General features: G+C 28.8%; 7 protein-coding genes and 1 long non-coding RNA gene across 40 annotated transcripts; 3 read left to right on the top strand and 5 right to left on the bottom strand.

Moving 5' to 3' along the window:
- Positions 1-740: 740 nt before the first annotated feature.
- LOC130673630 (putative ankyrin repeat protein RF_0381) lies at positions 741-3,669 on the bottom strand. Of its 3 annotated transcripts, XR_008990920.1 has the most exons (3): positions 3,463-3,668; positions 1,306-2,533; positions 741-1,039 (listed from the first exon to the last, which is right to left on the bottom strand). XR_008990920.1 is itself a non-coding variant. In XM_057478742.1 (2 exons), the coding sequence occupies exon 2, from the start codon at positions 2,516-2,518 to the stop codon at positions 1,364-1,366; it is 1,155 nt and encodes a 384-aa protein (XP_057334725.1). In that variant the 5' UTR covers positions 2,519-2,725; positions 3,463-3,669; the 3' UTR covers positions 1,179-1,363. The 3 variants fall into 3 exon arrangements, 2 of the variants coding, with proteins under 2 accessions (XP_057334725.1, XP_057334711.1); XM_057478742.1 differs by lacking the exon at positions 741-1,039 and having other exon boundaries at positions 1,179-2,725; positions 3,463-3,669; XM_057478728.1 differs by lacking the exon at positions 741-1,039 and having other exon boundaries at positions 1,179-2,533.
- Positions 3,670-4,846: 1,177 nt separating this feature from the next.
- Positions 4,847-9,421, bottom strand: LOC130668431 (serine/threonine-protein kinase mos). Of its 6 annotated transcripts, none has more exons than XM_057471144.1 (8): positions 9,290-9,421; positions 9,018-9,214; positions 8,694-8,957; positions 8,572-8,624; positions 6,874-8,493; positions 5,845-6,553; positions 5,622-5,781; positions 4,847-5,273 (listed from the first exon to the last, which is right to left on the bottom strand). In XM_057471144.1, the coding sequence occupies exons 1-5, from the start codon at positions 9,370-9,372 to the stop codon at positions 8,152-8,154; spliced, it is 939 nt and encodes a 312-aa protein (XP_057327127.1). In that variant the 5' UTR covers positions 9,373-9,421; the 3' UTR covers positions 4,847-5,273; positions 5,622-5,781; positions 5,845-6,553; positions 6,874-8,151. The 6 variants fall into 6 exon arrangements, with proteins under 6 accessions (XP_057327127.1, XP_057326821.1, XP_057326969.1 ...); XM_057470838.1 differs by having other exon boundaries at positions 5,845-6,108; positions 6,364-6,553; positions 8,572-8,957; XM_057470986.1 differs by having other exon boundaries at positions 5,845-6,119; positions 6,364-6,553; positions 8,572-8,957.
- LOC130668779 (U6 snRNA-associated Sm-like protein LSm5) lies at positions 7,525-10,267 on the top strand. 3 transcript variants are annotated; one of them, XM_057471432.1, is made up of 4 exons: positions 7,525-7,665; positions 7,770-7,966; positions 8,056-8,119; positions 8,204-10,267. In XM_057471432.1, exons 1-3 carry the CDS (start codon positions 7,620-7,622, stop codon positions 8,086-8,088), a joined length of 276 nt encoding a protein of 91 aa, XP_057327415.1. In that variant the 5' UTR covers positions 7,525-7,619; the 3' UTR covers positions 8,089-8,119; positions 8,204-10,267. The 3 variants fall into 3 exon arrangements, with proteins under 3 accessions (XP_057327415.1, XP_057327256.1, XP_057327334.1); XM_057471273.1 differs by having other exon boundaries at positions 8,233-10,267; XM_057471351.1 differs by lacking the exon at positions 8,204-10,267 and having other exon boundaries at positions 8,056-8,170.
- LOC130668109 (anion exchange protein 2) lies at positions 9,808-53,754 on the bottom strand. 6 transcript variants are annotated; one of them, XM_057470566.1, is made up of 7 exons: positions 53,029-53,754; positions 29,233-29,413; positions 28,616-28,697; positions 28,200-28,547; positions 26,535-27,222; positions 26,183-26,230; positions 9,808-16,061 (listed from the first exon to the last, which is right to left on the bottom strand). In XM_057470566.1, exons 2-7 carry the CDS (start codon positions 29,366-29,368, stop codon positions 13,695-13,697), a joined length of 3,669 nt encoding a protein of 1,222 aa, XP_057326549.1. In that variant the 5' UTR covers positions 29,369-29,413; positions 53,029-53,754; the 3' UTR covers positions 9,808-13,694. The 6 variants fall into 6 exon arrangements, with proteins under 6 accessions (XP_057326549.1, XP_057326306.1, XP_057326222.1 ...); XM_057470323.1 differs by lacking the exon at positions 53,029-53,754 and adding an exon at positions 37,304-37,446; XM_057470239.1 differs by lacking the exon at positions 53,029-53,754 and adding an exon at positions 31,223-31,349.
- Positions 53,755-55,948: 2,194 nt separating this feature from the next.
- On the bottom strand, positions 55,949-88,156 carry LOC130667573 (disco-interacting protein 2). Of its 11 annotated transcripts, none has more exons than XM_057469453.1 (15): positions 75,703-77,951; positions 69,593-69,664; positions 67,772-67,924; positions 67,129-67,272; positions 63,200-63,863; positions 62,705-63,116; positions 61,880-62,621; positions 61,355-61,785; positions 60,550-60,781; positions 59,657-59,769; positions 59,192-59,578; positions 58,781-59,116; positions 58,398-58,694; positions 57,765-58,318; positions 55,949-56,942 (listed from the first exon to the last, which is right to left on the bottom strand). In XM_057469453.1, the coding sequence occupies exons 1-15, from the start codon at positions 77,513-77,515 to the stop codon at positions 56,690-56,692; spliced, it is 6,603 nt and encodes a 2,200-aa protein (XP_057325436.1). In that variant the 5' UTR covers positions 77,516-77,951; the 3' UTR covers positions 55,949-56,689. The 11 variants fall into 11 exon arrangements, with proteins under 11 accessions (XP_057325436.1, XP_057325351.1, XP_057325259.1 ...); XM_057469368.1 differs by having other exon boundaries at positions 59,657-59,787; positions 67,772-67,921; positions 75,703-77,949; XM_057469276.1 differs by having other exon boundaries at positions 59,657-59,787; positions 75,703-77,949.
- LOC130668950 (uncharacterized) lies at positions 66,760-67,777 on the top strand. Its single transcript, XR_008990090.1, has 3 exons — positions 66,760-66,908; positions 67,103-67,321; positions 67,506-67,777. It is a non-coding gene; the product is annotated as an uncharacterized LOC130668950 (long non-coding RNA).
- Positions 88,157-91,912: 3,756 nt separating the features above from the next.
- LOC130668988 (serine/threonine-protein kinase PRP4 homolog) lies at positions 91,913-101,376 on the top strand. Of its 9 annotated transcripts, none has more exons than XR_008990126.1 (12): positions 91,913-92,070; positions 92,371-92,544; positions 92,618-92,885; positions 92,969-94,387; positions 94,453-94,538; positions 94,644-94,790; positions 94,901-95,054; positions 95,141-95,393; positions 96,588-96,826; positions 98,408-98,617; positions 100,377-100,979; positions 101,244-101,376. XR_008990126.1 is itself a non-coding variant. In XM_057471646.1 (11 exons), exons 1-10 carry the CDS (start codon positions 92,066-92,068, stop codon positions 98,615-98,617), a joined length of 2,955 nt encoding a protein of 984 aa, XP_057327629.1. In that variant the 5' UTR covers positions 91,913-92,065; the 3' UTR covers positions 100,377-101,215. The 9 variants fall into 9 exon arrangements, 3 of the variants coding, with proteins under 3 accessions (XP_057327629.1, XP_057328015.1, XP_057327955.1); XR_008990122.1 differs by having other exon boundaries at positions 100,377-101,025; positions 101,244-101,354; XR_008990124.1 differs by having other exon boundaries at positions 100,377-101,005; positions 101,244-101,340.
- Positions 101,357-103,370, bottom strand: LOC130669310 (inositol monophosphatase 1-like). The gene is made up of 6 exons (XM_057472153.1): positions 103,130-103,370; positions 102,686-102,819; positions 102,229-102,488; positions 102,039-102,144; positions 101,813-101,964; positions 101,357-101,735 (listed from the first exon to the last, which is right to left on the bottom strand). Exons 1-6 carry the CDS (start codon positions 103,184-103,186, stop codon positions 101,629-101,631), a joined length of 816 nt encoding a protein of 271 aa, XP_057328136.1. The 5' UTR covers positions 103,187-103,370; the 3' UTR covers positions 101,357-101,628.
- Between the last annotated feature and the right edge of the window lie 4,059 nt (positions 103,371-107,429).

Raw genomic sequence — 107,429 nt, forward strand, 5'->3', positions numbered from 1 at the left:
TCTCTATGATATTTAAATGTTGTCTTTCAGAGTCTTAGAAAAAAATGATCTTGATTTTTTTCGGAGATCAGTTTATAAGATATCTTTGAAATATCTATATGATAAACATTATAGAGGTCTTTATGAGATCAAAAAGATATCTTTATGTTGAGTACCTGACATAAACAAAACTTACAGCATTGCAGTGTTAGTTTAGTATACCAGGCAATAATGACTACATCTGTACAAGGAAAAATTAAAAGCTTTTTAAAAAAATTTATTTGAAGAGTAATGAGATGTAAGTATCAAAAATCTAAATAAAACAGAGAATTAAATATAAAAAGTAATCTATTCTTCCTTCGAGAATTAGTATGATTATCTGAATGCATTATAATACTTATATGGATATCTGTATGGTTCAAACCATGTTTATAGCGACATCACCGGCAAGAGTACAAAGTAGACACGATGACCACTTTTACCGCGTTTTCTTTAGCTAAAGTCCGGTCTTCTAAAATAGTCTCCATAGAAATGTCGATATTTAAAAAATTTGAAAGACTACGAAATAATAATGTCCATGAACAAAAAAAAAAATAAAAATAAGTTGATAAGAATAAAAAATAAAATTTCAGTAGAAGAAAAAAACCATTACAAAAAATAAAAATAGCTATAAAAAACTTTATTACATTTTTTAATTTGTAAAAAAACTTTTCAATAATATAATAGATTTATACACAAAAGATCTGTAAATATAGAAACGTCAATAAAAAAATTTTTGTATAACTTCGAACTTTTTTTTATTGAACTTCGAAATTATTTGGTTGCATACAAATGTATTCATCATTACCAACATTATCATTAACTTTTAATCGAATTTGATCAGAGTTTTTAATCAGTGATAATTAAATAATATGTACATCACAGAACTCTCTTATTGTATTTAAAGATACATATATTACATTTATTTTAAAATGAAGGTATTTCATTGACTTCGGAAGTCAAAATAATCATTAGATATCCACAAATGGCAAAGTGTCCAAAAATGGTTCTTTACCCTCATCTGAAAATTATAACATCATTTTTTTTTATTATAAAAAAATTATTTAAAATAAACACTTTATTCTTCAAGTAAAAATTTTTTATGTAATCTAACAAAATATTAAATACAAGGACATAAGTATAGAAGGGATATGATGTGCTTTAAATCATGTGAACATTCATTTTAATATTTTCTTATAAACTCATTGCAAAAAAAAAAAAAAACTTTTCGGATTTTGAATTTTTTCAAACAAGACATTATAAATAAAAAACATGACATATAATTACTTTTTTTGAACATAGATATTATAGTAAAAAATTTCCTTTAAATTAAAATTTATTTTAGTTAGACTGTGCCAAGTATTGCTAAATCGTCATTACTCAAATAAACAAATATTTGTCTGATGAACGTAATTGGAAGTTTATCTATGAAAATATCTAAAATAAAATTTTCAACTCTTTCTAATAATTTTTTTCTATGTAATCCTTTTTTGAAACGATTAACTAATATAAAAGCATATTGTGGAAAAAGAAAGCTGAGTTTCATTGGATCGGAAAGTTCGGACCTAATTTTTTTATTTTTCGCATACAGTGCTAATTGATGAATATTTTTAATGAAAATGTAATAAAAAGGTACATTAGTTCCACTAATTTTTTCTCTTTTCATTTTTTCTATTTCGTTTTTACAAATATTTCTGAAGTTATTTAAAGAATTATCGTTTACTATCTCTTGTAAATTATTTGCATTTACATGAATATTAGCGATTACTAATTTAACTACATGTTGTTTCATGATTACACAGATTTCATCATTAGTATTTTCGTTTAATAGTTTCAAAGGAGATTTGCCATTTGCATCTTGAATATCAATATCTGCATCATTATTTAATAGTAGCTTTACTGCTTCTACTTGATTCCAAGAAATAGCATCATATAAAGCCGTTTGACCTTTTGTTAATTTATTATCAGAAACAGCATTTACATTAGCTCCATATTTCAACAAATAACGTACAATGTTTGAATTTTCATACATACAAGCTATGTGGAGTGCTGTATTATCATTTTTCGTCTTAAAATTGACGTTTGCCCCCTTACTCAAAAGCAATTTTACTATTTCTTCATTTTCCGTATGTACGGCATACTGCAAAGGTGAAGAATATTCTTCATGTCCTTTTTCTCCATCAATAGCTGATAAATTTATGTTTGCACCATAATCAAGAAGATGATGGATGATTTTTATTTTTATGTTTTCCGTAAAAATAGCAGCATGAAGAGCAGTCATAGCAAATTTAGAATGACATTGAATTAATTTATTCGGATTAGCTCCTTTACTTAAAATAAATTCAACTAATTTATCATTATTTTCCTCAACTGCAGCCATTAATAATGAATAACATAAGTTATTATATACTCCACAATAATTAATATCTACTCCTTTTTTCAAAAGATCTTCAACCATCAGATGGTCAATTTTATTCAGATCTAGAGTGAGTTTGTCCATCTTTTTATCAAATTACTGAAATAAATATATGTATATCCATGTATTTAGATTGTAGTATTATAGTTAATTATAAAAAAACAATTGAGACATTTTTTCAGTGGAAATTTGTGTGGTTTGAAAATCAACAAAAACAATATTCATAATGAATGCGACAAAATAGTGTATAATAACTGCAATGCTTATAATAGACAAATTGACTCCATATAACTGTAAAATAAAAAAGATTTAGAAAGGTCCAGAACTATACTGGTTGTGAAGTCTCAAGTCCCCGATTGAAATAAATCATTCAAAACAATTCAACTTTAATACTATATAGATATACATTCGTCATTGAGTAAAATCATTTTCTTTAATCGAGGTACTTGTTTTAAACACTAATAATTTTGATAAAGTGATTTATACACTATTCGCAAGAATTTGACAGATTTTTCTATTGTATTTAAAGATACTTAAATTACACTTATAATTATAACAATATTTTTTAAACCGTTTTTTATATATACCGAAATACAGCATAGTTTCTAAAAATGACACTGAAAATAGCAGACGACTGAAGATTTTTTAAACTTTATAAAAAAATAACATATAATTATAAATAAAATTATTTAAAATTATGCACGTAAAGTCCTGAGTATGGATTTTTTAAATTTATTTAAAATCATAAAATTACTGTAGTTTTTTGTGTAGCTTACGAAAAATTTAACAAATTTATATTTTGAATAAATTTAAAAAATCCATACTCAGACAAATTATTTTCTATGAGCATTGTGTAAAATTAATTATTAATTTGATATTTCTTAGTTTTTGTTTGCATTTTTTATTTGGCAATCAAAAATTTCTGTCAAAAAATTTTATGGACCATGATTCCTATATTCTTTTTGTTAATCGTGTTTAATAATATCAATTGTTATATTTTTTTAAAATTAAAACAGATAACGTCTTACTTATTATTATTGTGAACAATTGGTACAGCGAGAGAAGAGAACCAGCTTCAAGCTTTTTTGTTTTCCTTTTTTCAGACTATAGTGAAACGAGTAAAAATTTCATTGTGTTTATTTGTGTGTTTTTATAATAGTACTTATATGCGCCGAAACTATTTACACAGATTTTATAATGGCGTATTTTTATGTACTCACAAAGAAAAACAAAAAAATAATCCTGAAGTTAGTAGACAATTAATGATACTGAAGTTAGCAGACGTCTGATAGTTTTTGAATTTTTTTAAAAACGAGTAACTATAAAAAAATAATATTTTGGAAACTTGCACCTATAGTTTATTAAATTTCTAGATGTGTATATTTTTAGTTTTTTTTTTTTTTTGTAATTTATGTGTTGAAAAAAAAAATCCGAAAATTCATAACTGTCTGCTAACTTCAGGATCGTAGACAATTAACAGTTTTAGCATCTTTTTTTTTCAGTAAAATCAATTACTTAAAAAAAAAAAAAAATATGCACATGTAGGAAATTTAAAAAGCTATAAGTACAATTTTTCGAAATATTTTTATTTTATAATTTATCGTTTCTAAAAAAATCCATAAATATTAATGAGTGTGAATGTAGCAGACCTCAGACAAATTTAAAATTATTGATAAAATAAAATTTTTTAAAAATGCGCATTTAAAAAATTTTGACATTAATAAGGGCATTTTTTTACAAATATTTTTTTTCTTAATTATTTACTTTATTTATTTCTAATTTTAAATTTGTCTGATGTCTGCTACATCCCAAGTGGCCAAATGTTAACTTTTTCGTATCGAAAAAGTTAACAAAAAAAATGTTAACATTTATATTGAGATGTAAAAAGGCAAATTTTTATCAACAAATATCACTACTAATGTCCAGCAAAATGTTAACTTTTTTCTGTCTCAAAAAGATAACTTTTTGGTAACAAATTGTTAACTATTTATTGACATTTTCATAACTTAATGTTGACATTTTTCAACTTTTTGTTAACAAATCACAATGTGTTTTTGGTTACCAAAAACATAACAAATTGTTAACTTTTTATTGGTAACAAGTTGATGGAAAAAAGTTGACTTTAATTTAACAAATCAGTCTTATTTTAGTTGATTTAATGTTAACAATTTTAAGGATCATTAGAGGTTAGGGGTAGTATAAACCGCGGGAAATTTGAAAATTTACAAATAAACAAACATAAATTCTAAAAATATTCTATCATGAAATGAAATATTTATTTTTTCTTGTTTATATACATATATTAAACAAGAAAAAATAAATATTTCATTTCATGATAGAATATTTTTAGAATTGTGTTTATATTTATTTGTAAATTGTAATCACTCGCAGTTTATTGTGACAAATATACAATTTTTTATAATTGGAATGCTTAAATTTATTAACAATTTCTTTACAACATTCATAGGTTTTATATTAATAACAATAATAGTAATAATAATTGTGAGCTTAATATCAAGACTAGTTGTTGTGACTAGCGCACTGGTGACACTAACTTATAGTTTTATTTTTATCTGATAAGCTTACTTTTATGTTTTGAGATCATTAATTTAGGCTTAGAGAACAGAAAACTCTTTATACTATTAAAAAAAAGTTTTTTGAAAACAACTTGTAAATATAAAGATCGTAACTACAAATTATTTGGCAACTTTTTGCTTTTTGACAGAACCATTTGTAGGATCGGTATTCTTATTGGCTCGGTCACTACCGCGTTGAAACCAGGCTTTCATTTGATGTTCAACATCAGGTTTTGTAACGTTCAAAGTGCTTAATAAAATTTCTAAAAAAGAAAAAAAACGAAGAAAAATTAATGAACATAATAATTTAAATACAGCATTTATTTATAGCTTGTTTGGTTGTAAATTATTTTACTTTGACAGTAGAAAGATCAATCAAAGGCTTCAAAAAGCAAGTTATTGCTAGAACTTGAAGAGTAGATACCTTGCTTAAAAAATCTCATAGAATCCAATAGATTCTCATGAATTCCTAGAGAGATTTTATAAGAATAAATTTGTTCTATGAGAAGTGCTATAGTTAAGTATAGGGCCTTATACTTACAGCTATGAGAATCTATCGGATTTTTTAAGCAGGATAGTTAATCTTACAATATTATTTATCGCTCTATTACCACTAATAATTTCTACGAAGAAACATGCTGAGATTTTAATCTCACTGTGTAATCCGGACCATGTCACTTGTTTTGCCAACTCATCAGAAATGAATGATTCCAATGCAAAACGAGTGGCTTTTTGTACATTGCGACCACCAGCTTTCCGTATCATGTCTTTCTGTAATATTTTTATGATAGTTATTCAAAAATTATGAAATATCAACAGCTAATTAGTACTTACAAATTCATTTTGCATAGAAACATTGTTCTTGAGACTATGATTGAAGTTTGCGTAAAAGTTCGTCAGTCGCTTCACGTGTGATTTTATGTTTAACATGCCACTCTTTTATGAACTCAGTAAGAATCGAATCATTATCACCACTAGCAACTTGATTGTTCACATGGAAATTAAGTAACTAATACTCTGATCGGGTTACTGGTTGATCAAAAAAGTTAAGCCCATCAATCAATGGCAAAGGCTCATCATTAGCTTGATCGACAGCTCCTGAAAAACGGCTAGGATCATCTGAAACGTCTGAATCGCGGCTACTGTTATCGTCGTCATGGTCGTTGTCGTTATTGTTATTGTTGTAAATATTAATGTTAGTGTTATTATTATTATTATTATTTAAGTTAGATAACAAATATTCCAGTGCAAGTATTTGTTGCGTACGTCGTTTTAGTTGTCGTGGTCCAAGCAAATCAAGCGGTTTTCGTATCCGCTGTCGAAAATTTTCCATACTTATATATAAAATTTTACCTTTTATGAACCGTTGAGTATTGTTAATCAATAGCTATAAATTATATTATAAATTATTTCACAGTAATTAAAAGACAAAATAATATTAGGTTATGTTGTTCACATCACACTCGAGCGTTTATATATATATATATATATCCGAAATGGCGGCTTGTACAGCGTTTACCGCCTTTTTTGTGGTTGAAAACATCTAAATGTCAACAAATTGATAACAAAATGAAATACTATAATATTAGCAAAATGTTAACCCAAAATTGTTAGTAAAATGTTAACAATAAAATGCTATCTTTTGAATAATACTAAAAAGTCAACATATATGTAACATTTTAGCGATGATAAATTATCAACATTAAATTGGTAACTTTTATTTATCTCTAAAAAGTCACCATTTATAACTACATTTTATGGTAACATTTTGCTAACATTTTCATATTATATTTTGTTAACATTTTTATGTTAACTTTAAGACAACTTTTAAAAGTTATCTTTTTCAAAAGTACTTTTTGTTACCATTTTGATAACATTTAGAAATAGCAAAAAGTTGACTTGGAATAGATAACTAAAAGCCAACAAAAAGCTGAGCTGGCCACTTGGGATTCACTCTCATAAATATTAGACGTTGGCTAACTTCAGTATCGTAGAATGAGTGTGAATGTAGCAGACAATTGGAAATTTTTAAATAAATAAAAAAAAATGTAAGTAAAATAAAAATTAGAAAATACGTATTCAGATAATTGAAGAATCAGTACACGCATTTTTTTTAATTTTATTATTTTAATTTATTTATTAAAAATTTATAAATTATCACATATCTGCTACATTCACATTCATACCGTAGAGAAATTTGTTTTAAAAAAGGCGATCTACGATAATATTGTCATCCCCCAACATGAGATTGGACTTCGGATGTCCTCGGTTTTTACTCCCACTCTGGATTTTTATGTGCTAAATGTTCTCTCATTTTTCTGTGCGCATGCGCAGTTAATAAACGTTCGGTAGTGGAGGCAATTTCCGAGGTCTATTTTCTTACTGGGACTACAATACTTGACTTTCTATTTGAAATAGCCAATGGGCATTTCAGTAGTTTTTTTAACTCTAATTTCACGGAATCGCCTTAAGTATTTACATGAAATATTTTGTATCCACTTAATGTTATTAAAATATTTACCTTTAGAAAAAATTGTGATCCCGCTATAAGTTAATTACAACATTTTATTGTAAAATTATTTACAAAATTTTTAATTAATTTGATAAATATGACGAGCTCAGTGACTACAAATCCATCAACTTTATTGCCATTAGGTTAGAATTTGTTATATTTATTTTTTAACCTCTACTATACTATAAATCGATTGCTTGTAAATTAGTAAATTATATATTATAAAAAAAAAATACTTTTTTTTCAGAATTGGTTGATAAATGTATCGGTTCAAGAATTCATATAATCATGAAAAATGATAAAGAAATTGTCGGCACTTTACAAGGCTTTGATGATTTTGTCAACATGCTTCTAGAAGATGTTACAGAAAGTGAAGCAACCCCAGAAGGTCGTAGAGTAACAAAACTTGATCAAATTCTCCTCAATGGAAGCAATATTACAATGGTACTATATTTCATTTTTTTTTCCATAACTCTATAGGTATTAAGTAATTATTTTTACATAACTAATTTATTATTTTTTTTTTTTTACAGTTAGTCCCTGGAGGAGAAATGCCAGAAACATAAACAAAAACATTTCTGTTTACTATAAATTTATGTAAGACTTAAATAATTATTTTAAACAATAAACTAAGTTTTTTTCAATAAATTATTTGTAAATCTTAATTTTTTTTTTAACAAGTAACTCAATTGAAAAATAATATTTTCAAGATTCGGCCTCGCAATAGCATTATCGGACCACATTTGCTGATATAGATTTTTATAATGACCATGACATTCATCATCAATATCATTATCGGCAGGCCTTACTCCTTTCCCAGTAAGATATAGTATAGTATGAGAATGATCATTCAGAAAAGGAAGTTTTCTTGATAACATTTGCCATGCTATTATTCCCAAAGAATAAATATCTGATTCAACCATCGGAGTACAACCTTTTATAACTTCTGGCGCTACATATCCTGGTGTTCCCTAATTAAAAATAAATAAATAAATTGATTTATTTTAAGATTTTTAGTCGTCAATTATATAATTATTGTAATGACTTACGCGAAAACTAATAGGTTTTATTGATTTACCTATAATAATAGAACTTCCAAAGTCTGAAAGTTTAGGATGACCATCAGATGTTATTAAAATATTTTTTGGTTTAACATCAGCATGAACAATACCTGCATTGTGGCAAAATTCCAAAGCAGAAGCTATTGCTTTCCACATTTCAATTCTTTCAATTCTAGTTAATATAACATTATCTAATTTATCTTGTAATGACATGTCACAAAGTTCCATAGTAATTAATGACCAAATAGAACCTTGTTCTATGCTAATAATTTTAATAATATTAGGATGTTGTAAAAAAGATGCGAGTTTTTCTGCTTCTACTTGAGCATCGTGGATATTTTTTCGCTTTACTATTTTAACAGCTACTTGATTACCTTACAAAAATATATCAAATTATTTATTAATTATTATAAATAATAATTAATATTTTATACCTTTATATAACGCTTTATAAACTATTCCAAAACCACCGCAACCAAGTAAAACTTTTTTTTCATTCGGTAAATTATCATTTATTATTTTTTTGCGATTTGGTGTGTCTATACTAAAAGGTAAAATTCTATTTTTTTTATATATTTTTTCATGATTATTTTTACTCAGACTTGGAGAAGTTTTTTCTAATTTTCTTGGACTTGAAAAATTTATATGATTAATTATAATATTTTTATGTTATGAATATATATGTTCAATTTAATTATATATTTACCTGGGACTGAATAAATTTCTTACAAGATGTGGTGATAAATTACGATGACTTAAAGTTGAAATCGCAAGACGTGGTGATGCCATTTTGGTTTTAAAACAATACGCTCTATTTATTATAATATATAATACTAAATATTTTAAATGAAACAGTCCTTATCTGCTTACATTTGACAATTGAGGAACTCACGCCATTATTTAAGATATAAATGTATAAATAGTATTAGGTAGTAGGTATATAATCACAATCAACAAATGACAGCATACATTTTATAGGACATTAAAATATTTATTTTTTCTTCTATTTTAAGGCATAGTTCTTCTAGGTATTACTGTAATACTGATTATTTATTTATTTACAATAATATTTTAAAACGTTAATTTAACAATTCAAAGTAACATTTATCTTATAGAATATTTTAAATCTATCATTAATATTAACGAGTTACAATGTTATAGGTATTTAAAATTTTTTTTTTTTTTCAAACAATACAATTCTGTATCATTTCAATTGTATAGATGTAATTTGATAAATTTATTTTCAACATTCTTTATAGGCTAATATTTTTTTTTTCATATTTTAAGTACGTTAAGAAATTCAATACGTGTAAAACTTTAGTCTTGCGGCTGTGGTTAAGCATCAACATTTAATTAGTACCCTCTCTTGTCCATGTTTATTTACTTAAAGATTTTAAAATACACAGAGCTGTAGAGTCATAAAATATGAATTACAATTACTGAATAATTGTAAGAATTTTTGAAAATAATAGTAATAATTCATAATTAAAAAAAAAAATTAATAGATGTTATGAATAATTATAATAAGCCATAAGGCTCTACAGTCTTACTCGCATTGAATTAATAAAAGACAAACATTAAAATAACACGTGTAAACCGATACCGATAAATCCATTGCATTATAAAAATATCTTATTAATCAACAATTTATAAAATTTATTGTTGATTAATAAACCACTCGAACGAAGAATAAAAATATATATTCTCTATTTGTTCATTAATTTAATTTATATTTATATTACATAATTTAAAATAGAATATTTTATATTTTTTAAAATTTTTTTTCTTGCTTGGACCCGCAACATCATGATATTGATCTCATTCAGGTACTTTTAATCTATCATATTTCTTTTATGTATACTATAATCACTCATTGACCCATCTCAAAATCTCTGTTTATTTATATTTCTCATTTAGAAATATTATTGACGCTTAAAATTTCTTTAGAATTAAAAAAACAAAAGCAAAAAAAAAAAAATTTCATAAATAGGCTTTTTTCAAGCAAGTTTACATGCACTGAATTATTTCTTGAGCTCATAAGTATGTAAACTTTATTATGAAAGCTATTTAAAATTATTAATTTTATTCTAAATACAAAAGCACCTAAGTACGGGTTTTCTTTAAATTTATTGAATCAATTGATTCGTTTTAACATTGACGATGTACTTTTTTCAATCACACTAAAATTTGGTGATAATGCTGAGGTAGCACACTCCTAAATAGCTATTATAATTAGTACAGAAAATAAACATTTAAAGAAAATATAAAATAATTTTACTATTTAGTAATAAAATGAACCAATTTTTTTTCCTTTCCACGATGAAAAAAAGTTCAAGGATAAAATAAGCACCATGAGTATTATTAATTTTGATTTTTTTCAATCAATACAGTATAAATATTAGTGGTCCATAAAAAACATTTTTTTTTTTTTCCAATTGCTATCATCTCAAAAGTTTTTCTAAGGTATAAATAAAATTCTCGCGAAAGGCCAGCGTGATATTTCAATTCTACGAGACGCGCTGTCTTTTCTTGTTTTTTCATATAAATAGCATTTAAAAAAATTTTTTTTTTCGTTTTCTTCAGTTAAATCTACGAAAAAATTTTTTTTAATTTTGATGCACATCTTCGTATAGAAAATTTAATTCTCTACAAAAAAAGCTCTGAAACAGTTTTATCGAAATCCTCGCAGGTAAAAATTATCGGGTTTTGAATACCCGCAACAAAAGAAAATTTGATCAGATATGACTTTAGAACTTACTTTGTATTACGATGGTTTTATCATGTAATTTATATTTTTTTTCAATGTGCAAAAAAAAATTAGATATGCATATGTAAATACTAGCTTGCTCTTAAAAATTATTCACCGTTGTTATATTAAAAAAAAAATGTGTCTATTATAGTATAAATAGCAGGATGATCCAAAAAATAACAAATTTTTTTTTTTTCTCGGAAACAGGTTCAAAAGTTTCATTTACATAAAAAAAGATGCCTGTGAAAATTAGAGCTCTTAATATTAACATTAAGAGGTTCCTTATCGCACTTTTCTATTTCCCATAAGAATAACATGGAAATAGTATTTTACACACCTAGGGAAGTAAAGTAAGAAATGTCTCAGATCACATGTAATTGTTGGCCGAGGCGAAGCCGAGGTCAACAAACATGTGATCTGAGGCTTTCTTATTTACTTCCCGAGGAGTGTATACTATTTTTCTCCTCGACGGAGGCGGAAAGCGGCAACTTCGTTTTGCACAGCGGGACGAAAGTTGACGCTTTCCGCCCGGAGGTGAGAAAAATATTTTTTACGTGTTCTGATTTTTATAAGTCGCTAACGACGCGTCATAGGAATAATTGGCAGGCATATTTTTGCAGGTAAACGAATGCTCTACAAAAAAAGTTTCTTAGTATTTTTTGATAAATCTATTTGTTCAGAAGTTATTTGAGGTTGAAGTCGAATTCATATTCAATTTTGAGATCTTTTTACTTTACCGGCGAAACTATCAGACCTATTACAAAATATCAAAGGACCTTTTTTGTAGACAATTTTCTTCCCTAAAAGTTATTTTCAATAAAGTTTTTTCGAATTCCGCACTGTTTTCAAGTTATTTTTATTTTAATGCCAAGCTCTTAAAATCGATCAGAAGACTGTTTTTTTATGAGCATGACATTAAAATAAAAATAACCAGAAAACAGTGCGAAATTCGAAAAAACTTTATTGGAAATAACTTCTAGGAAATAAAATTGTCTACAAAAAAAGTTCTTTGATATTTTGTAATAGGTCTGATAGTTTTGCCGGTAAAGTAAAAATATCTCAAAATTTAATATGAGTTCGACTTCAACCTTAAATAACTTTTGAACAAATAGATTTATCAAAAAACGATAAGAAACTTTTTTTGTAGAGCATTCAATTACCTACAAAAATATGCCTGCCAATTATTTCTATGACGTATCGTTAGCTACTTATAAAAATCAGAACACGTAAAAAATATTTTTTCCATGTTATTCTTATGGAAAATAGAAAAGTGCGATGAGAAACCTCTTAATGTTAATATTAAGAGCTCTAATTTTTGCAGGCGTCCTTTTTTATCTAAATGAAACTTTTGAACCTGTTTCCGAGAAAAAAAAAAAATTTGTTATTTTTTGGATCACCCTAATAAATAGTTTAATAAATAATTCAATAACTTTATAAATAAATCTTGCAGTCACTAAAAAATTACTCCAGAAAGCTAAAAATTATTTCAGATTCATAGAAATTTAATAAATTATCCATAAGTAACGTCAATTACTGCAAACCGTTGCTTTATAACTATCCTCCTCAGAATTTACTTAGTTGCGGGTATTCAAAGCCCGATAACTTTTTACCCGTTAAGATTACGATAAAATTATTTCAGAGCTTTCTTGGAGAGAATTAAATTTCTTATAAGAAGTTGTCCATCAAAATAGAAAAAAAAATTTTTCGTAGTTTTAACTGAAGAGAACGAAAAAAACAATTTTTTAAATGCTATTTATATGGAAAAACAAGAAATGATAGCGCGCCTCATAGAATTGAAATATCACGCTGGCCTTTCGCGAGAATTTTTTTGATACCTTAGGGAAACTTTTGAGATGATAGCAAAAAAACCTTTTTTTTTTGGACCACTCTAATAAATATATACCTAGAGTAAGAAGTCACTGGAAATTATTATTAAATTTCAAGTATAATTATAATTAATATTTACATTTATTTCTTAAAATTTCATGATATCATGGAATTATTCAATTATCGATTATTTTAAAATAATTATCATGTGATTAAAATGTTAATTTTTTTTTTAATAATTGACGGTAATTTATTCATTATGATAGAAAATGAAATCAAAAAAATAAATTTTAATTTATATAAAATATATATAAATAATAACCAAACAGATTGAAAATGCAATTGAGAAAAATAAATCTAACTTTTTTACAGTGAATCTAACCTGAGCAATAAGATATTTATCTACTGATTCATAAGATGAAAAAAAATTATGTAATTACTTGAGATAAACTAAGAATAAATAATAGGCAATATATAGAGGGATACTTTATCCCTTTAGAGAAAAAAAAAAGGATATAAGTAGATAAGGCACGATCTAACCAGGAAGTGGCGCTTCTTCGTAAAAATCAAGTTCATCTTCAACAGTCTCATTATCAGGGCCTTTACTGTCAAGTGCCCGTAGTTCAGCAGCCGTAAAAAATCGGGTCATTTGTGAGCGTAGAGGTATCATAAGAATAAGAAAAAAAGGAAGTGCAAGGGCTGCGGGAGTACTTTTTACAATCCATAATACAGTTAAACATAATATTTGAACCAACGTAAATAGATGCATTTTGTATGTTTGAACTCGTCTTACATAATTAGCACTGCCGTGATGTTTAACAGGCATAAAGAATAATTTAAAACGATCAAATAATTGAACTCCATTAGTTGATGATATACCCATGTAAAGAAAAACTCCAAGGAGGACGGCCATGGGTACTCGGCGCAACAGGGGAGCCATAAAAACACTAGTTCCCACCAGAAGAGCGACAAGAAGCGCACTAACTCTTTGCTCCTTGACCTCAACGATATAAGGTTTGTCTCCTGGTGCGTGAGTGCGCGACATGACCGTCACTGCCGAGACATGAGTCAAAGAACGTACTGATGCAGCTGAACACCAAGGTGCACCCATTAATCCACATCCTACATTCATTAAACACACTACAACAATATCCATATGATATCCATTTCCTTTTCGTAATTTACGTTCTTTTTTATCAATTATTAATTCTGATATTTGTGTTTCCATGAAAATAAGAATATAGGCAAGGAAAGCTGGAACAGCGCAAGCAAATGCCATCCATACAGGAATTGTTTTATTTATACCAGCTGGAGATACAATCCAATTTCTTCCTGGTACTGTAGGACTTAGACCTTCTGGCACAAGAAGTTTTTCAGTTTTTACTTCAGCGAGATAATCAATTAAGACAAATATAATTATACTGATAGGAACTCCAAAGTCTCCGAAAGCTCTTCTTGCACTACGGCCTAAATAGTGACTATTACGGAATATTCGAAGATAATACGCACCTAAAAATGTACCTAAACATAGTATAGTACACATAAGAGCCGTATTTGGTTGATTTATCAATAAACCGGCTTCATTATAACTTGGTAAAAATGAAAAAGTTGTTTCAGGAATACTTATTTCTGTTAAATTAGTTAGTCCTATATACTCTTTTATGTCTGTTAAATTAGATGTATAATATGTACCATTGTCATTTGGATCAAAGCAGTACTTTGGTAGTAAGGGATTTTTTTTGAAATAATTATAAAGCTTGATAAATGTTTCGACGATATAAAGTAATGAAATAAGCCCAGTAAAAATTTCTTCAGTAAAACGAGTAAAGAGTCTAACCAAAACAGACCCTTCGATACAGGCAATAGCCAAAGCCAGTATACCTAACCATACGCCAATGTATAGTCGCATCGTAAGAAATTCAAGTTCATATGCAAGACAAAAATTATAAAGACTCTCGTCAAATAGTAATAAAGGTCCAGTCGTACCTATTATTACTAAAGGCTGGGTTGCAAAAAGTGCCATTATAACACCTGTCCATGAGCAAGAAACAAGAGTCTCAGAAATTCCAATAACATTATGAGTTTTATCGCTCATAAGACCTCCAAATGTAATTGCTGCACAGAGTGCAGCAAAATACATAAAAATTGCTGCTGCTATACATGAGCTATTTAATCCATCCGTAAAATCTGATAAATAATATGGATAACGTCGTTTTATATCATTTATAATACCTCCGAAAGGACGGCGTGTTCGACGAAGAGGATCATCATCAGGTGGACGTTTACCATCTTCTCCACTAAGAATTGCTTTTTTTATGGCAGCGTCACTTTGAATTATTGGTGTGGCTTTTGCAAGCGCTGAAGCCTTTCGTTTTCTAATTGCTTCACTTTTAGCTTTAAGCTCATCAAATGGTAGTAATGCTTGACGTTCCCAATCACCTGGTGGTAATACAATCGAATCATCCAAAAATTCATTTATAGCAGAAAGAAGTTCACGTCGTTCTTTTGCTTTATATGCAACTTTATGAAATGATTTATTGGCCATAAGTGTTGATATTGATCTTCCAATTTCATGATAGTCTAAATCTGTATTACGAGGTCCAAGTAGTGTAAACATAAAACGTACAGGAATTGTTACTTCTGTAATTGATGGCATAAATACACCTTCTGCTAGTCGTACAAAAGCAATAGTAGGTTGATCCAAAAAATCAACAGCACCAACTAAGACAACAGTTCCCTCTGCTCCTGCTGGTATGCGCTTGAAAATATAATCGTTGTGATTTTTTTTTAAATCCTCATTGCTACTTGTATACGTCATTTCTTCCTTCATATCAATTGTAGTATGATTATTGTCCAGAGCTTGAGTTGATGATATGATTTTTGGCTTTGTGTCATTCAAATTCTGTGAAAATTATTGTATATATTAATAATTAAAAATTTATTAATACATATTGAAATTTGATTATTGAGTTCACAGACTTTTCAATACATTAAATAAATACTCAATATATATTTTTAATATATGTCTGTATACTTTATTAAGTAAAGAAAAATCTCTTTTTAAAAATTTATTTTTTTATGTTTGCATTATTGAATGATGACACACAAGTGCAGATGCGGTTGATACGACTTTACAATTGTCAACGTCATCATGATGAGATATAACAACGTATTAAAAAATAATGATACAAGAAATAATAAAAAAAAAAAAAAAAAAAAAGTTTATTACTTATAACACATGGGCAAAACGAATACAAAGTTATAAATATATTACAAGTTATTTTTTGACATCATGAACTCATAGGAAATTATTCAATAATTTATTATAAAAATTGAATTAATCTATTATTCATTGAATGGGTATTTTTCCATTTAATATTGATTATAATAATTATATATTTATTAATTTTTGTAAAATTGTCGAGTCTTGAACTGTGATTAAGCCTTGAGCACTTCGCTGGTATCCTTATCCTACCCTCAAATGCTGGGGTGAATATTTCTAAATATAGGATATTACAAGAATATAGCTTATGAACATCAATGTGAATCACTATTAATAAATCACCGGGTATGAAAGAGTTTAAAAAATTTTGTAATTACTATTTTCTTTATTGTTGATTGTAACTTAAATTTAATTTAACAAATAATTTAAATCATATAATAAAGGAATAATAAAATATAGAATAAAAATAGAATGAGAACCAATAAAAAAAAAAATCTAGAAACCGGTTGACCCTGCGGGCCAGCCCCGAAACTTCCCGCTGTTTTCGAGCTTCTTAAGATTTTGATATTTAAAATATTTACGAAGACTTGAAAAGTAGGAAAAAATGCCCTCGGTTACACTTTCATCATTTCTGATGTCTTTATTTAAACTTTTAGCAATAAGTCAAAGAATTTGTTGGATTTAAAAAAATATTAGTAGAGACAAGTACAGTTAATTTAATCTATACTACTATATAAATCTGTAGACTATGTTTGCACATTTGATTAATTTACCAAATTTTGTGTTAAATATTCATTTAATGACCCCCTTATCCCAATTTTATCATTTGCACAATTTTTGTCTGTGTGTCTTTCTGTATGTCTTTTAATAACTCAAGAACGGCTGGACCGATTTTAATGAAACTAGCAGAAATCAAAATATCATGCGACTATGCGTAAAATAGGCTATATACATGTCGATAAATCGTATCGTAACCATAGAAAAAAATTAATATTAAAAGGCGTGAATAATTTTTGTTATCGACCGCCACGTTGAATAGAATTCAGATTGTTAACTGTTTATATATCAAAGACCTCCAGTTTTGAATATTGGCACGAATGTTCCTCACATTCTTACGAATCCGCAATCATCAGTTCTTTTTTCGGAAACCAACTCTAAATGATTAAATTTATCCCTTTAAGAATTTTTCTTAGTAAATATAAATGTAGTCTAAGAAACCCTTCGATCAAACTCGGATTTATTGGTCTACAATATGAGTGTTCCTGATGCTATTTTTCACATGTGGATTTCATTTTGAGATTTTGGTCTATATTTTGAACGATAATATGAAAAATACATTTGACAGTCTGCAACTTTTTTACGACGGTCATTTGTTTTATTCGTATACATTTTGTGGAATGATCGTTTTTTGTTTTATAGCATTTCAATTTTTTACGCGATTATCGTTTGTTTTATTTGGTTCTCATATTTTCATAAAATTCATAAACAATTAAATTTATTTAAATGTCAGGTGATTAAGTTGTAACGTCAGTCATACTCTAATCGTATATTAATAATAAATAGTGAATGACATTCTAATTTTTAATAATCTATGTTTTGTGCATCTTAATTTATTTTAATCTGTTTTATTATGTATGTATAGAATTTATTAAAGAGTGAGTTTTATAGTTGTTTATCATTTACATTGAAATTTTAGTTATTCTAGACTACAATTAAGGATAAGTATATTTTTTTATAATTTAAATAATTGTAAATGGATTGTTTGTAATTATATTAATTGAGGATTAATTAATCCTCAACAAAGGGGCTTAAGCCCCTTAATATTTAATCTTACTAAAATTACGAAATAATCCGAAATAAAAAGTTTAGGACGTTTGTCAGAAAGTACACTCGATAAAGAGAAGAGATAAAAAAATGTTAGAAAATATTCTGCTGCTTCGCGAGTGAATGAAACTGGTGAGCAACCCCTATCAAAAAATTCCCATAGAATCCACTCAAATGCGACAAAAACAGCATAGAAACCAATACAGTCTATGGGATTCTATGCTGTTTTTGTCGTATTTGAGTGGATTCTATGGGAATTTTTGGATAGGGACGTGCTCAACGATTAGCTGGTGATCGTAAGCGCCATGTTCAAGCACGTTTAACTGAAACTAATAGAAAAATTAATTATAGTTAAATCGCAGGCAGGAAAGACAAACATTAGAATTTATATTAATAAATGCTGGACGTTTCGTCACTTTTATTGTAACTTCATTAGCAACTAAAAACATATAATGAACGATACTATACCATTAAAACAGCTATATAATTTTAAACATTTTAATAAATTATCCTTGCGATTTAACTATAATTACAATTATTGTTCGGACATGATAAGATTTCCAGATATAAATCTAATGAAAAACGTTTACAACGGTTATCAGATGATCGTGAACAACATATATTCTTGCATGTTCTATCGAATCTGATAATCGCCAGCATAAACGAATAGCTTTTGATCGTAAACTCCATAGTACTATTCGAGAATTTGAATCTGAAATAGTGAGAGAAAATCGTAGAAAGTCAACCCGGGAAAGATACTATGTATTATGTAATTGAAATGAAATAAATGTACGTCACGAACAAGAAAGGATCGAGAAAATTCATCGCAACGAATCCGATATACACAACATCAGGAAAGATAGCTTGCTGATTAACAACGGCATACTTTAAATAGGTAGTTAGAGACTGAGCAAGAACATGAACACCGTTCTATTGATCGGAGCAGACATGCTCAGAGACTTATGATTCGCTGGCAAGATAAATTTAATAGGTAATATGTCTGTTGTTTATTTTGATTATAATGCTTTAAAGTTAACGGGTAAGTCAAAAGGATTATGTTGTTCACCAGAAAAGGTTAATTTAGATTCTATACCTGATCCCCCTAAACCTCTTAAATCATTACTCAGTAGCACACATCCTCAATCAAAAAATTTCTTGAAATTAATTAGAAATTATAACAATTCTTTCTAAATGACATCTTTGGGTGTAAGTATTATCTCCGAAGGAAATTTTATGCCAACATTTAAGGTTCAAAGTCAAGTATACCATTTGACTGCTTCCAGAATCAAACAAGCTTTCTAATTTTTACAGGTTTGTTTTATCTCTGACTAGCTGTTACTCACCCGCTTGGCTGGGCATTTTGTAATGTTAAATGACTATATATTTTGTTTTCGTTATTGATATCAAAATCCTAGCATTAACAGTTCGAACATCCGTAAATATTCTTATTCTTCCGCACTTTTCTATGTAAAAAAAAGTTGTAAGAGGTAATGACGTAGGATAGAGTCAAATTTTAATCCTCCGACTAGCCCCATAACAGTCGGCTTTATAAAAAAAAAAATACGCCATTTATTTTTTCGTAGTGTAGATAATAAATATTTAGAGTTTTAAGTCTGTAGATCTTTAACATCAAAGACGTGGGAGCTTTTATTTTTTACGCGCCTACAAACCTCTATAAAAGGCAACTTTCTCAAAAAAGTGTAGGCTATTTGTTTTCTCTTCTCAAAGCAAAAATTTGTTTAAAATTTTCAATTTATGGGTCTTTTGGTTCAGCAACGGAGAAATTTCAATTCTAAACGCCCTTGCAAACCCTCCTACAAGTTAAAAAATATTAAACATTAATTTTCTTGTATCGTGGCTAATATTCATGTTAAATTCCAACATTGTAGGTCGTTTGGTTGAAATACTATAATTTCCAATTTTAACGCTCCCAAAAAATCCCATAAAATTAAATTCATTTACAAAAAATTTAGACTATAGATTTTCTCATGTTGTAACTAATATGCATTTATAATTTCAAATTTATAGGTTCTTTGTCCGAAAATCGGACTACACGGAGAGAAAAATATCGCCAAAATGACTATCCAATGTATCCTCAAATGACGTATCGTCAGAATAACGATTCGTATACCTAATATAGAAATACTCTCATATTAATTTAATAATCTATAGTATCGTTAAAATAAAGATACGTATTTGGGTTAGGTTAAGTATTCGTTTATTTAATTTAACAATACGACGAATAGCCTTTGTAACGATATGTAGTTTCGTTGATATAGGTATCTGTATCGCCAGCGTGAGGATCCGTATAGCTAAATTGGCTATACGTATCATCGTTCTCGGTTGCCGGATGCCTAAATACAGAGTTTGCGCAATAGTCATGTCAGCGATTCATAAAATGCCTAAAATAAGGATACGGATCGTCATTTTGACGATCCACTGTGAGGATACTCTGTATAGCTGAATTGGCTATACGGCGTATCGTTAAGTAAAATGACTATACAGCGTATAGCCAGAATAGCGATACGTATACTTAATCTGGCGATATTTTTCTCTCCGTGTAAGTTAAATTTTTGAAGCCCTCACAAACCGCTGTAAGAGTGGATCGAAAAAAAATTTACGCTATTGATTTCCTCGTATCGTATATGTAATATTTATTTTAAATTTTCAGTCAGTGGGTCGTTTGATTGGAAAACGTAAAAATTTTCATTTCTAACGCCTTCGTAAACTCCTAGCTGAGTCGTTTAAAAAAAAAAAAATTACACCATCGATTTTCTTATATCGAAAGTAACGTTTATTTTAAATTTCTAGTCTATAGGCCTTTTTGCTTAAAAACGTGAATATTTTTATTTTTCACGCCCCCGCGAAGACAAATAAGAGTCGATTTCTGAATCAATTTTACTCTCACGATGTTCTTATATCGTAGGTATCGTTCGTTTAAAATTTCAAGTCAGTAGGTCTCCTGATCAAGAAACGTAGTTTTCATTTTTTCCACCCCCGCAAATCCCCATGGGAGTCGATTTGCTAAGAAAAAATTCACGCTATCGCTTGTCGCGTATCGTAAGTAATATTCATTCGAAATTTAGATTTTGTAGGTCTTTTGGTTTAAAAGCGTGAAAATTTTTATTTTTTACGCGCCCGCAAACCTATACAAGAGTCGAAAGAGTACTGAAAACGAACCGTCGCCATATCAAATTTTACAAGGGACTTCCCGTTGTCGCAGCAAGCATTATTACGGATCAACCGAAGGGAAGTGTGGTGATTCGGTGAGAAATTCATTTTGAATAGAAGTTCACAAAATCCGCTCTTAGTGAGCGCATGTATCATAAAAGAATACTATATCCCAAATTTGAAGTAAAAAGGACCTATATTTTGGAGATCTCGTGACTCCCATAAACCCCTATAAGAATAAATTTTATTCAAAAAGAAAATTATTTATTGACATTTTTGTGTTGTAATTAATTTTGATTTTATATTTCAAGTATGGAGGCCTTTTTACATAAGCCCCCATGAATATCGAGTTTATAAAGAAATAAAACTTTTTTATATTAATTTTCAACTTTCCGCTAAAAAGTTGAAAATTTTCAAAAAAAGGGAAGTTATTGGCTTCGATCTGATTTTCAAAAACCGAGTTTACTGTTTGTAATAAATGTTAATCGCGTTTATTTACCTATTTTTACGCATTTTTTTTCATTCTGTTTTTGAATTGCAGTATACAGCCCGTGTAGAGACTTTTTATATTTTTTAATTTTTATAAAGTGTCTACTTTAGTTATTATTGCCTCATTTATTATTATTTTCACGGCGAAGGGAAGTAGGAACTTGCTTTTCAACTAAAACTGCCTCTTTGCTCATTGTGTTTTTTTTCCTTTCAATTCTAACGTACCCTGCCAGCACCTTGTTCGAATCCAGTTTTTCTGAGTGAAAGTCTTTTCGTTTTACCATCAGCCCACCACATGTCGATTTTTTCATGATAATGATGATGATAAGATTATTATTATTATTATTATTATTATTATTATTATTATTATTATTATTATTATTATTATTATTATTATTATTATTATTATTATTATTATTATTATTATTATTATTATTATTATTATTATTATTATTATTATTATTATTATTATTATTATTATTATTATTATTATTATTATTATTATTATTATTATTATTATTATTATTATTATTATTATTATTATTATTATTATTATTATTATTATTATTATTATTATTATTATTATTATTATTATTATTATTATTATTATTATTATTATTATTATTATTATTATTATTATTATTATTATTATTATTATTATTATTATTATTATTATTATTATTATTATTATTATTATTATTATTATTATTATTATTATTATTATTATTATTATTATTATTATTATTATTATTATTATTATTATTATTATTATTATTATTATTATTATTATTATTATTATTATTATTATTATTATTATTATTATTATTATTATTATTATTATTATTATTATTATTATTATTATTATTATTATTATTATTATTATTATTATTATTATTATTATTATTATTATTATTATTATTATTATTATTATTATTATTATTATTATTATTATTATTATTATTATTATTATTATTATTATTATTATTATTATTATTATTATTATTATTATTATTATTATTATTATTATTATTATTATTATTATTATTATTATTATTATTATTATTATTATTATTATTATTATTATTATTATTATTATTATTATTATTATTATTATTATTATTATTATTATTATTATTATTATTATTATTATTATTATTATTATTATTATTATTATTATTATTATTATTATTATTATTATTATTATTATTATTATTATTATTATTATTATTATTATTATTATTATTATTATTATTATTATTATTATTATTATTATTATTATTATTATTATTATTATTATTATTATTATTATTATTATTATTATTATTATTATTATTATTATTATTATTATTATTATTATTATTATTATTATTATTATTATTATTATTATTATTATTATTATTATTATTATTATTATTATTATTATTATTATTATTATTATTATTATTATTATTATTATTATTATTATTATTATTATTATTATTATTATTATTATTATTATTATTATTATTATTATCATATAATATACTACGATGAAAAAATTATAACAACCATATAAATGTTACGTGGGCGAATTCACGGGTAACGGCTATAGTAAATTATAAAATTAAAACGAATTTACTTTGTTATTATTGAATAAATTATAATCATCATTAAATGATACACTCAGTAAAATTCCGAATTGCTGTAACTAAAGAATGCATTTAGTTAAGATGCTAAGATGGGCATTTAACATTGTATATTAACTTTAGTTGCTGTAACCTCATACATATTTTATTGAGCATACTTAACACATATATGTCAAGTTTAATAGTTTAAAAACATAATCAAATAATTTTTGTTAAAAATTTAATTAATGGATCAATATTTTCATTATTTAAATTAATCTTTAAATGTAAATAACTTTTGATATTAGTTAGTTTTGTGACATGTTAGTTTTTTTTTTTTACCGTCTTTATTTTAGTCAATATTTTTAATTTTACTATAAATTTTCAACAATTAAAAATTAAAATTTAATTTCAATCGGCCTGAAAATATGTAACAGCGACGAAGAAGTAATAATATGCATATAGATTGGATGAGAACTTTAATCGTATCCCCTTTCACTATTACGCTCCTCGTGACCATCTAATCGCTAACGCGTAGAGAAAAATTGTTGACACTGTTGATTCATTGTACATTCTTTCCCGATAAAAAAAAAAAATTAATTCAAAACACGTTTGAAAATGATTAATTTCCTGAGTAGTTTGAAATTTTTATGATTCTTTTGTGAGATCACAAAGTTCTAGAAAAAAAAAAAGAGGACATTATTTGATTAAAATGATTGAATTTTTTAAATAAATTTAATTCGAAACCCGGGTCGAAATATCTAGCCTCATCGAACCCAAGTAAGCCTCAATTCAGCCTCACTGAGTAAAAAAAGCATTTTGAGCCTCAAATAATGTTCAAAAAACCTCAAATGATTCTCAAAGATCGTCAAGAAGCCTCGATGAGCCTCAAATGAACCTAGTCTCGACTATGTAATTCGAATTCGATTAGTATTATTTGAAACTCTTTGATCACCATTTGAGGCTCTTTGAGCATTTTTTGAGGCTTTTTGAACATCATTTGAGGCGCAAAATGCTTTTTTTACTCAGTGAGGCTGGATTGAGGCTTACTTGGGTTCGATGAGGCTAGATTAAGGCTAGATATTTCGACCCGGGAATAAACTACATTTCGTATTAGAAAACACGCAAATCCGTTTTATGTTTTGCTATTGTTTATTGCTTTGAAACTTTGAAACTTTTTTTTTCTTAAACTTATTATAATTCGATTTTATTTTGGTTCTTTGGAAATTAATTTTTCAAAAAATTGTTTTGATGTAATACTGTTGGATTTGCCTAATTTGAATAGTCTAATGTTAAACTTTTAAATATTTTCGTTAATTTATGGTACACAAATGTATTTATATTTGACATATATTGCTATTTAGCGGTAATAGTAAACCTTTAAAACAATTACAAATATAGAAACAGTTTTGCATGATATGATAACTTTAATCAGTATGACTCACGCTGTTACAAGTCGTTGTCACGAAAAGTTGTATTTAATACGTCTAGTAACCGTATTGGATTTTGATTATTTTTTACTATTTATTTATGATTATTGCCGTTTATTATTACATGCTGTATAAATTATGAAACATAAATTGAATAAATAACAATAGTAATTGTTATTTTAATTTATAATAAAGTATTTCTTAGTATAAGAAATTGAATATTTTTCTTGTAATGTGCTTTGTAAATTTGTAAAAGTCCGTTTTTTAAATTGTATACTTAAGGGGATACGGTATCGGAGCTCTTTCTCACACTCAGAAAAATAAACGGGACTGTCTTTGTTGCACTCGTAGAGTAAATGAGAATTTTAAACCAATTTTTCTCGGAGACGAATTAGAATTTTTGAAAATACGAAATTTCTAGCTCTTTGTTAAGGCTTCAAAAAACGCTAAAGACACTCTATTTTAGGTTTCTAATGTTTGTCCGTAAATTAAATTGAATTGAAAATCGGTTACCGTTACCCCTTAAGTATATATATTAGATGAAATAATTATAAACTGATGTATAACAAAAAAAAATTATATAATAAAATAATTCCGCGTTTGACGATTTTGCTAATATATATTATAGTCATATATTGAAAAAAATATAACCAACGGTACACCCAAAAACCCCCGGTTGTCTTCGAGTTAAAAAAGAAATCGAAAACGTTATTACTAAGTACTATATATATATAATCGTTTTCAATACATCTTTCATCTAATCGTCTACTGGAAAATGAATAAACTGACAAACTAAATTGGTTTGTAATTAGAAATTTAATCAAATTGGTGACAATATTCAAAACTATAACTCAAGGCCGTAACAATTTGACACGATTTGTTGGAAAGTTATTGTCTAAAAGGGTAAAATGAGCACTGTAATAGATCTTTTATGTTCAAAGCAGAAATCACAGCTGTTAGACATACTAAGACGGTAATGGGTCATTTAAAACTTCAATTTAATGGTGGAAAATTATTATTAATTTTATATCCATTACTAGATATTTAAATTAAAGGATAAATTTAATATTGTTAATATTACTTTGTGATAGTTTTTTAATTTTTTTAAATTATACCGTATTCCTGTAAGTTCATGGTTAATAATAGGCGTTATTTAACATAAAGGTTCATTAGATAATATGGAGTCAAAATACAACTATGATGGAATAAAAAAAGATGAAAAAAAGTACGTCAATGTTTTTGGGACACGAAAAAAAGAGACAGGTTAACAATTTAAAGTTACATGTTTTTCAGTGTCTTCCCGCGCAGCATCTTCTTCCAGCCAGATAGACTGCGGAAATAACATTTTTGCCGAAATTAATTTTCAATTAATTTTAAAAATTTCAGTTTTTATTCTATATAAAATAACGATTTAGTTTATTATATAAACATTTGTCTATAGTTATAATAACTAAAAATAGTAAGAATATGGGATTTTTTAACGACGATTCGACGTTGAAAAAGTACATAATTAAATAAAATAGTAGAATAAAATTTATACATAAAAAATAAAAAAAAAATTTTCATAAAAATTGTAAACTGAATTAATTAATAAATTTAATACTCAACTAAACAATTATTAGACAATTACCTACCTGGAGACTGGTATAACTAGCGTAGTTACGTTTTCCACCAAAACGAAAACCTCTGTCGTGTTCATTAACGTGTCGATGACGAAGTAGTAAAGCTCTCATAACAACAGGACGATCCTCAGGAAGAATAAGTTCATCAACAACCATTTGTTCAACAACTCGATAAGCCATACCAGGTACATCTTTTTCTTCTAGATCTAACAAGACAACGCCAGTCTCCAAACATCGACGAAGATTGAGCAATGAATGAAAGCTTAAAGATGCTACATGAGGTCTTCCCCATCTATCTGCACCTTCTTCTACATCTTCTTCATATTTAATCCAACGAGCTGTTTCTCTCCATTCACGTTCTTCACCCACCCCATGAAGTTCATCCAATTGAACAAAAACTTCGTGAGGTGAATGGTCATACATTTTTTTTAAAGTTTCATGAGGGATTCCGCCTTCTTTTTTACGCCCTATTTGTATTGTTGGATGTGAAGCTTTATGTCTTCTCATTCCACGAGGATCATCACTTCGATGAGACTCTAGATCATCTATATCGAGTTCTTGAAGTGTGCTTGCTTCTTCTGGTTGAACACTTACTCTTCTGCCTAACAGTCCTACACCATCTGGAAGACCTGCACCTGATCTTTTGCGCCATTGTGGATCTTCTTGCAAGGAATATTTTCTGGATTTATGATGGTGTCTTCTGAAAATATCAATAATACAAATTTCTTAAATACATTTTCAATAAAATAATTTTTTTATTATTTAAAATATAAAAAATATAAACGATATTAGAAAAATTATTTAATGAGTAACATTTTCATAATCAATTATACTAATTAATTACATTATTGCTAAATTCAAGTTATTGCATTAGTTTAAACTTTCTTGGGACACGTCTAATGATGGTTTGAGAGCAGAAATTTCGCGTGGTGACTTAAATATTTGAATAAGTGCCAAATATACGAGTATTTGACCCTGACAGTGATTTTATTATTTAACGTGTCAAGTTACTTTTAATTAACACTTTTTAAAAGAAAATTATAAATTGACTTATATTATTTAACAATGATAAACCAAAATTAACATTTATGTATACAATCAATTTATGCTTTAATGATAAAATATATAATTACGTGCATTATATGGAAAATGAAGTATAATTAACAAAAAAATTAATATATTTGTACAATGCCTACGGATTCCGTCTGATGTTGCCGATGCGATCCTGAGATCGGTTGTAAGTTACCGACATTTTTCAAGAACAACATCCACTAAGCACCTCGAACAAAACTCGTTTGACCTAATTAAATGACAAGACTATTGTCTAATAGTGGTAAGCGTACTTTGATGGTTCGAGAATTACTTGGCGCAATTGACTAAGCGGAAGTGGCTAGTCCTGGCCAAAGGCCATGGCACCAGGTAGTACCAAGCCTGTACTAGAGTTGGTTCTTGTCCCAGGTCTAGGCCGTTTATGAAAATAATCTTAATATTTGTCGAGCTCTCTAAACGGTTATGACAAACAGCACGAAAGCTCGATAGCTTAGTTGGTACAATTTGTGTAATATAAACTGACTGATTATATCGTGTAGAAGTATATTTTCATTTGAATTATTTTTCTTTTTACTTTTATTTAAATAAGTTTGTTAGTTTTTATTGTTATTACAATTAGTATCTTACTTGTGATCATGATGCTTATTGTGATGTCTCCGTGTTTTTCGTTCTTCTTCACTGAGTGGCTCTTCTAATGATGATAATACATCTTCTTCTTCTTGAATTTTTTCAAATTGGACTCGAGGACTGCCGATAGCAGGACTTTCAATAATACCTGAAGCTGCTCTTTCAGATATTGGTGCCTCAGATTCACTGCTGAGTGTATTTTCTTGTTCGTCTGATGGTGAATTTACATCATTTGTTGGTGTTGTGACAACGCCATTATCCATAGTGTCCAATTCTTGATCACCATTACCTACTTGACCGTTTCCGTTGATACTTTCTTCTTCGTGATCGCATTCTATTGATCCTTCTCTGTATAAATATTTTTTTTTAATTTTTCCATAAAGCGTTAATATTAATAAAAAATATTTTTTACTTACGGTGATAAATGCCTCCGCATTGACTTGGAATGTAGACTTTTTAAAGGCATATGAGGATGAGGATAGCTTCTCTTGCGATGTTCTTATTAAAAGATAAAATTTAAGATATAATAGTGTATACTCTAATAAATTTAAAGAAAAAAAAAAAAAATAATTTTTATAAATAAAATCATTAAAAATTCTCAGATGGATTTAATAAGTTTTAATTGATTTATGTATTTCATTATGTTGATTTTAATTTTTTTATCGCTCAATCACCTTTGTGTATAATTGACTTCTTGCAACATATAAGTTTTAGTATTTTTTGTCTCTAAGAACAGTATAATCGTAATGTCATCTGTGTTGCAATAATATACATACAGATATTTGTTTGAGCATGCATAAAATGTCTGGCTACTGCTTCTTAACTTTGAATATATAGAAAAATAACAAAGTTGTAGTTATTAGCCAATTATTTAAATCTACTTTTATAATTTATTGTCTAATTAAATGAATAGTTGAATAAAAAGTAAAATCAAATAATTATCAATGTAATATAATGTATTGATAATAATAATTATTACTTTGGTATAAAATAAATATGATCGTCATTGATAGTAATTCAAAAATAAACTTACGATCAAAGATGTCACCGCCATATCGAGGTGGAGGACCACGATCGCGGTCACGATCGGAACCAGTTGATTCGAGCGGTGATCCTAAACGAGATACGTCAAATTTCTTTCCAGTATCCATGGCAAACACCTTTTCCATTTCCTCGTCCAATTCCGGTCCCGCTTCCGTACCATTTCCGTCGGTCTAAAATTTTTTATTACAAAAATTATTTTCGGGTGGGTAAAAAGGCTGATGACATACTAAAAAGTCTACTTATTATTATCATTCTCAAGTTTTATTACTGTATTATATAATTTAAAATATTTTAACAATGAGTACAAAACAGCAAAAGTTTTTTTTTTTTTTTTTTAGAATTTTAATCTATATTAAATCATACTAAATACTTTTAAAAAAAAAATTATATTAAAATTACAATTTTTTTATGATAAATAACAATAATAATTAAAATTTAAAAATATAATTATAGTTGAAAGAAATTGAAAACTTGCAGACACATTTTTGTTTATTAATAAAGATTGATTTTACTATGCAGAATACATTCATAACTATTTTTATATTTTTATTGTTATGAATACATAAAAATACATAATATAATTTTAACCCTGAAAATTTTGAGGTATACTAATATTTCACGATTATTTCAGTCCAGTGACTTTGAAAACATTTTAGAATAATTTCAATAAGTGATAACCCATTTGTTTATACTTTTTTTTTCTAATGTGATATATATTTTTATTGAATAAAAATATATAGTACAACCATTATAAAAGAACTATTCTTTCACGTAAAAATTAAAAAACTTTAACAATTTAAGTTCCAATTTGTTTAAAAAAATTTTTTTTCGATTTACGATATAGTTTATTTAATGAAGTTTAGTTTGGCAAACTAAATAAAATGTATGAGTTCTTATATATAACAACATATTATACGTAGAAATAAGCCAATCTAAATTGCTATTATCAATTAACAAGATGCTCAGAACACTTGTCTTAAATGAAAAAAATAATTAAAGAAATTATAAAATAAGTTGTTAGATTGAAAAATTAATGTTAATTGATTGTCCATTACTACTATTAACTTATACGAAAAATATTGTTTTCAAAAGCTTTTAGATGATTAGAAGGGATGACAAGAATGATTTAAACACGTGAAATAATTTGTCGGTTTGTATTTTTTTTCGTGACAAACTGTTTCAATAAAAATTAAATTATTCATTCCTTAATATTTAATTATGTCATTTAGAAAAATGATTGATGAAAGTTACATGACATTACAAAAAAAAATACGTATAAGAAAAATATATTCTTAGTCATTACACAATCCAAAGAATAATAAAAGAAATGCAATGAAAAAATTACTTATTAAATACAAATAAATGTAGGTAAATATGTGATAAATCGGCCAGACTTATTTTCACACTACATTTGATGACGATTAATTATAAATTTTTTTTTAAATCTTATGAATATTTATAAAAAATGATAATTAATATATTTTACAATGATATCTAACTAATCTTAATATCATTCCACGAACAATTCTAAAGGAAATGATTTTAATTTAAATATTTAAAAATTAAAATCTTTAAAGATAAACCTCAGGATTGTTTTTAAATACAAACCTTAAGTGCATATCGATGTCACAAAAATGTAGTAATTGAAGAGTTTAATATTATCTCAGAGAATGTCAATATTTAATGTTTATAAATAAATCAATTAAATAATTATATTAATTTAAAATAAAATTTATGTAATTATTTCATTTTATTTAAAATAAAAATTAAACGATATTTTGATTTTGTTACATCACGTAGTAAAAATGATTTAATTTTAATCACAAAATTTAATTGACCTAGAGAAAATTTGGCAGGTCCACAATTTGAATAAGATAATCAATTGATAAAATGTAAATTTTTTGATAAAACAAAGTCCTCTTTATTTTTCACATAAAAATAAATGAACAAACAGAGATGTATTACATGTAATGACACACCTGATGAGACGTTCGTAAAGAACGTCGTAACCAATGAAGTATTTTTCCCCGCGCTTTTTGTAGAAAGGCCTTCCCAGTGGAACTTCCACTGGCTTCGGGCATGACATCCCGGGCTCAAATGATTTGAGAGCTTACAGCTAAGTTGAGGACTAGGGCGCAGTCTGCGCGTGCTTGTCAGCTTTCACAATTTCTATCCCCGGTGTTGATTCCAAACGGGTCGATAGATACTTCATTTTATATATATATATATATATATATATATATATATATATATATATATATATATCAGGAATGTGCGTGTGTGTGTGTGTTGCATCAGTAGTGTTAATATCTATTTTTCTTCCTCAAGTAAAAAGGAAGAAACGTAAAGTTACTTCCACTTCAAGTTTTTAAATATATTCTATTTCATGCAACCAGATACATATGTATTATGTACCTTCGAAATCATTTGAGCTGAAGAAATATTACTATGACCTATTTTAGATCTAATGCAACAAACACAAAGCTCTTGAAAGAATGAACAATCATATAATTTATTGAAGATTAAACCATGTAACTGATCTGATCTCATACGAATTCCGATGTACAACCGATCACTTATAACATTTTTTATGATGACATTCGCATAGTAAAAGAATCTATATATACAAACATAGATTGTAAATATTGAATAAAAAAAAAAAAACGCTTCTTTAAGAGTGATGAGATTTTAATTTATTGTAGAAATTATTTTAAAAATAAAATTTCTAAAGAGGTTGATAAAAAATTATACAAATTTATAAATAAACAGTTTATTGATTAAACTAGTTACCCTTGATACTGTTTCTTTTGAAACTGCTATCGCGCGGTAAGCAACAAGTGTTATTTGCCCGTGAAAATTCGAGGTCTCGGTCATATGAGAAAAAAAACTACTATAATATATACTAAATATATATAAGACTCAAATACGGTAAAAATGGTATTGCTGATGAAATTATTATGATTGAAATTTGTGAATTGAATATATAGTATTTTTATCATTAAGATCTACAATTGTAGGTCATTGTAAAGAGTTTTATGTATTGACTTGCTCACAGTCACTCAGAGCGACGGCGCACCTGACTTTCTATATTGTACCTCTATTTTATCTCCAAAGTTTCACTGCATAGCAGCATTTTGAAAATTGTTTTTATAAATACGTCCTCGAAATTTTAGAATTGCTTAGTCAATGTTTAAAATTGATTTTTTTACTATTTTTACAAATTTTATTTGTTTATTTTAATAATAATTATACTATGATGTGTATGATTAACAATTTAATGTGAAATGATATCCTAAAATTATACATTTTTTTCAATGATAAGTAATAAAAAAAACTTGCTTGTGTAAAAACGATAAAAAAAAATTGGATTTATTTGTACTGTTGATTTTTCACGTGATCAAAAAAACGGGTTTTTACCCTTTGGAATAAATATTAATGATAACCATGTATAGCTACAAAGAAATGAGTTGTAGTGAAAGGATATATTGATAAATATTGGGAGAATGTTATGTTTAAATTGTAAAAAATGTATGTAAATTATTTTTTTTCAACAATAGTAAGGTAAGAGACCTAGTACCCGATCAGGGAACTAGTACTCGATCACTCATGTATTTGCATATCTGTATTTAGTCAATTTTACTCATAACTCATAACTCATAAAATTATTATGATTAACATAATAAAATGTTATTTTATATTATATTTGTGTCACATCGTGTATAGTGACTTGAGTGTCCCTTGAAACTAATAAATATAAGTATACTCTCTAAACTCATTTCTGTATATTTAATTCGATTGGCACTTCATAATTCTGTGAAGCCTTACGTACGGTCATGGTTAAACCTTGAACATGAAAGCTCCATTAGTACTATTACCCTTATTCATCTTTAATATGTTATTTGTTTTTGTATTTATACACAAGACACAAAGACGATAGAGTTCGGACTTTACGATTAATAAATCACAGAAATTTTGAAATAATTTCCCAAGTACAATTAATTCCATGTGCACCATAAAAAATAAAATTAAATGTTTAGTGTTAACTTAACATTTTCCCTGATGATAATTTTTCAGTTGATTAATTGTTTTTTAATTCACTATATATTTTTATTTTTCTTTTAAATACTACTTCAATGGCTAAAACCAGTAAAATAATATATACATAATTTACTTATTATTAAATTATTTTACTATTCAATTTTTTCGCTGTAATACAGTTTGTTAGTGTAAATTGAACTAAATTATGCTTACAGCCAGTTTACTCTCTGAAACTGAATTAGTGAATATTCGCTATTTCAGAGTGATAGTCGTACCACGAATTCCAAAAAGTGATACAACTATAACTCTAAATTAGTGATTATTCACTATTTGTTAGTGAATTTTGCTAATTCAGTTTTACAGAGTAAGATTAACTAACACAATTTTTTTACAGCGGGATGCAAGAATAGAATATGTACATATTATATGTACACATGTGCTTCAGCGATGAGCTTTCTGTAATTTGTAATGTTGAAGTTTTTGCTGCGTATCGATAAAAATTAAAAGTGACTTGAATGTTTTGTTTTATATAATTAAAAAACAAATGATACTATGAACTATAACAATAAACTTATTATTTAAAAAGGTCAAGGTGTTAATTTTTAGTCGACTATTATATTTTTTGCCTCTAACACGAAAAAAAAATATTAATAAATAATACTCAGATTCTCATCAACAGCGCGCCTAGACCGAATATTAGTAAATATTATGGAGTAGAACGTAAGAAATTAATAACAGATGCATTTTTTTGACAAGTGTCTTGTAGTTTTTTAAGGTTTAAGTAGTAATTTTAAATAGTCAAGCAGTATATTTCAACGATTAACTGTTAATTATAGCAGTTTAAACATTAAAATCATAATTTTACTGATTGGAAAGACATAAGTTATTGAACTACAATTATTGTCAATTATTTTTTTCCGTGATACTGACGAATACATTGATAATTATTAAGATTATTTAAGCGATTTTTAAAAATAAAGTCATACTTTTTCAAATTGATTTTGTTGAAATTTTTAATGTTTCATTGACGGTCGTTCATCGACAAAAATCAAACTGTTAAGATTGGCATTATAGTGAATTTAAATAAAACATAAGGTAGAATTACCGATTGCGGCCACATCACTTTTTCTCAACACTTAATACTTTAAGTTACGAAAAAGTATAAAAAAATTTTCATTGTAATAAAATGTAATTAAAAAATTTTTGAACACATTTAAAAAACTAATTATGCCATTGGGTATTTTATAAATTATTTTATTTGAATTATTGGTGACCAAAACTGACCTTAAAGTGGTAACAAACGGTATATCTCTACCCTATAAGCCCTTGAAAACACATCATTTGAACATTAGATATTAACTGAAAATAGTTAACGGTTAGTGAGATTGTAAACGAAAATTGAATACGACGACTTTTTAAATAGTAATAAGTTTATTATTATCATCTTTATTTTATAGGTACATCAAAATATCGAGCTACGTATTAGCTTGGCCAAAATCTCAACTTCAAAAGTTTCAAAAATTATCTTTAAAAGGATTTATATCACTCATCTGAAAATGTTATTTTAGTAAATTCAAAACTCATTGTAAATTTTAAATCAATATTACTTCATTTGTTGGAGCCAATTAAATTATATTATAAAAAAAAATATAATCTGAATAATCCATTTACTAAAAGAGTACATGTTACCAGTGTTAATTTTTTAGGCATTCATTAAGTAGTCATATATTTTATCCAAATTGTAAAAGAAAAAATTGGATCAACGATTAAAAAAGAAAATATATGACTTTAACTGCAATACAATGCAAATAAAAAAGTTGAAACTATATATCTTAGGAACCTAGTATGTAAATTATATTTTTTTTTTACTTACTTCATTAAATTTTAGTCTTAGAATTTTTACGTATAGTATTGACAATTTTAATGATAAAGCTTTAAAACTGTATAATTCTGTTTATTTTAGACTTTCATGGTCTGCAAGTATATAGAATTTTGAGTTTAAAAATACAACTCACATGACTTTTTTTTTGGGAAATTGAATGTCCTACAAGAATATACTTAAGCAAATTTTTTATCTCGAACGGTTCAAAAGTTATGATATTTTTAATGAAAAAAATTTTTCTCGTGTGTTATTTAAATGGGAAATTTTAAATAGCTACCGAAACCATTTAAAATTGAGCTGAAAATTTTTCCCAACGGGAGAATTTTTTCCTCGGTATATAGATCCTTTTTAAGCTATAAATCCGATAGGTTGGTTTTTTTGGATCACCCTTATTACCATATTCAAATGTAATGTAGTTTTAGTGTCGTATAACTGTAGTTATGTAAAGTAAATTTCAATGTTGACTGTTAAAAAAAAAAAAAAAAAAACTGTGAAAAATAACTGAACTATTAATAAGCTGATAAAAATATAGACAAACTGTTTTATTTAAATGGCCTTGTAGCATTTAAAAAACAAAATATTTCCACGTCAATTAGACTTAGGTCGTTGACGGAGGTTTCTCTCGTATCGTAAACTGAAAGTTTTTTTTATGAATTACGTATATAATTCGTGTATAGCTGTGTTACTACTTTTATTAATATTTTTTTTATTTACAATAATTATGATTTATTAAAATAATTAGTGTAGAAAAAAAAGTTTAATATACTTAAAAAAGGTAGAGACTAAAAAATTAATGAAGATTGATTAGGGTAATTATTTTAAATTATTGTAAGTGCATTAATAAGTGAAAAAATAGGAAATTTAATGCAATTATCCATTTTTACATGTTGCGTGTTTGGAATCATTGATTATAATCAATATTAAAGAAATTTGACTTTATTAAAAAAATAAATTTTTTTCTTCAATATTTTATTTTAAATCATTATGAGAGTGACATGAAAAAAAGAAAATTTTTGATAAGTGTTAAGTATTTGAAATGTAGTTTTTATTGTTGTTACAATCAACTACCCGCGTAACGCCATGTGTGTGACTTGTATAAAAATGAAGTAAGACGGCCTCGCAGACCGATTGGCCTGATTGTTGATGGTCATCAGTCAATAAACATTTGACATCATCAATATAGTAACAATAATGCTTAGAATTTTACACTGGATTATAAAATAATTTTATTGTCAAAATAATGAAAACAATAAAAAAGTTAATGTTTTAGTATTACTGAATATGTATGTATATTAAAATCGAACTCCAAGATTCTTCAATGAGGCTGACTGATTATATTTCTTTAAGGTATAAATAAAATTTTTATTTCTTTTAAAAATAAAATTTCTTAAAAAAAACCTTAATTAAGGTAAACTCTCATAATAAATTAACTAACCTAGTACTGCAAATATATCTTGTAATTTCATATTGAAATATATTTTGTTCATTTTGATCAAGTAACGTTAACGATAAATTTTATCACTTTATTTATAAACTGTGAAGATAATAAACAAAAATGATTATTCGCAATTGAATACTTATTAAAGATTATCACTATAATTCGAAACAGACATAATTTGTTATAAAAGTAATCACTATAATTAGTTATTTTTTTTTTCTCTAATTCATTTTTGTCCATTATCGTCGTAATTATCAATATAATACAAACAGCTGATGATAATCAGTTTATATAATATATATATATATATATATATATATATATATATATATATATATATATATATAAACGTAGATGTTTGTTGATAAATGTTTTTTATTCATTTACCTAAACATATTGAATCAATTATACGAAAATAATTAGTGATCACGAGGTTATGGTGATAAAATGACGAGAGTAATTATTCGTGTTTTACAAACACACTGATGTTCCTAACAATACAATAATTACAACCAGTCGTGTAGAATACTTTAATATTGTACTGTACGTGTCTATGCGTTTATTTTAAAACGGACACTGACAACAGATCTAAATAGTATATGATAGATTATGTAAAATTATTTAAACTCAATTTTATTGTTTCAAATTTACTTATAGTAAGTAATTTTTTAACTTAATAAAATATTGCGAAAAGATACTTACACTATTTCTTCTGCCGAAACCCAAAAATGAAAGTTTCCGCTTGTACGCTGCTTTCTTGGAATTATCCATTATTTAAATTTTCAGTGTCAAAATTCTATATGATTTAACTTTTTTTTTTCAGGATTATATATATCACAGTAAAGAATTTACGGCTTTTTTCTTGGTGCTCGACCGATTCTCAAACGAGACGGCGATGTCCACATGTGGAGAAGGCGTTTTGGTGTCAGCTCCGTTCTGTTAGCTGCTGCAACAAACGTCCAACTGATTTTAGAATTAACTGATGACCACAACGAATCAAATACGACAGTAAAACCGTTATAAGCCAATAGTATTTGTTTTTTTTTTGTAGACTAATATTATTGAGACTAACTTATAACAATTAATTAATTATGACTGCTATTTATTTAATTTCAGTAGTAACTGTTAACTATAATTTTAAATTTTTATACTTTTAAATAAATCATTGGTCTGACTGTAAATGTAAGTTATTATAAATATATTATAAATAAACATTAATTTGATACATTGGTATCATAAATTTTTTCAAATGACATAATTTATTATTTTACACCAGACACAAATAACTTTAATGTTAAATTTTCACTCTGTCAGTAATCACGAAAAATTGTGGATAAATTTAAATTGTTACAAATTTGAGTTATTTAATAATATTAAACGAGAGTGGATTTAGTTTTTAAATAAGAATAAATGATCTCAAAACAGAAAAAGATAAATAAAATAAATACGGCACTTACAGACGATTGAAAGGAAATAAGTGTTATTAAGATGCACACTCGATATTTTATAGTCAGAGTGGTGATGTATGTAGATAATAAAAGTTTAAAACATTGTCCTTGTATCAAAATTCTCCTTTTGTATTGTCATGAACTTGTATAGATCGTCTGCAACTGTCAGCTGGTTTTTTAAAAATATTTATTTGAATATTAAGGTATTCATAACGGTTTGAAATAAATCAACATTTTTTTAATTTGATTACAATCAAGCGCCTCCAAGCCAAAAGGATTAAAAAATTTTTAAGTAAACGTTTTACAAAAAATTATTTATATGATTGAGTGATTATTACATATTTTTATAGCACTTTAATATGCACTTGACAATAATGATAATACATAACGAATAAAAAAATACCATGCAGCTGTTTTCAACGTCAATTATCATATTTTTTATATAAAAACAAAAACAAACCGGCAACAAGTGAACAGTTTTATAAAAACCAGGTCAAAAATATCTCGATATGGGTCATTTTTAACCTTGCAGGAATATATTATATCCTTTCTCTTATTAAAATAATGATATATATTGAACATTTTATTTTGTACAAAAAATTATGTTCTATTAAAAGTTGTTTTCAAATTTTCATATCTAATGGTCATTTTTAAGAACAATTGTTTACATTTGATCACTTCTAAGGAAATATATATTTATATTTTTATCTTTGATGACTTTAAATAACCAATTTGGTGTGAACGTACTTCAATAATATTTTGATTGTATTTATATTTGAATTATTCAATAATAAAAAATGATAAAGAATTTTTGGTATTTATTCTTTAATGCGATGAATAATAAATAAAAAAATGAGTCAACAAAGTCACAAGAGTATAAAAAAAACATTCTGTTAATATAAACGAAAATGAAAGTGTGACATTGAAACATTTCAATTGGACCAATTAAAGCTTATTAACAGCCTTTGAATAATTATTTACACTTAATGGATTAAATAAATAAACAAATTAATTTATGAAACTCGTTTAATAATGAATATTTAAAATATATTTATCAAATATTTTTTAATAAAATAATTATTTTTGTAGTGAATCTTTTTATGATGTTTTAATACTCATATAATGACAAATTTTTAGATATTTACAGAAAAGACTCATAAATTTTTTTTTTTTTTTTTAACTTGATTGTACAATGACTAAATGATATCAGTTAATATATGTACAGAAAACGAGATGATTCTCTAAATTTGAGCCCGATACGACCAAATCCGGCCGCTGGAAAATTTTTTGAAAATTAAAAAAAGTTGATTTTTTAATTATTTTTGAAAATTTATATCTCAACTTCTTGGTAACTTAGAGATTTTGATCGAGAAAAAGAAAATAAGATATGCTCATTATTTCCATATTTTATTATGCAGCCCGTTCTACCCCCATTCATGCAATAGAATCTCGAATAAGAATTATTAAATTACGCGGAAATTGTAAAACTAATGATAAAATTATAAAAAAAGTCATATTAAAACGAAAATTTGATATTCTTACAAATTCATAGCTTGGAAACCAGTTCTATTCCAAGCTTGAGGAAAATATCAGGGTTGTTTCCCGATAGAATGAAGTATATAATCTCTAAAAATTTTATAAGATTTCGAGTTCATAAAAAAAAGTTATGGGTACCTAAAACAATCGATTTTTAAAAAATTGATCGGCTTTGGATGGCCCTATGTTAAAGAAATAGAAGCAACTATGAAAAATTAGTGCAGATTCCAACAGAATATACCTTACATAAAAAAGAATATGAGCTGTCAATCATCCCTTTATTTTGAAAACTGTCGATTTGAGACCTATTCAAAAATGAGTAAATGCTTAAACTAACAGACTATTTTTTTCTTACAAATAAAGGGTCAGCGAAAAAGAATGCCGCTTGGGCAGAATCTCTAATTTACCAGGAAGCTGAAATACAAATTTTCAAAAATAATTAAAAAATCAATTTTTTTTCACTTATAAAAAATTCTCCAGCGGCCAGATTTGGTCGTATCGGGCTCAAAAAATCGGCAGCCACATCGGTAACCAACCCTTGCACATTTTCGTCGAATAATAATATATATCTGTTAAACTTTCGATTAAAAAAACGAAATAATCAGAATTCTAATTCTCATGAATGGATTAAATTAATGAAAAGAAAATTATTTACTGATTTAACTTTTCATTACTCGTGCTATGAGCGTGACGCCGCCTTTTTGACTAAAATTGCAATAAAAATTACTGTATAGGTATTTGTGACTTTATACTTAACCAATTCTCTTTTTGAAATCTATATTTTTGTTAAATATGATTATAATTGATAAATATATATTTTAAATATAAAAAAAGTATATTTATGTATTACAAGAATGTGAAAAAGCGGCACAATGCTCATTATGCGAGTTAAATCGTCGATTCAATTTTTGTGACCACGTTGCCAAACTTACTGTTGTTACTGTAAGAAAAAATTCATTATAGCATTATAATTTGGCAACGTCGCATTTCCTTTAGCATGGGCGGTACAGTGCTCGCCGCGCAATGAAAATCGTCGGGCGAGTGGACGCGAGTAACGAAAGGTTAAAATTGACATTAAAAGGCATTAGGTCGAATTTTTTATAAAATATTTTATTTACAAAATTAATAAAATCTCTATACCACGTTAACGAAGAACTTAAGCCACTTAACTAACAGTACCATTTTTGTAGAGAATCAAATTTCCTAAAAAATCGTTATTTGCATTTTTACTGTAAATTTCGTTATTTAGTCAATATCAACTAAAAACCCAAATTAATATTAAAAGAATCTAGGCGACGGTTGGCCCTACGGGTCAGCCCCGAAACTTCCCGCTTTTTCGAGCTCCTAGAGTTCGAAAACTTTGATGTCAATACATTTTCGAGCTCGAAAATACTCTTGGATGCCATTGTTTTCTTATGAGCTTTTCAAACTCAAACATATTATAGTACATTCTATATCATGATTTATCCGGGGAAAATGACATAAAATGTTATTTTTTCAACTCTTCGTCGTCGATATCTTTCAAACTAATGTTACTAGAATATAATTGCCATTTTATTTTTTAAATTATTAAAATGATTTTAACTCGGAAACTATGGACTTTAGCGACTTGACTTATGGGACTTTTTTTTAAGGCAATAAAATTTCCTATAAAATTTCTATTGACATTTTTGATGTACATTGGTTTATGTTCTGCAAGCCAATAAAGGTCAATTTCATAGGAAAAATGAGTTCCGCAACGGACACAAATGAAACAGCTGGAATTACAGCTAAGTAACTATGGGCACTTTTGAAGAACACCAAATGCCCTACAATTTGCGACCAAACCCGCCTTGATATCATGAAACGCAGCTGAGTATTAGAAAGTTAAAAAAAAAGTAATTTAATTTACGTGTATTTCAAATGGGAAATCTTTGAAATCAAATGGCAAGTACTTAGCATTGGAACTAAGAGCTCATATTTGGTGAGAATTTTTTTTTTTCGATGTAGATTGAGATTTTGCTTGAGGACTTGAAAAAAAAAAAAAAACTTTTGCGGAAATGAATCACCCTAACATACATATACTCGGATATCCTCTTGAAAATCAGGATGGCTTCCTAGGACCCTAATACGTCGAGATCTGGTTAAAAGTTGGTTTTCCAAAATCGGACTGAGACCAATAACTTCCCTTTTTTTCGAAAATTTTCAACTTTCTTAGCAGGAAGTTGAAAATCTTGGCAACGGTTGGCCCTGCGGGCCAGCCCCAAAGCTTTCCGCTGTTTTCGAGCTCAAAGAGCATTATTGTGAATGCATTTTCGAGCTCTTCGAGCTTCTAAGTATTCTTGACTGCAATTGTTTTTAATGAGCTTTTTATGCTCAAACAACTTTGGTAGGAAGGGACCATTGGACAAGGCTCGGACCAGGCTTTGGCCAGTCGTCATGCCAGAGTTCCGAGCCTTGGCTGAACTATTGGGTGAGCATTGGTCCAAGCCTTGGATGATCTCCATGTTCCAAGCCTTGGGAAACAAAATATCAAGCCTTGGTCGAACCTTGGGAAACGAAAAATTGAACCTTCGCCAAAACTTGGGAAACAAAAAATCAAGCCTCAGCAAAACCTCGGGGAGCAAAAAATCTATGGCTCACTCAATGCTCGATCTAAAATATTGTTATTTAAATTAATGAATTTAATTAAAAAAAAGTTTGATCACACTTTCATCGACATTACATTGGAGTATGCGTGTTATCCTCTCACACAATTTTAAATGAGATTTTATAAGCTTGAGTCATCTGTTTACATATATACTATTATAATAAAATAACATCAATAGGACACATTAATTATCGGGCCTGTTTTTTTTGAATCGTTCGATATAGATTATTATAAAAAAACAATCGAATAAAAAAACATTTTGTTTTTTACTGCTGTCAGATGGTCTGTACAGATTAAAGTGTGCATTTATGGTAACTTACGAAAAACTCAATGAATCTACCTCGTTTTTTTCAAGAAGCTTCAGATTTTTATAAGAAAGAACCCTTTTCAACAATAATATTGTTGAACAAATTTTGTTGTTTTTTAGTTACTTATATAACTTTATTACAGTCAAAACTAAAGCATTGATTAAGTAAATCGCGGCCTTATTTTTTTTTGTTCTTTACCGATTACTAGTAATAACATTGGCGTGACAATTATATAACCATTCGTGAATAACGTCTGGTAATTTTTTTCTTTTATCAATACTTTAATTTTAAAAATTAATAATTAAGATTTTAACAAACTTTTTTGTGACTTCACAAAGATCTGCAATAATAATATTTTTCTAGCTCATAAAAGTGTCAGTAATTAAGTTTTTGAGCTCAAAAACAGCAAGAAGTTTTAAGGCTAACGTACAGGGTCAACTGTTTTCTAAATTTTTTTATCTATGCGATCATTTTTTTCCTTCGTTTTTGTCAGAAGTATATGTTAAGAGTATTAATAATAGATATTTATGTAATTTGGCCGCAAAAGCGACGATTTAACAATAGCGATGTTGCGATATAAGCCTAAGTAAAGATTCATGGCGCATGTTTACGAAAATGATCGCGGTTTGAAGCGCGAGTCGAAAGAAAATACGTCAAATTACACTAGTAATTTTTCATTTGCCATACATGTTCCGGATGAATTGACCGATTATTTTTAATGCAATTAAAAGGGCTCAAATAATTTAGATTTGGTTAGATTTTAAAGCTATTCAGATCCATAAACAAAAAAATTAGAAATTCAAATATTTTTTAATAGTTCTATCCATTGAAATCCTTAACATTTCACGATTATTTTAGCAGCTAATAAAACTTATTGAGATGAAGATGAACTCAATATATATTGGAAAGTCAAAATAAAACCACCCTGTCATACGTATATTTTTATTTAAAACTATTATGCAAAAACATTTTTTTATATTTTATGCAGTTATTTGATCTAATAAATAAAATATTTACGATATGAATTATTTCGCTGTACTATAAGCATTAAACGTTAAAATTTTACCTATATATAGACTACTAATTAATAATTATTAAACGAGTAACAGAAAACCAAGTCTCAGTGTGGGCTCTATGACCATTAATGAAATATAAAGAAAAGTATATAATTCTATCGGAAAATCCGACTGTTATGACTAAATGACATTCTTTATTTTATATATTGACTTTTCAACTTCCCGCTAAAAAAATCGACGATTTTCGAAAAATTCGGGAAGCTATTGTTTTCACCCCAATTTTCGAAAATCGAAATTCCATCAGATGCCGACGTTTTGAGGTCCTAGGAAGCTATTTTGACCATTTTAAGAACGATGTCCGAGCGTTCGCGCGCGCGTGTGTGTGTGTGTGTGTGTGTGTGTGTGTGTGTGTGTGTGTGTGTGTGTGTGTGTGTGTGTGTGTGCAGAAAAAACAGATATCTTGAGTCAAGAAAATATTTTTGAAGACAAACATTTTTGGGAACCAAGTCAAGATTTTCTTGAGCCAAGAGAATTCGTCTTGTTTGGAGAAAATTTCTACTTTATTTGAGAAAATTTAGGTCTCCAAAAAAATTTTCTTGAACCAAGAATATTTACCTTCAGTCGAGAATTTTTTTTGTGTGTGTGTGTGTGTGTGTGCTGTGTGTGAACTTTTTATAACTATTTAATGACTTAAGCAATTTAGATGGTTCTTGATGCGACAACCGAAAGAGCTTATTAACCACCAATTTTCCTGTGAATCTCAGATCATTCGATCGAATAGACTCTGAGAACTTTTAAAAATAAAAAAAAAAAAATTTATTTTGATTTTTTTGAAATTTCTTAGGAATGACTGAATGAATCGATTCCAAAATTTAACTAGCTCTAGAACTAAATAACACCCGTCGATTGCCGCAAGATCCATCTAAATCGGTTGATTCGCTTAAAAAATATCGTTATAGAAGAAAATGGTAATAAAGAGTTTCTTTTCAAATATCTTTGAAATGACAGCCGATTAATGTAAAAATTAGGTTAACTCTAAATCTAAAAAAAAACGCGTCAATTGCCGCAAAAACCATCTCAATCAGTTCATTCGCTCGAGAGATATCGTTAGATAACGAAATGGTGAAAAGCGGTTTTGTTCAAAAATCTCTGAATCGACACGTTCTATCAATGTACAAGTTGAAGTAGCTGTAAAACTTAAAAAAACGTGCCAATTGTTGCAAGAAGCATTTCAATCGATTAATTTGTTCGAAAGATATAGTTTGAGATAGAAGTGTTAAAAAATGATTTTTTTCGAATATCTTCGAGAAAACTGAACCGATAAATTTCCAAATCATATCGGCTCTTAAACTCGATAAAATGCGTTAATAGCTGTATAGAACATCGAAAGCGGGTTTGGAAAAATTTTTCAAGCTAAACCAATGCATAGGTCGGTTAGCAAATTTATTCAGCTTTAATTTGTTTTCTTTTTTTTATTTTTATTTTTTTTTTTTTCATTTTTGTACGACAACTTGTCGCTGAGATATCAGCATTCAAACAAAAAATGATCCTTTTTGTTTTGATAATCGATATTTCAGGTAGTAATGATCGCACAGTAAATTAAAGGGCGGCGTTAAAAACTTGAATAAATTCCCTACAAGATCCTTTCATCATTTTTTTGGAAAAAAAAATTTTTTAATTTTTGACATTCATCAAGTAAGTACAAAAAGATGTCTTATTTCGTTTTTCAGTAAATCAACAGCTGCTTTGTAAATATCAATGAAATGATTAATGTATTCAGGTTTTTTTTCAGCTTAATGTACCTCCAAGAACCCTGTAAATTGTTTAATTGATCTATCGAACCGTTTTTTCGGGGTGATTGATCAAAGTTTTGCAAAACAAGTAAATGAACAAGTTTTGCGAAAAAAAGAAAAAAAACACATTTCCAAAAAATGTAAAAAAAAAAAAATTTTGAACACAAAAACCCAGTTTCAATTTTTTTTTTTTTTTTAACTATCCGTTAAGAAAATCGACGATTTTCGAAAAATTGGGAAGTTATTGTTTTCACCCCGATTTGCGAAAATTGAAATTTCATCAGATATCGACGTTTTGAGGTCCTAGGAAGCTATTCTCACTATTTTCAGAATGATGCCCGAGTGTCTGTATGTATGTATATATATATATATATGTGTGTGTGTGTGTGGGTGTGTGGGTGACCGGTCTATAACTTTTTAACTAATGAACCGATTTGGATGGTTAAGGCGGCAATCGAAAGAGCTTGTTGGCCACCAACTTTTCTGAAAGTTTCAGATCATTTGATCAAGTAGACTCAAAAATATTGGCGAATTACAAAAAAAAAAAAATTTTTTAACCCCGCTAAGAAAATTGTAAATTTTCAGAAATTCGAGAAGTTATTGGTTTCGGTCCGATTTATGAAAATCGAATTTTCACCAGATGTCGACGTTTTGAGGTCCTAGGAAGCTATTCTGACTAATTTCACGATGATGTCCGAGTGTATGTATGTATGTATGTATGTACGTACGTATGTAAATACCTGTATCTTTCGAACGGATGAACCGATTTTGAACTTTAAGGTGTCATTCGACGCGGCTTGTCAATATCTTGAAGCCGGAAGAAAATTGAGCTTGATCGGTAGGGCTCGTTCAGAGATATTTCAAAAATAAAATTTTTGCAAAAATGTTTTTTTTGGATAACTTTTAATGCGCTCGATGAATTGATTCCAAAATGGACTGGACTCTAGAGCTTTATAAGCCGCGTCGAATGCCACCTCAACCATCAAAATCGGTTCATTCGTTTAAGAGAAACCGTTGTCGAAAGAATTAAAAAAAAATTATTGTGACAGACACTTGAAATCTAGGACATTTAGCGCCTATAGCCGGCAGCTAAAAATATTAGATAAGATACAGCTGGTAAAAAAGATACCTAATCGTTCTAATAGTGACGTCATCATCGGATCAAAAAATATTTTTTGGTTACATGTGCGATTGCAAACGACCAAAAAATATCGAAGTAACTTAACGAGCCATCTTGTGACAAAATTTATCATCATTTTAATTCGTCCACTTACCGACTTCTCTCTAATTTTCAACAAATACTCAAAACAATCTTACCAAATAAATTAACACGGATTTATAAACTGCCATTTATAGGCACTAAATGTTGTAAATTTCAAATATCTGTCACAAAAACTAATGTATTTATCTAGTACAATCGAGTCTAAGACGCTCGTGTGTTGGTACCCTCGCCTTCGGCTCGGGCACCAATCTTCACACTCGCGTCTTAAACACGATCGCACTCGATAGATAAACTACTATTTTTTTTATTTTTTTTGAAATATCTCAAAAACGACTCGATAAATCGAATTCAAAATTCGATCAGCTTTAGGCCTTGATAAAACTCGTCGATTGCCACCTCAACCGTCTCAATCGGTTTATTCGTTTAATAGTGAAAAACGTTTTTTTTCGAAAACAACAGCATACAAACGTATTTTCAAACTCGAAGAGCTCGAAAATGTATTCACAATAATGTTTTCGAGGTTCTTGAGCTCGAAAACAGCGGGATGTTTTGGGGCTGGCCCGTAGGGTCAACTGACAGACCGATTTTTTTTTTTAGTTTTGTATTGATTTCTTAGAAACGACTTATACGATCAACTTCAAAATCTAATCAGCTCTAGAACTTGATAAAACGCGTCGATTGCCGCCTTAGTCATCTCAATCGGAGTATTAGTTCGAGAGTTGTCGCGGGCGAAAAAAATGGTAAAAAACGGTTTTTTGCAAATATCTTCGAAACAACTGAACCAAACAATTTTAAAATTTGATCAGCTCTAGAACTCAATGAAATACGCCGATTGCCGCGTCAACCATCAAAATCGGTCAATTCGTTCCTGAGATATCGTGGGAGAAAGAAATGCTAAAATGGGTTTTTTTCGAAAACAATGGTACACAAAAGTATTTTCGAGCTCGAATAGCTATTGACTACTTTTGACATTTTTAAATGGAAGAAGAGTAAAAAAAAAAATTATTTTTTTATTTTGATGATGATTACCATTTTAAAGGAACAAAACTTGTTCCTTTCTTTTCTGTGTGACTTGCACCAGTTCGTCTGCAAGGAGAACTCCTAAACATTTTTCAAAAGATCAATTTTAAACCAAAAATGCTTTACTTTTGTGTTTTTATGCTTGGAGAACGCCAGAAGACGACCTAGTGCATGCCACACAGCTCGGCTGTAAGGAGAACTCCTAAACATTCTTCAAAAGATCAATTTTTAGCCTAAAAATGCTTCATCTTGGTCTTTTTATGCTTGGAGAATACCTGCAGACGACCTGGTGCCTGATATGTACTGGTGCTGCTTGTTTTCCAGGTATTCGATGCTCTTTGCTAACCTAGTTTGGATTCATATCTTCTTTTCATGCTTTCATTCTTCGATTGGTTAGTTTTATCAAGAATATGTCATAAATAAGTTCAACTTGATGCCCAAGCCCACCTAAGTCTTATTTAAGCTTTTTAAGTCAAGGTAATACTATTTCAAGTCCATCAATATCAGGTAAGTTATATCTAAGCTGTTTAAGTTAACTTAAGTTCAATCTAATCCAAATATTTTGACTCGGGAGAGAAGTTTCAAACAAAACCGCCAATTTTTAGAAACAAATCAAACTTTGAACTTCGATATCACCGAAATAGTTGGATTTACGAAAAAAACATAAGAAACCTTTTTCGAAGCGCGATAAATTCCCTACAAACATTGGTATTAGTTATAGCTGTACGTTTATTTTTAAGCAAGTTATAAAATTTGTTCTTATTGTACTAAAATTGGAAAGTATCATTACCTATTACGCAGGGTTTAACGGCATTGGAATAGTCATTTTTTTTTTTTTTATTATTTTTCGGTTACAAATAAATGATTTACATCATGGCCAAGTAAAAAAGTCTAATTTGTAAAATAACGGATACTCTAGTGTGTATGTACGTACGTACGTATGTAAATATTCTATAACTTTTGAGCTGATGAACCGATTTAAATTTTTGAGGTGGCATTTGAAGCAGCTTATTAACTCCTAACAAACATCGATATCGGTAATTTAGTTCAATGGATATCGGCGATGAAAAATTAAAAAAATAAAGTTAACTTCATTTTTTTTCGGATAACGCATATGTTAATTCCTCATCTATAATCCAAAATTCATGCCGGCCCTTTGGCTTCTTCGTGTTTGATGATCGTTACATAAATTATCGTAAGCGGTTCGTTAGTTTAACCCGTCAGGACTCCCGTGATTTTTAGTGTCTCGCTTGCCCGACAGCGACATCCTATAAGTTGAATAGTGTCCTGTGAGCAAAATGCTCATAACGGGAGTGCTGACGGGTTAAATAATATCATGATCAAAAATGTTGAAAAATCACTATTTCCATCATTTTTTCCGGACGTTTCATATAAGTATTAACTCGCTGTTTTGATTCAATGTTCACGTAACTCTTTAGCATAATCGAGAGCAAAATTTAAAAAAACGATCCTCATTGATTATTTTCAATTTCGAGAATTCTACTCGGAGATTAATACGAAACATCACTTTTTTCGAGCGTGAGGGGCTTGAAAATACCAATGTATTTAAAGATATTGTCGAGCTCAAAGAGCTCGGGAAGTTTTAGGGCTGCCCACAGGTTTCATCGTTTTTCAAATTTTTAACTTCCCGCTAAGAAAATTGAAAATTTTCAAAAAAAGGGAAGTTACTGGTTTCGGTCCGATTTTCGAAAATCAAATTTCTTACAGATCTCGTCGTTTTGAGGTATTAGGAAGCTACTCTGACTAATTTCAATATGATGTCCAAGTGTACGTATGTGTGTGTGTGTCTGCGTACGTATGTACGTATGTACGTATGCATGTAAATATTCTGTAACTTTTGAACGGACGAACCGATTTGGCTTTTTGACCCTGATTAAGAAAAATGATTTAATCTATGTTAAGTGTATGTCTATATATATCAGTCGATTCAAATTGTTTTCAATTATTTCAAATAATTTTTCTTAATCAGGAGAGGTGGCGTTCGAAGCGACTCATTAATTCCAATAATTTTTGAGAAATTGCGCATAATCGTTACAGTACGTTCTGAGATATTCCAAAAATTAAATTTTTCCAAAAATGTTTTTTTCGGATAACTTGTAATGTGCTCGATAGATTGATACTAAAATCAAAATCAGCTCTGAAACTTTATAAGCCGAGTCGAATGCCATCTCACTCTCTAAAAATGAATCAGTGAAATTCACATTGGATCAGCAAATATTGACTGGAAACCAGCTATAAGTATACCACTGGTTGAATGAGTGGTATACTTATAGCTTTAGAAATAATGACCATCCACTAATTCGCAGTTTATTTCACTTATTCATTTTTAGAGAGCAATCATCAAAATCGGTTCATTCGTTTAAGAGAAACCGTTGTCGAAAAAAATGTAAAAAAGTCTGTTTTTCTAATATCTACACGGAGAAAAATGCCGCTCAAAATTAAATAGTAATTACAACCATAACCAAAAATTTACTATCTCAAATAAAAAAATCGTTAAATTTTCGCTTGGAAAAAATCAATATTTACTTATTCATATAAAAATAGTTTAATCATACAAAAAGTAGAAATCGTTATTAGAATTATTAAAAGTTAGTACATTAGTCATAACTTTTGTTCCGTAGTTGATAAATATTACATCTCAAATGTAATTCTACCTAAGTAGTGTACATTTTAGAATGTCGGTAAGACAAATTGCTACTCCGGGAGATAAAATTACTATTTGAGATTGTAATTTTTAGTTCAGGGTATATTATGCCATTGATATTGTATCCTACCCATACACTTGCTATAAATTTAGAATCTCTAATCGTCATTGTGGCTGAGCTGTCAACGTACTTGGTCAGGGTGTGAAGAAACAGTGAAGACCAGGTTCGATCTCATCGTCGGGCAAATAATTTTGTTTTCAAGCTTTAATTATAAATTATTCCGCGTTTGTATACGTATGTGTGTGTTGTGTGCATGTGCGTCTCGTGAAATTGATTCCCCATTCAACCTATGTATGTGTGAGTGTGTGTGTGTCCTATTGTCTGTAGGTAGTAGTACCTGAGAATACGCGTCTCCCGACGCGCATGATTATTATTTTAGGAGTGGGGACGAAATTAGTATCTGGATTGGAAAAATTACAATCTGGATTGTAAAAATTACGCGCCAGAATACATCTTTCACAAAGCGCGTTAAATAATATTTACTAAGTACAATAGTAAAAATGATTGGTACATTATAGTTTTCATTTCGTCGTTAGTAAATTTTATCTTAAATGCAGTAATTTTTATAATGAACAGATATTATTATTCTAAATAATATGTTGTAATTTTTACTTCGAGTTATGTAAAGTTTTGATTTTTTTTAACATTTTGAGTTAACTTTCTCAGATTGTAATGTTTTTTTCAAATTTAGTAAAAATTCTTTAATTTTTTTCTTCGTGTAAATGTTGACGGTGTTTTTTCGAATGTTAGTGATTGAAAAACTGCTACGAATCTCACCTTAAACGTCAAAATCGATTCATTATTTCAAGCGATATTGGTGATTAAAAATAAATAAAATGACTATTTACATCATTTTTCCCAAAGAACTGCGTCGGAAAACTGCGTCAAATGCCGTTTTGAATTTCAAAATCGGTTCATTACTTCCAAAGCTATTGTCGATATAAATTTAAAAAAAAAACAACGATTTACTTAATTATTTTTTTTTTTTGTTATTGATTATTACTTGAATTTTCGCAGTGAAAAGTGTGACATTACGATTTTCGAGCTTGAAGAGCCCAAATATATATTAACAATAGTATTTTAGAGCTCCAGAGCTAGAAAATAGCAGGAAGTTTTAGGCCTGGCCTGCAGGGTCAGGCAGTTTTCAGATTGTTTTTTTAACTATTCAGAGTTAAAAATTTTTATTTTATTTTTTTCGTTTTTAAATATTAGCTCGCTAATTTCGGATTAGATTGATTTACAAATGTAATTAATTCTAAATCTTTATGAATGAATCTCTCGGCAATGAAATAAGACTAATTAAATTGTAGATTTCATAAAGATTTGAGATTAATAGAGGAATAGTTTACGAAATATTGAAAAAATATCAACTCTGATTCAAATTCAATATACTTTTATAAGGTTATCAAATTCTTTAAGTTTTGTATAAAAATTATTAAAAAATATTATTCATCCAAGAACAATATAGATATCCTTCATAGCAATGTATGATAACATTAAACTTTACTCCAGTTTTTTTACGCATGTGTAATATTACATTTTATTTGTTTACAAACAAACTGAACATACTACAGACATCAGTCAAAAACGACGGTATTAATTTTTTTTTAAAATTAAGTTCTAAGAATACTTTAACCGTAAAATTAAAAAAATATACAGTTTAATATTCCAAAATCATATAATATAATGTACGTATTCAAAATCTACTTAATGACAATTTATCTTAAATTATGTTTAACATGCAACTAGTCACGGGCCAAATAGCAAATGCATGTAGTACTTCGTATTGAAAAAGTAATTAACTACAATTATTTGATCTAATTAGACATTCAATTTATTTTTAATAACTCTTATAATTCTTTGATTATTTATAACAAAACATGTAAGAATAAGTTTCAAGTTCACGTATCAAATATAATTTTATTGATCGGTACGTATGAAGAATGAAATAACTGTTTAAAATGAATGTTTTGATACACGCCTCCATATCGATCTCTTGTTATATTATGTCTATCACTTTTTTTTTGTTAACTTCTTACTTATAACCTTGATAAGAGTTTCATAATTTTTTCAATTAAATATTTACCAATTTGTGTATATCTATAGAACATTCTTAAAACTGTCTGATTATTATTGATAATTAGAATTATTATCGATTTAGCGAACTTCCTAGCATTGCGGTATAATATAAATGAAATTGAAAAATATATCATGGTTAAAACACACGTGAGTGTAACTGAAGTGAATGATGGCGTTTTTTTAAATATGACAAATTAGCCAAAACTAAAATAAAAATAGCTTTAAAATTTTAATAGCTAAGCATAAGAGAACGTAAGTGTTTAAAAATATATTCTTTTATTTCTGAACTCTCGTAAAATATCTCGTGTCTATCATTGCACAGTGAAAAAAAAAAAACGAAGGCACATACAAAGTTTTTTCTATAGACAAAAAAATAAATAAAATTCTTTATTTTTGAAATATTTTATTTTAAAAAATATTCTTTGGTATGTAATTAATATGAAATATTATAGCACAAAGTTTTTAACTAAATTGTAAATAGAAAACTTGGACGTATATTAAGTTTCTTTTCTTTTTTGATATTTAATTTAATTTACAGCTTAAATTGGCTAAACTATTTTTTAAAATTTGGGTTAATTTTTCAAGTGTTTTTTATGCTTTTTAAAAATATGTATTATAAAATAATAAAAATAAATACATTATTTACTCACCAATTTCTTGAAAAAGCGTTGAACAAATATTACGATTTAACGGCTCCGTAACAACAGCCGATTTTTACGAATGGTAAAGGTTTTTAAACGTTATTATGGAAATGTTTCACATTTTTAAGACTGTTTATCATTTTCATAATGATAAATGTGTTTATAATAAACTATAATCGATCTACACAAAACTTCGTACAGTAGGATCAAATAAATAAAAATTTATATATATGCACACATATGCATAGATGTAAATTTTTCATATGAAAATGTATAATGCATATACAATAAACAACAGAGCAAACGACTGACGAGAAACAACGGTAACGCGTGCCACTGCCAACCGTTGACTAACTTGACTGTGCTCGACTGCTTATGCCTATATAAAAATGTTATAATACTATTCCTGGTACATTTACGGGCAGCAGTTACTTTTTTCATTCTCGTTTCTCTCTCGATCTCTCTTTCTCATCTTTCTTCTCTCTTTCGCTTTTATTTTTCTTTTCTTTTTTCTGACGTCCGCTTACGATGGCAGTCAGTTGGCAAACTATGGATAACCAGTTTATAATTATACTTTTTTTTTACTGTATCGTCAATGTAAGCTTTTATTTTGCATACTTTTGACTTTCCGACAAACGTGACTAATCAACTCGAATGCTCATTCATGAATGTCAAAAATGTTAAATAATTAAATTATCAATTTCTTTACTTGAATATCAAATTTAGAGTAGAGGTACTTTTTATAGCCACTTAAGGGCGAGTTTTGGACCTTACGAAAATTAAAATAAAATAATTTATAAAATACGCAATAACATAATCAGTTTTTCAAATGTACTCGAAGATACTTCAATTATACACTGTATTGCGACTTTTTTTTTTATACGTTTTCATTAATTAAAATAAAGTGTTAAGTGTTCAGAAATGGTGCAGTGACCACAAATGGTACTTCTATATATAAAAAAAAAAAATAATTTTTTTTAGTTATCTATTAAAAACGTAATTTGCAGCAACTAGTCACTCGAATTTACTTAAGTGAATACTTCGAAAAGAATAAAAAAATAATTAGATATTATAATTTTTAAAATATATATTTTGAATCAAGCTATTGAATTAACGATAAATTTTAATGGTCTTATCGATTGAGAAATCAAAAAAGAAATATTAACGGCTTTTTATTGATATTTCGATAAACTTTCATTTTTTTTTTTTTTTTGTTTTTTTTTTTCAATTTAAACTTGTTATAAACACTACATGTAAGTTAAATTATCTACTTATTTACGATATAATTGACAAGGGATAAATTTATATTAATAAGGAATACATAAGCAAATATTAAAAAATGTACATTACGTTTATTTGACTTGCTCTGTGCAAAATTTTTATTTTTGTTTAAATATTGATGTAAAAGATTGCGATTGTATCATTTTTTTCTTGTTTTTCTAAATACGTATATGCTATTTATTCATCAATAATGTTATTTTTTATTTTTTAAATATTTATTGTAAAGAAAAAATTTTTCATTTAAAAAACACTACAATAACTGCTACGGCAGTCTTTAATTTTTATCTCACTATCGTGAAGTTAGGGTATTACAATATAATAATTATTGGGCAAACTGTCAGATCATCAGGAAGTCTAATAGATTAATATTATTCTGACATCATTAATGCTTAACTCTTCTACTGACAATTGTTATAATAATTGTATTTCAATACAATAACTATCAAGTATACTCTACGTACAAAAAATTTTTTTTTATAATCTAAAAGAAAAAAAACAACGATATTTCATTTATATACATACATATGAGCATGATTATCAAGAGAATAAATAAATGTTTATCACCTTAAGGGTGAATATTAAATTTAGGAGCCGTCCGCAAACTAATTTTATTAGATAATTACGTCGTCTTTATGTAAGAAGATAATGAAAATGGGCATTATTATAATATGATAAATATCCCATATTCCTATCAACTATTATTATCAACATTTATACATATAATAGAAACCTTTTTTTTCGCATGCACGCATTCTCCATTAGTTTTGTGCGATTCCATTTTTTTTTCTATTTTGAGAATAATTATTCCATAGAATTTTTACCTCAGATTTGTTTTTATGTTATTACAATAAAATTTTATAAAATGAAACTCATCATTGTAAAAATATAAACATTATTCGTTCTTATGGTAATAATCATTAATGCAACTACTTTATAAATTAATCTGTTTTGTTTTTTTTTTTTTTTTTTTTTTTTATATATATTTTGAATGATAATTGTTTTCTGATTAAAAATGTAAATCACAACTGATAATTAACAGTAATTATAAGAACTTCAATAGACACAACTTGTTACAGTATTGAAAAGTTATTGTTAAAAACAAAAAGAAAAAAAAAATTAAATATAAGCAGAACAAAAAAAAATATACGTGCCTTGATTATATAGGCATGGCACATTTTTTCAATTATTTTCATACTTAATATCAAAATTAAAGTTCTCGAAATTCAATGGTGTACAAAGGTTTATATTTTTTGTTTTTTTCGTGGAATAGGCGAAAAAAATTTTTATTTTTGTTCGTCTATTAATTAACATGAATTATTTACAAGGAATATCGATGATTACAGTATTAAAAGAGCTTATGTGTATTGCACTCGACGATACTCAATCACTGTTTAGCTTGATGACATATGGAAAAAAAATATAATAATAACTTACAATCAGTGCTTTAAAAAAATATCCGCGTGATTAAATTAATGTAGAATAACATAAAATTATAAAATTAACAACTGTACAATTTTTTGATAAAATGGCGTCCAGAGAATTAAAAAACAATTGCTTGAGTAAAGTATATATATATATATATATATATATATATATATATATATATATATATATATATATATTTTTTTTTTTTAAAGATAAACAATAAATGAATATTGACTGAATTATCATTGTATAAGTATTTATAAGAGTAAATTTGAGCCTGAATTATAATATTAATAAAGTAAAATTTAAGCGCTAACGATCACATTTTTTTTTTTTTTTACGTTTTTTAGCTCTTTAATTGAATAGGAAAAGCATATAATGCTTACAAATATCAGATTATGTTACGTAAAAACAATGTAGTTGTTTAAGATCGACGATAAGAGAAAACTATACGTAGTCTAATTGATTACGGGATCAATACAAATATATAAATATGAATTAATGTTTGTGACTTTAAATATTTATTTTATTGAACGTGACTATAAAAACGATAAATATGTATTGTCCGATCGATCTTTCAGTCTACTCCAAATACGAAGAGGAGTTTAAAGAAAAAAAATCAATAATTTACAAATAGCTGCCCTTGAATACTTTCGAATCAATACGTTATTCGAAAAATATTTCATTTTCGGCATTCGTCAATGTTAAAATTATAATTCTGAATGGGTTTGAAGATAAAAACACATTCGGAGATTATATTACGTTAAATTATGAATTATGGATAAATAAATTGATATAAGAATGTTTTCACCCATTAGGGAGTCCAAAAAATAAAACTAATCGTTAATCGACTATGTCGATGTATTGTGATGACAATAATTGGTCTTTGACTACAATTAATTATCAAGAAATAAACAATATAAATTAAATTATTAATCATTTTTTTCGCTACTCTCAAGCTCGTTTACATATTATACGCTACATAAATGGGATCTAATTGATCTGCTAAAAATCCATCCCGCAAATGCATCCTTTGTTTTTCTCCTCGTGAATTGATCGGCACCACTCCGGGGTCAACGACTACGACGACACCAACAACTAAATGATGCTCCTCCAAAACAGCACTAGTAACAAGAGCAACAAGATCCAAAGCTTCGCTCTCACTTCCATTTAGTTCAACAACAACCACAAGTAAATTAGTCCAAGTAAACACAGCGCTGTAATTAAAAAACAATAAAAATATTATTTCAAACTTATTGACATAAAAAAAAAAAAAGTTATCAATAAGACGATTTATTTTGTTATCACTAACCGAGCGAATAACTAAATTTATTTTAAAACAATTTTAACTTACTCATAAGATTCGATTGATTAATTGTGAAGTAAATTTTAATTTATCATTTTATTGGCAAACTTTTAATATTTCAACTATTAAATTAATTTTTCTATTTGTGTTACTAGAAAATTTGAAATGTCTAAATAATCTTGTCATGAAGATTTTACTGGAATTTCTTTATTGAATAACTCCGAACTTACAAAAACTAAGTTTTTGTCTTAATTCTATATCCTAGCGAAATTATAACTACGATGTCCTTTTTTAGCTAAGGCTTCAATTTTTTTTTTTACTTAATTAAGAAAATTTAAATACGACCGTACAAGGAAATTAAATATTTAAAAACTTGGCAGCCATCGTCTAAAAATGGCCTCAACTAGTAGGTTTAAATTGGTAATGTTTTTATTTTCCAATGGTTGGAAAACGAAAGGATAACAGTCCTATTGACATTGCATTTAATATCAAGACTCATTATTGTTTTTTTTTTTATAATTTTTTATCAATGTCCAATGAAGCGAACGTGAATATAGCTTTAATAAGCATATAAATCACTAGAGTATACTCTGATGTCAAGATTAATAATTTAGTATCAAGATATCATTTAAAATAAAAAAAAAAAAAAAAAAAACAAACAATCAACAATATGAAAGTAATAAATAAAAATGTGTTATTATAGAATAAAGCAATAATAAAAATAAATTTTTACCATTCTGCAATTTTTTTATGACACCGCATTACACTATTTTCAATATCGATAGGATGATAACGCATGCCTCGCAATAGAATTGCTTCGTCGAGAGCACCAACAACAAAAACAGCGTCATGTAATTCAGCATCACCTGGTACAATATCAACATCTGCACTTATATTATCACCAGGTACTTCACCAACAGCTGATTGTTGAACACATTCAGTACGTCTTAAGAAGCCAAGATATCCAGTTCTTGCATACACTTCACCAGTATTTCCAGTGACCAATCGAGCATTAAAATGATCTGCATAATCACTTTCATCACCATAAATAGTAAAGTATCCACTGGCATTATGAGCTGATTGTACCCAAATTTCTCCTAAATGTGAATCACCACATTGACCTTTTGTTTCAGGATTTGCAATTATCACTTTTACACCAGGTAGAAGTTTTCCAGATTCCATTAAGCATAAAGAATGAGGACTTCCACGTTCTACTAGAGAAACTCGATCGTTACGAAGTGCTCGAAGATCTACATAAACTGTCGATGGTTCTGGGCTCGATGCACCCTAATACATACATTATTTTTTCAAATAAATTATTAGTTTTTATTAATAAATAAATAATTTATAAAACAATTATTATTACTTGTAAACAAATAGCAGTATTGACTCGACAGCCAAATGATGTTGACACAGCTCGTGGACTAAGTCCAAGAGCAGAAAATAGTTTACTAAAACTAGTGGTAAGTGCTATTCTTGGTCTTTCTTCAGCCACAACAACACAAGTTCTTACACATGCGAGACTAACACCACGTGCTTTTAAAGCGTGAACCGAAGATCCTAATCCTTTTGTACAAAGTTCCATCACTCCATAAGAACAGAATGTATCTCTTACTCTTGACTGACTGACTGCTGATAACCATAGAGCTGGATTAGCTTCAACCTGAAACAAATGTTATTAGTTAAAAAAATCACTGATACATTTCTAATTTTAATAGAATAAAAAAAAATATATATATATATATATACTTCTGAAGGAGGTATCAAAATAGAGTGATGACCGCTATATATACTGCTAAGACACCAAAGAGCAAAACCTAGTCCTGAATATGGATCCAAACAGAGAGCAATGTGTCGCGAAGGATACAATTCACAAGCTAATTTCATAGCACGACAAAGTGAAGTGACAGCAGCATGTGACATTTTTATACCGGCTAACATTCCCGTTGTTGAAACACTAAAGTCTAAATAGGCAAGCATTTCAGCAGTGGGTGCTCGATACATCACTGGCAACTTCTTTTTTGGCATATCATCCATATCAAGAACTGTCGGCCAACTTTTTATGTCGACTACATTATTAGCTTCCTAAAATATACATAAATAATAATTTATAGTTAATGTTATTTAATAATTATTTAATAACTACTCTTAAACTACTACCTTAGTCTTGAGCAGCTTCAGTATATTTTGATTGGTAAGAACAAGTACAGATTTACTGACATCGACAATCATGCGTACAGTAGGCAGTGTGGTTTGTAAATTTTGTGGATGAGGTGGTCTTATAGTTACAGGAACAGCTCCAACATAAAGACAACCGTAAAAAGCGCAAATTAAATCAGTTCCTGGTGGAAATATTAAAGCCACATGGTCCCCAGTATTGATTCTTCCACGATCTAATAGAAGATTACCAATTCTCTCAGCTTTTTTATGAAGTTGAGAGCATGATAGAGAAGTTGCAACAGCTCCTTTAGCATTAAGTGATGTAAAAATTACATGATCTGATGTACTAACCGCACGCCATCGAAGAATTTCAGAAATAAATTGATACTGAAATTTTAAAATCACCAATAAAATAGTGAAAACAATAAAAATTTGGTTACTTATAAACGATTTAGGCATAAATACCTTTTTTGCATTATCGCTATCTTCATCGAGTACACCTAAATCCCGTCCTTGAGCTGATGCAAGTCGGTTACCCTGGACAATGTTGCCCACCATAACACTTGCTGGACCAACATCTGAAACAGAATCCCCCGCTACACGCCCCCGCACCATTCCGTTAGTAAACCAACGCAAAAACTCAACTCAATAATGAGTATGCTTGTATACTCTTTCCTGACTGAGGCCGGAAAATCAGAATTAGAAATAAATTATAACAATTTAACTACCAAAATAATTTTATAAAGCGATATATTAGCTTCAAGTATTATTCACAACTTCTTGCCTAGTCTTACAAGAACTTCCCGTTAGTATAAAAAAAAAAAAACTTTTAAACATAATGAATAATTTGTGAAATAAAATTAATGAAAATAATATAAACATCAATATTAATTTTAATTATAATTAATAAACGATATTCAGAACTCAGCCAAAAGAATGAAAAATATAAAATGAATAAAAAATTAATAAACTATACTATAAAATAATTATTAAAAATTTTAACTTAAATATTTAATTGCACGCAGTTATTCAGGATAAAACCATTTTTATTAGATAAGACTAACAACATTGTAAATTCGCCCCACGTTGAGTCGAGTATTTGCGTTTGTTTTTGTTTTATAAAATGTTGTATTAATTGAATGAAATGAAAGCACAAAAAATTTGTTTTTTTGTTTCAAAATATTGTGAAATATTATGCACAGTAAAAAATATAAATAATTCATTAATAGAATCTTGAGATGATTAATCTCAATTTAATATTATGTACTTACTCCCATTATACTTGCGCGAATCAATACTCGATTTTAGCAGCATGGGACTACTTTGATAATGAACATAAAAAATAATCAAAAACTTACCTGAATGAACTTCACGCGGTTTTGGTAAGTTGGTAACACAAGTATGGGGACATAATAATACATTTGCTGGGTGTAAAGTTCCTTCTAAAAAGCGTCTCTTTGTTTCAGATAAATGAATCCCACCAAGAGGTGTTTTAGGTAAGTAATTTGGAGGTACTAAAGCAAGACAATAAATTCCAACTGCATGAATAGAATCAACTGCTTGAAGCACTCGTGACATCCATTGAAAACTCTATTGGATGAATTTAATTAATTAATAGTATATTACACACCAAGATCGGAAAGTAGGACATTCCAACCCGCGTGTATAATTGCCTACCCAAGCCGAAGGCGAAGGTGACAAACACGCAGATTTGAACGCCTCCTACTTTCCTCCGTGGTGTGTTTACAATTTTTCACCAACCTGCACCTGAAAGTTTAAATTTTTTCTCACCTCCGGGCGGAAAGCGTCAACTTTCGTCCCGCTGTGCAAAACGAAGTTGCCGCTTTCCGCCTCCGTCGAGGAGAAAAATAGTATACACTCCTCGGGAAGTAAATAAGAAAGCCTCAGATCACATGTAATTGTTGGCCGAGGCGAAGCCGAGCTTTACTTCCCTATGTGTGTAATATACTATTGCCTCTGTTTGTAGGAAGAATGGTGCATGAGCTATTTTTATCATTTGTTTTCTTGTTAAAGAAAAGAACGACTTTCTTATCCTTAAACAGGGCAGGGATTTAAACTTTCAATGTATGGCATGGTGAAAAAAATAAATATAATGTTAACTTTATAAAATTTTAAAATTTAATAATAAAAATAATAAATTACTTCTTCTTCACTACAGTCAGGCCGTTGCTCAGCGACAACACATATTCTTTCATCTCTTAAAACTCGTACACTAAAAACAGCTATCCGTCCGCGGTATATAAATTTCATAGGCTCTACCGCTAGTACAGTGGCGATTATGTCGTCAGCATTGTGTTTTCGCCCCGTGACGGTCATTAGGCCATCGCGTGAGCCGCAGACAAAAATTAAACCACCTGGACCAAGGAAACCCAGTAGGCCAGAACGCGCATATTCAGCATCACCCACAGCTGTTCCATCAGGCTGCAATGGCGATACTTTAAAAGTATTATTTGTTAAACCCTGTAATCCCCAGTATTGACTTGCAGTTGCAGAGCTGTGTACACATATTTCTCCAACTTCATCTGTTTTACAAATGAAAGGTTGACCTTCCATTTTTATTACTACAACAATAGCTATTTCAAAAAAACAAAAAATCAATAACAAATAAATTTTAAAAACAATTGAACTATTAATATAAATGTAAAATAAGAAAAAAAAAATGCTTACATCCAGGCATGACTTGTCCGCAATCTTGTAACGTTAAAGAGGTAAGAGAATTCTCTTGATCGACACGTACAACACCGTAACTTAAACCGGACATAGAAAGAACTCCACGACCGGTTGCATTAACGCCAGCACGTCCCGGTCGTCTAATAGAGACGGTCAGAGCCTCACTAGATGAAGCACATGGGCAAACAGCGTCCGGTCGAAGACCTTTTGATTGGAAAACTGAGAGAAACTGGTCGCAAGAGGAAAGAGACCATGGATTAGCACCATCGGCCACAAGTAATAGCCTAATAGAAGACAAAGATATATCTTTGTGATCTTTAGTTGCCAAAAGACCCCAATGAAGATCCCTAGACTTTACAACAGCTACACTTGCACGGTGCTTAGTTATCATTTGCATCCAACTTGCCGGATTAACTTTCATCAGAGCATAAGGTATAAAAATGACATGCATTCCATTAAGCACACTTGTTAAAGTGCTATGCCATAGTCCAACTTCTCGTTTGAAGTCTAGCACACACACAGTATTTTCACCCTCAGTATAGCCGCAAGCCATCGTTAGTGCACGACAGTGTGCAAGCATTGCAGCTCTTGTCACTGTAACGCCCATCACAGAACCATCTTTGTCAGTTGTATATTCAATATATGCTGGGGTATCATCAGTTAATCGTGGAGGTGGTAACCAATCCTTTGGAATTTTTCCTAAATGTTCAGTAACAAACCAATGTAATTTTGGCCAGCCCTAAAAAATATTGATTATTAATATTTTATTTAATAAAATTTAATTAACATTGCTACACGTATTAAATTAAATTTTATATTTACCTTGAAGGCAACGACCTCACCAGCAGCAGTCTTCGGTAAGCCTTTGAGGCACGCCTCGCTGGTCAGTGCCACCTGTATACCGCAGCTGCCGAGGAGAAAGCCAATTTGCTGAGAGCCAGCATCACGACGGGTCAGCGGTACTTCAATTGGTACTGGAACTATTCCTGCTTGAAGACAACCATAGAATGCACACATAAAGCTAATAGGATCATTGTTGGGATAGACAAGGGCGATTCGATCACCAGGCTTAAGACAGCATTCACCAACGTTGCGACTCAAAGCTTTATTCAATAGTGTATATGCTATTTTGTGCGATCGACTTAGCAGTTTGCCATATGTAAGAGTAACACAGAGCTTCCCATTAGGATCCAAAACTGTTGCCGCTGAAGCTTTATATGTTGCCGAACCATACCTGATAATTTCATAGTAGAATAAACACCAAATATCAGAGAAAATAAAAAAAAAAAAAATGGCAATATGATATTATTAACATACCTCTGAATAGCAGCTTCCAATGATCTTGGCAAACCCGATGGTACTGATAATTGTTCTCCAATAGCTGAAGTCATAATTCCACCTTCTGGTTTAGGAGCATTTGGATCTTTTGGATTAGCAGCGATCTCCAATTCGATATCATCATCTTCATAAAATTCTGGCAGAGGTCTTCTTTTAGGTCTCTTTAATGTATTCAAGAGTTGTTGAATTTTAGCTGATACTTTCCAACGTCCCGTTGTTCCTGTATTATTTTCCTCAACTACATGGTACCGATTAACGCGGTCAGCACCGGGTCTTCTTGATTGCGTAGTATGAGTTACATCCGGTGGCTGAATATTACAGTAGGCATGCGGAGTATACTCGGCAATATCAGTGATGTCAGCTGGTGGTGGTCTTCTAGCTGGTGGTCTAGGCGGTGGTGGTGTATCTCGTGCTGAACCTGTGCTACTAGTATCTGAAAGACCAGTTCCAGTAGGACCACCGGCACCTGGTGATTCTTCTGTAACAACACTGTCTTCATCGCTACTAGACTCGCCACTATCTCGAAGTTCTCGATCTGGACTTCTTGCCATCACAGATGTTCTTTTTGATGGCATTGGAAGTGAAGGCTTTGGTCTACTCTGCATTGCTGCCAGGGCTTGTTGAACTGCTTCCTGCCGTACTTCTGTGCATATTTTACAAAAATTTTAATGTAATTTTTTTCTTGTGAGAAAATCTGATTTATTGATTTTAATGATTATTTTTTTTTAATTTCAGTTTTGGGCAGTAAATTTATTTAAATAAATCTTTTAGAGATTTACGATAAAAAAAACAAGGATCGATTACGTCATGCTAGTAATTACAACACGTACATATACATAATACACACAAAGAAAACTAAACTTCATGCCAATACCCGATGATGACGTCATCACTCTACTTGCGGTTATTTTTTCTCATAACTACAATGAATTCTGTATGAATACATTATTATTGAGTTATTGTGTAAACTGCGTATACATAAGCAATTACAATAATCATTATAATGCTTTTACGCGTCCTTGCAACTGAACTAGCGGGAAACAGTTCGCACGTGGAAAAGCTAAACAGAGAATACCTTCCATAATACAATGCATAATATATATATATAAAAAAAAAAACATATTATACTGTATAATAACATATGTTACTATATGTACTGATTATTTTGTTGATGCAACAAGTGATTATTTTTTATTGAACATAGAGGAAATATTAAATAAAAAACTTGATATAAAAATAAGTATAATATATATTTTCTTTTAAATTAACTAAAACTCAGAATAAGTGAACAAACAATAAATTTTATTACAGTAAACAAATTTATGTATTTAATTACTACAATTGTACTATTAGATACATATGTTTTTTAAGTAATAGATAATAGATATGTTAATAACATTATAACTGAATTTTTTATAGAGTTCATTATTTTATAGCATGTATTTATTTCTTAGAATATAAACATTACTTTTATTATACAGTCAAAAAAAGTTTAACTAATGATAACTTATTAACAATTTTGTTAAGAAAAATAAAAAAAACTACAGTTCTACACGGACTGTTTTTATACTTATGTATATATCATTTTATGGGAAATAATATACAACACAATAGATCAACAATATAAATCAGTCTCGATAAATTAATGTCTTGTTAGATAATAAATACTTATAATTTTGGAATATAACTACGCAAATGGATAAAGAATTTAGATCTGTTGCTTAGATATTTTCAATACTATGCTAATTAATTATTGAGCAACAATTACACTAAGCTTAGATTTGTATTTTTGGAATAAAACTAGTTTAAAGTTTTTATATTTATAAACAAAATAAATAATTTATATTGATTTAATGAACCATTTTTTTCCTTTCCACAATTAAAAATTTAGGCAGTATTTTTGAAGAAATTAAAAAAATAAATCTTATCACGCCTCAAAATTTTTATCATATTTGAAAAATAACAGGCTGAGTCACTATCTTGACTTTGAAAATAATTGTTTATATAGAGTTTGGGCTAATAGATGTTAGAATTTGAATAATAACACTACAGTCCCAGACAGCATTCAAGTCAGAATGACTACTTTACGACGAAGGTGTCCTCAAGAAGTCTTATAATGACTTCTTAAAGGTGCCATTTTCAAGAACTCTAAATTAAGAGTTCTTAAAAACTTCATAAATAAGACGTCAGTTTTGTGACGTCTTAATGTATTCTTTTTTTCAACTTTTTTGAAGTCAAAATTAGGAGCTCCTTACTTAAGACGTCATGGTAAGTTTATACTGAAGTCTTATTTGCGAAATCAGAAAAAAGAACTCTTTTTAAAGACGTCTTAATGAGTTTGCTAGATGGCTCATTCGACATCTTGAGAACTTCTTAAAGACTTCTTTAAGATGTTGATAAGACGTCCAAATCATAAATAGGAACTCATTCAGAACTCATCAAAACGTCATTTTGCTATCTGGTAGTATTATAATTGTATGTTTAGACTTTTTTTTTATCGTAAAAATTTTTAAATACTTACCGTAGTTCAACAATGATGATAGAGTGGCATGGATTACTCACAAAAATTAAAAAAAAAACAAAAGAAAAATTTCTTAAAATTGATCTGTATTTGAGAAAAAAAAACATCGGGGAGAAAAACAAAAAACGAAGAATTCGAACCATAAAATCTTTAAAAAAATATCATTTCCTTACTTTGATTTATCAAAACAGCCTTTTAAATTCCTGTGCGATGATTGGCTCATGAGATTATGATGTATCAAAATCAAAAACGTAATTTTAGCTTTAATTTTGCGATAAATTATAGCACAGGTCTCTACAATCGTTCAAATAAAATCGGACAATTCATGAAATAGTATATTGTGTGACGAGGTATGAAACAAGACGATTTCAGACTAGGGTGAGTTTGGCTGTCCGAGCCGCAGGCGAGGGCTGACATCACCTGCAGTCTGAAATCGTGTTTTATCCTGAGTCACAAACTATATTTTTCATGATTACCTGCATAGGAACTTCAAGATTCAGTGTCAGCAGCCAGTAAGAAACAAGTTAATTTCAAGCCGATGATAAGGAGAACTGTGAGAGAATGAGAAATATGTGATTTACAGTCACTTATTTAATAGTAAATAAGACAAAAATATTATTTTCACTCATTTTTTAGTAATTTTATTTGGTTAATTAAAACTGTCACTTAAAAAATGAAATGAGTAAACTAAAGTGACAAGTAAACAAATGAGAGTGATAAGGCTGCAAATGAACATTAAATATAACTAACACCGGGCATAAACAATTGTGTTTCTTCCCAAGGGAAGGCACACGCATGTTTCTGCCCGCTGTATGAAGGTATTTTTGAATTGCGAATTCGCTAGCAGTTGTTAGCAGCATCGGCTTGAAATTAGCTTGTTTCGACGGGCTGTAGAGGCACTGAAACTTCAAGTTTCGATGATGGTTTCATGAAAAAGTTTATAATCGATCAAATTAAGTAAATAAAATTTTTTTTTGTCTGAACTTTTTAGATTTGAAAAAAAAAAGCGTTCGGACATTTTTTTTTACGATTTGTTTTTCATTTGTTATTAACGAGAGGCAAAAAAAAATCTTTAATATCGAAAATTAAAAATTAAACTCTTAAATGCTTTCTTTTTGTTTTCTCTTAAGTTGCTTTTTCTCGGAAATGGTGCAATTTTAAAATAAGGTAAAATTTTGTTAATTTTGTTGTTCCTTCAATTTTTGTGAGTAATGTAAATGAAAATTATTTTGGCTTAGCAAAATTTTAAAATTAATCTAAAAGAAATTAGTCTATAACAATTGAAAAGATTTAGGAAAAATATATCATAGTGAAGGAAGAATTAATTGAAAGTTTTTTTAAAAATTAATATTCTTTTTTAGCTCTCCGTTGAATAAAAAATACTCACCAGAGTGATATCGGCTCTCATTTCGCGTAAGTCTACGATTTCCGCGTCTCACAGCGGCAGCAGAATTTGCGTTAGCTCCAGTGTTCCCCGCCGAGCTGCCAGATCCCGGAGGATTGGCAATGCCCCCAGGTACTAGCCGGCCTCCTGCATGCAATATCAACGTCAACAGCACATAGATAATACGACAGCTAATGTAAGTTACTTTCTCTTTTATTTTATCTATATGAAATAATATTTATGCTTTTCTCAAGGCCCTATTACATTATTTTATTTTTAAAATTTAATTTAAACTTTATCTTTGAAATAATATTTGATCTCTGATTTTATTTAAAAATCTACGTATTTTACTATATAAAAAATATATCCAATGTTTACAGATGAAACCAGTGTAGACATAAGTAAAGAGACAATACAAACACGTGAAGATCATGCAAAAGAAAAATAAAAAAACAAAAGAGAGAAGACATTTACTAGTCAGTAAAATGTAAAATAATAAAGCGAGTAAAAATCCAAAACCAAAGGAAATGATGCAAACGATAATTTTTATCGACGAAATGTTAGGGATTTACGCCGATAAGAAAGTGGCACAGTGAAGCCGGAAACATGGAAAACATTGCTGCATAAAAGCGCTAAGCAAAACTACCTGAGTGATAACGTTTTTCTGAATGTGTGACTCGACGTTGGGTTCGTCTTGCACGTGGCTGTGGACGTCCACCAACACCACCGCTTCCATAACTCGTTCTATCACCCCCGCTATCACCTGTGCCACCACCGCCAGATCCGGTTCCACCTCCTGCTAATTATAATCATGCATATAGACGTTCTCAAAACATTTTTATTTTTTATTCAACATAAAAAATGAAACGTTAATAAAACAAGTGATTTATATTGTCCAATTTTTTGCTATCTATGGTATTAATTCATTATGGACAGTTACACTCAGACGATTGTTTTTTTTTTTATTAAAAAATTTTAATAATTTTATGTTCATTATTTGGATACATAATATTATTAATGTTAATATTTTAAAAATTGTTAATTAAAATTTTTTAAATCGGAATTATTAAGTGTCAAGTAATATAGCAGATGGTGCTGGGAGCGGCGTAATATCGCACGCGGAAGTAACTTGTATGCTCTTCTATGTACAGTTAGCGGTTATATAGTAGTTGAAGTTGAATATATAAGATTATTCTTAGCATGCGTATAGTTTGCATTTCTTTTTGTTCCTTCCTTCCTTATAAAATATTTCCATTGTATGTAATACTTTGAAAAAGTTAATATGGACGGATTAGAAACAAAGTTGACTGCACTATGTAGTAATTTTGTACCTACATCTTCTATATTTCATATCTCATGTTCAGTATTTATATTTTACTTTAATTCGTAATCAACAAACCATATGATGACATTTATAGAAATTTATACTTTAGACTTAACAATTCGAAACTGAGATTGCGTTTTAAAGATTGCAGTTACCTCAATGTGACCTGAACTCACCCAATCGTAACGAATTATGCTTACGAGATTTTTCAGTGTACAACATATAGCATAAATAATCAAATAAAAATATTTTATTATATATTATAAGATAGATTTTTCACGCACGATTTAACTTTTAGTTTAAGGTAATGTAAAAACAATTAAAACTCAGTAGTGTTTCTATTTAAATTCCACAAGACATGTTCAAGATGAATATAAATCAAACGATCTGTTTATAATTTTTTAACATATTTTTTCATCTGATAAGAAAAAACAGTTACATTTATTTTCGATTACAATTAATAAACTAATTGCTGAAATATTATATAATAAATCGAAAAATAAAGTGAAGAAATATTTTATTACAGTATATTTCAACACAAAGAAAAGTATTCACCCGAGCATACAAAAAAAAAAAAAAAACAAAAAAAAACATCTTGGTGGAAAATCTTGACTTTCGCCTCTTTACTTGAGTGTAATTTAATCATTGTGCGTTTCTTGAGAATTAGGACTTAAACGTGACACAAGTCGAACATTTACAGCAAAATACAATTAATTATTATGACAATGTTTTCTTTTAGCAATCATCAAGGACATAGTTTTATTATGTATTATAAAACTTCATTTGGGAAACATATTTGTTATTTTATTAATGTGATTGGTTACCAGATTTGCAAACGAATGATTTTTTTAGTAAAAAAAATAATTAAATAAAATTCCATTACCTTGTTAGTAACATTTTTATGAAAATATCAAAAGTAGTTGATACAATAGATAGATAAGTATTGCGTTGTCATGCTAAACAATTGGACATTATTATTTTCTTTCAATATACATAAATTAGAAGTTTATTTATTTCATAAACCCAAAAATATATGTAAAAAAAATTTTTTTTTTAAACTTTACACGAATTAAAAACTTAAGAAAAGCTATGTTCAAATAAATATAATAAATTATTCATATTATAAAAAAAAAATAAACTTACCGATTTGTTTTGTAGCATATTGTTGTAGGAGACGTGTACGTTTTTTTTCATAACCTTTTTGCGTTATATCTCCTAGAACAAAAATTTTGATACATGTTAAATAAACTTGTATAAAGCATTCCGTATACTAATCACCATACATTAAACGTCTACGTGGATTCTAAATTTTCACTCTTAAGATCTTTAAAAATTACAAATTGATTAGATGATGCAATAAATTTTCAGAAAAAAATTAGCAACCATAATTAGAAAAGAATTACTACTATGTAATACTTATAAAAAAGTTCTGTAACATTTGACCCTCGGTAAAAATAACCACGACAAAATAATCATTCAGAAAAAGTAGGAGTTTAAATACTACAGAAAAGTTGTGTATATTGAATAGTAGTGATTAAATTTTAATATTCATGAAATAGTATTTAACCGTTTTTAGGCAGTTTGATTGTGTAAAATAATAGAGTAATTTAATGTAATATGCTTGAAATAGTATTGAGCTCTTTTTTGAAGCAATTTTCCAGAAAATTTTATGGGTGAAGTGTAACGTAATTTATTTTAAGGTTATTTTTTCAGCAGTTATTAAAGCGTGTCACCTTCAAAAAAAGTGTAAAAAATGACGACTAATCATTGTTATAAAATTTTTAATAGAAGGACGATTCGAAATAAGCAAACTACGTATTTGAAAAATATTGATATCGAAATCTGTTTCAAAGATATTTCTTTTATCGATTTCTAAATAAAAGTCCAAAAATAATTTATTATTTTTTAAGAGCTTAAGATGGAAGGCTCAGAATTTACACATACATCTTTCAATACGGACGATAAAATACAAAAATTCTTAATAAACTCTTAAACGGTCACGGTCAGAGTAAGTGATTCAATACACACTGCCCTATATATTGGGGATTATTTAACTGACTTTTCTTTCATTTGCGGGTAAGACAGTTTAAAATGTAAAAATTCAAAATATTTTTTTGTATTTATAAAAAAATCAGTGGTTCTTTTCTATGTTAATATCTTTCGTGTATATGACTTTTATCAAGCATACCAAGTCAATGTGAAATAATTTGAAGAAAAAACCTCTTTTTCCATCCTTAACTACAGTTACTGCCTTAATTCAAACATAACGCTTATAAATATTTTGCGGAGAAACTACAAACTTTTTTAAAAATTTTTTTTTATTAAACTGAAAAAAAAAGATAAGTGCTGCCAATAATTTTTCGGGTTGTTTATTACCGATAGGGAATCGGACACAGAAAACTAAACATAGTTCAATCGAATTAACCACGTCTTCAAAGTCAGAAATTTTTCTCAACAATGCGGGCTAATTATAAAAACTATACTTCTATTAATTAAAATTGATTATTCTCATTAATATTTGGTAGTTGATTTAACATTATGAAATATTGCGCCAACTTGTTAGCATTTAGATCAACAGTATAATTTATTTGTTTAAATTTAAAATGAATTTCGATAGCGAAAAAAAAAAAATTATTAAAAATAAAGATAATCAAAATTCATTTCATGAGATTTAATATACAAAGTGCAAGAATAAAATTTATTAATAAATAACTGAATGATAAATTAATAGACGTAAATTGCTGAAAAATTTATAATCTCAAAAAATAAGACAAAACTTTTGTAAATATAATTAATTTGTAAAGTGTCAATTCAAGCTTACTTACTAAGCTTCAAGATTTCTTTTATATTATTTGATCATGAACTTGTGTTGAAACTTCATTTGCAGATAAATTAAAAAAAGTATAATTTTTTTTATTTTCAAAATTCATAAGAGTTAGTGTTGTAACGTGATTAAAATGTGATTAGCATTTCTGAATAAGTTAATCGATCCCCTTTAATTCAGAACCAACAAAGAAATCTATCAAAAAAATCTGGACATCGGTTGGCCCTGCGGACCAGCCCCAAAATTTCCCGCTGTTGTCGAGCTCCAGGAGCTCGAAAACATTGGTGTGAATACATTTTCGAACTCTCCGAACTCAAAAATACTCTTGCCCGTAGTTGTTTTTTTATCTTTCCAAGCTCAAACAAGTTACATTCTATGTTAAAGTTCGAAAATTTATGGATTGAAAATCATTGATACCCAGGTAGGAATCGCCAAGGCTGACTACAGGCCGAGCCTTGGCCCTATTGTCACTTGCCAAGCTTCGGAAGCTGACCATTGGCCCAAGCCTCGGCCAGGGCTTGGCCCAATGGTTTTATTACGTTAAGCCAAGTCTTAGCAGCTAACCATTGGTTCAAGTCTAGGCCGAGCCTTGGTCCAATGGTTTGATTAAATTAAGCCAAGCCTTGGGTAATGACCATTGGCCCGAGCCTCGACCAGGGCCAGGCCCTATGTTTTGATTTTTGTTAAATCGAGCATTGGCCGCTGACCATAGGCCCAAGGATCGGCCGAAGCTTGGCCCAATAATTTCACAATGATAATCTGAGCCTTGGGGAAGGACCATTGGCCTGAACCTCAACTGAGGCTGTGCCCGATAGTTTAATTTTTGTCAAGCCGACCCTGGGCAGCTGACCATTGGCCAATGCCTCAGCCTGGGTTAAATTTTTATTTAATATTAAAATTAGCAACTTTATATGTATCTATATCGCGTGCCAAATGCCAAAAGGGCGTATTACAGCAGTTAGTTAGGGTTCCATGCCAAAAGGGCGTATTACAGCAGTTAGTTAGGGTTCCATGCCAAAAGGGCGTATAAAAAATTTTTTTTTTGCCATTCTTTTTAGAATCGCTCGAAACGTAAAGATCTGCAGAAAAAAAATTTTTGACGTACTAACGCCAAAAGGGCGTATCTGAAGATATACGCCCTTTTGGCATTTGGCACGCGATATATTTGTATATAGAGAAGACCAGGGCATAACGGTCCACCGAGTATACGATTAATATCAAGAGTTGAAATTTTTAAAAAAGTAAAATTATTTGATATACAATAATTTTCATTCAATTATAGTTATTGCTATGTACAAAACTTTAGTTAACATAAATATTAAAGTTCAATAACCAATATAGTAGTCCTACTTGATCTTACTCTTAATTTATTCATTTATATCAAACCATAAAATTATAAATTAATAAATGTATGTCATTACTCATTGGACAATTTCAAGTTCATTAAATGAAACTACATTTCACCTCATCTTTACGATCTAATATTTCTGAATTAAATTGTATTTAAATAATTAACAAGCAAAAAAATCATGATTATCGGGACATCAGATTTAGCACAGTGGATAGCGTCCCGGCCTAGTATCCAGAAGGATCTCAGTTCGAACCCCGGTAGCCCCCAAATAATTTTATTCGTTATTTCCCATTAATTTAGTAATTAGTTAATTACACTCCAATGTAATGTCGATAAAAGTGTGATCAAACTTTTTTGTAATTATATTTATTAATTTAAATAATAATATTTTAGATCAAGCATTGGGTGAGCCTTAGATTTTTTGCTCCCCAAGGTTTGGCCGAGGCTTGACTTTTTGTTTCCCAAGGCTTGGAACATGGACATCATCCAAGGCTTGGAGCAATGCTCACCCAATGGTTCAGCCAAGGCTTGACCAAGGCTTGCGCCAAGGCTCGGAACTCTGGCATGACGACTGGCCAATGCCTGGTCCGAGCCTTGTCCAATGGTCCCTTCTAACTAGGGTAGACAAGCGTTTCTTCAATTTTGATTGCCAATTACGTTCAATAAAATACATGTATTCAGGCATAAATCAATGTAAGTAATTGAAATTAAAATTTAAAAGAGTTTTAACTCAGATCGGAGCGTTATTATATAAAATACCTGAAATACATATTAAATACAGTGTTTTAAAAATTTTTTTTGTTTATAATATAATTTGAACTAAAAAATGAGGTACATTACTTTTTAAGGTGATCGAAAAAGATCATAAAGACGAAGAGTGAAGAGTTGGCATGAATTTGAACACATTTTAGTACATTATAAGACAATTTATCCGGGTAAAGTAACATAAAACGTTATTTTTCAAACATTTTGACGCAGATTTCTTCTGAACTAATCAACCGATTCTGACGTTCAATGTGGCAATCGACGCATTTTATTGAGTTCTAGAGGTGATATGATTTAGGAATTGATGAGATAAGTTACTTTGGAGATTTGAAAAAAACCGTTTTTGACCATTTTTTTTGCCAACGATATCTCTCGAACGAATAAGCCGATTGAGATGGTTGAAGCGGCAATCGACGCGTTTTATTGAGTTCTATAGCTGATTAGATTTCGAAATCGATGGATCGAGCCATTTCTGAAAAATTTAAAAAAAATTAAAAAAAAATTTTTTTTTTTTTGTATTTCTTCTGTATCTTAGAAACCATTCGATCGATCGATTTGAAATTTTTAGGAAAGTTGACGGCCAACAAACTCTATCGATTGCCGCCTCAACCATCTCAATCGGTCAATTCATTAAAAAGATATGAAGAGTTTAGATCCATACACACACACACACACACACACACACACACACACACACACACACACACACACACACACACACACACACACACACACGACACACACACGACACATCTATACAGACAATCGGGCGTCATTCTAAAAATAGTCGGAATAGCTTCCTAGGACCTCAAAACATTGACAACTGATGAAAACTTAATTTCCGAAAGTCGGGGTGAAAACAATAACTTCCCGAATTTTTGAAAATTTACAATTTTCTTAGCGGGAAGTTAAAAAAGTGTAAAATTACATTCCAATCCGTTAAGGATTGTAAGAATCATTATAATTCCTGATTGAAGAAAACATTTTAATAACGAAAATTGAAGCCAACCTAGAAAATTTATATTTCATTGAATGAAATAATGATGTGTAATTTTTTAGTTTTCAAAACTCTTAGAAGATATATCATAAAAGCAGTTGAGAAATAAAAACCTGTATTATTATTGTATGAGCAACAAGATGTATTGACAATGAACAATTACAGTCAGAGAATTTTGCGGTATTTTTTATATCAAAAGTTTATAAATTAAAAAAAAATTTTCTTTTCTATAATTATTGTCAGTATCGATTTTTAACACTATACATTTTTTACTTATTATAAATTGATTTCGATATTTTTTTTGTTCTGAGTAGGGACATAAAGGCAGTTAGTAAAAGTTAATTTTATTTGTGAGCAATTGTAACAAACCTTTTCATTTATTTAGAAGCAAAAGAAAGATTAGATTTGCAAAACAATACAGCTATGACCATTAATGGAACTCCAAAATTTCATACAATTATTCCAAAAAACGACGGAGCTATGTTAAACGAAGGAGTACTCTAGTTCACAAACCAATCGTTTATGTAACATTTTGAAAAGAACACGAAAATTAATAACGACGTTTATTATTCGTGTTCTTTTAAAAATCTTATATTTTTCGCAATGAGGTAAATGATTTTTATTCACTGACTGTAGTATAGAGAAGATTACCATTTTGCGTTTAATTACTTTACGGTAGTAGACTCAATTTTTTCTATGAATTATCTTATGCGTATATTACTCCATAATGGTTAATCATCGTACCGGAAACTCATTTTTCACTCTACACATCTTTACATTTTTTATTTAAATAAATTAATGTCAGGAAGATAATTTTTCTATTTTAATCAATGATCAAATTATAAAATGAATATTTGAAGTTTACTAAAATTTTTTTTGATCCATTACGTGACTTGTTTACAATACGGACGTATTACCAATCTGACAAACAAAATTACTATGACTTCGCATTCTTTTTGGCTTTATAAATCATTTTATGACTCTTTACTTAATCGGACCAATCACCGATCGTCCATTAACATCGTTTACACAAATTGAGAATTCACGTAATGCAGTGTTTGAATCAACAAGCATGTCGTAAAAATTTTGAAGCAAAAAATTAAGTTTAAAAATAAAAGAAGTAAATGGAAAACGAGAAGCGTGTTAGTTGAAAGTTGTACCGAGCTTCGATACACTCCGTGCTTTATTCTTTACGGTTTGTGAGTTGTACAATAACTAAGATCGATTTGAATCGGCATTAGTCGCAATACTTATAAAGTAACAATAGTACAAAGAAATAATGAGTCTCAATAATAATGACAATAGTTATATCTTACTAGATTTTTTTCTCAATGAAGAACACTTGCGAACTGGATAAACCGGTTGTCTTGTTCCATTAGCTCGCTTTAATTGCGATTTTCGTCGCAATGGACGTCGTTTAGGTGGTTTTGATTTTTCAAATTTAATTGTATAATCACCTTGTTTGATTTCTTGGTCATTCTTATAAAAATAACATTTATGATTTACCTGGATCTTTCGTTTATCAATAAGTTGTTTTTTTTGTTCTGTTTCACTCTCACTTGATGATAGACAATGATAGTAACTTCCATTGTATTTAACAGATTCTTGTGGCTCAATTTTAATTTGAACTTCAGATTCTTTAGCTAAAAAGTTCAAGAACTGTTTGCTAGCAAAGAAATTTGACGAGGAGACAATAAATCTAGATGATTGCCAGATTGGTCGCTGTTCCAATACTCCTCTTAATTCTTTGGAGAATATTTTATCTTCATTAAAGTCACTGATCTTTGGTTTACTAGAACATTCGTAACCTCTAGATGACTTGGATGATGACGATGAGAGAAATGATGAAGTCATCATTGAAGAAAATGAACTATGTATTGAATTTGACAGTTCTCGTTTTTCATTAAAGTCACCAGAAAGCAACAGCTGATGATCATCAAATTCATCAGATACATTGGATGACCAATCATCCATTTTTTTTTCTTCCAAAATAGACGGACTTTCATCAACAGTAGAATATCTAATTTCTTGCCACACTCGGCGTGCCTTCCGACAACTTCTTTTTTCAGGAGTTACGAAATTCATTTGATCATTAGATTTTGATGTCTCACTACTTTTATTAACATTATTGATAATTATAGCATCATCATTTCTTATAGGTATGCTTGAATTTCTATGAGTGGTTGATCGTTTAAAATAGCCTTCTTTACTAGTAGTAAGTGATGGTTTTGATGATTTTTTCCGGAAGAATCCGTTTTTTTTACATTTTGATTCAGCTACCTTTGATACGGATAATGAAATTTCATCAAGGGATGAACAATCTTTAGAAACTACTGCACGACTCTTTTCTGGTGCAGACACTGTTCGTGCAACTTGATGCTGGCCCGATTGTTTTCGTTCTTTCAGCGCACTGTCTAACGAATGATGAATAACAGAAGTAGATGATGATAATCCGTGAGGAGATGGGAAAGGAACTGGTACTGATTCTAACCACACACGACCAAGACTTACACTGATACTAGGTGGCCCTTCAGCGGTTGTCATAGACAACGAAAGATCGTGAGTCAATTGATTGTCTTCTAAAGACTCTGAGATATTTTCAATACGTGTTGTCGAATCGACAGAGTTAATTTTCGAACATCTCATGAATACAGGAGAACTTTCAAGTCGAAGAATGCCAAATTCTTTTGTTATAGAATCAGGATTTTTGCTTGGGTTTGATTTTCTTGGAGGCTTCGGAATCTTCGGTTTTGAAATGAGCTGTACAGGAATCTCTAATTCTTCTTTCCATTTTTCTTGATATCCATTTATGTCATTTAGCCATTCATTATAACCTATTGTACCTTCAGTCTTTTTAACCTTTGTTTCTTCAATATTTTGATTACACTTTGACGTAGCAATTTCTTTAATAAACTCTCGAGAATCATTTTGTTCAATTTCAATGGTATTATCACTTTTCGAAATATCATTGTTGGATTTTTGTTGTTTATTTCGTCGTTTACCACGATCTAAATAACTTTTGCGTATTGAAATTCTTTTGAAGGATTCGCTGCGTTTAAAGGATGGCTCATTACGATCCTTCTTACGGCTTACGAGCCTCCTCAAATTTTCAAATGAGATCGACCTCATCGGCTTCCAAATATTTAATTAATATTCAAGAAATAATTTTTTAAAATTGTTTTTACATTTTATAATTTTCAAGTATAAATATTTGTAAATCTTGCATGATAGAGACTTTTACTCTCATGATACACTCACAGTTTACTTCTCTTTCTTCTACTATTTCTCGTCTGCTCAACTTGTACCGGTTCGAGGTCTTCCAGTCTTCGTCGTTACTGCTTGTTCATTTTTCCTCGTAGAGTAACGTCGAAGATGTAGTTAATGCGGGTGACCAGTAGTATGTTCGTGGAGGGTATACAAATTTATCATAGGACTAATGTAATTACAATATTTGTTTAAATTTCGTAAAATAAGGTTATTAATTTTTATTAAATTTCGTTGAGCATTTAATTTATAACTCTAACATTTTAATAATTGAAAAATAGCTGTTTAATTAAGTTTTAAACAAATATACAATTTATATAATATATGAATTAATTCTTCAATTATTATACATATTAAATTAGTCTCACTGGAGCGTAAACAAGAATTGAATTCTTACGACACTGTTACGACGACTTGTGTGGAGGAGTAGAAAGATAAAAAAAAAAAAAGGAGAATCCACAGCACGTTCGTTGGTTCATGGACAAAACGACTTTCTCCCTTGCGCTCTCCCTCTCAAACGATCACAACGACGTTGATTCTCGCCCTTTCCTTCGCGGTCTTCTGGCATTCACGACCTTTCTCACACTATTTTCTCAATACTTCCTGATTATTTAATTTTTTTATTTATTTATTATACTCGAATTAAATTTAGCATTCAATAAACATTTGACGTTATAAAATGATTTAAAAAAAAAAAAACACATAAACTGATGTCATTATTCATTAACAAAAATTTATCCAATTCCACATAGCGATCGAATACTAGAGAAAACCATAATTGGTTTGCCGCAAAATCAAACATCCGTAATATCGATATCTCCTTGCGGCATTTAATAGCAATGGCGTGAGATTCAACCATATATTATATTATATATAGTATAATGCATATTGGCGATGTAATTTCACTTGAGGATTTATTAGATACTTTTGTCATTTAAAAAAAAAAAAGTTAACAAATAAAATGAAGAATCATTTATAAATAAATATGAATTTTCACAAAATTAGTATTACAATGAAACAACTATTAATGAAAAATGATAAATACTGTAGAATCAAAATGATAACAATGTTGCCGCGAGTAAAGGTACAACAGCACTGTTTACTTCACCAGCAAGCAAGAACATCAGAGCGATCGTTCTCCCTATACTACTCCTTCTTTTCTTCTCTTCTCGCTACATCGTGGACCCACCCTCAGGGGGCAGACAGACCATACTAATACCGCATTCCACAACGCGAGTCAATTTATTCATGTTATAAACGAATATTCAAATAGTTTCCGTATATTTTTTTATTTTTATTTTTATTCATTATTGTTTTCAATGTCTAATCAGCTGATTTGCTGGAATTAAGAGTTATACAGAAGTACAACTTTTTTTTTCCACTGCAATAGGAATGTCAAGTATACGAAAGAATGTAAAACTGAAAAATCAAAACTAACAGTGATGCGGTATTAATTGTAGAGTAAAATGGATACAGAAATACAATTAAATGTAAAACAAGTTTTAAGAAGGATACACAAGCGGTGTTGGCCACGTTGGCAAGACACTGGTGTTGCTCGTGCGCGACCGCGATCGAGCAACGCAACGAAACGACGGCAGCCTGTAGGAAGGTGACGGGTAAATAATAGTTACACAGGAGTAACATAAAGGTAAAGTAAGGACGCAAACGAAGAGCAAAGAGTTTAAGAGAAAGAACGAGTAATATAAGAGGAGTGGTGGCATGCGGCCCGTCCACTCTCGCCGGCGAGCGGCACTTCTCTCCCGATGTCTTCACTCATACCAATATCTCACTCCCCTTTTATACATTACATTTAACAATCTTGATACATACTTGTTCCTATGCACTCTATACATTGTGCATAGTAAATAGTTCTAAGTTCGATTAATCATGTAATAAAAATTTGTATACGTGTTTGAGCTTTTTGTAAAATTTAGATTTTTAATTCCACAGAGCTCAAACTATTCGTTTATTATAATAATTATTTAAAAAATTTGATAATTTAGATAACTAGATGAATAAAAAACTAGATTAAAAACAATAATTTTTCCGATCACTTTATTTTTTATGATATTTTATGAAAGACTTTAATGGTTCTAGTAGTAAAATCGAAAAAGTTCATGCAGACCAAAATCTTAGTTGTTGAAATTATATATAATTTTATCATTTGCACAACTTAATACAGAAATATTTATTCAATTTATCTCCATATTATGTAAGGTCTGAATTTTAACAAACACTTTTAATTGATGTGAAATTCACCCAAATCAGTGATTTCGTTTAAAAAATATCGTTAAACAAAATTGAAAAAAGAAAAGTAATTTTTGTGAACGACATCTCGAATAAACGTACTCTTTTCAATGGTTCTCTTGGCAATTGAAGCGGTTAATAAAAAACTACATTTTCAAGCGGATTTTTTAATTTAGCGGGTCAGTAGTTAATGAGTTACTTGGACCAAATATGAACAATTTAAAAATTTTTTGTTTTTATTAAATTCTATCTTATTTTGAATAGGTTGAACACTAACTCGCTGCAAGTCTCGACAAACTTTTCTGATTGCCTTAAAAACCATTTAAATTGTTTAATTTGTTTGGGAAATATCATATACATGCGACAAAACTTTATTTACATTTTCGAAAATCGGACTGAAACCAATAACTTCCTTTTTTTTTTTAAATTTTTCTTTTTCTTAGAGTCTGAAAAAATTAAGGGCTTTAAAAATTATATGATAGTAAATTTATTGGGTTTGTAAATACTTAATATGTGGACTATAGATACACTACATAGCCACGGTGAAAGCAATTTTCCTGTTATACTGTCCGTAATAAGAATATATACATAGTGGACCCACAAATTGATTATAATTCGCAGCATATATCATACTTAGAAAGAAGTACGTCATACGTGAGAATTACACACTACCATTAGCATGTATATTAAAAAAAAATTTTTTTTTAATCTAATAGATTAGTATCAAAATAAAATTTTTCATGGATCCAAAGGAACGGTAGGATCTACCACTACTTAAGAAGTAGACGCATTAGGTACGTGCAAATTTATCGTACATTTCTACTACCATGCTTTGGTAAAAGGTAATAATCAGCATTCTAATAGGACTTAATTATTGCCTTTTACCTAAGCATGGCAGTATACTAGTACACCGATAAATATATTTACCTAAAATTTAAATATAAAACTATTAACATTTAAAAATCTATTGTCCTCATATTTTGATACTAAATACTTTGTAAAAAAATTAATTCGTTCGTAAAAGATCGTCTCTTTCTTGTACTTAGACATTTAAATACTTTTTAAACAAAAAATTTCAGGGTGAATATACAGCTACGAATTAGGGCTAGTGTGGGTATTACTGCGAATTTTTTTGTTTCAATTATAAATAAACGATAACTGAGTTTTGTTGATTAAAGAAAATTATTGATAATAATTGAAACCTGAAAGAAATTAACTGTACAGTAGTTTTACGTGTACAATAAATTTTGAATTTGTTATTAATGAATTAAAATTGACAGGTGATAGAGGTTGAATATTATGCTTTTTCTGTGAGTTCTTGCGCGAAAAGACGTGGAACTAAGAGGTCCTTTTTTCTTACATAAATGACTCAATTTATATATTTATTGCTTACAGAAGCAATATAACCTTTGTTTAATACCAAAAATTCGATAAAAATTGAATTTTGATTAATTAATATTATTTATTTACGGAAGCAGTAATTGGTACCAATAAACTGGGCATGTATGCATTACTACGGTTTTCTCAATAACCCGCAGTAATAGAAACTTCTCTAGTTGTATGCGTTTGTACCCATTACTGCGGTAGTAAAATTTTTTATTTTAACCTATAAAAATAGTGCGTGTATCAAGTTGTCTGTAAGTTGTTTTTTGTTGAAAATTAACAATGCCTCAAGTTAATAATAAACAGAAAGCAACAAAAAAAAATTTCTTAAAGCAAGAAAGTTTTCTAAAAACAAGAAAAGATTTTTTCTTCATTCAAGAATAAAATTTTGAAGAAAATATTTTACTTAAACGAAGTAAATCTTATTTTTTGTGTATTATTTAAAGAAAATATTAGTTTATCTCAATGTTGATTTTTTTTTAAGTTAATAATAAGTACAACTTGGGTATAAAAAAAAATTATCGATATCTTGGGATAAACTTCATTAAATTGCTTTTAAAGTAAGACTTACAAAAAAACCGCAGTAATACCCACACTTACCCTATATAGTTGTATAATTATTGTGAAAATTTCACTTTCAATTTTTGTTGATACTAATGCAAGTATACGTTTGTATCAATTTTTTATTTAAAAATTTTTTACTCTATATTTAAGAGTTACTATAATTAGATAATGATAGTTAGATATAAATATTACAGTGTGTTAAATGCAATAACTATCATAACTTGACAATCAATGATTAAAATAAAAAAATGAAAATAAAAGAAAATGATATGTACATAGCATAAGCTGCCGCGCATGAATTTTTCAGAAAATGTTCACTGAATTACCTCTTATTTAACAGATGCGAATAAAATTAGTAACGATACTGATTTTTCCGATTTTTGATTATTGTGCTGCAGTTTTTACTAATATTACAAATAGATTATAATTTAAATTACAAAAGAAACTGAATGAATGCGTTAGATTCATTTATAAAATTGCTAAGTTTGAACATGTCAGTGCGTATTACAAAAGATTAGGTTGGTTACAGTTTAAAACGAAGAGAGACTTTTTTATTGCTTGCTTATTTTACAAAGAAATACAATGAAACTTTAATTATTTTAGATCAAAATTAGAGTTTTTGCCTGTTTTGTTACGTAGAGGAGATATTAGGCAAGACTACTTAAGAATACCAAAATGTAGATCAACAATATATGAAAATTCGTTTTTAATTCATGGTATGCATGCGTGGAATTCTTTACCGCCAGAACTAACGACAATACAAACTTTTATAGAATTTAAGACTGCTTGTTTTGATCATTTTTTGAATATTAATAATGAATTAATTAATCTTTTGGTTAAAACTGTAAAACATACATATGTATATATTTTATAAAATTTTTTGTATATTTTGATGGTCTTCAGGGAGCTACGGCGCTACGGCTCTAGGATCAAATAAATATATTTATCTATCTATCTATGTATCATTTTTTAATAAACTTTATTATATGCGTTTTCTTAGGTCCTAATTTTCAACTTCCCACTAAGAAAATTGTTAATTTTCCAAAATTCGAGAAGTTATTGGTTTCACCCCGATTTTCGAAAATCGAGTTTTCATCAGACGTCGACGTTTTGAGGTCCTAGGAAGCTATTCTGACTATTTTCAGAAGGATGTCCGAGCGTCTGTATATATGTGTGTGTGTCTGTATAGATGTGTCGTGTGTGTGTGTGTGTGTGTGTGTGTGTATGGATGTAAACTCTTCATATCTTTTTAATGAATTGACCGATTGAGATGGTTGAGGTGGCAATCGAAAGAGTTTGTTGGCCGTCAACTTTTCTGAAAATTTCAAATCGATCGATCAAATGGACTCTAAGATATAGAAGAAATACAGAAAAAAATAATTTTTTTTTCCGTTTTTTAAAAATTTTTCAGAAATGGCTCGATCGATCGATTCCAAAATCTGATCAGCTCTAGAATACAATAAAACGCGTCGATTGCCGCCTCAACCATCTCAATCGGTTAATTCGTTCGAGAGATATCGATCGAGAAAGAAATGGTGGAAAACGGTTTTCCACGATTATCTTTGAAGTGACTCATCGGATCAATTCTAAAATCTAATCAGTTTTAAAACTCAATAAAAAGCGTCGATTGCCGCCTCAACCGTCTTAATCGGTCAATTCGTTCGATAGATATCGTGGGAGAAAAATGGTAAAAAACGATTTTTCTTTTAAAAAAAACGGCATACTTACAAAAGTAAAGAAAATGTATTCACAACAATCTCTTTGAGCTCACGAAGTTCGAAAACAGCGGGAAGTTTTGGGGCTGGCCCGCAGGGTTAACCGATAGACCGATTTTTTTACCCGTTTGTTTTTTTTATACTCTAAAGAATAGAACAATTTCATGTTAACATGTTGTTTCAAGTCTACATAGTCATATTAACTCTACTAGAGCAAAAAATTTAGATATTATTTATTTAAATGTATGGAATGATGAAATAACTATACATTGAAAATAAGAATGTACCTGAAAGTCGGAACGTTTTTCGCGGAACAAAAATAAAAAAAAAGAAATGAAGAGTAAAAAATCTACTGGATCGAGATTTCGGAAATGTTTCGGACGTCATCTCAAAATGACAGGCCATTTCCAACTACCCCTTAAGTCGCCTTTAGCCACAAATTTCATGAATTATTTTCATTTTCGTTGCGTGAAAAACGTTCCGATTTTTAGGTACATGAATAAGACGACTATAAATATACATTATGTTTGTTTTCTAAAAATGATTTGACATATTGAAAAAAGAAAAAATTCTTCAATTAAAATTAAAGTAGTAATATTTGAAAAATTTTTAACTGTTTTTAATAGCGAAAGTTGAATAAAAAATTCTTCTTATCTTTTTTTTCAATTGTTTACTTTTTCTTCTCGTGCGTTACACCTGAACAATAGTCTCATATTCGCGTGGTAATATTACATGTGGGTACATATTGTAACGTAACGATATGATGGGCCCGGACACGCCGCAACGTTAATTCACACAGAGTAGCATTAACATTGTAACCCTGACTGACTTGTGTTATTAAGTATAACTTGTTGAAAAATATGAAAGGCTTAATAACTTGTTAGTTAAATATTGAAGGAAAAAATAAATGCATACATAAATAAAATATATAAAAAAATGTCATCTGGCAGCCAGAATGGAAAATAGATTTTTCGAAAATTTTCAACACCTCCCTGACTTTTCGCTAGCTCGCACTTAGTTACAAACGAAGGCGGCTCTTTTTCATTTTTACTAAGGTTGAAGATCAGTTTTTCAATCCGAGATTCTTAATCCGCGATTCAAATATTGTTAATGTACTTATATATTTATTAGAGTGGGTTGAAAAGAAACTTTTTTTTTGTTTTTCTTAGCATGGGGGTAGAATTTGTACCTTATAGAAAAAAAACAATTTTTAAGGAAAAAAAAATTTTTTTACTCAACATTTTGAGGTGGCCCAATCGTTTTTAAAATAAATAATTGATCAAACGGGGTAGTCCCAACGAAAAAAATTACATGGTGTTCTAGAATCTGTAGGGTGTCCCCTTAAAAGCTAATTGAAAGTCAGGAGTTGAAAAAATTTATTTCCTATTATTTTTGTAATTTTAGAAAAAATTCAAAAATGAAAAACATTTTCTTATGAATTAAAATGAAAGTGAAGTAAAAAAAAATCACATTCGACAATTATTAGATGTTTTCCACGATTTTGGACAAAAAAAATTTTTTTTCGTTGGAACTACCCCGTTTAATCAATTATTTATTCAAAAAACGAGTGGGCCACCTCAAAATGTTGAATAAAAAAATTTTTTTTTTCTTGAAAAAAATTTTTTTTTTAATAAGGTACAAATTCTACCCCCATGCTAAGAAAAACAAAAAAAAAGTTTTTTTTCAACCCACCCTAATATTTATATATAAATGTACGAGCAATACTAAGTTAATCACGTATTACTAAAATCTGGGATTGATAAACTGACTTTGAATAAATATGGTTAGAAACGAAAATATACACACGTAATAAAATATGTATTGATGAAAACTTACACAATTCGTGAAAAATGCGGGATTTATAAATTCATTAAAATTATCAAAAACGGCGCAAGCAAATATTTAGAAACTTCAAAATGAATACTTAAATATTAAGCTCAAAGATTTCTCATGGAATTGGTAGAGAATAATGATAGATTAATAAACAAATAGGTAAATAACAGTTATAATTTGTATTTATTTATTATTATAATGAATTTGAATACCAGAGAGATCAAACAGGCATATGACATCGGTATAGAGACACAGTTGACTCGCGCCGCCACGTTCAAATATTCATATATATATAGACTTTGAAAATATAAGATAGTTGTAAAGTTTACAGATTATTATATTCACAACGAAATAAAACTGACGAAATTAGATTATAATAGGAAATACACAAGTTATCCGCAATCAAAACCATATTTTTTAATTTTCTTGATGATGTCCAAACTTTCAAGGTTATCAAATTATTGGAAGAAATAGTCGAAAAATAAAGTTTAAAGTAGAAAATTAAAGCTTATTAAAAAAGATTTGAGTTACTTTTTACAAAACTTGTCTATGAGTATTAGTTTTAAAATTATATGAACTTGAAAGTGGATAAAAACTGATTTTTTCGAAAAATCGTGAAAATTTCCAACAGCCATAACTTTTAAACTGATCGACCGACTAAGCCCATCTTCGAACTTAACCGTGATATTCGTCGGTAGAATAAGTGTAGAAAATTTCATTAGGATCCGATAAGAGTTGTAGGCGTAATCGTGATGACAAAATTGGTTATATCACATATATTTTTATATTATATTATATTACATATATATATATATAAATTTTTTAACGAGTGGTATTTTTGAACCCTACTCAACCAATTATGATAGGTTATGACAAAATTCCTTGAGAAATCGACCATGAGGACAAATACAATAGTTAGATTTTCAGGGTGGCCACGAACCGAGAATATCGGGAATTATCAGGGAATTTAATGCAACCGGGAAATATCATGGAAATGTCAAGGAATTTCGAAAAGTATCCGGGAATTAAATTGTAACATTTCAAAATTAAAAAAAATTTCAATTATACATTAGTTATAAAAATTAAGGGATATATTAAAAAAATTTCAAATTTTAAAGTGATTTTCAACAGATTGTAACTCGAAGGAAAATGGTGAAACGACAAAAACAAAAAAGGCAAATTGTAGCTTCAAGTGTCTAGTTTTCTGATCTGGTCTTTTAATTTTTTTATTATGTGCGGTTTTGGAGTAATCCTAAGAAAACCATCGAAAAAGAAATTTACCAAATTTATGCTCGTCTTAAAAACGGTCTTCGAGCTTCAATAAATTTTTTTCGATAATTATGATGGATTTTTGATTGCTCCGGAACCGTGCATAATAAATAAATTTAAAGACCCAGATCAAAAAACTAGACACTTGAAGCTACAGTTCGACTTTTTGTTTTCATTGTACGACCATTTTCCTTCGAGTTACAAACTGTTGAAAATTAATAAAAAATTTGAAATTTTTTTAATATCCCTTAATTTTTGTAACCAGTATATTTTGAATTTATTTAAATCATAAAATTTCTTATTAAATATTTTAACTTATGCATTTTTAACTCCGAATAATCAAAAGTAGGCAATACTAATTTATTTTATTGTCATTTTTTATGGTTTTTCGCATGATTTAATTATTAAAAATGAAAATATAATAAAAACTTCGAATGTCTAAATGATACGAATAAAATTTCTAAATCAGGGAAAATTGTGAAAAACTTTACTGGAAAACCGGGAAATATCAGGGAATTTTGAAATCATTTCTTTGTGGCCACCCTGATTTTTAAAAAATCTACCTAAAAAAAAAAAGTAAAAATTTGATTTCCATATGGACAGGAAATAAAATAAACGGGTAAAGTAAGATGAGCACAAATTGTCATTTATATGAAAGAAACCGGTTATGATCGTGTCTTATTCATGATGTTATTCGTACGTAAATGTAAATGAGTTTAATTGTCTGGATGAATATTTTCCGAATAACACTGAAAACTCGAGAGATGTGTCAGCAGAAATGAAACTGAATTGATAAACATATAGTTAAACATGATGTTATTTAAGCATTGCTTATGTTAAGTAGTACAATATATACTACATTATTTATTCTTAGCAATAAATATAAAATGAAAAACATTTAGTAACAAATAAAAAAAAAAAGAAATACAGTACGATAATTATAATGTAATATTTTTAGTTGAAAATGTAACAATTTAATAAAGTAATAATTTTGATGCATTTTAATTCAATTTAAACTAGGAGGTGCGGTCGAATGAACAATTTATTTGTCGTCGTCGCGAGACATTTATTTTTACCAATTGGCCGCTTCATTTGTTCTACTAATTATAATTTCTTAAATAAAAATTTATTCTTGCATTATGACATTCCAACCGTTTTAATAAACTCATTGGGACCGTACAAAAATAAAAGGAATAAAATTATCGATTATCAACGAAAGTGCCTCTCCGTCTACAGAGATTCAAATAGGGTGAGTCAGAAGGGTTACCTTCTCAAGGGGAATTTAAATTATAATAAAAACTTAGTTTACCTTCAGAAAGTTCAAGCTCTAACTCCGCAAGCTTTTCCCGCACATCCTCGGGAAGTTTACCGGTGTCGATGTTAAATTCGGCCATCGCTAGGCCATCCACAATTCGGGAAAATCACTAATTTTACAGCCAGACATTCCACTACCCGTCACCACTTTACGGCCATCTTGCTCTCGTCTGACACTGACTCGGTGGTGCTTCGTCAAGTATATTGGCGGCGACACATGCTTACCGATACACGGTTACTCTCTTTTTAAAATAATAGTATTATTTATCATCAAATATTTTTATATTTTTAAATTCACTCATCCAAAAATAAAATACTATACAGATTACCAAATTAACGTTTACTTTTTTGGATTTTTATTATACTTATTAAAAAAAAAGTTACTTACATACAGGGTGATTGAACCAGTAAATAAAAATTTTCAAGCTGGTGTCACTAATTAGATTAACTCAATTTAAGATATTTTAATTTTATAAATAAAATATCTAAATAATTTTGTGGATAATAAATCACTAAGAAATTAAGTCTTCATTAGAATTACGGTTAACGAGCACTGAAAATTGTGGTAAATTTTATAGCAGCCTCGTTTAATGTCAATCATGTTTTTACCCATATTTATAGTATAAAAACTAAACCGCTTTTTCAAGGCTGAGTAAGCATTAGCTTGTAATTTCGTTGTCAGGTTTTTTATTTAACAATAATTTTATAAATTAATAAAAAAGAATATTTCTTAATTAATTAATAAATTTGTTGCAAGATGAATTAAAAAAAAAAAAAATTTTCTATTTAATATCTCGAGAAAATAGTATCGAAGCTAGCACTTAATCTATTTTAATGATTGAAAAAAGTCATCTTCTACAAATGATTCTTCAATTAATATGCAGTAAATATTAAACCTTACATATGCTTATAAAGTTAATTGAAAAATATTTAGCAACGAAAGATATTACATAGAAATATAAAAAACTTAAATTTAACAATGTTAATAATTTTCTAGTTATTTTGCAATTAAAGTTAACTGAAATTCGAATAAAGTTAGCAAGTGACTATGTTGGCTGCTTGAGAAATTCCAATAAATTCAATTTAAGCGGGATTTAGCACAGCGACATCTAAAAAGAAATTACACACCTACACCTGCTTTTCCGCTTTCTTGGAGACTATACATCAAGGTTACTAGAATAGGGAGGTTGGGACGAGTTTGTTTGAGTCGCTGATCCCTTTTTTTCTATGCAAACACCCTGATAGCCGCCCTAACCGTAAGTTAACTATACAAGCTACTGCCGTATTCTAAAGGTAACTTAAAGGAAAGTGTTGGAGAGGAAGCAGGTTACCTTTAAGTTGACAGTAAATTGTCTGTTAAGTTGAATTCAATTTGACTACAAGTATTACTGTCAGACAATGACGCTGAGTTGATGGAAAGTTTCACTTCAAATTGACGGCAAGTTTCTCTGTCAAGTTACATTCAAGCTACTACCGTATTCTGAAGTCAACTTGAAGGAAAAGTATTATCCAGCCAAGGTTTGCCAGAAACTTTCTCGTTAAGTTAGCCGAAAGTGTTGCTCTGCAGACCTTACTGAGTAATGTGTGGCTATTAGGGTATACCCTGATATAGAGGTAAATTAATTTTTACGTTAAAAGAAGTCGGTAATGTTCTTTCTTACCATTTCAGAAGGTAAGCAAATTTATACATAAAAATGTCTACAATTTGACGGTAAAAAAATACTTTACAATTTTTCAAGTCAAATTAACAGTAAATTGACATTAAATTTGCCTGAAAATTGATGACAACTTTTTTCTAGTCAACTTTTGCAGTGAATTTGCATTCTAATTCGGGTAGTAAATTTACGTCAAATTGTATAACAACTTGCATACAAATTGTCGTAGGAAACGGAAAAGTCCGAAGTTGACGGAAATTTTCGACGAAAAATTCAAGGAAACTTTTGTAAAGTAAACTTTTGCTAAAGCAAACTGTGCTGTTAGGGCAGACTTCAGATAATTTCAACATCAAATGACTGTCAATTGCAAGCTAAAGTAGCTATGAGCAAAGTTAAGTTGATTGAAATTTCACTTCAAATTGACGGCAAGTTTTTCTGTCAAATTACATTCAGATGACGGTAGTAGATGTGCATCAACTTGCACGCAGCTTCCAGCCAAGGCTTGCCAGAAACTTGTCGTTAAGTTAGCCGTAAATGTTTCACTGCAGAACTTGCTAAGCAATTATATTTAGAGTGTGGCTATCAGGGTAAGACAACAAGGCGGGATAGTTGAAAAAAATTGTAATAAAAAAATTGATCTATCGGTTGACCCTAACTAAATCTTAATTTTTATTTCAACCATTATATATTTGCATGAACTACAATATATTTATAATTTATAATCTATTCATAATTACCTCAAACATGTGTAATTTATCTATATTTTACTCTTTTCTTAGTTAAAATGATTAAAAAGTAGTTCACGATAATTATCACGTGAATTTTAATTTTTTTATGATATTGAAGTAAGCCGACGTTTCATAATTTTTGGACTTTTCTCATTGCGAAAAATCTAAAAAAAAATTATTTCTTAAAATTGCACCTACACATTTTTTAATTATCTACAACCTGTTTTTTTTCGGTTAGTTTTCTCTTTTCTGTCTACAGAATGTTTATAATTATTTCAATTTATTGAATTTTACTTTATAAAGCTTACTATTAAAATAAAATTTTCTTTCTTTGTTTAAATTTTTAAAGTGTTCTCTAATTTTCATACTTTCTCTATTACCGACTGAAATTTTTGATATCGACGGGTGATTATATACCGACAGTCAATTTTGAGAATATATGGACGAAATGAAACTTAGCCGTACTGATATAGGGCCTCAATGGCTATGAAACCATCCTGATAGCCAAGTTGCCCGCAACTTGTCGACAATCTACTGCCGCAACCTGTCGCCAAGTTGGCCGCAAAAGTCAGCATTTCCATAAGTTGACGGCAACTTTCCGAGCAACTTGTCGACAACTTTCAGCTCGTGTAACAGTTGCCGACAACTTGGCTACAAGTTGCTCAGAAACTTGGTGACAGGTTGCGGCAGTAGATTGTCGCCAAGTTGCTGAGCAACTTGTAGCCAAGTTGTCGGCAACAGTTACACAAGCTGAAAGTTGTCGACAACTTGTCGTCAAGTTGGTCGCAACTCAGGTACACCAACTTTCTGATCGGAAACTCTGGCTATCAGGGCAATTGTATGTGTACCTACAATATATGTCGCCACTTTAATATGTTGCCGCTTTTCTATGTATAACATTTGTGATTGGCTACGGTTAACATTTTGCCACAATGATTATTATTTGAACGATTAATAATTTGTACATTTCTTATGGTTCCACTATATAACTTAGCCAACTTCTCTTTTAGCCGGTTTACATTTAGCCACATTGCTCTTAGCCATTTTTATTGTTAGGCTTTCCTGATGGTACACCCCACTGTCCAGGAGATGGCGTCAGCTCCGATCCTAGTAATCTCCCAGGACATAAATTACTATAGGGATTTTTTTTTTAAGATTTTTTTTTATAGACACATTTTATCATAAATATCTTTAATTATATATTTCTTTTCCAAATATTTATTTTATTATTCGTTTTTTTATTTACAAATGTTTTTTTTCGATTCGTTATTTATGACTTGTTTCTAAATAGATTTTAAAAAATTCAAATGTTTAGTTCATGTTATTTGAAACATGCCGAGATTAATGTTGGCCATAGTACATATAAATATATCTATAGTTGTATACCTATATCGTATGTATACTTGTATATAGCCTCCATACTAAAATATAAAAATAAAATAAAATATAGTCGTGCCGACCAAAAAGTCGTCCTCCCACTACCATTAGTAAGCACGTATTCCTATACCCCCACTATCAATTTTAGGACGACTTTTTCGTCGGGAGTACTATAACTTTTATACATGTAGTACGTGTACGTGTACTATAAGTTTAACAAGATGGCGGGTCATTAGTGATATACTGACTATCAAGTTGAATTGGTGATTTTTGGAGTACAATAAAATCATACTTATTTTTGTAGTTGAAAAGTGTTTTAACCTATATAAAATGGGGTAAGTATTTCAATACTAAATTTTGTTTTAATTTTTAGAGTTCACAGGCCAACGAGATTATGTTTGCTATTTATTATACTTACGTTTGCTTACGCTATATAAAACAAATTTAATTCCTTGATTTAACATAATATTTTTAATCATTAAAATATTAAAAACAACGATTAAGTTTTCCATTATATCTAAATATCTTATTTTTATAATTTATAAGTATGATTTTTGTTGCATAATTGAATAAATAAATCTATGCATCAAGTTTAACAGATAAGATATAATCATCATTTTTGTTATTTTTTCTAGATCATCTGATTTAGAATATATTGATTCAAAGCAAGAAATTCATAATATTGGTGAAGATGCTGATGTTTTTGAACAAAAAAAAAAAAAAAAGCGCAAGCATAAGCATCATAAACATAAAAAAGACAAAGTAACAGATAAAGAAAAAATTGAAATAAAGAGTGATAAACAAGACAGGTAAATTTTAGTAATTGCTTCTATTAATATAAGAAATAATTGATTTATCTTCAATAATTTTTTTTCAATAAAGTTTTTTTGATCAATTTTATAGAAAAAAACACAAAAAACATAAAAAACTACAAAAAGAAAGAGGAACAGACAACGGTATTACAGAAGAAAAAATACCAGTAAAAGTTGATCTTAAAGAACCAAATATTAATGGTAAACTTGTTCATTCTGTAATGGAAATTCCTTCTACGGAAAGTGAAGGAGAAAACCTAGTGGATTTAGATTCAGATGAGGTTGATTGTACAATTATTGAGGATGATATAGATTTAGAAGAATTAATGAAACAAAAAGTATGTATGTTTATTTTTATAAATTAATTCATTATATTTTAAATTAGTTTGAATAAAATTAAAACATTATTTATATATTTAAGGAACGACTTCAAGCATGTTTAGTGCAATATCTTTCTGATGAATCTGAAAAAGATGAAAAAGAACTTGACTCAGAAGAAGTCCTGAAAAAAACTCCTGATGTAATTCTTGTTGAAGATGACAGTAGTGATGATATTGTATCTAAAAAGAAACGTCATCGAAGTAAATCTGATAGTAGGGAACGTAAAAAAATTACTAAATTAACAGAACGAAATGTAATAGTAGATATAAATCGGGATAAAAAATCTAAACAGGATTTAAATGACAAACGAAAAGATTTAGATAGAAGACGAGATGAAAAAATTAAAGTTAATGATGAAGTAAAAAAATCAGATAAATTACGAAAAGTTGTAGAAAAAAAAGATGTAATCCGCAAAGATGACTTGAGAAAGCGTGTGGATGGGGATCGTCGTAAAGAACTTCTGAAGCGAGATGAATTACGAAAGCGTGATCACGATGTTAAAGAAGATGATCGCAAACGAGAAGAGTATCGTTTCTCTAAATCACGAAATGATACGAATAATCGAGAAATGAAAGGAAATTCAAAACATTTAAAGCCAACAGAGAATCGAAATTGTAATTTAGGTAGAGATGCACGTAGTCGAGAACGAATAATAAATAAAGATGGTCATAATAGTCGAGATAAAGCAGACAATAGGGTTAAACATAATAGCAGAGATCGTTATATTTCTACTCGAGATAGAGCAAACAGTCGAGATTGTCGAGACTCTCGAAATCATGATAAAACTTTCGAACGAGCTAGAAGTCTCAGGAGATCGCGGAGTCCTGTACGTCATAGAGGTGATAGAGACCGGAATGATAGGTATCGACGATCAAGATCACTGTCACGAAATCGTAGGGATCGGGACAGATATGGTCGGAATGATAGAGATCGAGAAAAAAATGGTAAACGTGAACGAGGTGATAAATATAAAGATTCACTTTCTGAAGGCTTGAAGGTAGAAAGATCTGATAGCTCTAGTGAAGATGATCTCAAGGATATTGATATTGAAGAGGAAGAAGATGAAGAAACTATTATTGAGAGGCGGAGAAAACAAAGAGAGGAATTACTCAAGAGATTAGGTGGACCAACAGAAGATTCAAATTTGTCTACAGATATTAATGTAAATGTGAATCCTAGTAATACATTACAATCAAATTCATCTTCACATTTTATAGAAATATTAAATAATAATGATTCGAATTTGGAGAGTCACACTCCACCATTACCAGATCAAGAAAAGTTACAATTATTGGCAAAAAAAAGAAAGTCGAGATTTGATGAACCGCCAACGACTAAAAAATTATTGGAGAAGCTAGAAGAAACTAAGATCACTGAAAAAAACGAAGAGAAGATTATTGCTAAAAAATCTAGTGAGTGGGATATGTTCGCTGATATCGATAATGTAGGAGATTTCAATGTAAGTAATTTTTTTTTATATTGATTTTTCTATTAAAATTTGTAGTTGATTAATTATTTTTGTAGAGTCCTACTGTTGAAGGTAATCGAGTAGGTGGCCACGAAAATCCAAATTTGACTGATAACTGGGATGATGCTGAAGGATATTACCGGTAACAAATATTTATTATTATTTATCTTTTTTTTTTTTTATGAGATAAAATTTTTTTACATCAATTGTTAATATGTAATAAATGTTATATTTTACAAATAATTAGTGTACGTATCGGTGAAACTCTTGATAGTCGATATACCGTTTATGGGTACACTGGTCAAGGAGTATTTAGTAACGTTGTCAGGGCTAGAGATACTACACGAGGGGGTATGGACGTTGCTGTAAAAATCATAAGAAATAATGAAATAATGTAAGTTTTTTTTTATTTAAAATTTATTTTTTAATTAAGTAAATCAATTTTTTTTTTTTTTTTTTTTGATAGACATTTATAATTTATTTTATTATGTAATGATATTTTAGGCATAGGACAGGTCTTAAAGAATTAGAAATTCTTCGAAAGCTTAATGATGAAGATCCAGAAGATCGCTTTCATTGTTTGCGATTATTTCGCCATTTCTTTCATAAAAATCATTTGTGTATGGTTTTTGAGCCGCTTTCAATGAATTTAAGAGAGGTTAGTCATTAAAAAGTAAAGTGATATTATAAAAATTGAGTTTTTTAGTAGATCAAAATAAATTCTTATTTTATTTTTTTGTACAGGTTTTGAAGAAATATGGTAAAGATGTAGGTCTGCATGTGAAAGCAGTGCGTTCGTATTCACGACAATTGTTCCTTGCCTTAAAATTATTAGGTAAATCACATATTTTGCATGGCGATATAAAACCAGATAATATTCTAGTCAATGAAAATAAAATTGTGTTAAAATTATGTGATTTTGGATCGGCGTGTTACACACATGAAAATGAAAATACGCCATATCTTGTCTCAAGATTTTATCGTGCTCCAGAAATAAGTAAGCATTCGTTTTTACAATTAATTCATTTAAATTACTGTATATATATATATATATATATATATATATATATATATCAGAGTGTTTCAAAAAAAAAAAAAACTTTTTTTCTTATGGTCTCAAAAATTAGTCTCAGGTATAAAAAAAATCCTCCTAAAAGAGCAGCTCAAAATCTCAATTCTACTAAGAGCTCAACGAATATTCATTTTCCCATTCCAATAGCATGTAAAAATTTTTTTTTTTGTTTTTTAAAAATAAAAGTATTAAAAAATTTTTTTTTCGAAAATCAAAGTACATAGTCTTGTAGGAAATTAAATTCTCTACAAAAAAGCTCCCGAGTGTTTTCTTCGGAGAACTAACAGAAAAAAAGTTATGAAGCTTTAAATTATATTAAATAGTATAACTTCATGTTTTCATTATATTAAACAGATTTTTTATAGAAATTAAGGTTTTGTCATCGAAACTAATGTTAAGTGTCAATTTTTTTTTAACACATGGGAAAAATTTTCCTTATTTTCAAAACTGAACTTTCATTTTAATTTAAAAATACAGAAAGAAAAAAAGTTTTAATTCTTTAAAAAAATATTTTTCTTTCAAAATTTATACGGGAAATCAGTAAGATCTCAGAAATCTTTGAAAAACACCTTAATGATCATACATAGTATATAGATTCACTGTATAAACATGTACATGTTATGAAATCCGGAAATTATCTTTACGTTAAGTTTTTCAATTCACTATTGTTTCAAGCTTCATAACTTTTTTTCTGTTAGTTGTACGAAGAAAACACTCATGGGCTTTTTTTGTAGAGAATTTAATTTCCTACAAGACCATGCACTTCGATTTTCGAAAAAAAAATTTTTTAATACGTTTATTTTTAAAAAACAAAAAAAAACTTTTTTTACATGTAATTCAAATGAGAAAATTAATATTCGTTGAGCTCTTAGCAGGATTGAGCTTTCGAGCTGCTCTTTTGGGAGGATTTTTTGAATACCTAAGACTAACTTTTAAGACCATAAGACTTGAAAAAAAAAAAAATGTTTATTTTGAAACACCCTAATATATATATATATATTGTTTTTTTTTTATTTAGTATTATATTATTTAAAGACATGAAAATAATTGCTATATATAAATAAGTTGAATAAAAAATCGATGTATCTAATTAATTTTTCAAATAATTTTATCTTCTAGTTCTTGGAATAAAGTATGACTGTGCTATTGATATGTGGTCAGTTGGATGTACCATATACGAGTTATATACTGGCAAAATTATGTTTTCTGGTAAAACAAATAATCAAATGTTAAAATTTTTTATGGATCTCAAAGGCAAGATGCCTAATAAATTAATAAGAAAAGGAGCATTTAAAGATCAGCACTTCGACATCAATTGTAATTTTCTCTATCATGAGGTTGATAGAGTCACTGAACGCGTAAGTTACTGTTATTTTTTAAAATTATCTTCAGTGATTCAAGTTGAACATAGTGACCACAAACCGGGAAAACCGGGAGTTATCAGGGAATTTAATGAAACTGGAAAATATCATGGAAATGTCAGAGAATTTCGAAGGATCCGATAAATAAATTTTTCGATAATACATTAAGTTGAAGGGCCTGTTTTTTGACACTTTAAAGGTGACAGCTGAGATTATTCGATGATAACTAGTATAAAATTCAATTTAAATAAATACTATTTTACATAGTAAACAAGTTTATAATTTTTAGATAAGGCCATAAACGCAAATTAATTATTTGCAGCTAATTAATAACTCAAATTAATGTTTCGAAAAGTGATGTTTGAAGATCTAGTTTCTGACACTCAAAATTTCCTGTGCTGTAGTTTCTGACACTGATATTTGATATTGACTTATTATTTGTTAGGTTATGTGATATCAAGTTTAACTAAACTAAAATTATTAATTTCAAAGAAAATAGATATTTATTATATATACAACACAATTTATTTCAAGACAAACAGTTAACAATATGTTTTAAAATATTAATATAAACATTCACATCAACAAACAAATTATCACCAATATTGCTATTAATTAGGTACAGTATAAGTTTTCTTGAATTACAAACAAATTTATTTATCTATTCGAGTCCTTTTATTTTTTTTAATTAAAAATAAAGTTGAAAGTCCCAGAAACTGGTACAGTGTCAATAACTGGGTTTTTTACCTTTATTACAAAAATTAAGGAGTATTAAAAAAATTCCAAATTTTTAAGTGATTGTCAACAGACTGCAACTCGAAGGAAAATGGTCGTACAACAAAAACAAAAAATCAAATTGTAGCTTCAAGTATATAGTTTTCAGATCTGATCTTGAATTTTTTTTATTATGTATGGTTCTAGAATAATCCTAAAAAAACGATCGACAAAAAATTTTTTCAAATTTTTGTTCGTCTTTAAAAGGGTTAACGGGTTTTAATTATTTTTAGTAGATTTTTTTAGTATATATATATTAGGTTGGTCCTTATTTTGGACATTTTCGAATTTTTATGTTCCCAGAGGCTTATGTGATTCGAAATAAATAAAAAAAAATATCCTCAAAGTTTCAGGTCTCTATTTCAATTTTAACCCATGCCGCACAGCGATTTAAGTTTCCCATTTAAATAACACGGGGTTTTTGGCATTGAACAGTTAATTTTTTATTCCTATCTAAAATTTTTTTTAAATTACATATCAAACCACTCTGCATCCTTATCAGAAGTTCTTACTTTTTTTCATTCTCGCACCCAAGTGGGTTAATGGCGCATACCAATGTATGCGCCCTTTTACCTTTTGGCACGCGATATGTATTTGTCGACGTCTGAGGAAGTCGCGATACGCGACGAATCGTTGCTGATTTGGAGAATTAATGACATCAAATAAAAAAATACGATCCAAAAGAACCTGAGTTGTCTTAGTATTATTTAAATCAATACTTTAAAATTTTAACAATAAATGTGGTTTGAAATATATATATTATTTAAATTTAAATATATCATAATTTCATTTGTAATATTTCAGGAAAAAATAGTTGTTATGTCGACAATTCCTCCAACGCGGGATCTTGGTTCGGAGCTTGGTGGAACATCGTTACCTGCAGAGCAAAGTCGTAGGGTCAGCCCAGTCAGCCAGCTAAAGGATCTTCTAGAACGTATAATAATGTTGGATCACACCAAAAGAATAAAAGTGAAGGAAGCACTGCTTCATCCATTTATACTAGACAAAAATTAGGTAACCCCAATTTTCGGGGACCTTATGAACATGGAGTTTATCTCATTGAGATATAACGTAAATTTTGTACATTTGAACGTTTAATTTTTAAAAAGCATAATCGCTTTTTCTGCAGAATCTGAGACTTGAGAAAATATTAGTGGAATAAGACTAATTAGAATTATATACGGTCGAGAGATTTAATATTTTTTTATTTCGCTTTTTTCATACGTTTATGTTTCATTGGTAATATTTATATAACTATTTCTATTTTTTGTCGTAAAAGAATTTTTTCTTTTACATTTAACGCATAAATTGAATTAACATAATCATATAAATTTTATTTACGCATTCACAATACATGCGTGCACGCACATGACACGCTAATATATATATATAATACAATTAAATAACCTTTTTTAAATCTCAAATTGTCGGGAAAAGCGAAAAAGCTTTATTTCAACGTTCACCATTTCATAAAAATTATTATGCGACATAATATTTCACAAGTTGTGTTTTGTAACGCATTATTGAAATAGCTGACACTGAAGTAATTGAAAGAGTGGGTTGTATTTTTAAGTAGTTTAAGACAATCGAAGAGCATACATTTTTTTTGTTTTTTTTTTTTTTTTTTTTTTTTACACGAAATAACTAAATCAATTAAAACTCACAGTCGTCAAAAAGTTTTATCATGTTTACACCACCTCATCTGCACTAACTTCTTCAGTTTATATTATAAATTTTTAGTAAATTTATCACAGAAAAATTATAATTGTACATTTAGAAATTATCTTTTAACCAACTAAAATTTATAGTCCCTCTTTATTTTTTTGATTCTATTAAGTCGGATAATAATTAGACACCTTATATAAAAAAATTTATATATATATATATATATATATATATATATATATATATATATATATATATATATATATATATATATATATATATATATATATATATATATATATATATAACCGTAATTTATGCTGTAATTTACATGCATTCGCGTATATACAATCGACGACTTTTAATATCATAAACATTTTTACGCATTCATTAATCATGGTTCATTAGCTTCCATTTTCACATTTATGGAAAATAAAAAAAACGAAAAAAAAAATAAAACAAAAAAACTAACACAAATCGATTAAACAATTTGGTGTATTAAGAATTCAAAATAAAATTGTATAGTAAATAGGACTGTAGTTGAAATAAAACGACAAATGTCTAAATGATTGATAACAGAAAAGGTTTAGGAAGTACATATTTCAATAAGTTTTTTTATTACTAAAATAATATTTTTATAGCAAATAATTACGTTAACTAACAATACAGCCCGGATATTCAATATCACTCCGATAAATAAAAATAAAAATTTTTAAGTATTTTAAGTATATGTTAAAACAATTCTTTGATTAATAATTTTCTGTTAAATATTTAACATTTAAAATGTTATTTTATTTTAGACGGATTTAATCTGTTTATTCGCTGTCACAAGTGTTGAGGAACACGACCATGAACTAGTTAACAGAGTGAGTCTGTTAATGCTTTAATACAAATATATATTGTTATACTAATTGAATATAAAAATATAAGCCGTACGATATAGATAAAATCGATCATATAGAAAATTTTTTATCGTGTTTAATTATAAAAACAAAAATAATTTTTTTTAAGAATATCCGAGCTGTTAAATTCCTTAAAGAAAACCTGATTCCTGTATTGTTAATAAAATGGTAAAAAGCAAGACTGTACTAGGTTGATTATGTTTCAGATCACTCTTCAATTAATTCTTCAATGACCATTGGTGGACCTAGTGAGTGAGTGCCAGTAGCGTCGTTCCCGTTGCAAGGTATTCATGGAGCCTGCCTTATGGGATATTTGTTATATCCAAATATTCAAATTTCACTATATTTTTTAGCAAACAAGATAAAAACCGCGTGTTAGGAATTAGGGTAAAAAAAAGTTTAAACATGGGTATAATAAATCAAGAAGATTGACTTATCCTATCTATTAGGAAAGCTAAACAATTTGGGCAACAAATCCTCAGAGTTTTCCTTTATTTTAAAAATAACTTTTCATTAATTACGATTGCTTAAGATTTAATATTTTTAATATTATTAAAAAAAAAGTAATAAAGTAAAAATTAAAAGACATAAAAATGGTGATTCTTGATGTAATTTTTCTAATTGGCCGTTTGGTAATGTTTTAACTTGTAGCCCTCCCTGTAAGGAAGGGAGGAAATGGATGAAGAATTCATATCAGAAGTAAGAACTCACGACCGTATTACTTATTTGGTGGAACACGATCCAGGCGAACAATTAACACCTAATATCACTTCAAATGAGAGACGAGTACTTCAGAAAACACATTGATAGTTGGTATATTTTTCCATATAGTTTAGTAAGTGTTGTTCATAACAGGTAAGATGCAAGTATTAAAAGTATTTTAATTAAAATTTTTTTATGTAGACAAATTTTTTCTTATGAGGCGTAATTTGAAAGTCATTCTATAAAAATACATAAATAAAAAAAAAAAAAAAAAATAAGTAAAGCATTTGATATTAAATTATTTTTCTGACTTGCAGATTACGCTTGAATAATTTTATAAGTCAGTGTAAAATAACTGTAATAATTCTAAGTTTTCAGATTCAAAAATATATTACGGAAAAGGAATGGCGTAATTATATGGTTTTCAAGAAATGTTTATGAATTCTACGATATTACTAATATTGTAGCAATAAATATTTCAATATTTAATTATTGGAATTATTTATTGCAATTGGATCATTATAAATTAAGTACAACCAATAAAATAAATTGAGTTTTTAAATTAATTCTTAAAATATTAGTTGTTTATCTTGTACACCCCATAAATGCTTCAATTATCACAATGACATGTGTTAAATTCTCTTGTATCTATATTGACAAGAAATTCACTAACATTCTGTTTTTACTTGTTGTAGATTGAGTCTACTTGTTTTTAATATTAATAAGCTGTAGAACTTAAATTTTTTTTTCCAATTTTTAATCACGTTCTGGATAATATTGAACTAAAAGACTTGATATCTCTTGCGCTAATTCTGGTGATGATGCACATAGTAATCGTCGACTTAAAAGATCTAATTTACCACCTATAAAATTATTACCAAAATTGAAATATTGATAATTAGATAATTATGAAAATTTTTGTATGTATCTATAATAATACCAGCTGGATCAATGCAACAACCACCGGCTTCGCGAACAATTAAATCACTCGCTGCAAAATCCCATATATGAATACCAAATTCAAAATTAGCATCAGCTCCACCTAAAGCTACCATGCACATATTTAATGCTGCTGATCCTAATGCACGCAATCTAAATCATAATAAATTAACTTCATTATTTTATGATTTAAATCATTTTTATTATTCATATATATTTATATATACCCGTGAACTTTAGAAGTTAATATTTTTAAATTTTCCATAACGATTTTCATTTTTTCGGGATCTCTGCTTGTTCCCATTTCAAACATAAGTAAAGATTTATTAAGTTCTGAAAAATATTAACATTATTTAAGTTATACTTGTAGGAAATTTTTCCAACGGATCATCTAATAATAATCATTTAGCAATGAACCTTTTTCGCCAGATACTTTAATAGGATTTGCATTCATAAATGCACCTTGGCCTTTCCGAGCAGTAAAAAGTTGCTCGAGAATAGGATTATAAACTATTCCAATCTCAGCGACTTTATTTATTAAAAGAGCTACTGATATGCATGTATGAGGAAGACCATGAACAAAGTTCATAGTACCATCGATTGGATCTATTACCCATGTTGGAGCATCTGTTAATTGTATTTTTGTACCAGAACTTGTAGTTTCTTCTCCAATAAATCTGATAAATACGTAGTTATAATAATATTAATGATAACAAACATTAAATGTAGTATAGTTTCAAACTAATAGCTGAAGACATAGATTGTTAATCGCCAATTAAATTAAATTAATGCTGACGGTAAAGTAATGTACAGAGAATTATATTATAATAATATAGACAACAGCTCAACGTATTTTATAAATTTGAAAGAATACCTGTGATCCGGAAAGTTTGCGATTATTCCTTCCATAAAAAGTTTTTCTACTTTCTGATCAGATTCAGTAACAAGGTCGACGTCACAAGACTTAACCATAACATCTTTTGGCCTGTTTATTTTGTCTCGAATAATCTGTTTTGTGAGAATTAGCAAAATAAAATTATTTTTAAAAGTTATAAATTATTTAAATGTTATTAAAAGTTATTTAAGTTAATAAATTTAAAAAAAATTTCGCGGTTATATTTTCCCGCTGACTAAAAATTCATTCAAATGATCTTATATGAGTTCACAGGTGGATAAAATCAATACAGTCAGCGCATAAATTACCCTTCATAAAAAATTACAATTTATACTACAAATAAAATTTCCATCAATTTATAAAACAATTCATTTGTCTTCACCTTGATTATTTTATTAAATAAAATTAAAAATTAAGACTTACTGCGCCGGCTTGTTTAACAAGATCAAATGCGACGGTATAAAAGTTATCAATACTCATTTTAAAAATTGAAAATTTATTAAATTTCGTAAGTAACAGCACTAAATTTTTTATAACAACTGATAAATACGATTAACTGATTTTTCTACAATAATTTATTATAAACTGACAGAAGACCAAAGAGAATACTGTTTCATTATCATAGTATTGGTCAGCTGATTATTTTTTTTCCTCTTGCTATAGGTTTAAAGCTGGCTTTTGAGTAGAATTCGTGCAGCTAATGTTTGTGGAATGAGTAAACTGTGTTCAGCGACTATTGAATCTTCCCGCCGTTAATTTAAATTTGATTTTTTTTTTATGTATCCAGGGTGATCTTCGACGATGTGAGTAAGATTGACTATTCGTTTGATTTCTAATTGTGAATTTGATGATGTAGTTCAACATTTTTGCATCTTCTGCAACCCATACAAAGTCGCCGTTAATGGAAAAAATGCCGTAGATCGGCCGATGTTTGACTGCCGTCACTCGGCCAAGCATTGGCAATTAGTAATGGCCCAAACCTGGTTAATTACCAGCAGCCGTTTAATTTTTTAAACGACGCTGCCGATGGCTGGCCAATGAATGGCTGCTTACGACTGGCTGATTATCGGTTCGCAACGTTGGGCTAGTGTTGGTGAATCAGTGTTCCATGATTGATTGTTGTTGAAGTAGACTGAATAAGTAGATCATATAAAAGTATCATCTCAACATTAGTAGGTCCGTCCAGTAGCCAGTGTTCAGACCCAGCAATCAGAAGGACGGCAGTTCGCGCCCAGAGCCCAGCAGAATTTTCACCAAGTTTTTTTCACATCATTTACCCCACTTAAATAGTTTAAACGTTAATGATCATGAATTCTACTAGGATAATAAAAATAAAATTTTTTATTAATTAAATCTATTTGCTTGCTTGGCTGATTGCTGGCTACCATTAATCGGCCGATGGTCGAGCGCCATTAATGGGCCGAGGTTATCATCCCGACTATAAGCCGTTTATCGGCCAATGAAAATTTCCATTGCTGAGCCATTAATCGACATTCTTGGCCTAGTAATGGCCCAATCTAGGACCGATTTCCAAACTTTGTATGGGTAATTAAATGAAAATTATTGTATATAAAATAATTTTACTTTTTTGAAAATTTCAACTCTTGATATTAATCGTATACTCGGTGGACCGTTATGCCCTGGTCTTCTCTATATACAAATATAAAGATACATATAAAGTTGCTAATTTTAATATTAAATAAAAATTTAACCCAGGCTGCGAGGCATTGGCCAATGGTCACTACCCAAGGCTCAGCTTAATTTAATGAAACTATTGGACCAAGCCTCGGCTTAGACTTGGGCCAATGGTTAGCTGCCAAGACTTGGCTTAACGTAATCAAACCATTGGGTCGAGGCTTGGGCCAATGGTCAGCTGCCGAAGCTTGGCAAGTGACAACAGGGCCAAGGCTCGGCCTATAGTCAGCCTTGGCGATTCCTGCCTGAGTAGGGTATATCAAAGTTTTTTTAACATTTCGTTTAATTAGGGATAAACTACGAGAAAACTACGGAACGAGAAAATGAACTAGCGTGAGTCACGTATATATCCCGACTAGAAATTTTTATGTGAGACCTATTGGGCCTTTATTGGGCAGTCCCAGCTATGTCCCAATGGGGAAATCCCCAAGAGATCCCACTAGCGCATCCCTAATATATATTAAAAAAAATAATAAATTGGGAAAGAAAATTTCAGTTTGATCCGAAAAATGATTTAATGTGTTAGGAACATTACTTAGAGGAAGTATACATGAATTTAATTAATGAACAAATCCCGGTGACTGCTAGGCTCGAATAACCTGCATCCCTCCAATTCAAAGTCTTTGACGCTATCCACTGCGCTGACCCACGTATGTGATCGCGTTAGTGTAAATAGTATATTTATTATGACACCAAAGAATAACTGATAAAGATATAGAAACTCCGTGATGCAATGGTCGACGTACTCTTTGTATATATACATAGATATAGAGGGGCAAAACGGGGTACTTATAAATATATTAAGTTTTCGGGGACTCAAATACGTTGAATCTTTTTTTTTTTCTATGATATTCGAAGATTATAGAAAAAAATTAAAGCAGATACACTTGAAATCAAGGAAACGTATACTTACATACGAAATTGATTATATAAGTTCTAATTTCACTGAAATTATGAATCATTCTATCCAGATGTTTTTTGCAATAAATTTTCATGTAAAATCATAAATAGGGTGGACACAAGAATTTTTTTTCAAATTGGGTTTTCCTTTTATAGTCCCACATAAAACCGAATGGGGAAAAACTATGTAATTTTTTTTCACGTTGGGTTTTCCCACTTAGGTCCCACACAGAACCCAAGGGGAAAAACTAACTATGTAATTTTTTTTCACGTTGGGTTTTCCCACTTAGGTCCCACACAGAACCCAATGGGGAAAAAAATGCTATTATTTTTCATTTTCACGGTGGGATCTCCCACTAAGATCCCCCACAAGCCCCAATAGGATAAAACTTACATAATAATTTAATTTCTTTTCGATTCGGATTTCCCAATTGGGTTTTTATTGGGTCCTCATATCGATTTCCCTATTGGGCATACCTTATTGGAACCCAATAAGGTCCACATGTATACTCTGGGCGATCCCATAGTACTTTCTAGTCGGGTATCGTCATGAACGCTACGGCGCACGTTTTCTGTATCTTTAGACACTTCGTTAAAATATATGCATAATTTTGACCATTTTGTTATAAAAAAACATATTTGTAATGCACTTTTTCGTTGGATTTTTTCGGTTGTCATACTTTTAGCATATTTGGAATCATTCTGTGAAAAAATTAGTCGGCCAGGAATTATGACCAGCACAAATCTCTATCTCGACTGGACTATAATGAAAAATAATAATTTTCTATTCCCAAATTTAGTATAATCATTATTTTTTACCGCTCGTATTTAGAGTTCTTTTAGTAACATTAGACTTAGAATATAAGATTTTATTGGCTAATAAATAAACGACAAAATAATGAGGCGATTCAACTTTGTATTACATTTAATCATATCATTGAAGTTTTAACATGTTTTATATACATTTGTTAACATAAAACTTATTCATGCAATAAAATATCGTCTTTTTTTTTATTTTGTATACCTATCAATTAGTTTGTAGATATTATATCTAAGAGTTTTGTTCCACAAAAATGATATGCATGCGACGCGTCGTTTTATTTAAATTGAAAACGACGTAAAAGTATTTAGTTAATTATGTATATATGTATATAATGAATATACACATTTATATTTTTATTTCTTTTCAGTTTTACCCTTCGAAATGTTACTATATGTTAAAAAAAAAATCTCATCAAGTTTGAGCTCAAAAACTTAAGTTTAAGAGGTTCATTCAAGAATTTTGAAAATATTTAAAAAATCGCTTGTTTCTTTAAAAAAAAATTATTTTTTTTGACGTATGATAAATTTTACAACACGGAAAAAAGAGCAGTTGGAAAATTACAGTTTCTACATTAAAAACAGGCCTTCCGGACAAAAATCTTCAAATATGAAAGTTTAAACTGTAATTTTGGAAATTTGTTATAGTAATAAAATTAATACAATTTTTAACAGCAAATTTTACAAGTTAAAATTTAATCTTAGTTCAATAAATCTTAAAAATATTATTTATTTATTAGTTTGAATTTTTGCTTTATTTAAAAATTAAAAGTTGATAGGTAAAACTGTAAAAATTAAGATTTATTGGTGATGTATTGATCTTTTATTTATAATTGATGGTGTAATATGATCTTTTATTTATAAAAATAAATATTTAATGTCAATTTATATCTGTATTATAAAAAATAATTTAATAAAACTATAAATATTGTTATTTTTACATTTTATAGACATGTAATTAAATACCCTAATAGCAATGGAAGTGGGTAAGATTCTTTGGCAAGATACTTGGAGAAGCACTTTGTAAAGAATCGGACAATTCTTGACCAAGACTCTTGATCAAGATTTTTTATCCAGACTGGCGGCAGACTTGGACCAGTCTGTAACTAGAATTTGACCAGATTCTTGGCCCAGAGTCTTGACATGGACTTGCGCGAGAAACGCAAAAGACGACGAGCGCGCACCTATTCCCCTCGTTTCCACTTGAATGTGAAAAGTATAGTATTGCAGTGGTTCTCATTTATAGTCTAGTCAACAAGTTTGAAAATGTTATTTTTTTACAATTACGCATTGAGTTTGTAGAAATCCT

Source organism: Microplitis mediator, chromosome 1, assembly GCF_029852145.1.
Source record: "Microplitis mediator isolate UGA2020A chromosome 1, iyMicMedi2.1, whole genome shotgun sequence".
NCBI lineage: Eukaryota > Metazoa > Arthropoda > Insecta > Hymenoptera > Braconidae > Microplitis > Microplitis mediator.

What these genes read in the sequence shown, in the direction of transcription:
- LOC130673630 (XM_057478742.1), bottom strand. Translation starts at nt 2,518, where the DNA reads ATGGACAAACTCACTCTAGATCTGAATAAAATTGACCATCTGATGGTT.
- LOC130668109 (XM_057470239.1), bottom strand. Translation starts at nt 31,324, where the DNA reads ATGCCCGAAGCCAGTGGAAGTTCCACTGGGAAGGCCTTTCTACAAAAA. An exon ending in AATAAGCATCATGATCACAA is followed by an intron (nt 27,223 to 28,199) that starts GTAAGATACTAA and finishes TGATATTTTCAG; the next exon opens with AAGACACCATCATAAATCCA. An exon ending in GGGAAGACACTGAAAAACAT is followed by an intron (nt 16,062 to 26,182) that starts GTAACTTTAAAT and finishes TAATTTTCACAG; the next exon opens with AATTTGAATGACACAAAGCC.
- LOC130668988 (XM_057471646.1), top strand. An exon ending in AAGAGTGATAAACAAGACAG is followed by an intron (nt 92,545 to 92,617) that starts GTAAATTTTAGT and finishes TTTTCAATAAAG; the next exon opens with TTTTTTTGATCAATTTTATA. An exon ending in TTTCAATGAATTTAAGAGAG is followed by an intron (nt 95,055 to 95,140) that starts GTTAGTCATTAA and finishes TTTTTTGTACAG; the next exon opens with GTTTTGAAGAAATATGGTAA.
- LOC130668779 (XM_057471432.1), top strand. Translation starts at nt 7,620, where the DNA reads ATGACGAGCTCAGTGACTACAAATCCATCAACTTTATTGCCATTAG. An exon ending in ATCAACTTTATTGCCATTAG is followed by an intron (nt 7,666 to 7,769) that starts GTTAGAATTTGT and finishes CTTTTTTTTCAG; the next exon opens with AATTGGTTGATAAATGTATC. An exon ending in ATGGAAGCAATATTACAATG is followed by an intron (nt 7,967 to 8,055) that starts GTACTATATTTC and finishes TTTTTTTTACAG; the next exon opens with TTAGTCCCTGGAGGAGAAAT.
- LOC130669310 (XM_057472153.1), bottom strand. Translation starts at nt 103,186, where the DNA reads ATGAGTATTGATAACTTTTATACCGTCGCATTTGATCTTGTTAAACAA. An exon ending in TTGTTAAACAAGCCGGCGCA is followed by an intron (nt 102,820 to 103,129) that starts GTAAGTCTTAAT and finishes CTCACAAAACAG; the next exon opens with ATTATTCGAGACAAAATAAA. An exon ending in TAAAGTATCTGGCGAAAAAG is followed by an intron (nt 102,145 to 102,228) that starts GTTCATTGCTAA and finishes AATATTTTTCAG; the next exon opens with AACTTAATAAATCTTTACTT.
- LOC130667573 (XM_057469276.1), bottom strand. Translation starts at nt 77,515, where the DNA reads ATGAGGTCGATCTCATTTGAAAATTTGAGGAGGCTCGTAAGCCGTAAG. An exon ending in TGAGAGCCGATATCACTCTG is followed by an intron (nt 63,864 to 67,128) that starts GTGAGTATTTTT and finishes AAATATGCACAG; the next exon opens with AAGTACGGCAGGAAGCAGTT. An exon ending in ATAGCGATAATGCAAAAAAG is followed by an intron (nt 59,579 to 59,656) that starts GTATTTATGCCT and finishes TTAAAATTTCAG; the next exon opens with TATCAATTTATTTCTGAAAT.
- LOC130668431 (XM_057470838.1), bottom strand. Translation starts at nt 9,372, where the DNA reads ATGGCATCACCACGTCTTGCGATTTCAACTTTAAGTCATCGTAATTTA. An exon ending in TTATAAAGCGTTATATAAAG is followed by an intron (nt 8,958 to 9,017) that starts GTATAAAATATT and finishes TATTTTTGTAAG; the next exon opens with GTAATCAAGTAGCTGTTAAA. An exon ending in TAAAACCTATTAGTTTTCGC is followed by an intron (nt 8,494 to 8,571) that starts GTAAGTCATTAC and finishes ATTTTTAATTAG; the next exon opens with GGAACACCAGGATATGTAGC.